The following is a 134,403-nucleotide window of genomic DNA, read 5'->3' as shown; positions in this document are numbered from 1 at the left end:
GTAGGAAATGTCATAGATAATTGATGGCACAGTCCGTAGAATGCGAGAAAATGTTGTACTTTCAAGAGCAGTTAAATTTCAAGAATTTCGCGGAGAAAATGTTAACATATGTGAAGAGCAATTTGAAGGATTCAAATACAATGCGGGCGGGCCGCAGCCAAATGTTGTCTGTGCAGTTACTCATGAATTGTTCAACCAAAGCTTTTAAAATTTTGATATATTGTTACTGACAACGAAATTGAGGTCAAGTTTAATAATGACGATTTTGACTTTTACCGTTCAGGAGTTATGGTTCTTGAAAGATTGAAAATGGTGTTTCCAATCGTGTCTGTGCATTTACTCATGAACCGTTCAACAAAAGCTTTTCAAATTTAAATATGTTGTTACTGATGACAAAATTTAGGTCAAGTTGAATAATGGCAATTTTCACTTTTCCTGTTCTGGAGCATCTTCGCTAGCCCGAGTGAAGGGTACGATCCATTCCCCTCCTCTCCACTTTTGGCAGATTAAGCCAACATTTGTGATTAACAATGTTGCGCCATCTATCGGAAGATTACAGTCACGCCCATTCCGAATACATTATTCATGACTAATGGTAGCACTTGAACTCTTCAATTGGATGTAAAAACACGGTAGCGTCTAGATTCTACACACTTGGTAAAGCTGGAAACGAAAATATACTTTGACATTCATGCATTTGCGCAAAAAACATACACAAGATCTTCTATAAGTTGATTTAAACCCTTCAAATTGAAATTGTCACTAAAATATAGTCGTATGCTAAGGAATGTAAGGACTTGTTGCACAATAAGCACGTGGAAACTGCTTCTACATTTACACGTGATCATGTTATATGCGCTTTTTGATTGGATGCAGCGAGTCTCGACTGCAACCAATGAAAATCATTAACTTGTGTCTCCGATATTCCATATGGGTGGAGAGGAGGGAAGTGGATCGTAACCATGCCTTGGCTAGCGAAGATGGTTCAGGAGTTATTGTTCTTAAAAGATTGAAAAATGGTGTTTCCAGTCATGTCGTCCCATTTACGCACGAAACCATTCAACCAAAGCTTTTCAAATTTAAATAGGTTGTTACTGATGACAAAATGGAGATCAAGTTCAATAATGGCGATATTCACTTTTCCTGTTCAGGAGTAATGGTTCTTGAAAAATTGAAAAATGTATTTCCAGTCATGTCGTTGCATTTACTCATGAACCATTCAACTAAAGCTTTCTCTAATTTTATAATGTTGTTACTGTTGACAAAATGGAGGTCGTTTGATATTGATGATTGTAACTTTTACCATTTAGGTGTTTTGGGTTGATATTGTATTTGCCCGGACACAAATAAATGATAAAAAATCCTGTTTACTGTCATTCAGACAGCTCTTGTTGAAGTATATACTTGTATAAGAGGTGCATAGCATTTCCGGATAATATCTCCTAAAGTTTAAATGTTAGGTTGTTTTCACTTTGCTGGCTGTTTGTACATATATTGAAGATGTGCATGTAGTCAGGGATTTGATTTTTATTTATATTTGCTATGTTGGGAGATAGTTGAACTTTGTCGTATTTGGAGTATATACTTGCATAAGAGGTACATAGCATTTCCGGATAACTTTTCCTACAGTTTGAATTCTAGGAACATTTCACTTTGCTGGCTGTTTGTACATATATCGAAGGTGTGCATGTGGTCAGGGTTTTGATTTTGATTTATATTTTCTCTTTTTGAGATAGTTGAACTTTGTCATTTTTGGAGAATACATACTTCCATAAAAGGTGCATAGCATTTCCGGAAACTTTCTCCAACAGTTTGAATGCTAGAATGTTTTCACTTTGCTGGCTGTTTGTTCATATACTGAAGATGTGCATATGGTCAGGGTTTTGATTTTTAATAATATTTGCTCTTTTTTAAGACAGTTGAACTTGGTTATTTTTTTAGTATTTATTTGTAGAAGAGGCAGTATGACAGTAGACACTAAAACTATGTGCGACACAAGTTGAGTTGCGATTAACCAGTTATATATTCCTTAGTTAAAAACTGCCTTGGTCGGTGTAGATGTATAGATGATGTGGGGGTGAAGGAATACTGCCTTGTTCTTCTACAACTGCATGAGACCAATTTTTGTGACCCCATTCAACCGAACGCAAAACTTCGGCATGAAAATCCTTTATCTTGGTAAAGGGATATTTTTCGACGAGATAAAGCACGTTAATGAGATGCTTTGTCTGAGCACAGAAATGGCTTGTTTCTCAATGTTTTGCAGATGAGACGTTTTGTTTCCTAAATATTAAAAGTAAAATTAAGTTTCCACTACACAAATCATATTCAAATTAACAGATTTCGTTAATTTCCATGATGAATTGTACTGTGGAGTCCAGATTAAACATTGAAAGTTGAAAGAACATTTTCTTCCAGTAGTCTTTTTTTGAAGTTCGTCTAACATTATGACACCCTACTGTGACCCAGCTACCCTAATGCTGGCCTGGCTGGCTCCATCTAGTTCACGTCGAAAAGCTGACAAGTTGAACCACAGGCTACCTCAATGAGTCAATTGAAGTCTATTCATTGAATTATTTTAAATCGATTATAAAAAAATCAACATAAACACAAGCTCAAGCGAGCTTTTCAAATCGAAAGAATAACGAAAGATATACACACATACAAAGTCTTAAAAACAACACAATTTGAAACATACCGTGCATGAAAAGATACCATTTGTAGATGACATATACATCATAGGCAGATCCGGAGGGGGTGGGGTTAAAATTTGGTTTATTATATAGGAAATCACTGAATAATGACTGGAGCCTCCCCCTTTTATGTCAGTCAGCCCCCACCCCCACCAAACCCCTTATGAAAAGTTCTGGATCCGCCACTGTACATGTATATAATAAAAAGAATGCACAATAAGGTATATCTTAGCATAAAGCCTTAAGTCGGGTGAACATCTCGGCTACAACGTCTAGTAGTCCAGATATATTTAAATATCCGCGTATTATTGACAATCAAAATATAACTTGAATAAGAGGTCAATATGGTATACACCTGAGTGCGGTTGCTAAGTAGTTGTTTACACGCCAGTAACGCACCTGATCGCTTGGTCTGACTAAACGGATATACTATGACTGAAGAAGGTAAGTTGTTCTTAAAAACAGAATATCAAATTACTGATTTAATTGTTCGAAAGAACTCTGTTAACAATTCAATGACAACGAAAATAGAAGTGTAATACTAGTAAGTCTTAATAATCAAGATCTGTCACAAAATCACACGTATTGATTTATTTGACATCTTGTTTACTATATATTTTTCTCGCTTGAGTTTTTACATGGTTTAAAGTTGTCAAATCAATTGAAACAAATCTCTTTATAATATTTATTTTTTTACTTGTCAGGGCCTATATTATATTTTTTTTTCTCAGAGGAATATCCATCATAGTGTGCTTGAGACGAAAACGAGGACGGACCGATAAAATAACTCCTTATTATCTTTATTAAATTATACCGTATCTCAACTTATTGTTTTACATATGTTGTTGGCTTTTGGTTGTTATGGCATCATATCGTATTTTCAAACATAAAAAAAAATCTATAAATACTCGGTCATGATGACAATTTTGGAAGATTTGATCAAAGTGTCCAATAGTGATTCTTCAAAGATATATATTAAAAGAAAGTACTCGTTGTACCGTTGCAATAATTGGGTTATTTTAAGAAATACCACTGTATTTGTTCAGACATTTAAAAAGTCGTGTGATCAGGGGAATTGAAAATCATTGACAGTTGATTTTTTACCGACTGATTAGATTTCTCTGTCGTCTTGGTTGTCTTGGTTTGTGAAAAATGACGGAAAAGACGCGGTTAAAGAAAGGTATGAGAGTATTGATATGCAGGAAACGTTCATTTAAAGATATTTCATTCATTTGTATAAGCATGGGAGTCTCATTCAGACTGGATAATATTGACGGTAATTTACAGTTTAATAACCATTTGTAAAATTAATGCACTTCAGAGAAAATGTGTTTTTTGTTTAGCTTGGAAATAATTTAGCGACTTTATGATATATTATATGTTTTTATATCTCTTGAGCTATGCCAATGTAAACATTTTCATGTGTGGATCCACACCTATACAATCGAGGTCTGAAGTGACAGGAGGACTCGCGTAATTGGATCTAGTTTACTAGTATTTACATTTTCAGGGTTCTCACTTAGGCGAAGCCATCAGTCATAGATTCATGAACATCTGTCTGGACTCACCATTTTCAAAACTGGTGAATCTAGTAAAGATGCATGGAGATTGAAAAAAAGTAATCGTTTAAACTGAACACACAAATCATCATTTTATAGCAAAAGTTTAAAAGTAATCAGAATTTAATTCTAAATAAATATCTTCTTCTTAATTACTGTTGGACTCATCATGGCCAAAAATGACAATTCCTGGACTGGCCTTAAAAATCCTTAGAGAGAACCATGCATTTTCATGAGATTTTATACGACTGCATTTTTATAGGATGTCGTCGTCAGCGTCGCTGTCGTCCAAAGACACATTAGGTTTCCGAACAATTACTTTTGTTAAAGTGAATGGATCTCTATGAAATTTTACCAGAAGGTTCATAAACAAAAAAGATTAAGGATTAATTTTAGGGGTTATGGTATAAATATTTAGGGTCAAAACAAGCGTTATTACAGTTTCCGGACAATAACCTGTGTGTAAGTGTGTAGATCACTCTGAAATCGTGCTGCAATGTACAATTCAACAAATGGAAGGCTTTGATTGAGTTTAGGGATAATTGCTCCGAGGGTGATTCCAAAAATAAATAAGGGGATTTTTTCTTTAAAATTTTGCATATTTTTATTGATTATTTCTGATTTAGCAGGATGTGTAAATCGTTCATTTGTATTAAAAATATCACAGTATTGCGCAATAGCAAGAAAATTTTAGTTGCATAGTTTTTCGCAATAGAAAGAAATTTTCAGTTGCATAGTATTTTGCAATAGCAAAAAGTCTTGAATTACACAGTATTGCGCAAAAGCAAGACATATCCGTTTGCACAGTATTGCGTAATAAAATTTAATATTGAGCAATAGCAAGATATCTAAAATTTCTGAATATTGCACAATAGCAAGAGATCTTTAATTGCTAAATATTGCGCAATAGCAAGAAATATTTTATTGCCAAGCATTGCTCAGAAGCACAATATTGCACAATATAACAGTATTGCGCAAAAACACAGTATTGCGCAATAGCAAGAAATCTTCAATTGAAAAACAATATACTTATTTTAACCCTTTTCAAATTTTTCAGATTATTCACCACATTTATTTTGTGTCAGAAACCTGTATGTATTATGTCAAAAATTTTAGCACAATCGAAATTTAGACAATACCGATCAAGCTTGAATATTGTGTCCAAACTTGCACCCACCAACTGTTCAGGGTTAGACCTCTGTGGTATTATCAGGTTGCGCTCTGCGAAGCATTTATTTGAGGATGCATGACAGCTGAAAGAGTATAAGGTATAAATCTGTGAAGTCAAAATATTTTACAACAATGATGTATATATATATGCAATTTCTTTGGGAATTTCAAATGACGTGATTCATTTATTGAATTTAACTGACAATAATTAAGCTTCCTGGCAATGTGCTGTAATAAATAAAAAAATATCATGGTTTTTCTTTATAGCGGGAACTGCAACTGGAAAGAGCAAGGAAAATGCTGTATTGAAAGATGGAAGTCTGGCTGTATTAGCGAGAGTCGTAGGTGTAAAACAACTTAAAGGATTAATGTTGGCCATGTATTTAAATATACCGAACACATCTATTATTAATCTGATTAATGAACAATGCCCAGAAACCGGATTATCTGATGCAAATGACAAAGTGATGATTGAAACAACACAGAAATGTTTGTTGTATTGGAAACAAATTCGATCAAATTCAAAAGACAAGGATAAACTTAAGGAACTTAAAACAGCTTTGGAAAAGTTAGGAGAGGAAGACATCAGAAAGGTTATCGAGGATAAAGCAGCTGACAATTTAGAATTGACAGCCGACGCTTTTTCGGAGTGAATGTTTCTTTTCTGTATTCATTTTTTTTTCATTATTTATATGGCAATGAACTTTTTAGATACAATATAGTATTGCTATCTATAGCATTATAAATCTGTGATATATGAAAATATTTAACCTATGTAAATTCAAAAATAAAATGATAATATATGTCTGGGTAAGACTTGTTTCAAAAGAGAGACGAAATATATCATTCAAACTCGTAATTCGAAAATAAACTGGAAACACATTGGCTAAAAACGAAAATACAAGTAAATAAACAATTGTACAAAAACACAACGTAGAAAACAAGACTGCGCAACACGAACCCCATCGAAAACTGTGTGTGATCTCGGGTGCTTCGGAAGGGTAGGCAGATATACTTAATGCATATAATTTACTGAATTAGATAACACTGTTATACAGAATTAGCTATATTACTATACTTAATGTGAATAATTTTGCAACAAAAATACACGGTTATAGAGTTGTAGTCTCCAGCAAGGTTAATCAGGATGTCTGTTTTATTAAAACCATATTTCTTTTGTCTCACTTGCAATGGAAGTCGTGGAAAGCAAACAATGCTAGTTATTAACTTTTTGACCGTGACAGCAGCATACCGGTATAGTAGCATTGCCTACAATTTTACAATTCAGTGGTAAAGTTTAAGCTCTCAGAATTAGGTCTGTTCCTCAGTTGTTATACATAATTAACTATTTATATGGTATTCGGATTGGTTTGAATGAGTCACATATATTTGTAAAATAGGCATAGATACCTAGCTTAACATTTTGTATACAGAGACGTACATTTTGTCTGCTAAAGACTCATCAGTGACACTCGAATCAAAGAGGTTAACAAGGTCAAATAAAGCACGAAATAAGAGAGCATTGACAACACACAATTTCAAGTGAGTTTGCCAAATATAGCTAAGGGAATCTAACCCTATGGTTGAAAATTCGTAGTATTTTGTATTTCTTAAAATTCAAAGTTAATTTTGAAAATAAATAAATGATCATTTTGACACATGAGTGCAGAGGGATGTTTGTTCATCAGTAATTAACAGTGTAGTTCAACCCTATTTGGTATAACAATTGCTAACTAAGTCAGACGTGGACTTAAGGGAATACACATATAGTAACTGCAGTCTTAGACTTATGCCCTAGATCTGCATCTGGAAGCCAGGACAAAAAGTATTTGCCGAACGGAGCGATGCGAAAAAAATTCTGCGTGTAGTCTGCTGTAGGGACTGCTAAAGTCATTCTGAACTTTCTAAAACGCAAATTTTGCTTTAATCATTTTTCGACAACAATTTGATCACAAGGCAAAATATAATAAATCAGTGTAATACTTTTTAGCTTTTGGGGACGACATCGAAAGACCGAAAAGTAGGATAAAGCAAAAATCTGTATTCCCATAATCAAGTGTGGGGCTGCTGTTTTTGTTTGTTATTTAGTTTTGGCTTGGTGTAAAAACATATTATACATGTCTGTTATGGTTTTTGTCTTGCCTTGACTGAGTCAAAAAGCGAGATATAGGTATGCTGTTTCCGGCGTCGTCAGCGTCAACAAAGTTACAGTTTGTGATTAAGGGCATACGATACAGTTTTGATCCCATATTGAAATTTTGATGCAGATTTGCAAATAGGTTATTCGTTACCTGCTTAAATCAAATATGTACTAAAAAATATACCTTCATGTGCTACTTTTTGAGTAGAATGAGGTCGAAATTTCATATTTCATAAACAAAAATATGTGTTGACGTTTTTTTTTATCCTCAGTCATGGTCTATTGACTTTGAAACTTCTGATTAGTTTACGTGTATTAGTTTTTGACTAGGTCAATGGGAAACATTAGTGGTAGGTCAATGTTTATTTGGACCTCAGTTTACATGTATAAGATTGTTGATTTATAGAGCAGTGCCAATATCTACGAGGCAAAATTTCACTCCATACCAAGGAGAGATTTGACAATAACATGTACTCGCATAATGTCCAACCCTATTCCTTATTTGTTACTTAATCGATTTTTAATATCCTTCCCCCTTTTTAATTGTTAATACTCTTGGTTCGACGGGATGAAATCACCGTGTTAGCGCTTGCATAAAAAAAGAAGATGTGGTATGAATGCCAATGAGACAACACTCCACAATAGATCAAAATGACACAGAAATTATCAACTATAGGTCACTGTACGGTCTTCAACAATGAGCATAGCCCAAATCGTGTAGTCACATACAAAAGGCCCAGACATGACAACCTCACACAATTCAAACAACAAAAACTGACGGCCGTATTTCATATACAAAAAAACAAAAACAAACGATAACTACTTAATTTCAGGCTCTTGTCTAGGGACAGGCACATACTAAAATAATGTGATGGGGTTAAACATGTAAGCAGGATGTACATCGTTTTGGAGCATGATATTACCTTGTTTAATTCGTTCCATCACTCGATTATAATTCGCTTATAATACGTGTATCATACGTTGCACATTTTAAAACATGATTTTCAATTGGTTTGTTGTCTTTTGTCGTAGATTTGGGTTCTAAGAGGTGATATAACTCTATAAGCGCATATGTACCTGTTCAAGCGCTCGGATAAAACCCTGTTAAATATTCGTTACTTATTCGCTTTTAATACGTTTGTTGTACGTTGCACCTTTTAGAAAAGGATTTTCAATTGTGTTCATATCTCTGGTGGCAATAATGTATCTAATAGATGAAATACCCCTATCAGCGCGTATGTACTCGTTCCAGCGCTCGGATAATACCCTGTTACTTATTCGTTCCTTATTCGCCTTTAATACGTTTGTTGTACGTTGCACCTTGAAATAAATCGTTTTTTAATTGTGTTCATGTCTCTGGTGGTAACACTTTGTTCTTAGAGATGAAATGACCCTATTAGCGCACATGTACCCGTTCCAGCGCTCGGTAAATACCCTGTTACCTATTCACTTATAATTCGTTTGTTGTACGTTGCACCTTTTAGAAAAGGATTTTCAATTAAATTCATATCTCTGGTGGTAAAAATGTGTTCTTATAGATGAAAAACCCCTATTAGCGCGTATGTACCCGTTCCAACGCTCGGTTAATACCCTGTTACCTATTCGTAACCTATTCGTTACCTATTCACTTATAATACGTTTGTTGTACGTTGCACCTTTTAGAAAAGCATTTTTAATTGTGTCCATGTCTCTGGTGGTAACAATGTGTTCTTCGAGATGAAATTACCCTATTAGCGCGCATATACCCGTTGCACATTTTAGAAAAGGATTTTCAATTGTGTCCTTGTCTCTGGTGGTAACAATGTGTTCTTAGAGATGAAATGACCCTATTAGCGCGCATGTACCCGTTCCAGCGCTCGATTAATACCCTTTTACCTATTCGTTACCTATGCACTTATAATACGTTTGTTGTTCGTTGCACCTTTAAGAAAAGGATTTTCAATTGTGTCCGTGTCTCTGGTGGTAACAATGTGTTCTTAGAGATGAAATGACCCTCTTAGCGCGCATGTACCCGTTCCAGCGCTCGGTTCATACCCTGTTACCTATTCACTTATAATACGTTTGTTGTACGTTGCACCTTTTAAAAAGAGGATTTTCAATTGTGTCCATATCTCTAATGGTAACAAAGTGTTCTTAGAGTAAAATGACCCTATTAGCGCGCATGTGTACCCGTTCCAGCGCTCGGTAAACAACCTGTTACCTATTCGTTACCTATTCACTTATAATACGTTTGTTGTACGTTGCACCTTTTAGAAATAAGGACTTTCAATTGTGTTCAGGTGTCTGGTGGTAACAATGTGTTCTTAGAGATGAAATGACCCTATTAGCGCGCATGTACCCGTTCCAGCGCTCGGTTAATACCCTGTTACCTTTTCGTTACCTATTCGTTACCTATTCACTTGTAATACGTTTGTTGTACGTTGCACCTTTTAGAAAAGGATTTTCAATTGTTTCTTGTGGTAACAATGTGTTCTTAGAGATGAAATGACCCTATTAGCGCGCATGTACCCGTTCCAGCGCTCGGTTAATACCCTGTTACCTATTCGTTACCTATTCACTTATGATACTTTTTTGTACGTTGCACCTTTTATAAAAGGATTTTCAATTGTGTCCATGTCTCTGGTTGTAACAATGTGTTCTTAGAGATGAAATGACACTATGAGCGCACATTTACCCGTTCCAGCGCTCGGTTATTTACCTGTTACCTATTCACTTATAATACGTTTGTTGTACGTTGCACCTCTGAGAAAAGGATTTTCAATTATGTTCATGTCTCTGGTGGTAACGATGTGTTCTAAGGGATGAAATGATCCTATTAGCGCGCATGTACCCGTTCCAGCGCTCGGTTAATACCCTGTGACCTATTCGTTACCTTTTCACTTATAATACGTTTGTTGTACGTTGCACCTTTAGAAAAGGATTTTCAATTAAGTTCATATCTCTGATGGTAATACTGTGTTCTTATAGATGAAATACCCCTGTTAGCGCGTATGTACTCGTTCCAGCGCTTGGATAATACCCTGTTACTTATTCTTTCCTTATTCTCTTTTTAATGCGGCGGGTAAACCTGTCACCTTGAAATAAATCGTTTTTTAATTGTGTTCATGTCTCTGGTGGTAACAATTTGTTCTTATAGATGAAATACCCCTATTAGCGTGTGTGTACCCGTTCCAGCGCTCGGTTAATACCCTGTTACCTATTCGTAACATATTCGTTACCTATTCACTTATAATACGTTTGTTGTACGTTGCAACTTTTAGAAAAGGATTTTTAGTTGTGTCCATGTCTCTGGTGGTAACAATGTGTTCTTCGAGATGAAATTACTCTATTAGCGCGCATTTACCCTTTCCAGCGCTCGTTAATACCCTATTCGTTACCTATTCGTTACCTATTCACTTATAATACGTTTGTTGTACCTTGCACCTTTTAGAAAAGGATTTTTAATTGTGTCCATGTCTCTGGTTGTAACAATGTGTTCTTCGAGATGAAATTACCCTATTAGCGCTAATGTACCCGTTCGTTACCTATGCACTTATAATACGTTTGTTGTACGTTGCACCTTAAAGAAAAGGATTTTCAATTGTGTCCGTGTCTCTGGTGGTAACAATGTGTTCTTAGAGATGAAATGACCCTCTTAGCGCGCATGTACCCGTTCCAGCGCTCGGTTCATACCCTGTTACCTTTTCACCTATAATACGTTCGTTGTACGTTGCACCTTTTAGAAAGAGGATTTTCAATTGTGTCCATGTCTCTAATGGTAACAAAGTGTTCTTAGAGTAAAATGACCCTATTAGCGCGCATGTACCCGTTCCAGCGCTCGGTAAATAACCTGTTACCTATTCACTTATAATACGTTTGTTGTACGTTGCACCTTTGAGAAAAAGGATTTCCAATTGTGTTCAGGTCTCTGGTGGTAACAATGTGTTCTTAGTGATGAAATGACCCTATTAGCGCGCATGTACCCGTTCCAGCGCTCGGTTAATACCCTGTTACCTATTCACTTATATTTCGTTTGTTGTACGTTGCACCTTTTAGAAAGGGATTTTCAATTAAATTCATATCTCTGGTGGTAAAAATGTGTTCTTATAGATGAAATACCACTATTAGCGCGTATGTACCCATTCCAGCGCTCGGTTGATACCCTGTTACCTATTAGTAACCTATTCGTTACCTATTCACTTATAATACGTTTGTTGTACGTTGCACCTTTAGAAAAGGATTTTCAATTAAGTTCATATCTCTGATGGTAATAATGTGTTCTTATAGATGAAATACCCCTGTTAGCGCGTATGTACTCGTTCCAGCGCTTGGATAATACCCTGTAACTTATTCTTTCCTTATTCTCTTTTTAATGCGGCGGGTAAACCTGTCACCTTGAAATAAATCGTTTTTTAATTGTGTTCATGTCTCTGGTGGTAACAATTTGTTCTTATAGATGAAATACCCCTATTAGCGCGTGTGTACCCGTTCCAGCGCTCGGTTAATACCCTGTTACCTATTCGTAACATATTCGTTACCTATTCACTTATAATACGTTTGTTGTACGTTGCACCTTTTTGAAAAGGATTTTTAGTTGTGTCCATGTCTCTGGTGGTAACAATGTGTTCTTCGAGATGAAATTACTCTATTAGCGCGCATTTACCCTTTCCAGCGCTCGTTAATACCCTATTCGTTACCTATTCGTTACCTATTCGTTACCTATTCACTTATAATACGTTTGTTGTACCTTGCACCTTTTAGAAAAGGATTTTTAATTGTGTCCATGTCTCTGACCAATGTGTTCTTCGGGATGAAATTACCCTATTTATAGCGCTAATGTACCCGTTCGTTACCTATGCACTTATAATACGTTTGTTGTACGTTGCACCTCTAAGAAAAGGATTTTCAATTGTGTCCGTGTCTCTGGTGGTAACAATGTGTTCTTAGAGATGAAATGACCCTCTTAGCGCGCATGTACCCGTTCCAGCGCTCGGTTCATACCCTGTTACCTTTTCACCTATAATACGTTCGTTGTACGTTGCACCTTTTAGAAAGAGGATTTTCAATTGTGTCCATGTCTCTAATGGTAACAAAGTGTTCTTAGAGTAAAATGACCCTATTAGCGCGCATGTACCCGTTCCAGCGCTCGGTAAATAACCTGTTACCTATTCACTTATAATACGTTTGTTGTACGTTGCACCTTTGAGAAAAAGGATTTCCAATTGTGTTCAGGTCTCTGGTGGTAACAATGTGTTCTTAGAGATGAAATGACCCTATTAGCGCGCATGTACCCGTTCCAGCGCTCGGTTAATACCCTGTTACCTATTCACTTATATTTCGTTTGTTGTACGTTGCACCTTTAAGAAAGGGATTTTCAATTAAATTCATATCTCTGGTGGTAAAAATGTGTTCTTATAGATGAAATACCACTATATGCGCGTATGTACCCGTTCCAGCGCTCGGTTGATACCCTGTTACCTATTAGTAACCTATTCGTTACCTATTCACTTATAATACGTTTGTTGTACGTTGCACCTTTTAGAAAAGGATTTTTAATTGTGTCCATGTCTCTGGTGGTAACAATGTGTTCTTCGAGATGAAATTACTCTATTAGCGCGCTTGTATTCTTTCCAGCGCTCGGTTAATACTCTATTCGTTACCTATTCGCTACCTATTCACTTATAATACGTTTGTTGTACGTTGCACCTGTTAGAAAAGGATTTTTAATTGTGTCCATGTCTCTGGTGGTAACAATGTGTTCTTCGAGATGAAATTACCCTATTTAGGCTATTAGCGCGCATGTCCCCGTTGCACCTTTTAGAAAAGGATTTTCAATTGTGTCCTTGTCTCTGGTGGTAACAATGTGTTCTTAGAGATGAAATGACCCTATTAGCGCGCATGTACCCGTTCCAGCGCTTGATTAATACCCTTTTACCTATTCGTTACCTATGCACTTATAATACGTTTGTTGTACGTTGCACCTTTAAGAAAAGGATTTTCAATTGTGTCCATGTCTCTGGTGGTAACAATGTGTTCTTAGAGATGAAATGACCCTCTTAGCGCGCATTAACCCGTTCCAGCGCTCGGTTCATACCCTGTTACCTATTCACTTATAATACGTTTGTTGTACGTTGCACCTTTTAGAAAGAGGATTTTCAATTGTGTCCATATCTCTTATGGTAACAAAGTGTTCTTAGAGTAAAATGACCCTATTAGCGCGCATGTACCCGTTCCAGCGCTCGGTAAATAACCTGTTACCTATTCACTTATAATACGTTTGTTGTACGTTGCACCTTTTAGAAAAAGGATTTTCAATTGTGTTCAGGTCTCTTGTGGTAACAATGTGTTCTTAGAGATGAAATGACCCTATGAGCGCGCATGTACCCGTTCCATCGCTCGGTTAATACCCTGTTACCTATTCGTTACCTATTCGTTACCTATTCACTTGTAATACGTTTGTTGTACGTTGCACCTTTAAGAAAAGGATTTTCAATTGTTCCTATGTCTCTTGTGGTAACAATGTGTTCTTAGAGATGAAATGACCCCATAAGCGCGCATGTATCCGTTCCAGCGCTCGGTTAATACCCTGTTACCTATTCGTTACCTATTAACTTATGATATGTTTTTTGTACGTGGCACCTTTTAAAAAAGGATTTACAATTGTGTCCATGTCTCTGGTGGTAACAATGTGTTCTTAGAGTAAAATGACCCTATTAGCGCGCATGTACCCGTTCCAGCGCTCGGTAAATAACCTGTTACCTATTCACTTATAATACGTTTGTTGTACGTTGCACCTTTTAGAAAAAGGATTTTCAATTGTGTTCAGGTCTCTGGTGGTAACAATGTGTTCTTAAAAATGAAATGACCATATGAGCGCGCATGTACCCGTTCCAGCGCTCGGTTAATACCCTGTTACCTATTCGTTACCTATTCACTTGTAATACGTTTGTTGTACGTTGCACCTTTAAGAAAAGGATTTTCAATTGTTCCTATGTCTCTTGTGGTAACAATGTGTTCTTAGAGATGAAATGACCCCATAAGTGCGCATGTACCCGTTCCAGCGCTCGGTTAATACCCTGTTACCTATTCGTTACCTATTAACTTATGATATGTTTTTTGTACGTGGCACCTTTTAGAAAAGGATTTACAATTGTGTCCATGTCTCTGGTGGTAACAATGTGTTCTTAGAGTAAAATGACCCTATTAGCCCGCATGTACCCGTTCCAGCTCTCGGTAAATAACCTGTTACCTATTCACTTATAATACGTTTGTTGTACGTTGCACCTTTTAGAATAAGGATTTTTAATTGTGTTCAGGTCTCTGGTGGTAACAATGTGTTCTTAGAGATGAAATGACCATATGAGCGCGCATGTACCCGTTCCAGCGCTCGGTTAATACCCTGTTACCTATTCGTTACCTATTCGTTACCTATTCACTTGTAATACGTTTGTTGTACGTTGCACCTTTAAGAAAAGGATTTTCAATTGTTCCTATGTCTCTTGTGGTAACAATGTGTTCTTAGAGATGAAATGACCCCATAAGCGCGCATGTACCCGTTCCAGCGCTCGGTTAATACCCTGTTACCTATTCGTTACCTATTAACTTATGATATGTTTTTTGTACGTGGCACCTTTTAGAAAAGGATTTACAATTGTGTCCATGTCTCTGGTGGTAACAATGTGTTCTTAGAGTAAAATGACCCTATTAGCGCGCATGTACCCGTTCCAGCGCTCGGTAAATAACCTGTTACCTATTCACTTATAATACGTTTGTTGTACGTTGTTTTCAAATAGGAAAGTTATTGTGTAATAAAATTCATTTTCAGACAGATGAGTGCTACTTTAGCCTTCAAAGATGGTTTATAAGAGCATCCAGATTATTTTTTACATGTTTTATGTGCTGTTTTCTGTTTGACAATCCGTATTTTCATAGCTGGACCGGCCATCGGCCCAGAAATTAATGTACTGTTTACAAACACTCTTTTCCTCTACACGACTGAAGTTTTTGGCGCAATTTTACAAAAAAATGAGACGAAAGACATATGATTTTCATTGGATTTGCTGAATGATATATGTACACAGTTTCAGAAAAGGTATTACTTCAAGCGATTGAAATTCTACTTTTAGCTAAATTTTGGGGAAATATGTGACATCTCTTCCCCCCCCCCCCCTTTTTGCAATATTTTATAACAAATAAATTCAGATTGTTTCCATGGGTACATCAAAAGTTAGAATAGAAATTATATTTTACCATTTTATATACTGTATATAAAATCTATGGAAGATTCTGATTACATACGTCAGTCATTTCAAAAAAAATTACATTTTTCGGTTATTGCCTATTGTCTGTTTTATTTGTAAGTTTGACATATTTTTTTAATTTAACATAAGAGTTTACATATTGTGCAAGATAGTACAAGCAAATACTAGTGTGCAAAAAGTTTCATATTTTTTTTATATTCGTTGAAGTATGAAAATTCGCCAATTTCCATGCGTTCATTTTTGATAAATAACATTTGCATTCAAATTATCTGTTCATAAAACTGTCTTTAAAGGTAAACAGACTGATTTTTCTTTATTTAGTAACATCATAATTGAAAATAAATAACTTTCCATGTTTCGAATCATGACAAATTTTATTCCACAGTCACTGGAATGTCTGTTCATCAATATTTGTCCTTCCTGTTACTATTTATTTGTTTACGAAATAAAACTAGTTTCTCCCTCAAATAACGGCGGGTTTTTATGGTGACGTCGTAGGCGTGGATACAGGACGTAACGACATGGTAAAAATTTTTATGTGGAAGGATTTTGGTCATCAGAATCCGAAGATCGGTAGGTATTGATGTATGCGTACCTTTTTATAATGTCTCTAATGTTACCAGTTGATAGATAATTTTTAATTGCATAAGACTAATGAAACGCTTGTTACCGTAACTTAGGCATGGGCCGGAAGTATAAAAACACTACATCAGTTATTAGGGAGCGACTATTTTAAAACCAATTTAAGTTATGTACTAATTTTTCCATCCTGTTACTGTCCTTCCTGTTACAAAGACAGTGGTAACAGGAGGGACAAAAATGGTAACAGGATAGACATACTTTGTAAGATAACTCAAAATGCCTCTTACATTATCGCAAATAAATTGTTACACATATTTATTACCATACGGTATATTAATTCATAAAATGTACATTTGTATTAAGTATTTCTAGAACAAGTCAAGTGCTACCTTTACTGGTAACAGGATGGACAAAATTATTAATTGTGCAACTATTTTGTTAGAATTCAGTTGCCGATATTACTGTACAGCTATTATTCAAACGTGTCATATAGAATACGCATTGTTTCTTTTCAATACTCTTTGAATGCTTTACCCTTTGCGATATGTACTTGCATGCTTTCTTGAGTACCTGAACCTAATTTGGTTCATTTTGTTCCTTGATGAGTTATTTTGTTTTGCTTGGGTTGTAAAACTATCATCATATTTTGCCAACTTTTGTACTGGTTTCTACTTTCTCGTTATAGGCAAATAGAGATACAGACCTTGCTAGACGACAGCAACACTTATTAAAAACAAAAGAATGTCTTTTATTCCCAAAAAAAAGGGGGAGGGTTGCACAACATATAAATGTGGGTATATTATACCTCCGGTAGTGGTTTGAACTCCCCTGCCTTATTCATAATATAACAATGTGAAAATCCCATATATATTTCACAGCTACCACTATCATACTTAAATGAGATGATATAAGAAGACATATAAAAGAACGGTGCACATTATGTACGTAGGGGTCGACCCATGAATTGATAAAAGAATTTCTACCCATTGATGTATTGCCTTCTTAAAGTTGCAGGTCATTGGTATATTTGACATTCCAAATATAAATACGCACACCAGCGGCAAATCTGTGTGTATTATTCATTTTTATAATTTTTATTATGACATAACCCCCCCCCCTTTTTTTTTGGACGCCTGCGTGCTTTTCTTTGCCAATAATAATTGAGAGACGCTGCTACAACTTCCAGAATATTGGCTATCATTCCGAATCCAAATAAAATCAGAGCCTCTTCGTGAACTTATGGAGATGATCCAAAAATTCAAGAATGACAATCCTTCATTGTTAAAATGTGTCAGAAACTAGCTACATGTATATCAGAATCATTGACAATAAGATAAACAGAATTTGAATTTTCGTTCAGTTGTATTGTTGAGTTCTTTAATATGTCCTCTTGTTTATAACATATGAAGTTAGTTTTGCTTTTTACGCCTACATCTTCAACCTTCTCTCAGACGGTACGATGGGTGGGTACGATGTGTGGTTGTTCTGGTGATTGGTTAGCCTCCAGTGGACACTTAAAGGCATATTCAGGAAGAAAATATGATAAATAAATAAGAACCAACATGCTGAACTTGGTCTTAAAAGCGGTAGTTCACAGAAAGGCATGTCATCTTATGTACTGATTTTTACGACTTGCAGCAACCAAATCTTACTTCATACTTAGCGGGGAAAAAAACAACACCAATACCATTTTTTTTATTTTTTTTTGTTTTGTTTTGTTTGTTTGACCCGGACAGGGTTGATACACGTATACATGGTTCGTGTATAATGTTTAGATACTTATATCTTCCGTTCGTATCCCTATGAAATTCAAAATCCATTTTTTTGTTATTGATTTTTGTGACCTTAATTATATTTTGTCTCTACTGTTACCACTTTGTCCTCCCTGTTACTGCCTTTGTTCGTTCCTGTTACCCCAAAAAATGTGTAAAATAATTTTTACAATCAACATAACTTATCTATTGACTAAGTTTCCATTTTGTACAATTGAAAAGTGACATAATAGTAAATTTTCAATGCCATTGTCTCCACATTATTTTTTTAAGAGTGTTTGAAAAATAAGAAATGTGATGATTTTCCTGAACGTACGGACTATCTGCAGATTTTTTTTGGGTAATCTCCATAAATGATAAATGTAAATGTGATTTCAAATGAACACTGCTATGCAAATGTGAGCCACACTTTTCATTGGATATTTTCTTTTCTATTATCACTTTTGCTATCAGTTAAAAAAAGTAACAGGATGGACAAAATCTGACACAAGCTGGCACACAATTTTAAAATAAAATTTTCTCAGGTGTTGGTAAGATTGCATATTTTGAAAAAATATTAACAAATCAATATGCTATTGGTTTTTTAAATTAATTTGCATTTATTTTAACCTTTTTTTTCGAAAAGTTCAGATTCCGAATTTGTACTTTATTTTGAAATGACTGACATATGCCCATATATGACACAAATAGTAAGCTTGACATTGCAAGAAAGCAATGAAAAGGGGATGTTAGCAAATTTTAGTATTTTTTCCTAACATCCCCAACTGTTTATTGCTACCTAAAAGGTAGAACGTATAAAAAAACAAATAAGCAACAAATGAGTATCGAACATGAAGTAAAAGAATCGGTTGAGCACAAACACATATAAATAGGTCATTAAAAGATCATTTTACCCCAACAAATTTAGAACTATTACCAGATATAAGAGTATTAACAATTAAAAAGGGGGAAGGATATTAAAAATCGAATAAGTAACGAATAAGGAATAGGGAATAAGTAACGAATAGGTAACGAATAGGGAATAGGGAATAGGTAACGAATAGGGAATAGGTAACGAATAAGGAATAGGGAATTAGTAACGAATAGGGAATAGGGAATAGGTAACGAAAAGGGAATAGGGAATAGGTAACGAATAGGGAATAGGGAATAAGTAACCAACTTGACGCACATCTAAATATCCCGGTCGTCAAAAGAAATTATGGTGCAAATCGGGGTCAAAGGTCATGGGTGCAATTTCAATTCATGGATACTTCAAGTAGAAAAATCGAGTCAAAACAAATGCAAAAATGAAGTAATACTATAGGAATACTGTATTATTGTTGGGAAAATATATTTCTCTCATAGTATAATTAATTAATTTTAGTCGACTTTAACGGTAACGTATGTTACGTAACGTTTTCTCTCAATGGCTTTGAAAATCAACCATTAAGTCACACAAATGTATTTGTAGTCGCCCTTGCATTATTTAAATCTTATAAGACCTCCATATCAACTGATTGCACGTATTTACAAACATATATCTGCCAATTGATATAAATAATCCGAAACAAAAAGTTTGAAACAAGGGGAAAATATAACAGATGACGTATTTTTCATTTCATAGAAAATTCCAATGATGAACTGTACATAAAAATGCAGGAAACGTATGGTCTCCTGTTAGTTTAAAAGCCTGCCAACCGCGTCAAGATCAGACAATCATAAGGCAGCTTTTTTTTAAAATTATTATTGAAGTGCAATATGTTGAGTCTTGATCATACCGCAATTTCATTTACATCACTGATCCAGATATGATAAGAGAACTTACTAAAATGAGAAAAGTGCTACTAGTATATTTATATCAACAAATAGACAATTTTGATAAAAATATAACAATGATATTCTCGAAAATATGATCACTCATTGTACATCAAACTGTGTTTAATTTTACTTTGGTAATCAAATGATAGAAACGTGGGACCAATGGGATATTGGACCATTTATGATGTGTCGGAATATTGCGATATCGGAATATCATAGCTTCATTTGCACTTGTTATATCCTCATTCTTATCGGTCAGCATATTTATACAAAGACCACTTCCTTTGCATTGGCATATATCAGGTCAGCAAAGGTTTTTTTGTCAGCCAAATTTTTCTTTTAAACTGATGACGTGAGAAGGAAATACTCCAAGGATTCGAGTTCATTTGCAAAATATCTAACACAAGGTTTGCGATAAAGGTCATTTATTCAGAAACCATAAAAACATAATACAACTGAATGTTATGAACAATTATGTAATAAACCAAAACTGAATAAATGACAATAATTTGCAAAGGTGGGGAATAAATACCGCCACCCTCAATAACTAAATTACAAAATATATAAACAAATATATATAGTACAATAAAAGTTTGAAATCATCAGCATATGAAATTCAAAATTTTTAATTTAAAAAATAATACCTATGAATATAAATCTGTTAAAGAATCAAGGGAGTAGGTGGGTGGGAAATTAAAAATCTTCACTTTTCTTGAGAAAACTAAAATGGCGTCCTCTAGCATTCAGTGCAATACACTAGTTCAGGGAAACAATGCGCATGTGCAAGATCGATCGTGATTTTGCGTTATCGACTAGTTAGATACGAGATTTGATAAACTGGGGGCATTATCAGTTTATTGATTTATCTGATGGGCATCGTTTTTACTGTAGTCAGATCAATGAATTTTCAAGAAGCATATACATGCTATGGCAAACTAAAAATATATACAATATATGACAAAAATAAATAAATAAATTAATAATAATATCTGACCGTGAAGTTGTGGAACAGTACTGTAGAATAAATATAAAACTCTATAGACGATACGTTGGACATGATAAAACAAAATGATATTTGTCCTCCAAAACATTTCCCTTATATTGCAACATATTATATTTTCTCTTTGAGTATTCTGCAGATAACGACCAACTTCAACATTTAATCTAAGTGTGCCGCTACGCAAATATTGGTTTACATGTATATATATCGTTTGTGAATACAAAAATTACAAAAGGAATGGTAAGATCGTATGTCACCTGACTTTGAGTGTTACCTTCACGCAAAATGTACAGATCCATGCTGTGATGTTCACTTAGCAGATTGTCTTTATATTCAATACGGTACTGATCTTGGGTCATAAAAATAAAAGTCAATCAACACCTAGGCCATATGGTATGATAAAGTTTTACCTTAAACTATTTATCTCACCAGGCGACAGTTAGACACAATTAATATACCCTTAAAAATCATAATCATGTTCTGACAGTTAGGTACCATTAACATATACATGTATATTCAAAATGCTAGCCCTGGTTGCATGCGTGTATTAAATTTACATAAGTTTTTTGTGCTAAATTCAAATGCATCGGATATTGACAATTTTTTAAAGGAAGGGTATCTGCATGGGTCGTGCAGCATTTTATTTTGATATATTGTGAAGCCTACATGATATTGTATACAGAATATCTAGTTAATTTCAATGAGATTTATTAAGATTTTAAACAGAAAAAAAAAAACTTTTTGTTGTTGTACCTTCAGAATGTAAATTAATTTTCACACACATATATATACATATATAGTTTGGCATTTGATTACATACATTAAATGAACAATTCTGTCGTATATTTGTTTTTGTGTCTGAAAATTCACGTTAGTAGGTAGAAAAATGATACTTAATGCGAAAAAAATAATGTTATATTACAGTTGCTACCCCCCCCCCCCCCCCCCCCCTTTTTGGATAAAAAGAAAACAATTGTTGTCATTTTGTTGAAAGCAATGAGGTCTTTAAGATTTATGAGTGGAATAGCTGCTTACTTGGATCTTTTTGACATACATGATCCTTCTTTTTGACAAGTTTCGCGAAAGCGATACTTAGCTAAAGCGTTACTAAGCGATCATAGATTACTTCAGCATTTAGGTTCAGACTACATGTGGTTAAAGTTTTGTTTTACATCAAAATCATTGTCAAACATAATGCAATTTCGGGATTTTGGGGGAGAAGCTTCTTTATGTCCAAAATACAGTATATATCCAGGGCAAAATTTTGCAAATATTTGTTCTACATTGCGCTGGACTGTACTCGTTTGTTCAAAATGCAACAGTCAGAGTAAAGGCATTGTTAATATCTTATAAGTGGGTGCGGCTTTTTGGCTAAGAGTTTCATTCCATATGACGACCTATAGCTGTTTGATTTTATGGGAACTTATTTTTCATGGTTTGAACAAGGAACGTATAAACTGTTCCAAGTTTTAGCGATCAGTTTATTTAAAAATTGAAAGCATAACATTTATGAACCCATGGTTATTTGTTATTGAATACATCGCATATTAAATATCATTCATTGCGACTATGTGTGATGACCAGCATCAACATTTTAAAAAGCTCCGTTTTACATGACAATCATATGGTTTAGATTGCTTATCTATATTTTCCCGACAAAAGCTAAACAGAATAAATAATGTAGTGTCACCAGTGTATGATATACTGTTTTGTCAATTAATGCCATTACACCAGCATGTTTCTGGAAATTATTCTCAATCGCCAAAAATGATATTTCTGCACATAAACTTCCTCAAAGTTCTAAACCGCCTCCAGTGACTTGAAGGATCTCGTTCCTTCTTTAGAGATCCTTCTTTGTCAAATTTTTCGTTTTTGGTTATTTGCAAGCCGTATTAATTTCAAATTTCTTTTCCAATTTTCTCCCGTTATTTTCAAACACTATGGTTCGAAATTTTTCACAATATTTTTGTTTTACTTTTTTTAATATAAACACAAACAAACAAAAAACAGAAGACACTCAACGACTTCACAGGTAAACGGGAAAGCGACGGGCGTCCTAATAAACGCCTATTAAACATCGAATATTGATGTGTACCATATATGACTTTGCCCCCAGTTCATCCAAATCTCGCATATTCTCGTATGAATTTTAATTAAACGCTTGACCAACTCAGAATTCGAGGTCGCGAACAAGCTTTCCCTGAACTAGTGTATTGCGAGAATGCTGGCTAGTCTAAACAGATGTGAAGAGATAACATGCGCCTAATCCTCATTGGTCAATTAAATATCGTTAAACAATCATACTAGTAATTAATCTTGACCCTGATCGTGAGATAACCCCACTGATCTTTGCCTGTAATCAAAAACTTACAGACAACCCCATGCAAATTTACAGTTTCATATTACTCTTGATAAGAATAATTTCCCGACAAAAATGTTTTTATGTCCCATAAAATGATTTTTTTCTCAAAGCGGACACAATTAAGAGTACTACAGATTGATTTTAAAATTGAGAATGGACATGAGGAATGTGCCAGAGACAACAACCCGATCAAAAGCAGAAAACGGCCGAAGACCACCAATGGGTCAAAAATGCAGCGAGAAACTCCCACACCCGGAAGCCTTCTTCAACTGGCCCCTAAACACGAATGTATACTAGTTTGAAGTGATAATGGCAGTCATACTAAACTCAGAAATATACACAAGAAAAAAATAAAAGATCATACAATAACAAAGGCCAGAGGTTCCTGACTTGGGACAGACGCAAAAATGCGGCGGGGTTAAACATATTTTTTTTTATAGATCTCAACCCTCCCCTTTACCTACACCTTTGCGTCAACAGATCAAATCTTGTAGGAAGTCGGATGACATCATACCAGTAAATATAATTGGCATCGGGCCTATGTTGCCCTTTAGCCAAGTCACACGGAGAACTTTTATTGATTTGTAGTTAGGTCGACATTGTCTTGAATAAGGTTTGACCACCAGATGAGGAAATAATACCATGTAGAACGAATCTTCAATTTTTCGTATCTCATGATCAGCCAAATTTGTTAATAGTTATCAAAGGTGTGTCCATATATACGATACATTTTTAATGATAATGCGGAATGAAAAGGAGTAAAAAAATGTCTATTTATGGATACTATACATTCTACTAAAACCATACATTTAAGAATGTTGTCAAAAGGTATATCGTTCTCTTTAAGAGCTGCCGCGTATGCGCCATCATCCAAAAGACAATACAGAAATATTTTTAAAGCAGGCTTATTTTCAATTGCATGATCTTGGAAAGTGAAATGTGTTTAGATAATGGATATTCATCTGATTGGATTACAACTTTACCTATCTGCTTCCGTAAAATACCAACAGCTGCATAAAGTATTTGCAACCAGTTTCGCTCTCAGTCACTGCTCAGATCTTCAAATTTGACAGACTGTATATCACAGTCATTTTAAACGGTTAATTGTCCGTCTTTAGGGCATCAGACAACTTAATAGAGCTACTGTATACAATATTGGACGTACTTTGGCCTTGTTGAGGCCGTATAACTATAAATTGACAAAAATATATTTTTAGCTTTTGTTGAAGCTGAAATTTTGTGTAGTTTTCTCGGCGGCAATACTCGGGCAGAAATTAATTCCGGTTAAATCATCAAGTAAAGTTGTTAACCAGAATACAAAGTGTAAAGTCAAGTCATTTTTAATCGTTGAAATGCTAGAAGACCTGTTTCATGTTCAGAATTAAATAGCTCTGGATGGAGAGTTGTCTCATTGGCACTCACACAACATCTTCCTATATCTACTTATGAAATTGTGTATACATTTGAAAAATATACAAACAAACAAATCAGAATAAGCTGTAGATCTACTGCCCTCGTTGATATATGAGAAGAGACTGTCTGAGTCTAGCTCAGTAAAATAAGTAATTGTACTACAAAGTCTTTGTTCAGACATACAGATGACTATAAGTTGTGCTTACTTGTGAAATATTTACAGCAACTCTTACTTTCAAATAGGAAGTTTTCATTCATTCCCCCCCCCCCCCCCCCCCCGTTTAAATATGATTTATCGTACTCTAATAGCACTATTACACGGCCGACACTGGGCTTACCGAGAGATAGGTCGGTTAATCTATATTGAGTATGCGACTATATCGGCGGTGGGTCTGTTAATCGAGTTGGCTAAAGTCTGTTAATCAGGTGTTATCGTGAAAATCAGTGCAAGGTCAGTATGTTTCATTGTATAACTTTTTAATTATATTTATATCATAAAAACTATTCATGTCTGACAAAATGATTGGGAGTACTGAATCCAGTGGTGTAATTATTTGTTTTCTAGCTTCAATAAACGATCTGTAAAATGAAAAGGCGAGTTACTCATCAGTAAATTTATACACATTTTACACATACAAAATGTACACAAAAATGACAAGTTGGTTGAGTTTACTTGCATTCAATCTTTTGAACATCGAAAAAAGACTGGCATTATGTTTGTTTACCATATTAACGATATTAACATCAATATGTGAAAAATCTACACGAAAAACTGTATTTTGGTGACATAAATCAATTTTTGATGAAAATATGGTCTGTTAATGGGTCGGATGTATACAAATCGGTCTGTTAATTGGTCTGTTAAGAGTTATGAATGACATTACAAGTATAATTTAATTGCTATATGGGGTGTTATCTGAATAAAGAGATAGGCTCAAGATTAGTGGCTAGAATAAATGAAAACAACACATGAACAGTGAAAAATAAGTTTAGACAATGGAATCTGAAAATTTTGTTGTTACACATAATCATTAAATCAGCACCCAACACTTATATAAAAAAAAACTTACTAATGTCTATTTCTTGTTTAGAACCACGGTTTAGAACTTGGTACAGGCATTTCCTTAGGCGGCAGAAAATGAGAATGATGACTCGGTACAAAGAAAAATACATACCGGAAATAAACTCCTCATAGATATTGAAATTTGATATTTGCGCCTAATATTTACGCCAGACACGCGTTTCGTCTACGAAAACTCATCAGTGACACTCGAAAAAAATGTTTTAGTTTCTTGTGTATAATTCAGAGTTTATTGGGACCAGCTGAAGGACGCCTACGGATGCGGGAGTTTCTCTCTACATTGAAGACCCATTGGTGGTCTTTGTCTGTTGCCTGTTCTATGGTCGGGTTGTTGTCGCTTTGACACATTCCCCGTTTCCTTTCTCAATTTTACCTTTGTATTTCGACGTACTTCAAACTTATGCAACGCGCCTTGAACGATTGCTAAGCGTTCCTATGGCGTGCAACTAACGTATTCCGACTTTGTCAGTTTTCTCTGTACGTTTGGTGCACGCCGGTCCATCCGCAAATGTGTGACGCCGGCATAAGGTAATCTATTCCTGAGGTAGAAAAACCTTCAGTATTCCAAAGAAAACGCATGGAACTAAACCAGCAGCATTGCAACACATGACAGATTCATAGATGTTACAGACTTTGAACAGACAAAAAAATAAGGCTGATTGATAACTTGGCGTAAATAATAAATTCATGCGAATTCGAGCGGCCAATCAGTCCATATAACGCTAATTTGAAGTGACAAACCCTTTTAATGAAATGCAGAGAAATGTTTTGGAAATAAAAGTGCTCTTTCTATAAGGATACTTCTGCACCGTATTGTAATTTTTCGTCACAAGTACATCTAATTTTCTTCAATGTGAAAATATAAACTCAAGGTAGTAAGACTTGTCGTGGCTAAATAACTCTTAACTGACACGATTTATATTGTCCAACCCATTAACAGACTGTATTCCCCTAATATTCATTAACATGTGGTATAACTCAACTTATATAACAATTATGAAATATTTATCAATGATAATTGATTTTTTAGAACCAAAGTGCTACTTTTTGTCATTTAAATCATATCTAAAAATGGTTTTTGGCCTTTTATTTAAAATATTGCTATGCGTACAAGCATAAAAACCACATACTTGCGCAACGCCTTTTCGTTTTACTTAAAATTGCGCAGGCTATGCATTTTTTTTAATGGTGGAAAATGTTCTATGATAGATATCATTTTGTCAGACACTTTTCTTTTTTTGATGTGATTCTCATATAAATATGCCAAAAAAACTGTATACTATAGTTAACAGAGTTTAACATTAAATTGCGAGTTTTACTCTTAACAGACGTATAACCAACCTGATTAACAGACCCACCGCCGATATAGTCGCATACTCAATATAGATTAACCGACCTATCTCTCGGTTAGCCGAGTGTCGGCCGTGTATTACGTACACGGAAATCGAGTCTGTGTTATACCAGGTGCTGTCATTTTATGATTTGTTAACCGAATGGAATATATCAGTAAATAACAGGGCCCTTTATTTCATGGAAGTATTAAAACATTTCAAGAGTAATAAGAACGTGTTAACTGTGTTACTTTTAATTAAATCAAATAATGCGAGATGTATGAATGGTTAAACATTTTTTTGGGCTCTATATGGCGTGTTGTTCGGTGTTTTAGGCCATACTTAGATCTATAAGGGTTTAAAAATATTACTTTGATGGAAAGTTCTCATTTGAACTCGTACCTATTCTTCTTAAATCTTTAAAATTTCATCTTTATAAATAACTGCTTTCCAGTACTCCAAAAACCGTTTCATTGTAGTGATAAAAATCGGTATTTTGTTGTTGGTATATATTAATTTGTATTAATATTTGTTTATAATAAGATTAACGGTACCAATTTTCTTGCACCAGATGCGCATTTCGACAATACATCTCTCTTCAGTGATGCTCGTTATAAGTTACATGTATATATAATTTTCATCCATTTTTAAATCATTCTATCCAACGATTCTAATAATAGTGCAGTGCACAAGTGCATGGTGGACATTCTTCTGTAATAATTCGATTTTTTCTAATCGATTGGATTTTAAAAGTCATTAATATTTTCCCTCAAAATGTTCTTGGGATATTCTTTCGCATGCGTTAACACATTCTTCTGTACGTGTGCATAGATATTATTGATTTTGTGTTCTAATTTTATTTTTATGAGTATTCATTTAAGAGATGGATTAATAACGAGCGCTAAGGAATGTTATTCTGTACTCGATAATGTCCTCGTATTTATACGATAGGTTACCAGTCAAATCTCGGTGTCGACAATACATCGGAATGCCCTCACGGTCATCGCGATGTTAAACGAGTCTATGCAGCGAACTAATTATGTTCAGACATATCGAATTGCCAACGGGAAGTATCTTTGATATCCAACAAGAACTGTTTTCCTTCTCAATATTTTTTCTATGTTAATAATAAATACATCTTCTGCTAGACAACATTTTTCATTCGTGGTATCTGAAGTTGTACAAGTTATAGTCTGAGGCTGCTTAATTGGACTGATTTCCATTACTTACTTGATGACGTTTTTTATTTGGATGTCATGACTAATAGTATCTTCAAAATTCGGGAAACAGTACATTTTCCTTTGTTTGAAATATTTATTTTTCCTTTTGAATATTCATAATCAGGACGCAGCTTTATACGACCGCAATGGTCGAACCCTGAACAGGTGGGGCAAATTTGGTCACAATATTCAAGCTTGATACTGTCTGAATCTGGATTGTGATCAAATTTTTGACATAATATAGTTTTTTGTCACAAAACAAATGTGATCAAAGATCTAACAAATCTATTGCACAATACTGTGCAGTGCAATTGAAGATTTCTTCTTAAAACTTTTGAAAACAAGCAGTGTAAGGGAAGTAATCAACTATATATATATATATATATACAACTCGTCTAAACATCAACCCAACAATGTTAGATCTGTAAATTTCGCAAATTTTTGGTTCTTCCCTCGCCGGGATTCGAACCCATGCTACTGTGATATCGTGACACCAAATCGCCTGCACTGCAGCCGTCCCGCTAGACCACACGACCACCTGGGCTCTCTCTATATATATATATAACAGTATTCTTTAAATTTAAATTGAATTACCTCCCTTACACTGCTTTTATTTTGTCTAAATTATCCTTTAACCAGCAAAAAACCTTGTTTTCATCCCTTTTTGTCCCTAATTGCTTAATGATTAGAACCATAACCCCCATAACCTTCCCTTTGTGGTATATTTTCAGGGAGATTTATACACTTAAACACAAGTTATTGACTGAAAACTACAAAAATGCTTATTTGGGCCCATTTTTCGACCCCTCACTTATTAAAACCCCCTCCCCCTTGGGGCAAGAACCCAATAACTCAATTCCAGCCCTTCCTTTGTAGTAAGAAACCTTGTAGTATAATTTGAGAGAAATCCATACACTTAAACCCAAGTTATTGCCTGTAAACTAGAAAAATGCTTCTTTTTGCCCCCTTATTCCTAAATGTTCAGGGATATTAACCCCAAACTGATTCAAAGCCTTCCCTTCTTTATATGGAAACTTGTGGTAAATGTCAGAGAGATCCATACAGTTATACATTAAGTTATTGTCCCGAAACTACAAACATGCTTGCTTTTGGCCCTTAATTCCTAGACTGTTTGCCCCATAACCCTTAAAACAAGTCCAAGCCATCTACTTTATCAGAGCAATTGAAATACTAATACACAACTGATTGTCCTGAAACTAGATAAATGCTTGTTTTCGGCCCTTTGGGCCCCTAATTTCTAAACCGTAACCCCCAAAATCAATCCCAATCTTCCTTTTGTGGCTAATAACATTGTGTTAAAATTTTATTGATTTCTATTTACTTATACTAAAGTTATTATCCGGAAACCATCCGTCTTCGGACGATGCTGACGTCAACGTCAACATCAACATCAACGACGACAACGTGATACCAGTATATACGACCAATGTTTTTTTTAATTTTTGGGGTCGTATAAATAGTCAATATAACCATATGATCGAAAACAATGAACTTAGCAGGTTGTTAAGTCAACGATCGATAGGATCAAACCAGAGATGGGTCGGATTACTTTCAATGTAATTGATTAAATTACAATTACTTTGTCAATTGTACGATTAAATTAAATTAACGATTACATCATTTCTAAAGTATCTGATTAAATTAATGATTACATTGGCAAAGTAATCATGATTACATCTGATTACAATGAATAAATAAAATAACATTTTTGATGTCAATGAATAAATGTTTAATATAGCTAGTATATAAATATAGGAAGATGTGGTGTGAGTGCCAATGAGACAACTCTTCATCCAAATAACAATTAATAAAAGTATAGCATTTTAAAAAAAAAAATATTTTTGAATTATTATAAAATGGTTACTTGAATTTTCATCAATTTGATAAACCACCAAGGTTCAATGTATATATACATGTACATGAACATTGTGTCATTGGTTATGACCTATCACAATTTATCTCCATTAATCTCTGAATAGTTATGACTTAAATAATGAATAAAGTTTTATGAATTATTTGCTGTAACTTGTCTTCTGATCTCTTCAAGACTTTATATGTACAAGGTGCAATTAATGGAAGTTAAAATATGAATGAAATATAGTTAACAGTTAAAAACTATGCGATTTTTTTTAATAGAATTGTTACATCATATTGTAAACAAATTATAAGTACTAAAATCATTGCATTTTACATGTCCAGTCCAAGTCCAAGTCCATACCAAAATTTGTTTATTTTCAACAACAACTTTTATTTTGTTTGTGCTAATTAGATAAATGTTATCCTTTATTATATGTATTGACCTACAGCTATGCTCAATTGGTAATTGCAATAAAAACAAACCTTAATTGGTCTCCTACCTGTCAATTCAAAGTTGACAAAAGTCACAATTTTAACAAAAGAATATAATTCAGGGTTAATAATGAAAAGTATTTATTGAATGTAACAGTTATTATCAAATGTATATGTGTACATCTGTAAATTGTGAATATATGTACAATATCATTTTTCAAAGGTCAGAGACATATAATTGTAGTATATATGTCTCTGCTTTGGCTAATGATGAATTTTCAATACTGTAACATTTTATTTTTTTGCTGAAGTATGCAATTCAATTAGCATGCTTTAAGTAAACAATAATAATTTAACATGTAAGATATTTATTAAATATGAATAATGAAAAAATCATTTATTGACAGAAACACAGTTTTAGATTTTTTCATTGTAATCAGAATGTAATCAAAATGTAATTAGGATTACAGGCTATTTTGAAAAGTAATTGATTAAATTAAATTACATGTAATCAGATTTGAGGCTGATTAATGATTACACTGATTACTTTGAAAATTGTAATCAATTACAGCTGATTAACGATTAAAATTACAATTACCCCAACTCTGGATCAAACACTATTTTCGAAATGATTATTTCTTGTAATTGTTAATTTTGTAACAGGTACAAAAATTCTAGTGATATTTGGCAAACAACATTAAACAGGTCATGCACTATGATGGTGAATAATGTTTGCAGTATACTTGACATACATTTTGACCTGTTATCGTATTCATTTTATATAAGAAAACTATCGCAGATATATTAGAAAAATATGGCATTCATAAATTTTTGATATTATAATCACATCGCTATTATATTAGAAATATAATAAAATATAGCAAATTGAAATATAGGTGATTTTGGCTTAGAAAACAATTGAATTTATCGAAATTTCATTCCACTAACTTTGCTACATTATATTTATTGAATGTGTACATCTACAAATGATAAATCGTGCATTTATGTTTCCTTTAATCAAAAATTTAATTGTCTTGTATTGATACCACTTGCTTGTTATTATATTACACAATTCATGAAATTATACATCAGAAGTTTGCCGTGATAAATGTCACCCTGTTTAAAAAAAATAGTCATTACTTTATTCTGAGAAATCTTCCTTTCTTCATAAAAATGTTAAAATTTGTCTGAAATTTCCCACAGTGTAACTCGTAGATATAAGACAATATTTGATATAAGAATCATTTTATCAATTCGCTTCTTCCATAGACTGATTATTACAACATGCATAGATTTCAGGATAAAGGAGTAGGATCGGTAAGGACCGATTTTGGCCTCAAATTTCAGTTTTATCTGACGAAAGATTTTGTCAACTTTTTAAACACTTAAATGTCTATTTCATATGATTCAATTAATTATGTGAAAGATTTTAACTTATTTAGTCATAAAAAACGATCCGAGTCATGCTCAAATATGAAAAATCTACCAAATATGCGAAAAAATTTCACTTTTCAGATGGTTTTTGTCAGAAACGAAAGTGGCCGCATCCGTGTTCATCCTCAACCTTTATATATGTTATGTATTACCATCATATACAACTTCCATTTCAATATTTTGGATGAACACGAATGCAGCCACTTTCGTTTTACACAGAAACCGTCTAAAATTTAACTAAAATGCTGGAATTGTGAAGATTCCAGTAATGTAGCATGACTTATTGGTGCTAGTTCCCAATATATGTGCATTGTACTGTAAAAAACAGCCCATATTTATGTAGCAGAACCATTCTACTATCCAATAAATAACTAAAAGCTTACATTTTAACAATTTTGTAAAACTGCTATATTTTGGGCCGAAAAAAAAGGGGGTCTTACTGGACCTTCTCATGAATGAACGACAATTTTATGAAGGAACAAGAGCAACTTGATTGACATCTTTCAGAAAGAAACACGAAAGAAACAACAATTACAAGAAATAATTCAGTCAAATTTTGAATATTAAATCAGCAACTGAAATGATCCAAATTTTGTTGAATTATCCCAAGAATGAAATCGCGTGTATAACATCACTTTTTTCTACTCGGGCTTCAATCTTCTTTTGATAGTCAAACGGCTATCCCCTTGAAAACAAATATCTATAATACTAAAATTACGAAGTCCAATTTTTCAGCCGCCATCACGTAAAAGCGACGAATCAAAGAATTCAACTTTATATATCACTAATATAGTACAAAGGTGTAGATTGAACATTACACCACTCAAGGCCCTTTTGTTTTCCGCGTAATTAACAATGCCAATAATTAAGAAGTTCCGGGTCGAGTCCGATACCAATAGTATATTCACCTATTGCCTATTACCTAATCTGTACGTTCCGCATCTGACAGGCGCACCACCAAACGGTGTATTCAAGGTTAATATGCTATATACACGGGTCATAATCACAGGGTTGACACTACTAAATTGTCAAATAGCTACCTATTGTAGTATTTTAATCAGTAAGACTTTCTAAGATAACAAGACTAAAAATGAGGAACAGTTTTCAATTTGTTAGTGGGCATACATGGCGTAAAACAGCGAATCAAAGAATTCATCTTTATTTATAACTAATATAGGACAATGTTGTTGATTAAAAAATACTCCATTCCAACCCTTTTGTTTTCCAAATAATTAATATTACCAATAATTGATAAGTTCCAGTTCGACGGGATTTGAAAGCAGAGAAAAACTGTGTATCTTATAATTGGCTTGACTTTATCAGATGACAATACTAATACTAAAATAAGGCTTGCGCATAGTTATATACCTTAATTCAGTCACGGACTTGCGATATCACATGTGTGTTCTAGTATATATATATATATCCAAGAATATATGTTGTAACTTCCCAAATCAAGAATGTTTTTTTTAATAGTTTCAATTAATGTATTGCATTAGAAAAAAATAATAGGTGTTTATGAATGACAGACCAGGAATCTGCTGAATAAAAACCTTGGCTTAATCTGGACTGAGTCTCTGATTTGGGTTACAAAGATGGCCATACCCCATGGCATGAAGTAAATGCTTTAAAAAGCATGAAATGTAATTTTATCTTTTTTCCCCTGGAAATTAGAAAATAGGGTTGGCAGATACGTAAACCATTAAATTAAAAAAGCCTGGCCTAAAGATTCATGTAAATCATGCAAGTAATAAATCACCACCTTATATATGAAACCATAATTTCTTATCACATACAAAAATGATCTTATTTTAATATACAAAATCTGAAAACAAATCTAATAAAATAGGAAGTTCCTCTTACAGCTGGCCGAGCTGGGTAAGATTTAATAGACTGGAAAGGGAGAACGACTGAATTGAACATGGTTATTTAAAAAATATTCTCTCTTAACTTCATAGAGTTGGGGAACAATTCAATAGTTTTAAGCACAATAAGTATACATATATCATATATCAATATAACACTAACCAAGAACAATACATACAGTAAATTCATAAGAGAAACATAGTTTGTGTACAAGGAGGTTTGCCTCGGTAAGAGGTCAGTAGTACAAGTATACTTAAATAATAAAAATGTTTCAAGATCAAAATACTTTGTCCATGATTTCATTTGCAGCACTACCAGTAGTCAGAGGCTTGTTTTCCACGATGATTTTGTCTTATTATAAAACCATGATCAAATTCATATCCATATATATTGATCACCACACATCAATTTCTTTTTCCTTTTTTCAAAGCAGTTAATTCAGATCTCTCTTTCTTTTCTTATTCATCAACAAATGCTATTCCACAAAATTAATCTGATTTATTTGACTAATCTGAAATTATAAATGTGTACATGGTTTATTATTTCCAACTGAAAATCATTCTGACATTTTAAACATCTGCTATAAACATCATAAATTATTCATCAGTTATTTTCTGGCCTCTACAATGATTTATATTTGCACTCAGCTATAGGTGTCTCCAAATGGCACTGTTACTTAAAATATGATAAAAGTCATAGATTTAAAATTAAATAAGAGTGCATACCCTGAAATGACTCGCCTGCTTCTCTGACCAGGATTGATTAAGGAGGCTTGAGGGTACTAAAATTTCAGCAAATTTTTAAACATTTCATTTCATCACAAATTTTATCTATTACACTACTAGTTGTTACTTTATGATGTGGTACAAAAATCGAAAAAAAAATTTCGGCAATAAAATTGAAATATCTTTTTAACTCATCATTGTACTTAAACTAAGCAATGGTAAAATTCAAGCAATTTCTGTAATTTCTTCCTTTATTTTTTAGATATAACCTCTATTTCTCCTATTAGTTCAACAGAAAAAAAGTACCTAAATAAAAATGCATGCTTCTTTCGGAGGCAGATTGTGAGCTTAAATAAATGGTGACTCCATTTTTTAATTTTATTTTTTAAGTATATGGTAAATATAAAAAAGAAGATGTGGTATGATTGCCAATGAGACAACTATCAACAAAAGACCAAAATGACACAAACATTAACAATTATATGTCACCGTACGGCTTTCAACAATGAGCAAAGCCCATACCGCATATAGGCAGCTATAAAAGGCACCGATAAGACAATGTAAAACAATTCAAGCGAGAAAACTAACGGCCTTATTTATGTAAAAAAATGAACGAAAAACAAATATGTAACACATAAACAACCACTTAATTACAGGCTACTGACTTGGGACAGGCACATACATAAATAATGTGGCAGGGTTAAACATGTTAGCGGGATCCCAACCCTCCCCCTAACCTGGGACAGTACATTTAAAAAAAGAAATAGCTATTAAAATCCTATATATTTAAAAACAAGAGTGCACACGCTGAAATGTCTCGCCTTCTTTACTAATCATAATGATATCATGTTGATAGAACTAAATATAAAGCTTTATTACAACTGTCACATAAACTCAACATTAACCAAGAAAATGAAACATTGATCAATGAACCATGAAAATGAGGTCAAGGTCAGATGACCCATGCCAGACAGACATGTACAGATAACAATTCTTCAATACAACAAATATAGTTATTGCTTATAAATTAAGAAAAACAGACCAAAACACAAACACTTAACACTTAGCAATGGACCGTGAAAATGAGGTCAAGGTCAAATAAAACATGCGTAACAGACATATAGATCATAAAATATTTCCATACAGCAAATATAGTTTACCTAATGCATAAAGTATTAGAAAAATAGGCCAAAACTCAAAAACCTAACTTTGACCACTGAACCATGAAAATGAGGTAAAGGTCAGATGACACCTGTCAACTAGACATGTACACCTTACAATCATTCCATACACCAAATATAGTAGACCTATTGCATATAGTATAAGAAAAACAGACCAAAACACAAAAACTTACTATAACCACTGAACCATGAAAATGAGGTCAAGGTCAGATGACACCTGCCAGTTGGACATGTACACCTTACAGTCCTTCCATACACCGAATATACTACTCCTATTGCTTATAGTATCTGAGATATGGACTTGACCACCAAAACTTAACCTTGTTCACTGATTCATGAATTGAGGTCGAGGTCAAGTGAAAATTGTCTGACAGACACGAGGATTTTGCAAGGTACGCACATACCAAATATAGTTATCCAATTACTTATAATAAGAGAGAATTTAACATTACAAAAAATCTTAACTTTTTTTTCAAGTAGTCACTGAACCATGAAAATGAGGTCAAGGACATTGGACATGTGACTGACGTAAAGTTCATGACATGAGGCATCTATATACAAAGTATGAAGTGTCCAGGTCTTCTACCTTCTAAAATATAAAGCTTTAAAGAAGTTAGCTATCGCCGCCGCCGGATCACTATCCCTTTGTCGAGCTTTCTGCAACAAAAGTTGCAGGCTCGACAAAAACCAACATGGATTTATACCCTCAAGCCCCCTTAATGTCCAAAGTCTAAAATATAAAGGTTTTTACTGTGTGTTACCTGATAAAAAGAATAGCTTTTGATTACTTCGCCTAGTAATTGTGATGAACAAAATTGTAACCATTCAAAATTGTTGCCACTTTCTACCACCCTCATGGGAATTTCAAAACTTGTCAGGTTATGAAAAACCAATAACAGTAAGTCCGCTATAAACGGCCCTAACATAAATAAAATGCTACCCTGAGCGCAGCCTGACAAGACTGCAGAGGTTGAACCCTGTACAGAAAGGGCAAATTTGAACACAACATTTAAGCTTGATACTGTCTGAATTTGGATTGTGATCAAATTTTTGACATAATATAGGTTTCTGCCACAAAATAACTGTGGTCAAAGATCTAACAAATCTATTGGGCAATGCTGTGCAATTGAATAGTTCATCTTGAATCTTCAAAAATTTGAAATTTGAAAAATTTTGAAAAAAAAATGAATCCCTAAAAAAGTTGTAAACAAAAAATCCTACCCAACTTATTAAAACAACCCATGGAAGTTGGAGCTATAACCCCAAAACTCAATTCCTTAGCCTTTCCTTTGTATTATGGAACCTCGAGGAACAATTTCAGAAAGATCCATACACTTAAACACAAGTTATTGTCTGGAAACAACAAACATGCTGGTTTTTGGCCCGTTTTAGGCCCTTTAATTCCTAAACTGTTGACCCCATAACCCATAAAAGGATTTCCAACCTTCTACTTGTGGTATTAAACATTGTGGTACCATTTCAGAGCAATCAAAATATCTTTACACAAGTAATTATCATGAAACTAGAAAAATACTTGTTGGTTCCATTACCCCGAAAATCAATCCCAACCTTTCTTTTGTTCACCTTCTTATAAAATTTCATAGAGATCCATTCACTTAAACCAAAGTTATTGTCTGGAAACCAAATGTGTCCTTAGAAGACGACGAAGACATCATAGCATTATAAAAACCAGATGCTCCGCAGGGCGCAGCTTTATACGACCACAGAGGTTGAACACTGAACGGTTGGGAAAAGTATGGACACAACATTCAAGCTGGATTCAGCTCTAAATTTGGATTGTGATTAAATAGTTGACACAGCATAGGTTTCTGACACAGAATGAATGTGGTCTAATTAATGAACTTAAAATTTTTTTTTGCCTTTGAGCAATTCACGATGCTGTTGAATATTAATCCTCTCAAAAAAATGTTTGAAGAAATTTTCTTTTAATTTATGAAATCTGAAAAAAAAAATTGACCCCCCCCCCTTTCACATCCCCCTTTCCCTTATTCCAAAACGGACCTCAATTAAAATTTCTAATGGAGTTTGCAAAAATAACTGCTCATTTAAATACATCTTCAAATATTAAAATGTAAAAAAGTGCTTGTTATCACTGAATGGTAAAGATTGTTTTAATTTATCAGTTGGTAGTAAAAGTGAAAATACATTGTATAGTGTATAAAACAATGATTTAAGTTGATTCAACTACTATTCTGGACAAAGAAAGATAACTAAAATTTTCAAAAAATATTGAAAATATCTTGCTATTGCACAAATATCTATTCTGGACAAAGAAAGATAACTCCAATTGAAAATTGATTGCTATTGCACAAAATTATGCAATTAGATATTTCTTCCTATTGCGCAATACTGTCAATTGAAGATTTCTTGCTATTGCACAATACTGTGCAATTGAAAATTTCTTGCTATTGCACAATACTTAATATAATAATTTTGAATCCTGATTTGGACCAAATTGAAAACTTTGCCCATAATCAAAAATCCAAGTACATGTTTAGAATCAGTATATCAAAGAACCCCAAGGATTCAATTTTTGTTAAAATCAAACTAAGTTTAATTTTGGACCCTTTGGACCCTAATGTTGACCAATTTGAAAACAGGACCAAAATTTAAGAATCTACTAACACAGTTAGATTTGGCATATCAAAGAACCCGAATTATTTAATTTTTGATTAAATCAAACAAAGTTTAATTTTGGACCCTGATCTGGACCAACTTGAAAACTGGGCCAATAATCAAAAATCTAAGTACATTTTTAGATTCAGTATATCAAAGAACCCCAAGGATTCAATTTCTGTTAAAATCAAACTAAGTTTAATTTTGGACCCTAATGTAGACCAATTTGAAAACGGGACAAAAAATTATGAATCTAAAAACACAGTTAGATTCGGCATAGAACCCCAATTATTCCATTTTTGATGAAATCAAACAAAGTTTAGTTTTGGACCCTTTGGGCCCCTTATTTCCAAACTGTTGGGACCAAAACTTCCAAAATCAATCCCAATTTTCCTTTTATGGTCATAAACCTTATGTTTAAATTTCATAGATTTCTATTAACTTATACTAAAGTTATGGTGTGAAAACCAAGAAAAATGCTTATTTGGGCCCCCTTTTGGCCCCTTATTCCTAAACTGTTGGGATCTCAACTCCCAAAATCAAGCCCAACCTTCCTTTTGTGTTCATAAACCTTGTGTTTAAATTTTATTGATTTCTATTCATTTATACTACATTTTTTGTGAAAAAAACAAGAATAATGCTTATTTGGGCCCTTTTTTGGCCCCTTATTCCTAAACAGTTTGAAAAAAACCTCCCAAAATCAATCCCAACCTGGCTTTTGTGGTCATAAACCTTGTGTCAAAATTTCATAGATTTCTATTCACTTTTACTAAAGTTAGAGTGCGAAAACTAAAAGTATTCGGACGACGAGGACGATGACGCAGATGACGACGACGCCAATGTGATAGCAATATACGACGAAATTTTTTTCAAATTTTGCGTTCGTATAAAAACCATTTGCAGACGTATAAAAATATAAAAAAAAAATAATTCAGAAAAACTTACAGCCTTATTCTTAACAAATTAATTTACAAAAAAAATAATAATAATAATTAGAGTCATGAACCTTATACAACCAATTTGTTATAAAGAATGTGGCAGAGGTTGAAATAAAATGTATCTTTGTGTGCTCAATCCTCCCCTAACCTGATAATTCATTTTACAATTTTGTGTGAATATTTCAAATAAAACATTGAATTGAATTTTGATAGGCAAATTTGAAAATTAAAAATGGAGAAAAGGGGTATTTTCTTTTGTTCATGATTGAGCATTAGTAGTTGAATCTACTTTTATAAAAGAAGATTCATACACCATATCTAATAATTTCTAATTTTTAATAACAAAAAAAATACATTCTAGACAAATGTGGTTTTTATCTACACATCATATTATAATTTATATATTAAAGCATAACATATCTTAATAAATTGCATGACATTGACAGAATAGGATGATCTAAATTAAGGATCACTTCACTTTACTATTTTGTTTGAACCATCAAAAGTAGTGATACCTTGGAAGATATAGTACAATAGGGTTTTGGTTGTATTTTATGCAACCTTTACACAAAGATCAGCTATAAGAGGGCAGTAATGGGGGTACCACCATGACAAATAACAGTAAAAATTCTAGACATATCGCTTCAGGGGCAATAACCTAAAAATCAAATAACCAATTCTGCTGATAATTTCAGAGCATGGTAGAATTTGACGAAATGAATACTTTAACTTCACCTGATGAAGTATTTACCCCATGTCTGATTTGCTCTAAATAATTTAGTTTTTATACGACCGCAAAAAAAAATTTGGGATCGTATAATGGTATTATGTCGTCATCATCTGCGTCGTCCGAAGACACATTTGGTGTCCGGACAATAATTTTAGTTCAAGTGAATGGATCTCTATGAAATTTAATAAGAAGGTTCAATACCACAAAAGGAAGATAATGTTTTTGTATATGCAAACGCTTGTTTATATGTGTAACAGAACATGTTGAAATAAATTCTCTTATATCTTAACATGTTTAGCTCCTGTCTTACTTGTGGATAGGCTGCTGTATATATAACATTTTGTTGACCTCCTGATGGATCTGTTAAAATATTGTTTGTTAAAGTCTGGTTTCCTGCAAAAAAACAAAATGAAATGTGTCATTCAAAGCATTAAAATCTTATCATTAACTAAGTATTTTATCAACAATATTCCTTTCTCTATGAAACTAATTTACCTGAAAATAACACCTGCTAAAAGTAAAAAATAGGTCCAACCCTGAACAGTTGGGGCAAAAATGAACACAATATACGCGCTTTGATGAATTTGGATTGTAATTAAATATTTGACACATAATAACTATAATCAACTAGGTGCTCCGCAGGGCGCAGCTTTATACGACCGCAGAGAACTCTGCACAGATGGGGCAAGTATGGACACTTCATCCAAGCTTGGTATAGCTCTGAATTTGGATTGTGATTAAATAGTTGACACAGCATAGGTTTCTGACAAAGAATAAATGTGGTCTAATAAACTTAACAATTTTTTTTTTTTTTGCATTTGAGGAACACACTATGTTGTTGAATATTAATCGCTTCAAAACAAATATTTGAAAAATAAATTTTGAAGAATTTTTATTTTTAGTTTCTGAAATCTGAAATGAGAAAAATTGTAACCTCCCCCTCCTACCCCTTTCCCTTATTTCAAAAAAAAAATCTCAATTCAAATTTCTAATGGAGTTTTCAACAATAACTACTCATTTAAATTCATCATAAGATATTAAAATATAAAATGACATACAAGTCATGGTTAAAATTAATATTAATTTATTAATATTGTAACTTCTAAAAATTAATTTACAGCTAATGATCTCAAGAAAATAATAATTTCTTAATTATTATATGTATTTAAATCACAGTATTTGATGTTTCTAGAAACAGTGTAAAAAATTTAGAACTACAAAAAAATAGCAAAGAGTACCAACATAAGGAAACAAAGCTAGAGTAGTTGTCCATTAACCAGGAAACCCTTGTTTTCCTCCTTTTTTGCCCCTTATTTATAAACAGATCGAGTCATAACTCCACAACTCTAATCCTAACCATTCTTTTGAGGTGTGGAAACTTGCGATACAATGTCAGGCAATTCTATACACTGTTCCACAAGTTATTGTATGGACACTAGAAAAATGCTTCTTTGGGGCCCTTTTATACCCCTTATTCCTAAACCAAAGGGACCATAAACCCCACAATCAATTCCAACCTACCTTTTGTGGTTTCAAACCTTGTGTTGATATTTCAATAATTTGTATTTACTTATGCAAAAGTTATTGCCAATTTTCCAATTAAACTTAAGTCATTGGCAAAAATTCCCAATGAAGTTTATATTACTAAAGATTTTGGCAAATTTCCAAAGGAGTTTATGAATACTGAAATTATTGGCAAATTTCCAATACACATAATTTAAATCAGTGTGAAGTAGTTCAAATATTACTTTTGGATTACCTCCCTTAACGCTACTTATAATATTAAACATTGTGGTACAATTTCTGAGCAACCAGACAACTTATTGTCCTGAAACTATAAATATACATTTAAATTCACCAATGCATAAAGAACAACATTAAAAAGGCCAGAACGTATCTTTTTCCGTAGAGGACAATGATCACAAAGTTTCAGGAATATTTGTTTCATGACTTCTATTGGCAAAATGTGTTTTCATGTAATTGTATGTTTTATGCAGTCCATCATGGCTTAAATAAGTGTGACACTATTTACTATAAGCTTGCATTTCCTAAATGACAATTTCATTAAATACTAAATTCTTCCAAAGAACAATGCCTAATAATTTTGGGTAATATTCCTCCCTCTCGTTGAATAGCATGCAAACCCCTAAACAAGGTCTTATGCTTACTCTGTAAAAGCAAGAGAGAGCTGAAATGGTTTTCATTGGACCCCACTTCATTATCAATGTCTTTCGATTTCTCTTTCAACATTTTTGGCCTTAAGCATGTCACTTATGTAAATTTATAACTCATTTTTTTTATAAACTATAAGATCAGTGCATGAGCTAGTCGAGGCGAATGTCATTTTGATGTTTTAAATATATATCCTCTACTTTGAAAACATGTTTTTGTTGCATTTGGATGTTGTCTGCTCCATGGGCGGGTTGTTATCTTTTAGACACATACCCATTTGCATTCCCAATTTTATTTGTGGACATCTATCCTGGCTATCTTCTTATGTCTTTTTGTGTCAACTTGAATGAAAGTATTTTACTATTGCCTTTAAAGTGGACACTCACAATTATAATTCATCAAATAAAGATATGACCATAGATAGACATAACAGGATCATAAGACATGTTCTAAGATATATCATAAGATATGTCCTAAGATATATCTTATGACAGGACTTAGGAATGCTTTATAATACCAACCCCTGGCCATTAACTATTATATCAAACTAGAGGCTCTCAAGAGCCTGTGTCGCTCACCTGTTACTGTATTTACTGATGTCAGTCATCTTATTTGGTAGGCGGGGTCATTAGCATGGTCATTAGACACTTTTTTAAATAGATACCCTAGTAATGATTGTGACCAAGTTTGGTTAAATTTGGCCCAGTAGTTTTAGAATAGAAGATTTTTGTAAAAGTTACAAAAATGACAAAAAGTTATTCAATATTAACTATAAAGGGCAGTAACTCCTTAAGGGGTCCTCTAACAACTTTCATCATGTTGATTTATTTGTAGATCTTACTTTGCTGAACATAATTGCTGTTTACAGTTTATCTCTATCCAGAAACTGCAAAATTTCCTTAAAATTACCAATTTTAGGGCAGCAATCCAACAACGGATTGTTGGTTCATCTGAAAATATGTGAGGGGATAGATCTTATTCTGAGGGACATTTAAATCTTGAAAGATTTGCCCTAAATGTCTTAGTTTCAAAGATATAAAGCAAAAACGGCATTTTACCACTATGTTCTAATTTTAGCCAGGTCGGCAATTTTGTTTGGTAGGCGGGGTCATTGGACACATTTTTTAAATTATATACCACAATGATAATTGTGGCTAAGTTTGGTTAAATTTTGCCAAGTAGTTTCAGAGGAGAAGATTTTTGTACAAGTTACAAAAAATGACGAAAAGTTGTAAAAAAATGACTATAAAGGGCAATAACTCCTTAAGGGGTTGACTGACAATTTTGGTCATGTTAAATTATTTGTAGGTCTTACTTTGCTGAACATTATTGCTGTTTACAGTTTATCTCTATCAATAATAGTATTCCAGATAATAACCAAAAACTGCAAAATTTTCTTAAAAAAAAACAATTCAGGGGCAGCAACCCAACAAAAGGTTGTCGGATTCGTCTGAAAATTTCAGGACAGATAGATTTTGACCTGATCAACAATTTTACTCCTTGTCAGATTTGCTCTAAATGCTTTGGTTTCAAAGATATAAGCCAAAATATACATTTCACCCCTGTGTTCTATTTTTAGCCATAGTGGCCATCTTGGTTCGATAGCTAGGTCATCGGACACATTTTTTAAACTAGATACCCCAAGGATGATTGTGGTCAAGTTTGGTGAAATTTGGCCCAGTAGTTTCAGAGAAGATTTTTGAAAAGTTTACGGACAACGGACGCCAAGTGATGAGAAAAGCTCACTTGACCTTTCAGGTCAGGTGAGCTAAAAAGGACAAAACACACTAACATAAAGGAATAATAAAAAATTTATGAAAATATCATTGAGGTTAATAACGTCTGTTACCATAATAGAAACATATCCTTATTTTTTACAATTTAAAACCATTTTTAAGCAATATTTTGTACAGGTTATAACATGTACAAGGTACTTTTGTACATGTTATAACTTGTATTTTTGCATTATACAAGTTATAACATGTACATTATTTTTGTACACGTTATAACCTGTACAAAATCGCAACTTGTACACAACACATATATCAATGTATAATTGTTATGGTGAGTCTGCAGTGGTACAAGTTTGCAATGATTGCAGATGTTCTAGTTAGTAGTTAACGTTGGTTTTAGATGACTGTTAGTTGTACAAGTTGATTTAGTACAAACATGTAATAGAATGAATGGACTGGTTTCCCTTGAGTTTCATATGACTTAAATAATACAAACCAAATGGCTCCTCTGCAATTTCATCCAACTGTACATCACCCCCTGCTCCATGGCCACTGACAGATTTATCTCCCTTGTTAGCCTAAAATATCAAATACAAAAAGTGACATACATAGATTCTACCACTGCATCGAGTGTGATAAAATATTTATCCACTAAAGACAGTAAAATGTTCAAATTTAAAATGCGAGACTCGCTGAGCATTTTAAATATTCAAAATTTTACTGTCTAGAATGGAATTAAATATCGTATTACACGAGATTTGGTCAATGTTGGTGGTGGTCTCTGTTTCTCTAATGATTTTCGAATAATACGCAGGCAAAGATATTCCTCGGCTCCTTTTCGAATGGTCTGCAAAAAGATGTGTTCTTTCTATGTGACGTCATCAGGCATGGTCACCTTTTTTTCATTCTGTCACAATAGACAATTCAGAGATAAGCAAGAAAATTCCACATCATAATCGGATTTTAAACAATGAAGAAACTGAGATCAAACCAACCTCACGTTGATTATTTTTTTTACTATTGGTGCACAAAAGGATGAATTGACATAGGGAAACATGTTGAAGGTAGTTACATGGTATACCGCCATCTTGGATTGTACAATCACAGTACAAAATCGGTCTAGTTATTTGCCTAAATCTGCAAATGTGGAGACAGATTTGCAATTCAATGTTTAGACTGTGTTTTTTATTTAAAGAATACTTAATAATTAATCGTATTATACAAAATATTTTAACAATTTTTTTTTTCGGGGGGTTTTAAAATTATTTTTTTCAAATGAGCCATTTAAGGGGAGATAACTCTTTTAGTACAAAATTTATACTGATCAAATAGGGAAATTTTTTATTTTCACTTGTAGCAAGAAAACAAGTTCGGTGACACCATGTTTTCTTTTTATTTTCTTCTCACAATTTATTTCAAAATTCTATCTCATAGATGTTTTTTTATGCACACTAATGTGTTTTTTCATGAACAAACTAACCAAATTTTGGCAATTTTCAACGACTCATAGCTTGAAAAATAGCAGGGTGACCCATACTTTTTATTAAATTTTTGAAAAGAGCCAAGTAAAATCTTCATGTTGGCAAATTATAAAAAAATTCTGTCTCAAAAAATATACACTTGTGATCTACCTTAAATGCACATGAAATCTTATTTTTTTTTTTATCTTTGTACTGTCCTTGGTATTTTGATTACAATTCTTTTCAGTGTATCTTCGGCATGCACTTTTCAAACAACAAATGAAATGTTTTTGATTAATTAATTTTTTTTCAACTTTGCCCAAAACAGGGCGTGGGGAGATAACTCTGATAAAGTAATTTTATAAAAGAAAGCGTTGTGAATTTACCTGTTTTAATATGTAGCAATAAAACAAGTCTCTTGACTCCATTTTTCTTTGTCTTAACTGAAAGCATGTTATAAATTCTAGAGCTATCTTCTCACATTTTATCTTTAAATTCTATGGTGTAGTTTTCTTTTTATCACGCAAAATAAGCTTTTCCATGAATAATCTATAAAGTTTGACAATATGTAGAGTGAAAAAAGTGCTGGGTCACAGCCACCTTAAAAATAATCTACATGTATTTCAATAAAACTGGTGATAATTACGTAGTTTCCTATCCTTAGATTGTCCATGCAGCTCATCATATTCCATGAAAAAATGATTACATTTTTTTCCAAAGATTTCCATTGTATTTCATGAAAAAATATTACTGATGGAAACTTATATGTATCACTTATTTCATTATTTTCCATGATAAGATTAAAAACTTTCCATGGAATTCCATTGAAAAAATACTTTTTGGATCAAAAATAGGATGGAAAGTAGACTAATAAAACTTTGTAGATGAATGGAAAAAGGATAGAATGTGGACTTTTAAATATTTCTGAGATCGAAAAATGGGATAGAATCTTCAGAATATTTTTGAGATAAAAAGAGGGTTCACTGATGACTTTAGCAATCGTTGTGTAGTTGTGTAGTTAACAGGCAATGATATGAACATACAGTTTGAGGCCGAATGTAAGGTAGCACATGGATTTATACATTTTTGTTCAATTATTATTACTGAAAACATTTGTAAAGATTGTAAATACACAACTTTATACGACCGACAAATTTAAAGTTGTTTATAAAAAATCATATCATGAATGATGGTTAATTACGTTTTTTGGGTAATCAGTCATACCGCATGTTGCTATTATTACCATAGGAAAACACCGGAGACGTCCCAAAAATATAAAGGTGCTCCTATCATTGGAGTAAACACTACACAGTTGTGTACTCACACATGGCGGCACGAAATACGATCGGAAATCTATTTGACGATATCTCAACGTTTTAAAACGAAGTGAAAAATATCATGCGCCACGCGGGCGTTTACATTTGTCACTTTATGCGCCATTTCTGGTCGATAAGCGCAATTGGCGCAAGGCCCACGTCCTTCCTGATCACTGAACAAGCAAAGATGTCTTCTCTCATGAATGCATTGGATACAGATGAAATAGTTCCAAACAGTTCACATTAAATTGCAGATTTATTCTCTGAAGACTTACTCTCATGAGTGTTGGATTATCTTTTGGAAAGTACACTGATATAGATTCCACCATTTAAAATCTTTTGGTAAGTACACCGATATTGATTTCACCATTTTGAATATGTGCAGGCTCCTTTAGTTCGGCATAATAACATAATGAAAAGACCTTCTAGATAGTAGATTTACACTTGTAATTATGACAATTGTGTAAGACAAGAAAAACTGTATAATGTTTTATAATAACTAATAATCCATTAAATGAAGTCGTTTGGTTATAAAATTTAAGATCTTTGGAATGGTTGCCAATGAGACATAGATCTTGACCTGATAAACAATTTTACCTAAACCTGTGTCATATTTGCTCTAATGCTTTGGTTTCAGAGATATAAGCCAAAATCTACATTTCACCTATGTTCTTTTCTTTAGTCATGGTGGCCATCTAGGTTGGTCGGCCGGGTCATCGGACAAATTTATAAAACTAGATACTCCAATGATGATATTGGCCAACTTTGGTAAAATAAGGCCCAGTAGTTTCATAGAAGATTTTTGTAACAGTTAACGACAGACGACAGAGCCAAGTGATGAGAAAAGCTCACTTGGTCCATTGTACCAGGTAGGCTACAAATGGGGAATGTGTCAATAGGACATAGATGATGCCCCTGCTTGCATATACAGTTGTAAAGGGACATAACTCCTGAACTGTTTAAGTGATGCTACCCAAATTTATACTTGATCTGAATTTTGTGGTAATAAGCATTGTTTATAAGTTTCATAACATTTGGTTGAGGCAAACAAAAGTTAGGGAATGGAAACAAAAATTCATCAATTTTTCCATCTGTGAAGGTGCATAACTCTAGAACAGTATATGTGACACCAAAATTCAAACAAGATCTGAGTTTTGTGGAAATCAGCATTGTGTTTAAGTTTCATTACATTTGCAAATTCAAGTTAGAGAACAGAAACCGATTTTTCTATTGTTTAGGGGCATAACTCTATAAAGTGGTAAAAGTGACACTACCAAACTGCATACTTGATGTGACACTGCTTTGTCGTAATGAGCATTGTTTATAGGTTTCATAACTTTTGGATGAGGCCAACTAATTAAAGAAAAAGAACGGAAACCAATGTTTGCCAAGGGTAAAACTTAATGCCCCCTCCTCTACTAGTGGGGGAATAAAAGTTTTGACAATAATTGTACACATGAGAATGCTGACAATGCAATTAACCGTATACTCAATATTCCCAAGTAGCCTAACTCCTTTAAACCAGATTCTCCACAGGGCGCAGCTTTATTCGACCGCAGAGGTCGAACTCTGAACGGTTGGGGCAAGTATGGACACAACATTCAAGCTGGATACACCTCTGAATTTTGATAGTGATTAAATAGTTGACACAGCAGAGTTTTCTGACACAGAATGCATGTGGTCTAATGAACTTAAATTTTTTTTTTGGCTTTTGAGCAATTTTCTATGCTGTTTTTCTTTTTAAAGTCATAAAAACGAGTTATCGGTGAAAAATAATGTTCTTCCAATTCTTGAACCAATGCATACAAACATCATAAACTTAGTCTTCTGTGCATGAATTTATCATTTTTTTCGTGTAAATTTCGTATAATCGTCATTTTGTTTTTTCAATCGGTCAGTGTTGTTGTGAAAATATGGCAGGTAATTAAAGTTCGTGTTTTGAAGCAGAAGTTTAACGATTGTCACCTGTTTGTCAACAATCTACAAAAAATCGACAAAAAAGCATGGAAAAAGAGCACGTGTTTAACATGTAAATTCAGATAATAGTTTATTTTAAGAACATCCATGCGTATTGCCATCACCGGATTTTTACAAGATGGGTCACACTGAGGTCACTTTGCATACAGAAAATATGTCGGGGGAATTGCTTCCAAATAAAGTAAACTTCTTTTAAATATGAATAAATTAAAGAATTTTCTTCAGAAAAAAGTATATGTACATAAGTTTTATAATGAAAACTATCCATTGAGTTATAAAAAAACATATGCATTATTTTTTTTAATTTGAGGTTTCTTATGAAATACGAAAAAAATTTGACCCTGTCCCAATTTTGTTTTACTTCTCCCTTTCCCTTATTCCAAAAATGATCTCAATTCAAATTTCTAATGGTGTTTGCAACAATAACTACTCATTTAAATACATCATAGATATTAAAATATACTAGAGGCTCTAAAGAGCCTGTACGTGTCACTCATCTTGGTCTATGTGAATAGTAAACAAAGGAAGCAGGTGGATTCATGACAAAATTGTATTTTGGTGATGGTGATGATCTGTTTGTACATTTGACTTTAATGAACCTTCTTGCTGCTTACAATTATCTCTATCGATAATGAACTTGGCCCAGTAGTTTCAGTGAAGAAGATTTTTGTAAAAGATTACTAAGATTTACGAAAAATTATTAAAAATTAACTATAAAGGCAATAACTCCTAAAGGGGTCAACTGACCATTTCGATCATGTTGACTTATTTGTAAATCTAACTTTGCTGAACATTATTGCTGTTTACAGTTTATCTATTTCTATAATAATATTCAAGATAATAACCAAAAACAGTAAAATTTCATCAAATTAACCAATTCAGGGGGAGCAACCCAACAACGGGTTACCCATTTCATCTAAAAAAAATTGGCCCAGTAGTTTCAGAGGAGAAGATTTTTGTAAAAGATTACTAAGATTTACGAACTAGAGCCTCTAAAGAGCCTGTGTCGCTCACCTTGGTATATATGTGTATATTAAACATAGGAAGCAGATGGATTCATGACAAAATTGTGTTTTGGTGATGGTGATGTGTTTGTAAATCTTACTTTACTAAACAGTCTTGCTGCTTACAATTATCTCTATCTAAATGAACTTGGCCCAGTAGTTTCAGTGGAAAATGTATTAAGGACAATAACTCCTTAGGGGGTCAATAGTCCATTTCGGTCATATTGACTTATTTGTCAATCGATACTCTAATAATAAATTTGGCCATGTTTGGTTAAATTTGACCAAGCAGTTTCAGAGGAGAAGATTTATGTAAAAGATAACCAAGATTTACGAAAAATGGTTAAAAATTTACTATAAAGGACAATAACTCCTTGAGGGTCAACAGACCATTTTGGACCTGTTGACTTATTAAGGGATCTTACTTTGCTGAACATTTTTGCTGTTTACAGTTTATCTCTATCTATAATAATATTCAAGATAAGGACCAAAAACAGCAAAATTTCCTTAAAATTACTAATTCAGGGGCAGCAACCCAACAACGGGTTGTCTGATTCATCTCAAAATTTCAGGGCAGATAGATCTTGACCTGATAAACAATTTTACCCCGTGTCAGATTTACTCTAAATTCTTTGGTTTCTGAGTTATAATCCAAAATCTACATTTTACCCCTCGCTCTATTTTTAGCAATGGCTGCCATCTTGGTTGATTGGCCGGGTCATCGGACACAATTTTTAAACTAGATACCCTAATAATGATTTTGGCCATGTTTGGTTAAATTTGACCCAGCAGTTTCAGAGGAGGATTTTTGTAAAAGATAACCAAGCTATACGAAAAATGGTTAAAAATTGACTATAAAGGGCAATAACTCCTTAAGGGGTCAACAGACCATTTTGGACTTGTTGATTTATTTAGAGATCTTACTTTGCTGAACATTTTTGCTGTTTACAGTTTATCTCTATCTATAATAATATTCAAGATAATAACCAAAAACAGCAAAATTTCCTTTAAATTACTAATTCAGGGGCAGCAACCCAACAATTGGTTGTCTGATTCATCTCAAAATTTTAGGGCAGATAGATTTTGATAATTTTACCCCATGTCAGATTTGCTCTAAATTCTTTGGTTTTTGAGTTATAAGCCAAAAACTTCATTATACCCCTATGTTCTATTTTTAGCCATGGCGGCCATCTTGGGTGGTTGCCGGGTCACTGGACACAATTTTTAAACTAGATACCCTAATGATGATTTTGGCCATGTTTGGTTAAATTTGACCCAGCAGTTTCAGAGGAGAAGATTTTTGTAAAAGTTAACGACGCCGGACGACGGATGATGCCGGACGCCAAGTGATCGGAAAAGCTCACTTGGCCCTGTGGGCCAGGTGAGCTAAAAAGTAAATGTCAGGTGTAATACCACCAAATCATGGAACGCCACATCCGGTTGCATAAGAAAGTAGGTCTAAAAAAATATTCCCTTGAATTTGACCGTTGTAGGTAATTAATCCTACATTTTATTGCAGTAAGACTATTTCTGTGTCGTAAACATATGTCTTGGGTATTTCAAAACACCATTATTTTTTATTTGTGAATTCTATAAATTTTTTTGTAATCTTGAGGTTACATGGTGACTAAACCATGTACACAGATAGAATAAGGGAAGAAATTTGATTGGTTCACTTCCAATGATGGTTATTTTCTATTATGCAATGAAATGTTATGTGAAACTTTTTCTATATAACTGGACGGGATAAAACTTTACTCATGCCAAGTAATTCTTTATTTGAAACAAAGATAAATTCTGCACAATTTTTTGAAAAGTGCAAATTTAACAAAGAAAATCAATGGTGGTATTACACCTCAAGTCATTATATGTAAGCATGACTAACCAGATGCTCCGCAGGGCGCAGCTTTATAGGACCACAGAAGATGAACCCTGAACGGTTGGGGCAAGTATGGACACAACATTCAAGCTGGATTCAGCTCTAACTTTGGAATGTGATTAAATAGTTGACACAGCATAGGTTTCTGACACAGAATGAATGTGGTCTAATGAACTTAAAATTTTTGTTTTGCCTTTGAGCAATTCACTATGCTGTTGAATATTAACCGTCTCAAAAAAATGTTTTCTTTTTATTTATAAATTTCAAATGAGAAATATTGAACCCCTATCCTTTATTCAAAAACTTATTTCTCTATTCAAATTTCTAATGGAGTTTGCTACAATAATTACTCATTAAAATACATCATAAAAAATTATAATGTAAAAAAGTGGTTGTTATCACTGAATGGTAAAGATTGCTTTAATTTATCAGTTGGTAGTAAAAGTTAATATACATTGTATATTGTATAAAACAATGATTTAAGTTGATTCAACTACCTATTCTGGACAAAGAAAGATAACTCCAATTGAAATTTTTGCTATTGCACAATAAAGTGCAATTAGATATTTCTTGTTATTGCGCCATTCTGTGCAATTGAAAATACTTGCTATTGCACAATACTGTGCAATTGAAGATTTCTTGCTATTGCGCAATACTGTGCAATTGAAAATTTCTTGCTTTTGCACAATACTTAATGTAATAATTTTAGATCCCGATTTGGACCGACTTGAAAACTGGGCCCATAATCAACAAGAGGCTGTCACAACGACAGCAAACCGGATTTATTAGCATTTTTTTGTGTCCTGGCAATATCACAAGAACCATTACTGATGATTGGTGAAAGTTAAAATTGTCAATATCAAATTTGACCTCTATTTTGTCATCAGTATCAACATATTAAAATTTGAAAAGCTTAGATTGAATGGTTTGTGAGTAAATGCAACAACGTGAATGGAAACACAATTTTATGATCTTTCAAGAACCATAACTCCTGAACGGTAAAAGTCAAAATCGTCATTATTGAACTTGACCTCTATTTTGTCATCAGTAACAACATATTTGAATTTGAAAAGCTTTGGTTGAATGGTTCATGAGAAAATGCACGGACACGACTGGAAACGCCATTTTTCAATCTTTCAAGAACCATAACTCCTGAACGGTAAAAGTCAAAATCGTCATTATTGAACTTGACCTCCATTTTGTCACCAGTAACAACATATTAAAATTTGGGAAGCTTTGGTAGAACTGTTCATGTGTAAATGCACGGACACCACTGTAAACGCCATTTTTCAATCTTTCAAGAACCATAACTCCTGAACAGTAAAAGTCAAAATGGCCATTATTGAACTTGACCTTCATTTAGTTGTCAGTAACAACATATTAAAATTTTAAAAGCTTTGGTTGAACGGTTCTTGAGTTAATGCACGGACAACATTTGATTGTTGCCCACCCGACCGACCGCCCGCCCTGCCGCCCGCCCGCTGAGCATCCCCAATTTAATAACTGACATTTTTGTCACAAAAATCCAGTTAAAAATCTAAGTACATGTTTGGATTCAGCATATCAAAGGACCCCAAGACTTCATTTTTTGTTAAAATCAAACTAAGTTTAATTTTGGACCCTTTGGACTTTAATGTAGACCAATTAGATTTGGCATATCAAAGAACCCCATTTATTCAATTTTTGTGGAATCAAACAAAGTTTAATTTTGGACCCCAATTTGGACCAACTTGAAAACTGGGCACATAATCAAAAATCTAAGTACATTTTTAGATTCAGCATATCAAAGAACCCCAAGGATTCAATATTTGTCAAAATCAAACTAAGCTTAATTTTGGACCCTTTGGACCTTAATGTAGACCAATTTGAAAACGGGACCAAAAATTAAAACTCTACATACACAGTTAGATTCAGCATATCAAAGAACCCCAATAATTTAATTTTTGATGAAATCAAACAAAGTTAAATTTTGGACCCTTAAAGCCCCTTATTCCTAAACTGTTGGGCCAAAACTCCCAAAATCAACACCAACCTTTCTTTTGTGGTCATAAACCTTGTGTTTAAATTTCATAGATTTCTATTTACTTATACTAAAGTTATGGTGTGAAAAACAAGAAAAATGCTTATTCAGACCCCTTTTTGGCCCCTAATTTTTAAACTGTAAGAACCAAAACTCCCAAAATCAATCCCAACCTTCCTTTTGTGGTCGTAAACCTTGTGTCAAAATTTCATAGATTTCTATAAACTTAAACTAAAGTTACTGTGCGAAAAACAAGAAAATGCTTATTTGGGCCCTTTTGGGCCCTAATTCCGAAAATTTTGGGATCAAAACTCCCGAAATCATTACCAACCTTCCTTTTGTGGTCACAAACCGTGTGTTAAAATTTCATAGATTTCTATTCAGTTTTACTAAATTGAGTGCAAAAACTACAAGTATTCGGACGACGCCGAAGACGCCAACGTGATAGCAATATATGACGCAAAATTTTTTTCAAATTTTGCGGTCGAATAAAAATCAAAGTACATGTTTGGATTCAGCATATTAAAGAACCCCAAGAATTCATTTTTTGTTAAAATCAAACTAAGTTTAATTTTGGACCCTTTGGACCTTAATGTAGACCAATTTGAAAACAGGACCAAAATTTAAGAATCTACATACACAGTGAGATTCGGCATATCAAAGAACCCCAATTATTCAATTTTTGATGAAATCAAACAAAGTTAAATTTTGGAGCCTTTGGGCCCCTTTTTCCTAAACTGTTAAGACCAAAACTCCCAAAATCAATAACAACCTTCCTTTTATGGTCATCAACCTTGTGTTTAAATTTCATAGATTTCTATTTACTTATACTAAAGTTATGGTGCGAAAACCAAGAAAAATGCTTATTTGGACCCCTTTGTGGCCCCTTATTCCTAAACTTTTAAGACTAAAACTCCCAAAATCGATAACAACCTTCCTTTTGTGGTCATAAACCTTGTGTTTTAATTTCACAGATTTATATTTACTTATACTAAAGTTATGGTGTGAAAACCAAGAAAAATGCTTATTTGGACCCCTTTTTGGCTCCTAATTCCTACACTGTTAGACCCAAAACTCCCAAAATCAATCCCAACCTTCCTTTAGTGGTCATAAATCTTGTGTCAAAATTTCATAGATTTCTATTTACTTAAACTAAAGTTACTGTGCAAAAAACAAGAAAATGCTTATTTCGGCCCTTTTTGGCCCCTCATTCCTAAAATGTTGGGATCAAAACTCCAAAATCAATCCAAACCTTCCTTTTGTGGTCATAAACCTTGTGTTAAAATTTCATAGATTTCTATTCACTTTTACTAAAGTTAGAGTGCGAAAACTAAAAGTATTCGGACGACGATGATGACGACGACGATGTCAACGTGATAGCAATATACGACGAAATTTTTTTCAAATTTTGCGGTCGCATAAAAACAGTGAATAACTGATTATATGAGTGAATTTTTCAAGTCCAAGGACCATAACATGCAGAAATTATCAGACCAAAACAAAAATTTGAACTTGATCATGTTGATCTGAACTTGTCATGATAAAACTGACGAAAAAAAGTGTGGAAAACACTCTTAACATTGGATATGATTAATAGTTCTCTAAAATTAGATATGATGTAATACAATGTATATCTTTTTTCAAATTATAATCAAATATAATTAATATTTCCAAATATTTTTTCTTTCATTTGTCACAAACTAATATAGATTTGTAACTTATCTATAAAGCGTCAACAACTTTTATACACACAATGTAATGTAATATGAAATATATACCTGAATAATTAAAGATTTTCACTTAATAATATTTTTATAGCATTCAGCAAATTAGTTATTACAAAATACACAAACTTTACAAACAAACAAACTGGCACAAACTTTTCAAACAATTTACTAAAGAATTTCTTTTAAAAAAATGAGTTATCCGTCTTTGTATAGAAATATGGTTTAACATAGAACTCTGAACTTTAGATATGGATTTTTTTTAAGGACCATATCTCTGGACTAAATCACCAGAATAGAATAAAATTTGAACTTGATCTATCACTTTTTATGATAAAACCATATAACAAATATTAAATCAATATCTTTCAGAACGAAGAAAAAAAAAGTGTTGGAAGCTGATTTGCCGAACTGACGGATGTACAGACAGACGGACTTCGTCGGTAGGGGACTAATAAAATGGGAAAGTGTCCAAAAGGACACAGATGATGCCCCCGCTAGCATATAACTTTATTAAGGGACATAACTCAAGAACTGTAAAAGTGAAGCTGCCAAAAATTGAACTGATTAAGCATTATATACACATTTCATTAAATTTAGTTGAGACAACAGAAATTAAAAATTTCTTCAATTTTTCCACTTGTAAAGAGGCATAACCCTAGAATGGCTATCAAAGTGCTTGTTATCACTGAATGGTAAATATTGCTTTAATTTATCAGTTGGTAGTGAAGTGAATATTGCATTGTATATTGTATATAGCATTGATTTTAGTTGATTAAACTTCTATTCTGAACAAAGAAAGATAACTCTAGTTTTCAAAGAAGATTTTTTAAAGCATTGGTTTTACTTGATTCAACAACCATTCTGGACAAAGAAAGATAACTCCAATTTATTGACTTGAAACTACAAAAATGCTTGTTTTGGGCCCCTTTTTGGCCCTTTAATCCTAGACTGTTTGTCCATTAACCCTTAAAATATATCTCAACCTTCTACTTATGGTATTAAACTTTGTGGTACAATTTCAGAACAATTGAAATACTTATACACAACTTATTGTTCTGACACTAGTTAAATGCTATTTTTGGGCCCTTTGGGTCCCTAATTTCTAAACCTTAGGGACCATAATCAATCCCAAGCCTTCTTTTGAGGTTATAAACATTGTGTTAAAATTTTATTGATTTCTGTTAACTTATACTAAAGTTATTATCCGGAAACCATCCCTGTTCAGATGACAATGACGATGATGACGTGATACCAATATCCAACCGCAATTTTTTTCATTTGTATAAAATTTTTGACAAGCTCTGATTTTTTGAAGCCATCAAAGCCATCGCTTATATAAACCTATTATATAAATTAAAATTAAATGCTTGGACAAGCGCAGCCTCATAAGACTTCAGAGGTCAAACCCTGAACAGTTGGGGCAAGCTTGGAGTTTAGACACAATCTTCAAGCTTGATACTGTTTACATAATATTTTCTGACACAAAATAAATGTGGTCAAAGATCTTGTAAATTTTAAAATAGGACATTTGATTTACCTAGTTTGGCCTGACATCCAAAATCTAAAAACATGGTTAGATTCAGCATCATTTTCCATGTTCAATGGACTGTGAAATTGGTAAAAAAGAATGTGTCCATAGTACATGGATGCACCACTCGCGCTATCATTTTCCATGTTCAGTGGACCGTGAAATTGGGGTCAAAACTTTATTTCGGTATTAAAAGTAGAAAGATCATATCATAGGAAACATGTGTACTAAGTTTTAAGTTAATGTGACTTCAACTTCATCAAAAACTACCTTGACCAAAAACTTTTAACCAAAACTTTAACCTGAACTTTGCACTATCATTTCTATGTTGAGTGGACCATGAAATTGGGGTGAAAACTTTTATTTGGCATTAAAATTAGAAAGATCATATCATGGGGAACATGTGTACTAAGTTTCAAGTTGATGTCTGAGACATTGCTAAAATAAATACTGAGTTTCTAAAAAAAATCTGGCAAGAATTGAACACATGAGAGTGCAAAGAATGCAATTTTCCATAAAATAATGTTTCCAAGGGGCATTACTCTTTTAAAAGTAATGATGGCCACTGATTCTCCATGCAGGCCTAGTGAAACAGGACATAATGCATATCTATAAATAAAATACCTCTCTGTATTTTTGAAGATACAATTTCAGTGGTTCTACATAGCTATCAAAACCCAGGGTAGACATGGCAAACAGAATGTCTTCACCATTTATAGTCTTTCTTTTTTCTTGATGACATCTTTCACTTGCTCTATAATCAGTTAAGGATATTTCTAAGAAATTGTTGTGCAAAGAACATACTTAAGAAAGACTTATGCTGCTGACTGAATAAAATTAAGTTGCGCAAACATATATGTTATAAACTCCATACCATGAAGTCTCATTGACTTCAGTAAAAAAAAATTAAAAAAAAAAATGATCATTTCAGCAATCTTTGGAAATGGCATCTAATACCAATTATTTTCAGACAAGTTAAAAGCCTAATCACTTACTCTAGTAATTCCCTTTCTTCTGATAACTGGTTGCATGAAATGTCAAATACTGGCTAAAATACTATTGACAGTTGTATTATTGATTATAACTTATAATCAATAAGTATGTTACGTGTGTAGGTTTTACAAACTAGAACCTCTAAAAACCCTATGTCGCTCACTTTTGTCTATGTGCATATTAAATCAAGTACACACATTAAAGGTAAAAATAGAATTCATGATAAAATTGTTTCGGTGATGGTGACATGTTTGTAGATCTTACTTAAATGAATATTCTTGCTGTTTATAATTATCTATAATTATGATAATAAACTTGGTCCTGTAGTTCCGCAAATTTTTGTTCTTCCCTCGCCAGCATTTGAACCCATGCTACTGAGATATCGTGACACCAAATCGCCTGCACTGTAGCCGTCCAGCTAGACCACACGACAACCTCGGCTTATAGCATGTGTCCAAAAAAAACAAGAAATATAATTCTAGACACATCACGATTTTCTAGCCTAGGAATTTGCGAATAAATATTTGTAAAGATGTAGTAAAAAAGATGAAATGATACTATATTAATTTATAAAACAACCGGATGCTCTGCAGGGGGCAGCTTTATACGACCGCAGAGGTCAACCCTGAACAGTTGGGGCAAGTATGGTCACAACATTCAAGCTTGATACAGTTCTGAATTTAGATAGTGATTAAATAGTTGACACAGCAAAGGTTTCTGACACAGAATGAATGTGTTCTAATGAATTTAAACTATTTTTTTTTGTTTGCTGTTGAATATAAATCCCATAAAAAATTAATTTAAAGAAAATTCTTTTTAATTTCTGAAATCTGAAATGAGAACAAATGCCCCTAAATTGCTTAATGATTTGATCCATAACCACCTAAAACCATCCCTTTGTAGTATGGACACTTGTGGAATAATTTCAGAGATTTATACACTGAAACACAAGCTATTGACTGAAAACTACAAAAATGCTTATTTGGGCCCCTTTTTTGCCCCTCACTTATTAAAAACCCCCTTGGAGCAAGAACACCAAACCTCAATCCCAGCCTTTCCTTGGTAGTAAGAAACCTTTTAGTAAATTTCAGAGAGATCCATACACTTAAACACAAGTTATTGTCTGCAATTTAGAAAAATGCTTTTTGTGACCCTTATTCGTAAATGTTCAGGGATATTAACCCCAACTTGACACGTAGCCTTCCCTTCATTATATGGAACCTTGTGGTACAATGTCAGAGAGATCCATACAGTTCAACATAAGTTATTGTCCCGAAACTTCAAAAATGCTTGTTTTTGGCTTCTTTTTGGCCCTTAATTCCTAGACTGTTTGCCCCATAACCCTCAAAGAGAAGGAGGAGACGGAACTATTTTGAAAAACTTGTGTCTAATTCATTTCTTTTTAACAATAAAATGTTTAAACTAACCCTCAAATTAAATCCCTATCGTCGACGTATTGGTATGAACATTGTGGTAAAATTTCAGAGTAATTGAAATACTTATACACAACTTATTGTCCTGAAACTAGATAAAAGTATGTTTTGGGCACCTTTTCCCTAAACCGATAGGACCATAACCCCTAGAATCAATCCCAACCTTCCGTTTGTAGTTATAGACATTGTGCTATAAATTTAATTGATTTCTACTTACTTATACTAAAGTTATTATCAGGAAACCATTTGTCTTTGTACGATGCTGACGACATGATACCAATATACGACCGCAAAAATGTTTGCGGTCATATAAAAATGGACAAATAGAATATATCATTTTCGTTTCAAACATGTGTAAAAGCCAACAATGATCCAATAACAAAACTCATTTTTATTAAACAAAACATCTACTATAACTTTCAAAACAAGAAAAAAAAACCCAGAAAAACTAGAGAATAGGGACATCAAAAGAGATTACAGAGATTTGAACCTAAATCGACAAATCCCAACCTCTAAATCATTGATCTTTAATACCATGAAACCTCGCGGCTACAATTTTATACTATACGTTTGCCTATAATGTATATATAAAGGTACAATAATTGTGTGTCCATTGTATCGATGTATATCATATATTTAAAACATATTTATAAATAAGACATTTAAATCATAATCCATTGGTAGCCGAGATGTTTCCTTGATATGTTGATGTCAGAAACACATAGCAGAATTTGTCCATGGGTTCGATTCCTGGGCGCATTACGTTTGCGCACATTTGGGGATTAAAAAGTTTTACGTTTGCGTGCAGCTTTGGATTAAATTTGTGCACAGCTTTAGATTGTGTGCATTTATTTTACAGGTAAACTTAGGTAAAAATAAATGTTATGTATACATGAAAAAAATATAAAGATATAAACAACTCCAATGTTTTTGACCCATCCGTCTTTATGTCAGTCCCAAAGTCCTGTTCTTGTCATCGCAACTCTTCTGAAACCACACAATAAAATTTCATGAAACCATTTTAGATAATGAGGACATACTATGAAGATGTGCATATCGACAGGAAATTATGATTCATTTTTTTTTCTAGGAGTTACGCCCCTGTGAACTTATTTGCTTTAATTTACCACAGCAACAGTTTGTCATCCCAACTCTTCTGAAACAAGATATGAATTTAAATTATTGATTTTTGAAAATATTTGTTAATTCAAATAAAAAATATTGTTCATATTGAATTCTAAGATAAAATATAAAGTGTTCATGATAAATCCCGCTATAGATTAAAGCATACATGTAACTTTATTTCTATTATTTTAGAGTAAATAGTGTTCCATAAATTAATAAATGAATAATATCTATTATTAAATTCAATATAACCAAAAATTCTTTCCCTCAAGATATGGTCATAATCTCAATTCAATTTTCAAATGGAGTTTGCAACCATAATAACTGATTTAAATACATTATTTAACTCTGAAAATACAAGAGTGACGAAAGATATCAGAGGAAGAGTCAAAGTCATAGATAGAAAATAAACTGACAACGCCTTGGCTAAAAAAAAAAAGACAAACAGACAAATAATAGTACAGAAGACACAACATAGAAAAATAAAGATTTAGCAACACAAACCCCACCAAAAACTTGGGGTGATCTCAGGTGCCCCAGAAGGGTATTAAGCTGATCCTGCTCCACATGTGGCACCGATCATGTTGCTTATGTTATTACAAGTCCGGTAAATAGGCTAATTTGGGGGGTCACATTCGTGAAAAGGGAAAGAGTATTGTAGTTACAACATATGGAACATATCCGTTATCATCTGTGAAACTGTTATTCCATAACGGTCAAACAACTCGTGATGGCGTCCGGTATAACATCATACTCATAACATTTTCATTTGAATGATGTCATGTTTTGAAATGACTTAAATGTGCCAAAAGCATTGATGAACGCGGAATTTCATTTTATATTGATTTTGAGATATCTTCGATCTGGTGTGCATTTATTCCTTTTGTTATTCATTCGAATAAGAATAAAAGTTTGGTAGTTTTATTTAAATTTTAGTTTTTAAAACAAAATATCGGCATAGCATTTGTAACCAGATGCTCTGCAGGGCGTAGCTTTATGCGACCGCAGAGGTTGAACCCTGAACGGTTGGGGCAAGTATGGACACAACATTCAAGCTGGATTCAGCTCTAAATTTGGATTGTGATTAAATAGTTGACACAGCATAGGTTTCTGACACAGAATGAATGTGTTCTTATGAACTTAAAATTTTTGTTTTCTCTTAGAGCAATTCACTATGTTGTTGAATATTAATCCTCTCAAAAAAATGTTCGAAGAAATTTTCTTTTAATTTATGAAATTTCAAATGAGAAAAATTAAACCCAATTTTTTAATCACATCCCCCTTTCCCTTATTCCAAAACTAATCTCAATTAAAATATTCTAATGGAGTTTGCAACAATAACTACTCATTTAAATACATCATGAAATATTAAGGTGTAAAAAAACTGCTTGTTATCACTGAATGGTAAAGATTATTTAAATTTATCAGTTGGTAGTAAAAAGTGAATATACATTGTAAATGGTATATAACAAAGATTTAAGTTGATTATGGACAAAGAAAGATAACTCCAATTAAAAAAAAATCTTGCAATAAGATATTTCTTGCTTACTATTCTGGACAAAGAAAGATAACTCTAATTAAAAAAAAATTTGCTATTTCACAATATTGTGAAATTAGATATTTCTTGCCATTGCACAATACTGTGCAATTGAAAAGACTTGCTATTGCACAATACTTAATATAATAATTTTAGATCCTGATTTGGACCAACTTGAAAACTGGGCCCATAATCAAAAATCTAAGTACATGTTTAGATTCAGCATATCAAAGAGGCCCAAGAATTTAATTTTTGTTAAAATCAAACTTAGTTTCATTTTGGACCCTTTGGACCTTAATGTAGGCCAATGTGAAAACGGGACCAAAAATGAAGAATCTACATACACAGTTAGATTTGGCATATCAAAGAACCCCATTTATTCAATTTTTGATGAAATCAAATAAAGTTTAATTTTGGACCCAGATTTGGACCAACTTGAAAGCTGGGCCAATAATCAAGAATCTAAGTACATTTTTAGATTCAACATATCAAAGAACCCAACCGATTCATTTTTTGTCAAAATCAAACTAAGTTTAATTTTGGACCTTTTGAGCTTAATGTAGACCAATTTGAAAACAGGACCAAAAGTTAAGAATCTACATACACAGTTAGATTCGGCATATCAAAGAACCCCAATTATTCAATTTTGATGAAATCAAACAAAGTTTAATTTGGGTCCCTTTTTGGGCCCTAATTCCTAAACTGTTGGGACCTAAACTCCCAAAATCAATACCAATCTTCCTTTTGTGGTCATAAACATTGTGTTAACAGTTTAAATTTCATTGATTTCTATTTACTTAAACTAAGTTACTGTGCGAAAACCAATAATAATGCTTATTTGGGCCCTTTTTTGGCCCCTAATTCCTAAACTGTTAAAACCAAAACTCCCAAAATCAATCCCAACCTTTCTTTTGTGGTCATAAACCTTGTGTCAAAATTTCATAGATTTCTATTAACTTAAACTAAAGTTATAGTGCGAAAACCAAGAAAATGCTTTTTTGGCCCCTAATTCCTAAAATGTTGGGACCAAAACTCCCAAAATCAATACCAATCTTCCTTTTATGGTCATAAACCTTGTGTTGAAATTTCATAGATTTCTATTCACTTTTACTAAAGTTAGAGTGCGAAAACTAAAAGTATTCGGACGACGACGACGACGCAGACGACGACGCCAACGTGATAGCAATATACGACGAAAATTTTTTCAAAATTTGCGGTCGTATAAAAAGGTTCTGATACATGTGGATTTAAGTGGGAGGTGTATTGTAACATCCATTATTATTATGAATCTCTCGTGAGTCTTTTCGAAGTATAGATAGATCAAGAATTTTATCACAGTAGTGTTTACAAAGCAAAAGAAGCATGTCATATTAGAATATCTTTTTTATATCAATATAATACATATGCTGGGTACATATGATCAAGGATGGTAATAATTACTTATCACATATTTGTTATGAATACAATATTTATATTTTTTTGCATAAACAATAACCTTAAAATTGCCCACGGGCAAAAAAGAGTATATTGATATTGTGCCCTGATTCTAAATGACGTCACGTCATTGCATCCTTATCGACACTTTTGTGATAAAATGTTAAGATTTTTACCTATTAGGTTTCATTAAATTATTATAATTGATTTTTTTCTTCTCTTTTCTGCAGAACTTAAATATGTGATCAATAAATTATAACATGTCTTTTCCATATTGGCCCTGGTATCATTCCTCGACCCATATCGTCCCTCAGCTAAAGCCTCAAGGCTGATATAGGAGTATCGGGATGATACCAGGGCCAATATGGAAAAGCACATGTTATAATCTATACTAATGCATGTAATCTACCTCTTACATCAATTTCAACATGTATTCATCTGAATTGTCATATTAAAATCAAGATGCTACATTCTCATTGTTTTCAAATATTTGGCATATTCTGATATGTTTAAAGGATACTCGCTTGTTATGAAGCTGATAAACTCTGAGACACACTCCTGAACACATTCTTTGGCATCTTTGGCAATCTGAAAAAAAGAAAAATGCAGATTACACTTTTCAGTTATCCAATAATTGACAAGTTTATTCAAATTGAATAGTGTTATTAATTTAGGATGTATAAATATGATCATGATGTAGACTGTTTTTTATTTATGTTTTAATATGTAGACTGTTTTTAATCTTTGTCAACTTCAAATTTCAAATATGAAGATGTGGTAAGATTGTCAATGAAACAACTTAAGAGACTTCCTATGCCATGGGAAATTGCATTGTCAATATTTACAGAAATGCATCCTTGAGGCAATAACATTGAAGATAATTGGTTCGTTATAATTATTTGGACTAGCACTAACATTTTTCTAGTATTACATGGACAGATTTTATTTAAGCATGTAAATAATTGATACAACACTTGTCTTGATACACCAAGTTTTTCTAAGTAAAAGCTGACTTGTCTGCCTTATCCTTGTAATGATCTGTGTACAAATGTAATTGTTAACACTGAGGAGGCTGTGATACATGTATGTACGAACTGTCGTTGAGACTTAGTCAATGTTTTTTCAGCTGTTAGTTTGATCCACATCACACGTGACTGAGCATGCTGTACGAGTGAAGGTCCTTAAATCTGTATTGGAATGTGAAATAGCTAGTGTTTTAAAAGCTGAATTTAAAAGTTTTCAAATGTTTTTGGCATTAAACCTTCCGATTGATCGGGTACGCGCAAACACTGCCTTAAACAAAAACATGCATTTTTCTATCATAGCCAGTATTTTCCTTCACTCGTCTTTTGCGTGTGACATAAGCCATATGGTTATCCAGTATTTCTGTCACCTGTGTATAATTGTTCAATCAAACTTTTATCACTTGTCAATTATCCGACAGGCTTGGTCAAAATATAAACAAGTTGCATTCAGTTATGTCAGTCATGAATACGGAGTCTTTCGATACTCTCAGGTTTTTACTTTATATTTAATAATAAACAATTGTAAACAAAGTAAATAGTAAAAATTACGCAGGAAAATGTTCATTCATGAAATATTCATGAATGAAACGTGTACTAATATTTTTTTTAATTTTCTCTTAGGCGAAATATTCTCCATGGAAATGAGATGTGCTAATGCTTATATAAATGAATACCAATTAACAGTAGCCTACCCTCATGGTTCCCCTCATTCTGGGCTGATCACAAACTAAAACATATCAACTAAGCAAAATTTTCAAAATCAATAGATTGTGACTAAGGGGTCAGAGCCAAATAATCTCAATAGAAATGAGATATGCCAATGCCTATACAACTGACAAATATTCTCCATGGAAATGAGATGTGCTAATGCTTATACAACTGAATACCAATTGACATTAGCCTACCACTAATGGTTCTCCTTGAACTTAACCTAATCACAAACCAATACATGTTAACTAAGCTTTCAAAATCAATAGACCATGACTAAGGGGTTGTAGCCAAAAAATCTCCACTGAAATGTGATATACCAATGCTTATGCAATTTTCTTTATCAATATACTACAATCATGACAACTCATATAGATATTTCAAGTGAATTATTTTGAATTTAAAACTGTCATCTTTATTGGAGTCATTAAGTATAAAATGCTATGAAAACTTCATAAACAGGGCAATATACAGTCAGTGAAAACGGACTCTGCATATAACAGTTGCAGTATAAATCTTTCATTGTACTGTTCTTTCAGAAATTTAGTGATGATATATAGCTTATTAAAAAGCAATAAACCTTGCTATAATATTCATAGTATTACTAGTAATGGAACGTATAATTGATTGTATGTTGTTTTATAATTGTTTCCTTTTCATTTACACAAACTTTGCTTTTCTCAATGTGTCAGATTATTTTTGAAATAATCATAAATAGTTTCTGAGAAAGTTTTAAGCAATAACCATATATTGTTCTTGAGACACTGCCAGACATGTGAAACTCCCAACCCTGTTTTTTTTTTTTTACAAAAAACTAAATATCACTAAAATTAAAATTTTGAATCAAAACCAAAAAGTATACAGATCTTTAGATTAATATAACTAAGAAGTGTGTAAAGTTTTAAGCAATAATCATAAATTATTTTTGAGATACGGTGCGACATGTAAAAAAAAACCTCCCCTGTTTAACAAAATACTCAATAACTCAAAAATGAAATTTTTAATCATCACCAAAAAGTATACAGATCTTAAGAGTAATATAACAAAGACATGTGTTAAGTTTTAAGCAATAATCATAAATCGTTTTTGAGATATGGTGCGACATGTATAAATTTTAGATTATACTTTTAGATATTTGGATGATATTTTGGCTCTCAATAATGATGACTTCAGTATGTATATTAATGAAATTTATCCTGCTGAACTTACTTTAAATAAAGCTAATACTAACAATGACCACTGCCCTTTCCTCGATCTTGATATCTATATCATTAACGGAAAGCTGAATACTAAAATTTATGATAAAAGGGATGATTTTTCATTTCCTATCGTTAATTACCCGTTTTTAGATGGTGATGTTCCCTTGTCACCATCTTACGGTGTTTATATATCTCAACTTGTACGATTCGCTCGTGTATGTAACAATGTTTTAGATTTTAACGAGAGAAATTTATGTATTACTGAAAAATTATTACACCAGGGTTTTCGATATCACAAACTAGTCAAAACATTTACTTACTTTTATCATCGGTATAAAGACATCATTGGTAAATATAGCTCAACATGCAGACTTCTTATACGTTCAGGTATTTCACATCCAATTTTTTATGGAAATATTCTTTATAAAGCACAAAGGTGTCAGTATTCACCTCAGAAACTTACAAAACCTTTGAATAGACTTATTAAGAAGGGGTATAATTACGATACTGTTGTCAAGTCATTAAAGATTGCATATTTTGGCGTTAATATTGAGTCACTGATAAGGTCTTTGCGTCGGAACTAAACACATTTATTCTAAAAACAGTTGTTGGCATGACACGGGTTATGTTCTTCTCATATATGTTATGATGGTATGATACTAAACCCCTAACGGGAAGGATTGTGCCTGATGTTCATATGATGAAATCATAATCTTTCAGTCAGTTTAATTGAAGTCTGGAGCTGGCATGTCAGTTAACTGCTAGTAGTCTGTTGTTATTTATGTATTATTGTCATTTTCTTTATTTTCTTTGGTTACATCTTCTGACATCAGACTCGGACTTCTCTTGAACTGAATTTTAATGTGCGTTTTGTTATGCGTTTACTTTTCTACATCGGTTAGAGGTATAGGGGAGGGTTGAGATCTCACAAACATGTTTAACCCCCCCGCATTTTTGCGCTTGTCCCAAGTCAGGAGCTTCTGGCCTTTGTTAGTCTTGTATTATTTTTATTTTAGTTTCTTGTGTACAATTTGGAAATAAGTATGGCGTTCATTATCACTGAACTAGTATATATTTGTTTAGGGGCAGCTGAAGGACGCCTTTGGGTGCATGAATTTCTCGCTACATTGAAGACCTGTTGGTGACCTTCTGCTGTTGTTTTTTTATTTGGTCGGGTTGTTGTCTCTTTGACACATTCCCCATTTCCATTCTCAATTTTATGTAAAAACAACCTCCCCCTTTTTTACAAAATACTCAATAACTCAAAAATGAAATATTGAATCATCACTTTAAAGTATACAGATATTAAGATAAATATAACTAAGAAATGTTTAAAGTTTTAAGCAATAATCAAGAATCGTTTTTGAGATACGGTGCGACATGTGAAAAAAAACACACCCCTTTTTTAGTTACAAAGTGCCGTAACTCAAAAAGTTTTAATCTTATTTTCACCAAAAAGTATACAGATCATTTGATCATCATAAGAAACAACTATATTAAGTTTCATGAAATTTGGATAAGTAGTTCTCAAGTTACAGTGCCACATGTTTACGCCGGACAGACGGACAGACAGACAGACAGACAGACAGACAGATGGACGGACATCGGACATTTGTATACCATAATATGTTCTGTCAAAATTTCGACTGGCGTATAAAAATGATTCTTAAAATTTACCTTTCCTGATTTTGGTATGGAATTTTTCATAATTCTTGAAACATTTGCTATTGGTAAAAACCTGTCCTGCAAAATATAAATTGTATCTTATACATGATAAACAAAGGACACAGATGGATTCATGACAAATTTGTGTTTTGGTGATTGGGGTGTGTTTGTAGATCCTACTTTACTGATCATTCTTGCTGCTTACAATCATCTATATCTATAATGAACTTGGCCCAGTAGTAACAGTGGAAAATCCTTTGTAAAAACTGACAAAATTTATGAAAATTGTTTAAAATTGTCTATAAAGGGCAATAACTTCTTAAGGAGTCAACTGACCATTCTCTGGTCATGTTGACTTATTTGTAAATCTTACTTTGTTGAACATTATTGCTGTTTACAGTTTATCTCTATCTATAATAGTATTGAAGATAATAACCAACCAGGTGCTCTGCAGGGCACAGCTTTATACAACCACATTGGTTGAACCCTGAACAGTTGGGGCAAATTTGGTCACAATATTCAAGCTGGATACTGTCTGAATTTGGATTGTGATAAAAATTTTGACATACTATAGGTTTTTGTCACAAAGTAAATGTGGTCAAAGATCTAACAAATCTATTGCACAAAACTGTGCAATTAATTCTTCTTGACACTTTTGAAAAGCAGTGTAAGGGAGGTAATCAAGTAATAAAACATATATATAACAGTATTCTTTAAATTTTAATTGCATTACCTCCCTTACACTGCTTTTAAATTGTCTAAATTGTCCTTTAACCAGAAAAACCCTCCTCTTTAGCCCCCATTGCTTAATAATTTGAGACATAACCCCCCATAACCATCCCTTTGATGTATGGAAACTTGTGGTATAATTTCGAGAGATTTATACAGTTAAACACAAGTTATTGACTGAAAACTACAAAAATGCTTATTTTGGCCCCTTTTTTTACCCTCACTTCCCCCTTGGAGCAAGAACCCCAAAACTCAATTCAAGCCCTTCCTTTGTAGTAAGAAAGCTTGTAGTAAATGTTCAGGGATATAATCCCAAACTAAATCAAATCCTTATAAATGCATTTGAATGGGGACATTATCATATATCTTGTGTTGATTGCCCCCAAAAAGCGAGTTCCTCAATATATTTAATCTGTATCATTGTATTGTGTTTGGTCGTCAGGATTCTACAATAACTTTTTTTTCAACTTACATACTTAAACTTAGTTGTCCGAAGAATTTGTTACTTGTCCAAAAAAAATCTTAATAATAACCTTTTTTGCATTTTAAATTGATTCAAAAAACAAAATGAATTGAAACAATAGTACAAAATTTGATTTATATCTTTTGAAATACTACTCAAAAATCTGAGTCGACAACTGAATCTAGTCAGGTCACATGACTTTAAGCTCTTAGTTTTCATCAATGCCAAAGAAGTCTCATCAGACTCTGCACATGAGGCAACATATGATAGGCCTGTCAATGTACACTCATTGGATTTGTATCCTGTTTTTTTAAGTTGAAAAAAGTTTATTCAAATGTAATCAATAAAAAGAAAGATAATGAGGAATGACTGCTAATGACATGAATAAGACAACTTTCTGTGAGAGACCAAATGACACAGAAATTAAAACAGCTATAGGTCACTGCATTGCAAGTATTTGTTTTTTTCTACATATAATCAAATATGATTTTGTGAATTTTACACAGGCACTTGTTTCTATCCATGGGAAGACCCACTATCAACATATATTTACGTTGATAGTGGGTTTCCCATGGATAGAAACAAGTGCCTGTGGAATTTTATGGTAAATAATTTCTTCATTTTTATTTTTAAAATATTTTTGTTAAAAAAATTACTGATATGGTATTTATTATAAAGCAACAGACTACAGTGGGAGAATAAGGTCTATTAATCATGTCTATTAAATATATGTCTCCTACATCCTTGCAAAATTGATATTAATCATGTCTATTAAATATGTCTCCTACAGTGCCAAACTGTGCATTAAACTTAGAGCCGAATCTAATCATTTCCGAGCTGGTGACAACCTGTCTTGTCCACTTGTATTTTTTGTCTATCTGATGAGATAAGCCTTTTTCAACTGATTTTCATAGTTCGTTCTTATGTTGATCTGTTATACCACTGTCCCAGGTTAGGGGAGGGTTGGGATCCCGCTAACATATTTAACCCCGCCACATTATTTAATTTTGTGCCTGTCCCAAGTCAGGAGCCTGTAATTCAGTGGTTGTCGTTTGTTTATGTGTTACATATTTGTTTTTCGTTCATTTTTTTTACATAAATAAGGCCATTAGTTTTCTTGTTTAAATTGTTTTACATTCTTATCTGGGCCTTTTATAGCTGACTATGCGGTTATGGGCTTTGCTCATTGTTGAAGGCCATATGGTGACCTATAGTTGTTAATGTTTGTGTCATTTTGGTATTGTGTGGATAGTTGTCTCATTGGCAATCATACCACATCTTCTTTTTTATATTATCTACAAAGCCATCGCTGATTTGGATCAGTAAGACTGGTTTCCGAGAATTGGTAATAAGAATACATGATATGGTCAACCTTCAACCTTGAACTGCTGATCCATATTAACGTATGGAATTAATAGGAATATGGAAATCAGGAACTTTGACATTTGGAAAATAGATCCACTTGTCAAAAGCCAAAGTAAGGTTACTAACTAGTGGGGTTTCATGTAAAACAAGTTTTAAAAATCTTATAAATCATGGTTTGATATTGTCAATCAATACTCTGTCAGTTCTTTTTCATTTTATAATTAATGTTAACCAATATAGTGTTTAGAATCAGGTTTAAGTTGAAAAAAGTTTATTCAAATGTAATCAATAAAAAGAAAGATAATGAGGAATGACTGCTAATGACATGAATAAGACAACTTTCTGTGAGAGACCAAATGACACAGAAATTAAAACAGCTATAGGTCACTGCATTGCAAGTATTGTTTTTTTCTACATATAATCAAATATGATTTTGTGAATTTTACACAGGCACTTGTTTCTATCCATGGGAAGACCCACTATCAACATATATTTACGTTGATAGTGGGTTTCCCATGGATAGAAACAAGTGCCTGTGGAATTTTATGGTAAATAATTTCTTCATTTTTATTTTTAAAATATTTTTGTTAAAAAAATTACTGATATGGTATTTATTATAAAGCAACAGACTACAGTGGGAGAATAAGGTCTATTAATCATGTCTATTAAATATATGTCTCCTACATCCTTGCAAAATTGATATTAATCATGTCTATTAAATATGTCTCCTACAGTGCCAAACTGTGCATTAAACTTAGAGCCGAATCTAATCATTTCCGAGCTGGTGACAACCTGTCTTGTCCACTTGTATTTTTTGTCTATCTGATGAGATAAGCCTTTTTCAACTGATTTTCATAGTTCATTCTTATGTTGATCTGTTATACCACTGTCCCAGGTTAGGGGAGGGTTGGGATCCCGCTAACATATTTAACCCCGCCACATTATTTAATTTTGTGCCTGTCCCAAGTCAGGAGCCTGTAATTCAGTGGTTGTCGTTTGTTTATGTGTTACATATTTGTTTTTCGTTCATTTTTTTTACATAAATAAGGCCATTAGTTTTCTTGTTTAAATTGTTTTACATTCTTATCTGGGCCTTTTATAGCTGACTATGCGGTTATGGGCTTTGCTCATTGTTGAAGGCCATATGGTGACCTATAGTTGTTAATGTTTGTGTCATTTTGGTATTGTGTGGATAGTTGTCTCATTGGCAATCATACCACATCTTCTTTTTTATATTATCTACAAAGCCATCGCTGATTTGGATCAGTAAGACTGGTTTCCGAGAATTGGTAATAAGAATACATGATATGGTCAACCTTCAACCTTGAACTGCTGATCCATATTAACGTATGGAATTAATAGGAATATGGAAATCAGGAACTTTGACATTTGGAAAATAGATCCACTTGTCAAAAGCCAAAGTAAGGTTACTAACTAGTGGGGTTTCATGTAAAACAAGTTTTAAAAATCTTATAAATCATGGTTTGATATTGTCAATCAATACTCTGTCAGTTCTTTTTCATTTTATAATTAATGTTAACCAATATAGTGTTTAGAATCAGGTGTAAGTTAGTTATACACCTGTGGATATGGAGTGTCTTTTTAAGAAACCCCTCCAGCTGACAATGTTTCTTATCCAGACACACCTTTCCCTCTGTGTATAACTATTACTGAAATACATTTTTGTAGCCTGCCTTGACAAAACATATCAGACTTTTGGGTCCTCATTTATCATTAATCATTACTCCTTTTGAACTTTATTTGGCATTTTAGGCTTTTTGATTTGAGAGTCACTAGTGGATTTTTTTGTAGACAAAATGTGTGTCTGGTGTACAAAATCATTAAAATTTGACCAGTTTACTTAACCAATTTATCTTTTAACAAGAGTGCACACACTGAAATGTCTCGCCTTCTTTACTAATCCTTGATACTATCTTGATAGTCCAAAATATAAGCTTTATTACAACTGTCACATAAACTCAACATTAACCAAGAAAATGAAACATTGATCAATGAACCATGAAAATGAGGTCAAGGTGAGATGACACCTGTCAACTAATCATGTACACCTTACAATCATTCCATACAACAATTATAGTATACCTATTGCATATAGTATAAGAAAAACCGATCAAAACACAAAAACTTAACTATAACCACTGAACCATGAAAATGAGGTCAAGGTCAAATGACACCTGCCAGTTGGACATGTACACCTTACAGTCCTTCCATACACCTAATATACTAGACCTATTGCTTATAGTATCTGAGATATGGCCTTGACCACCAAAACTTAACCTTGTTCACTGATCCATGAAATGAGGTCGAGGTCAAGTGAAAATGGTCTGACAGGCATGAGGACCTTGCAAGGTATGCACATACCAAATATAGTTATCCAATTACTTATAATAAGAGAGAATTTAACATTACAAAAAAATATGAACTTTTTTTCAAGTAGTCACTGAACCATGAAAATGAGGTCAAGGACATTGGACATGTGACTGACGGAAATTTCGTAACATAAGGCATCTATATACAAAGTATGAAGCATCCAGGTCTTCTACCTTCTAAAATATAAAGCTTTTAAGAAGTGAGCTAACACCGCCGCCGCCGCCACCGTAGCCGCCGCCGGATCACTATCCCTATGTCGAGCTTTCTGCAACAAAAGTTGCAGGCTCAACAAAAAAAATGTAGTTTAATGACAAGGAACAAAATAATAAGATTAATTTCTATTATATGCAACCTCCTAAAATAGGTTTTAAGAGGTGAGTTTTAAAATGATATCCTTACTTGCTCTCTGAGTGGTTCATTATTTTCCAATCTGTGTTCTTCATCATTCTCACCAGAAGCCAAACCTTCATCACCATCACCTACATTGTAATAATTCAATTTTCTGCTTTTAAAATTGTATATTCATGTATGTAACTATATGCATTCACTATCATTTGATTCATAATTGCAACCTCCGATTACCCTTATATGAATCATACATTGTAATAAGTGTTTAAGCATTCAATTATTCTTTAAGCCCTAAGGGGAGAAATACCCCTTAATCATTACAGCTGTCAGTTCAGAGTGCATACTTGAATTGCTGTTTAGAATGAAAAATGCCACATTATAGGTTACTATAATCCTAAACATCACTACATCCAGCTAACTAGATATCATTGAGATGGGAGCCATCTCTGTGGGCCCCGCTGTCAATAACGTGGGGTAAATAAGTTGTATGGATAATCTGATATAAAGCATTATTTGAAGTTATTACATAGTCTCATGTGTGATTTTATTCTAAGATTTTAAGTTAAAACTGATATATATTCTCAGCTTACTCACCCTCTGGTGTTGGTTAAAATGGATGTCAAGTATAATATTTGAAATCTTAACGGTTCTCAAGATATAGAGCGGACCCGATCTTCACCACAGGACACGGGGTTGTCCTCTGAAACCAAAGTTTTTTTTACCTTGACCTTTGACCTAGGAAGTTGTACATACATCATGACACGCCATCTGGTGGTGGTTAAAATGGATGTCAAGTATAATATTTGAAATCATAACAGTTCTCAAGATATAGAGCGGACACGATCTTCACCACAGGACATGGGGTTGTCCTCTGAAACCAAAGTTTTTTTTACCTTGACCTTTGACCTAGGAAGTTGTACATACATTATGACACGCCCTCTGGTGGTGGTTAAAATGGATGTCAAGTATAAACTTTGAAATCATAACGGTTATCTAGATATGGAGCGGACACGATCTTCACCACAGGACACAGGGTTGTCAACTAAAACCAAAGTTTTTGACCTAGGAAGTTGTACATACATCATGACACACCCTCTGGTGTTGGTTAAAATGGATGTCAAGTATAAACTTTGAAATCACAACGGTTCTCAATATATAGAGTGAACACGGTCTGCACCAAAGGACACAGGGTTGTCAACTGAAACCAAAGCTTTTGACCATGACCTTTGACCTAGGAAGTTGTACATACATCATGACACACCCTCTGGTGTTGGTTAAAATGGATGTCAAGTATAAACTTTGAAATCATAACGGTTCTCAAGATATAGAGCGGACACAAAGTTAAAGTGTTACGGACGGACGGACGGACAGACTGATCACTATAGGGCGACCCGCCTTAGGCGGGGCCCTAATAAACTGTACCTGAACTATACAAAAGTATATATATATACATTGTATTCAACACTTGAAAAAGCAAAACACTAAGTCATGTATGTAAAAAGGCTTAAATCAAAAGAAAGTGCCCTTTTTGTTTGATACTGTGCCCCTCTGTCGTCATTTTCCAGCTGGAACACTATAATGACAGTAATGGCAATTGATGCTTCGTTGAGCACAGCTGGATACAACCACAAAGGTCCACCCCTGAACAGTTGATGCAAAAATTTACAATATATATTCAAGCTTGACATGCTTGATACAGCTCTGAATTAAAAATGTAGTTTTAAAAATATTTGACACATTATAGCTTTCTCAAACAGAATAACTGTAGTCAAAGAAGTTAGAAATGGTAATATGATTTTAATTTAAACTCATTTATGTGCAATAATCTATGCTGCTGTGAATTCCCCCCCCCCCCTCCCCCTTTCCAAAAATTAAAAAAAATACTCCCTTTTTTTTATTTTGTGCAATTCACTATGATGTTGCATATTTGACCCTAACCCGAAAGGAAGAAAAATGTACCTGTGCAAAAATTAAATAAAATATATGAAGAAATCTGAAAATAGAAAAATATATTTTGTTTTAATGGATTATCTCAATAATTGGATTACCTACCTAACACTTCTTTAAAATTGTCTTAATTTTCAATTTACCAAGAAACCCTTGTCCTTCTTTTTTGCCCCTTATTCTTATTGATTTGAGCCATAACCCCCCAAAGCCAATCCTTACCATCCCTTTGTGGTATGGAAACTTGTGGTATAATTTCAGAGAGATCCATACACTTAAACACAAGTTGTTGTCTAGAAACTAGAAAAATGCCTTTTTTTTGCCCCTAATTACTAAACTATTATGACACCTAACCCTCAAAATCAATCCTAACCTTCCTTTTGTGGTTATAAACTTTGTGTTTAAATTTCATAGATTTCTATTCACTAATATTGAAGTTATTTTCCGGAAACCAACTGTGTTTGGACAACACTGATAAACGAGAACGACGTGATACCAAAAAAAAATTTGTGGTCGTATAACAATATATGTTAACTAGAGGCTCCAAGGAGCTGGTCGCTCACCTGTTATTTTTATTTAGATTTGATGCATGAAATGATGCAACTGTTATGCTTTTGACTTTGTTTCAGAGATACAAATCAAAAACTGCATTTTCCCCCTATGTTCTATTTATAGCCATGTCTGCCATGTTAGTTGGATGCAGGGTCATAGGAACAATTTTTAAAACTAGATACCCTAATGCTGATTGTATCCAAGTTTGGTTTAATTTGTCTATTTAATTCAGGACAAAATTTTGGTAAAGGAAAAGCTTAGACCCCAATGAGACCCACCCAAGATATCCTTGTTTTCCCCCTTTTTTGCCCCCTATTCCTAAATGGTTTGAGCCATAACCCCCTATAGCCAGGTCTTACCATCCCTTTGTGGTATGGAAACTTATAATATAATTTCAGAGAGATCCATACACCATTCCACAATTTATTATTATCTGGAAACTAAAAAAAATGCTTATTTTGGCTCCTTTTTGGTCCCAAATTCCTAAACTGTATGGACCATAACCCTAAAAATCAAGCCCAACCGTAAGCTTCCTTTTGTGGTCATAAAACTTGTGCTTAAATTTCATAGATATCTATTTACTAAAGTTATTTTTCGAAAACCAAATGTCCTCAGACAACGACGTCATGATACTGATATACAAATTCAAATTTTGTTGTGGTCATATAAAAACATTACATTGACAAATGTCAAATGAACCAAGAAAATAAGGCCATGGTCAGATGAAACCTGCCAGACTGACATGTGCCCAAAACAATCATTCCAAATATACATCACTGTACATGATATATGGGCAGGAATTCACTAGTGAAATTTTAGGGTCAATAGTGTTTATCCAATTAAAAAATAAAGAAATCATGCAAATATGGAGAATAAACATTGTTTAAATAGCAAAGTGGGTTAGTCTTTATTGCCACATGCAAAAAAAATGGATCCAATTAAAAAAAAATTAAAAAAATCAGCACTTGTTATGTGCTGGCAGTTGAAAACTGTAGACATAAAGTGTGACATTTCTGCAGTGGCAAAACCCCTAGTCATATTTAGAATATGCCTGAAGAATTGTTCTACTATAATAGTTGAAAATCAACTGCAAAATGATCGGTCTATCATTTAGAAACCCCATTTTGTACAGAATCCGATTATTGCTGAAAATAAAATACGTTTGAAAATGGACAAGTGCATGTAACTTTTCGCGTCAACAAATGTTACATGCACCTTTTCATTAGCTGATTAGCTTTGGAAGCAAGTTATTGGTCCAGCATGGCAAATTTTGAAAGGTGTCAACAATGGTTACAATTTGGATTTCATGATTTTTATCAATCAACTGAAGTTTGAAAAATATAGAAGGTAAGAAAATTTATTTCATTTTCGTGTCAATACTTCCCAATAATACTCATCTTTTTATAACAGTTGTATACTTTTTATAGTAAGCATTAACATAACTATTTTTTTCAAATTTCAACCCACTGATAATTACATTAAAATGTGGCTTTGTCATCTTTCACACTTGGCATCTACCAGTGATCAAGCAGATGATAAGAGAGTGGGACCAGGTTAATTTTGACCTCACAATGAAGTGTTACATGCACTTTTTGTGTAAATTAGGTTCTTTGATAATGATGTGTGACTTGCTTTGCAATTTTGTCAAAAAATATAAGTTTATCTTGTATTTAAACAGGTTTGACCCTTACGATATTCATTTTATTGCTGGAGAGATTTCTGTACATAACATTGACACGAAAATATTTACCAAGGAAAGGTGTCTATGATACATGCAAAAGCTTTTTTTTGTACGGTTTGCCTTATCAATCTAATTTTTTACATGAAATACCACAGTTTAATTGCCAATTTGATTAACTAGTACTTGTATTCATTCTCAGCATTATAAAGATAACTGGCCACTTAATTTGAAAACATAAAATGTAACATTGACACCAGAATAAAAACAATATTACTTTATTACACTTAAAGCATAACTGGCCAGTGCATAATATTAAATCAAATGTAAATTTATGCTGAATTTTTAACAGAGAAGTTGTTGATCTTTCTTGATTTCTAGACTTTACAATATTTACTTGTAATTCTTAACGTTTAAAGGCATGTAACATTGACACATCTTCTGCGTCCAGGTTACATGCTACAACCTAATAAATGTGCATACAATTATTCAATCAATAAAATCTTGTTGAAATTTAAAATTTGCTTCATTAAAATGATATTAAAGAAATAAATGAGTTTTAATTATTTGTGTTTATTTTTTTCCTGATTGACTAGCAATTTTTCCTCATCATTTGTTGGTGTTCCTGTCAATGTTACATACATAACCCAGAATTATAATGTTTTAAAAGCATTGATTTCCAAACCTCTGTTATGAGCTTTAAAATGAGTTTATCTGAGTTTATAAATGACTAACATCTGAAATATTGTCATCACACAATTTCTTTGATGCTCCTATGATAACTTTATGAGTAACATGGACTACGATTTTTGTATCAGGTCTTTTTTGTGTTACATGAGAAGATTTTACTGTGTTGAAATCAACAGTTAATCTAATTTTTAATATTCAAAGTTATTATTATGATACTTATTTTAAAAAATAATGTATAAAGTAAACCCAAATTAAACTTTTTTTTCATTAAGAAATTGTGCATGTAACATTGACAGAGTCTATTATTTAGACTTTCACATGTTCAGGCCAGTGTTACATGCGTAAACAAAACTTACTGCCATATGGAGCTATTATCTTATTTTTTATTTTACAAAATTAAAGCGTTTTTATGTTTTCCTGTTTAATTTGTCTTTTAACACTAGTTAGTAACATTGACAACAATATTTTGTGTCCAGATTTTTTTATGTTACATGCAAAGGTATTACTTCCTTAAAGTCAGACATTTATATAACATTTTATAACCTAAATGATTAATTAGATATTACTGGGCAGCAATTATATTATTTCTCCAAAGTTGACTATTAAGCACACCACTTTCATCTTCTGGTCTTCATGTATGTAACATTGACATACAACCTTTTACTTTCTGTCAATGTTACATGCATGAACAGAACTGTTAACATTTACTAACTCCTTTGCTCTATTAAGAGATTATTGATAATTTAACTTGTTTTACCACCATCAAACTTCATCTTTATTTCTAAATTTAGACATTCTTTTTAGAAGTGTATTTTCTTCATTGACAACAAAATTGGTGTCGGTCTTGAAAATTTACATGCAATTTTTAATAAAAAAAATCTACAGGCAATATAAACCTAAAAAGGAAAAAGTTGATCAGCAATAAATGTGATGAAGAAAACTCTCAGGAAGATGCTGCAAAAAGATACTGTCCCTGTCAACCAGTCAGATGGTGATGTCCCTGGCAGCCAGACAGATGGTGATGTCCCTGTCAGCCTGGAAGATAGTGATGTAAATATCAGTCAATCAGTTAGTTGGTGATGTTCCTGTCAGTCAGTCAGTCTGTGATGTTCTTGTAATCCAGTCAGAGGGTAATGTCCCTGTCAGCCAACAGATGGTGATGTCCTAGTCAGCCTGGCAGATGGGGATGTTCATATTAGTCAGTCAGTTGGTGATGTTCCTGTCAGCCAGTCAGATGGTGATGTCCCTGTCAGCCAGTCAGATGGTGATGTCCCTGTCAGCCAGTCAGATGGTGATATCCCTTTCAAATTGTCAGATGGTGATAACCCTAGCTATCAGCCTGGCAGATTATGATGTCTGTGTTAGCCAGTCTGATAAGGTCCCTATTAGTGAGTCAGGTGGTGACGGTCCTTTAAGCCAGTCAGATAGTAGTGTTTGTCTGTGTCAGAAAACCAGATGATGGTGACTGTGTATGCAGACATACTAGTGATCTCCAATTTGACCATTCTACAGCAGTGTAGAAGATAGTTATTTCAAAATCTTGTTTATTTATCCCTTTTCAATCACCAGTCAACACATGTATCATGTGTATTTACTGATGCTCATTATAGAAATCATGAGAAATTCCATTTGTAACATATTTTTTTTAATTGTTATGCCAATAATTGACATTCCAGAATATCTTTTGCATTATAAGAGGTTCAGGCTCCTTCTGATTTCAAAATAATAATAATAAACTCATCATGGATACCAGAATTGAAATTTTGTAGGCCAGAAACGCTTTTTGTTTACAAAAGACTCTTCAGTGACGCTAATTATAAAACAAAAAAGTAAAAGAAGGCCAAATAAAGTTGAAAACAGGACTATGGTCTAGTGGGTGTTGGTTTTCTCTTCTGAATTGTTTTACACTGGTCATTATGGGTCCCTTTAAATTGTGGCTTCCTGTAGTTTAGGTAACAAGTTTTCAAGATGAAATGGCATTGAAAAATCGAAACAAGATATTTGAGAGTTTCTATATTATTGTAAATTTTATAATCTATGCATGGATTTTGGTTCTGATTAAGGGTAGATTAATTGCTTTTTTTTGTTGTTTTTTTTCAGATAGATAGTTGAAAATGTTGGAGACAGAAAACAAGAAACAAGAAACTTGTTTTGAATGTTTGAAATAAAATTTATTGTTTAAACCTTAAAAAGTTATCATAAATGTAAGATTTACCAGCAGAAATAAAACGAGATATTGGGTAATATGTCTATCAGACAACAACCTCAAAGATGAAACCCAAATTGTTCTTTATAGAAGTTATGTAAACGATTGAAAATAAGATTCTCAATAAATGCAGCTGTATCAACCTCTCGTAGATTTGTCCATATTTTGTCTTGGTTTTGCATACTATTAGTTTTAAGTGTAACTGTGTCACATGAATGAGGGATACATGTAATCATTTTTTACCCTTACTTTGTCAGTATTAGTTATTGAGTGAGAAACTTGTGGATGCTGATGGTTGTGTGGTTGTCTTCTTATCAATCTCATCACTGTGCATAAAAAAACGGGTAGCTTAAACTTACTGATATAAAAATGTTTCATGTTGTGGAAATTTTGGATGACTCCTTCATCAATTGATCTATCTTTGGTCTTAATTTGATTTTTCTGGTTATTTTGACATTTGAATATCTTTTAATTTAGCCTTCCATAGTGTACCACCATGAACAAGCATAACTACTGGTATAGTTAAAAAATATGTCTGCTGTCTGAAATTTAGGTGAATGGTTTTGGTAATAACCACTATTTAAATAATATCATATATGAGAAATGTGGCAGTATAATTGTATAATTTACATTCAGATGGTTGTTTGGAGGCTTTTTATATATTTTAAGGTAAATTCTGGCATGGTTCATTATTCATATATTTTGTGTCCACGTTACATGCAACATTTAAGTCACTATTTTATGACAGAAATGAGATAATTGCAAAAATATTAATACAATTTTTTAATGTGAGGGTAACACAATGAAAAAGAGCCTTTACATGTTCAGAAAGAAAATGATTCTTACTGTATTTATCTCTTAAACATTGCATGTAACATTGACAGAAAAGTAGAGGAAACTTGTTTTCACAAAATTTCTGAAAGAACTGAAAATATACATTTTAGAGTTTTGATGATAGACAATGTTTTGTGATCAATATATATGATATTGAATGTTGAATAAGTTAAGGAATCATTAATCTCAATTTGGAAAAAGTGTCCATGTTACATGCTCCAAATTCATTATTTGCATTGGTAATCCAAACTGACGCAAGTTTGAAAATGATTTTTTGGTTACAAATAGAAGGACACCATTTGTAGCAATAATTTGTAAAAAATTTAGAAGCTTATAATGATTTTTATTTTTTTCTTACAATGTCACACTAAAGTAGCATTAGTGAATTCCTGCCCATATACATTGAAGCTTACCTACATTCATTACTGCTTATAATATCTCTGAAAAGGCCATAATCATGTAACTTTAACTTTGATCATTGCCTGATCCATGAAATGATGCCCACCTCCGGGATGAAAATGGATCATATTAAGACTCTAAAAAATAGATTGGTAGATGTTTCCATTAATGATTGCACACCACTAGAATAAAATGCACATGTGCAAATTTACTCAAGTATCTTAAAGCTGTCCCAAAAGTTTAGAAATGGAACGCAAAAGTTCATGCACATCAAAGTTTCATACTTATTCACATGATTCAGTCATGACAGTATGCATGATGCATTTACCTTCAACCATGTATTGCCCAGAAAGGAAAGAGTCACTGAGACCATTATCATTACTGTCACCTGCTGCACCATCCATTATATATCTGAAAAGAAAAAAAGATGTGTACAACATACATGATTTACAAATGATGTACAGTACTGATTCTCACAATTAATATCAAAAGCAAATATATTGCAAAATTTGTCTAGCAATTGATACTTCCATTATCAACTTGATCCTGATTGGCTGTGTTTCTACATTGATATCAATAACGTAACCTTGACCTACAAATGTATATAAAAAAAAGAATTTGGCAACATATTCTCTTCATCTTAAAACAATTTTATGAAACCCTTTTTAATATATGTTAAATGGTGTTAAAATTTGACCTGTAAGTCTTATTTCATTAAAATAAAAACAATGACATAAATATTCTAAAAATGAGGGTACTTTTTATATGGCCTTCCAAATACCATTTCGATCCCTAACATCACTGAAGAGACATTTATTGTCGAAATCCAGATATGGTGTACTAAAGAAATATTGACACCAAATGTTTGTGGCACAAAATCGTGGCCACAATTTAACAATAAAAATTTCTGTTAAGTATTAAATTTATATTAAGATCCATTCTGTTACATCTTGTGATCAATTTTATTTGGCAATCGCCAATGGCAGTCAGCAGGGTTAAAGAACATCAGTTGTTCGACCTGTTAGTCAAATGCGTTTTGTTTAAATATATTTTTTCACTTTTTTGGTATTTTGGAAAATGTTGTTTGTGCTGTTTTTAGACCCTTCTACAACGAAATTTGTTTGACATGCACACGTATAAATATTGCGGTTTTTATCCAACGCAATCATAGGTTTGAACGTAGCTTTCAATTTAGACTCGAATATAACAATGTATATATATACTCTAATGAAGATGGCGGTAAATAGATATAGGAAGATGTGGTGTGAATGCCAATGAGACAACTCTCCATCTTAATAACAATTTATAATAAAAGTAAACCATTATAGGTCAATTTATGGCCTTCAACACAGAGCCTTGGCTCACACCGAACAACAAGCTATAAAGGGCCTGAAAATTACTAGTGTAAAACCATTTAAACAGGAAAATCAACGTTTTAATCTATATAAAAAAAGTTTGGTTAAATCCAACCCAGTAGTTTTAGAGAACATATTTGAATTAATTATATAAAGATATAAATCAATCAAAGAGCAGATTGCTCTGAGGGATACGATTGCCATTGTTTTCATTGATACATGTATTAGTGAACATGAATTTGACAACTAGTGTCCCTTTAATTATCCATTAACTAAGAAACCCTTGTTTCCCCTAATTCTAAACAGTTTGAGCCATAACCCCCCCCCCCCCAAAGTCAATCAGAACCAGCCCTTTGTGGTATAATTTCAGAGAGATCTATACACTTAAACACAAGTCATTTTCTGGAAACTATAAAAATGCCTTTTTGGGCCCCATTTGGTCCCTTATTCCTAAACTGTTATGACTATAACCCAATAAATCAATACCAACCTTCCATTTGTGGTTATAAATTAAACCTTGCGTTTAAATTTGATTTCTATTTACTTATACTTAAGTTTTTTTGGCAGAAAACCAACTGTCTTCAGACGACGACAACAACGTGATACCAATATTCAACAATATGTTTTTGTGATCACATAAAACTGCATTTTACCCCTACATGTATTTTCTATTTTCAGCCATGGACAGGGTTGACAAAGTATTATTACCAATTTTATTTCAACTGATCGGGCGGAGCTTATGTTTTAATTTGCATAAGAACAGTCTATTTGAAGATGTGTGTGATAAGGATGATTGTCTTTTAATATAATTATTATTGAATTCTAATCACCTATCAGTGTCACCAAAGGCATATATACAAAAGAACTGAGTTTATGATATGGGACGAATAACTGGACACTTCATTGATAAGTATATCGCGAAACTCCTGTCTATAGATGGACTGGTCTCAAATAAGTGAACTTCTTACATGGTTAACACCCAACCCTGTCAGGTAAAATAAATCTAGTAGTACCCTTAGATTAAAAATTCAATTTCAATATAGAATTCTTCTCCACTAATTCTGTTATTATATATATGTAAACAGAATACAAAATTTACACATTTAATGATGACTTGTTAATTTCCAAGCATTGTTTAAAAAGAGATGCATTTCATCATGTTCATAGAAGTCACGTAGTTAAAGTGAATTGTAAATTTAAATTGCTACTAGAACACACCCGCAAAATCGCGGGCATTCAGAGCCTAGTTTAAAGTATGTAAAGTGTTGTGGGAAGAATTTTGTAAAATATTGAATGACTGCAGAATTTCAGCAAAAGTATCATAAGTCATAGGTTATTGGGGACAGGAAAATGCTTTTTATTTTTATCCCTCCTCCTTTATTTCAAATATTCCCATTTTTTGGATTTCTATCAATTTCAATATGAACATACATTTAGTATGTTATGAACATTCAAGTAAGGAGCCTGTAATTCAGTGGTTGTTGTTTGTTTATGTGTTACATATATATTTGTTTTTTGTTCATTTTTTTGTACATAAATAAGGCCGCTAGCTTTCTGGTTTTCTGTTTTATATTGTCAGTTCGGGGCCTTTTAAAGCTGAGTATGCAGTATGAGCTTTGCTCGTTGTTGAAGGTCGTGGGGTAACCTATAATTGTTAATATCTGTGTCATATTGGTCTCTTGTGGAGAGTTGTCTCAACATGGCAATCATACCAAATCTTCTTTTTTTTTGTAATCAATGAATTTTGTAAAAGATTTAATAACTGGAGAATTTCAGAAAAGGTATCAAAAGTTCACATGAATATTTTTAGCGCTAATCTGTATACATGTATAATCAACATTCATTACTATATAAATGTATAGTGTATTTACTTTCAATTCTAAGTTTACTAATCGATCCAAAGTGGTCATTGATATAGTATACAGACCCTCTCTATTTAATAAACTCTGTGACTGCCGTGAATAGTAAACTTGAAAATGATAGCAGATAGAATTCTGAAAATACACTTTAATCTTTGTATATGTATGTTCAAAGTATACAGAAAAACGCAAGCCGGAAGTCTAATCTGACTTAAAATTTCGTCCAATGACGGGACAATATTCGGATGCCTTTTTTCTCGATTTTCTCCAAAAATAACTCAATCTGAATAATCATATGAATGGATGACAAATGGCACTATGCACTGTACCTATAGGACACAGAGGCGTGTTGATCAATTAATTGTGGAAAGAAGAGATGCGACACCCAAAATTAGGTCTTCTCGTTTAATAGTATAGATGCAATCATATTGATAAGTAAACATCCTACAGGGTCATGTCATGAACACTTATAGTCTAAATGAAAAGGCTGAATATTGTTATAAAAACATATCTGTGTTCTAATCTGCATAGTGATTTACATATAAATTATTTTAATTTTTCTTGCATGTTATTGTCAAATCTTAATGTTTAAAAGTTATGTACATTTGAAAAAAATGTTTTCTTAATCGCTCTATGTTAACAGTTTGACCAATCTAGACAGGAGGGAGATTTAATAGACTTTAAGGATAATTATAGATAGACTTTTTCCAATTAACATTTTTCTAATGTGTCTTCATGTACGCTTGTCTCTCAGGTGCTAGAATAGAACTTTCTCAAATGTATACATGTACACAGTCACTTATATTATACAATGTACATGATGTAAGACTCTCAGACAAGTAATATTATTTATAAATCAAAATTGTGTTTATAAATATCTTAAATGTATTGCATATATATATACAAAATGTATGTGTTTAATCACTGAATCCTTTTTAAAACTAAGGCCTGTATTTTATACATTTTTTTGTACTTCCAAGTATTGCCCAGTATAACCCGGTAAAACCCCATGTTTTCCCAGTATTTCCCCCTGGGCAATACTCATAAAACACGGGTTATTGCAAACCCTTGCAAGGTCATGTCTTTTTACCAAACAGAAAATTAAATACAAACATTATCCATTCCTACATGTATATACACTAAGGATCATTCCAATAGGGAATCAGCTTAAATTTGATTGGAATTAGTTACATGTACGTACAGGCCCGTAGCCAGGAATTTCCAAAGGGGAGTTCGTTTGACTCACAAACTCGACTTTAACAGTCACAATTCGAACAGAACATCGACTTTAACAGTGCTTATTTGTTTTCAAGGGGGCGTTCGTCCGAACCCCCCGCCCCCCCCTGGCTAGGGGTATGACGTACATATATATAGTTTCAGAGGAGAAGATGTTTGAAATAGTTTACACCAGACGGACGATGATGAATGCCAAGTGATGGCAAAAGATCACAGTAGCCAGGCCATTTGCCAATGAAATAAAAACAAAAGCTCATCCAAAAATTCAAATGTCGAAAAATATTCAACTCCTGACCGATAAATACTCATAATCAACTCCTGACACCTTTACAACTGTAACTGTAGGAAGAGGTGATATGCATCACAGTAAAAAAAAACAATAACCTTTCTTCTTCTTTAAGTTTTCTAGTCTTCCATCTGAATGAAGGAGATTTCTAGCTGATTCATGCTTGACCAGTTTATTTAAAACAAGTTAATATATTCAATTCAATTCAATATTTTATTGGAAAAAGCACAATAGAGGCGTGATCCAAATATAGACAATTATAATATTAAAACAACACATAAATGAAATAAAGATTCATACAACAAGTCATGAGCCAATTCTATGTATACAAATACATTATAAACTGATATTGATACCATAAACTTATATAATATATAAAGATTATTTTTTTTAGTTATACATAATATATAAAGATTTTTTTTTTAATTATGCATACAAAAAGAAATGGTGTAGAGAACAGGCATAGTTATTAAAACTATGTACAGGAGCTGACACTATTTAAATGAACACCCAGATGCAGATTTAGAGCCCCCCCCCCCCCCCCCTCCCTTTTTTCCTGGGAAAATTTGGTTGCTAATAGATGGAATCACTGAAGCATGACCAGAGCAGGGTACCCTCTTATGCAGCCAGTGGGCCCTGCTTTTTTTTTTTATCCGCCACGGACACCATAACCAGGCACTCACTGAACCTAATCGGTGTTGTTTTAATTTTTGACCGATTAAATGTGGCCAGTTGAGTGTCTTTAGCATGTACATCTAGACAGATTCATGGGGTCCCCCTTTTAGAGGAAAAATTTGATAATTTATAGGGAAATTATCCCTCTGCAGGCTGTGTAGCATGACTGCAGCAGGACCCCCTTATAAAAACATCTGGATCCACTAATGTAGTTTAATACACTGAATATATATATACTTATAGTGTTATGTCTGATGATACCTTTCAAGTGTCAGATTTTTGTTTTTACAAATTACAGTATTACCGGTATTTTTTAATTATCAAACCTTTCAGTTTTCACCATATCGTGCTGTTGCTGTTCTGCACGTTCAGATAGGCAAATTTTATGAGAGCAGATTCAGGTGAACGAAGGGGTTATCTCATTCAAGGAAAACAATAATTTTACAGACAATGTGAAGTACACAAAAATGGCGTCTTTTTCATGACACCTCTTTGAAATTTTGAAATTCATTTCGGCAATACTTCGAATTTTCTGATCTAATCATAACAAATACACGTGTTATCAATTGGACAATAACAAATCTCACATCAAACCTATTTGATTGGAAATTACTTGAGGAAATTGGTTGGTCAATGCAGGAACCAGTGAGATTTCAGGTAGTCGCTAGCCAGTCACTGAAGATGTCACATAACTAATGGCTCTTCTGTTCATTGGGTTCTAAAATTCATTTGGATTTATAAACATACGTGTTCTGTAATATCTTGTGAAAAATATAACAATTCGTCAGCGACGCCGTTCAAAAATGTTATCTTATATTTCGTCAGCAAATAAGTTTTATTAGCACAGGTCTATGTAAATTTGTCAACAGTAATATATTTCTCCTGACGGAACCATGTCGAATGATGGAAGAGCAGATCTTAATAAAGACCAAAACAATATTCATATATTTGCTTTAAGCATAGTCAATATTATTACGCTTTTGTAAAGACAATTCCAGATTTTTCTTCTTATTTAAATTAATGCCAAGTTGGACTTATTCAAATGCAAAATTTTAATTAACGCTTTTAAAACATCCGTATTCAAGATGAAAGAGTGCGTTTCAATCGTGTTGGTATTTTCACAGACTTTCTGGAAAATTTCTTTGAAAACTGGACGAAAAAATGCATCTATTTGTCAAAATCTTAAAAGGAACTGAAAGCAAAGTCACGGTTAGAAAGCTAAACAGATCTTTTAATTTACCTTATAGATAGATACAGGGAAAATTCATCTACCGTATTAATTTAAGATTATTTTTTTTAGGAAAATCGAAAGTGAGAAACAAAATGTTACTCCAATTCTCGGGGGACCCACTTCATATAAGGTGATAGGACGTGCCGCTGGAATAGTTCATCTTTTCAAGTTTGAATATATGTGAATAGGTCGGGAAATCTATCAAAAATATAGATTTCCCGACCTATTCTCATATATATTCAAACTTGAAAATATACGATAAAGTCAATATAAAAGGTACACAACAACTCGTACTCAACCAACTCGTACCCTATTTCTACCAACTCGTACCCATTCGATTCAGTGCTCCAGCCAGGATTTGAAAAGGGCAGGCTGATAAATTTTCCAAATATTTATAACGTCTTTCAGACGTCATAATTATTTGGACTAGCTGCTAGACAGAAAAGGGACAATTTAGCATGTAAATGTCATTGAAAAAAGGGGCAATTAATACACCTTATTGCTATTAGCCTGCTCGGCTACCCAGCCACTTGATCTTTTGACGCATATAACTGTCACTTTTCCATTGTGGCTTCAGGTATTTTGTGATGACATCAAAATTTTACGGGAACCTGTGTGATATCCAGTAATGGCAGACAAATAGCGATAAGGTGTTTTGAGCCTCATAATTAATATGGCTCTGGGGACAAACCCTTTTTTTGCCTAAACAAAATTTAGCAGCAGCGATGAGTGAAACAAACAATTTTTTTCTCAGGGTCAAAAACAAACTATTTTCTCCAAAAACTGGAAACAAACTTTTTTCCCAAATAAATTCATAGCTCCCACACAGTAAAATCAAATGGTCTGCATTCAATTTGTAATAAATTAAATCTTTTTTTTTATTTATTTGATTTAAAGAAATTGCACGTAAAAACCAAGCTTGGGGAAAACATATTTGTTTGTAGAAATTTAGCCCACTACTTAAAACATGTTTTTATTGTTTTACATTGTCTTCTCGGGGCCTTTTATAGCTGACTATGCGGTTTGGGCTTTGCTCATTGTTGAAGGCAGTACGGTGACCTATAGTTGTTAATGTTTCAGTTTGTGTCATTTAGGTCTTTTGTGGATTGTTGTCTCATTGGCAATCATACCACATCTTCTTTTTTATATTTTATCACTGTATTTGATTGTGTCGTTAATTGGCAATTAAACCCTTATCTCACACAAGGGCTGTTTACTAAATGTCATATCTTATGCCAAGAAATCCTGGCTAAAAATTCCAATGGACCTACTACGGCACCCATGAGTAGTTAAAAGATATGATTATATTCAACAAATTAATTTATGAACTGCATGTTACTGTCGTTTAGAAGACGCCTGATGGCAATATATACCAAATATTCAATATTAACATGATTAATCGTCCATGTAATTTGCTTTATGGGATGTTTGCAAACTTTTAATGAAGGCAATTTCTGTGCATGTTAACTTGTATCTTTTTGGAATTCAAGTAACTATCATTTTATAGACATACTTTATGTGTATATATAGTAGTCTAGAAACTGGCAGATACATGTATTATCATGATTATACTGTTGATAAACTTAATTGGTTACGTACCAGCTTTGACACTAGCTCTATCAAAGATGAATTGCATTTTATACATGAATGTCAAAAATGTAGTTATTATTATCTGTTATTGATTATGGTATCTTATATAATATATAAAATTGAGAATGGAAATGGGGAAGAGAAAACAACCTGACCATAGAGCAGACAACATCCGAAGGCCACCAATGGGTCTTTGATGCAAGGAGAGACTCCTGCACCTGGAGGCGCAGCTGGCCCCAACACTAATATGAATACGTATACTAGTTCAATGATAATGGACGTCATACTAAACTCTGAATTATACACAAGAAACTTAATTTAAAAATAATATAAGACTAACCAAGTCCAGAGGCTACTGACTTGGGACAGACGCCACAGTGGCAGGGTTAAACATGTTTTTTGAGATCTCAACTCTCCCAATACCTCTAGCTAATATAGAAAAAACAAATGCACAATAATACGCACAGTGAAACTCAGTTTAAGAGAAGTCTGAGTCCAATGTCAGAAGAGTTATTAAAAGAAAATAAACAAATTGACAATAATACATAAATAACAACAGACTACTAGCAGTAACTGACATGCCAGCTCAATAAAACTGATTGAAAGATTATATCTTCATCATATGAATATCAGGCACAAGCCCTCGTGTTAGGGGTGTAGTATTATATCATCATAAAATATATGATAAGAACATAGCCTGTGTCATGCCAACAACTGGTTTTAAAACTAATTGTTTAAATCTGATACAACTAGAACACACCCGCGAAATCGCGGGCATTCAGAGCGTATTTGAAAGGATGTAAAGTGTTATAGGAAGAATTTTGTAAGAGATTTAATGACTTGAGAATTTCAGGAAAAGTATCAAAAGTCATAGGTACTTGGGGACAGGAAAATGTTTTTTTTAACCCTCCTCCTTTATTTCCAAAATTCCCATTTTTGGTTTTCTATTAATTTCATTATGAACATACATTTAGTGTACATGTATTATGAATATTCCAGTCAGGAGCCTGTAATTCAGTGGTTCAGTGATATTTGTTTTTTGTTCTTTTTTTGTAGATAAATAAGGCTGTTAGTTTTCTCATTTGAATTGTTTTACATTGTCATTTCGGGGCCTTTTATATCAGACTATGCGGTATCGGCTTTTGTTTATTGTTGAAGGCCGTGAGGTGACCTTTACATGTTAATTTCGGTGTCATTTTGGTCTCTTGTGGAGAGCTGTCTCATTGGCATTCATACCACATCTTCTTTTTTTTGTACATTTAGTGACTTGAGAATTTCAGAAAAGGTATCAAAAGTCATAGGTAATTTGAGACAGGATAATTATTTTTCTAGCCCGGCTCCTCCCTTTTCCACAAAAAAATCCTTTTTTATGTTTGTTCTCTATTTATTTTAATGACACATGGATAATTTTAGCGCTTATCTATATATTATGAACATTCATGCTTATATAGGGAATCACTGAAGCACGACCGGAGCGGGCCCCTCTTAGGCAGTCAACGGGCCCCTGCGTATGAAAATTTCTGGATCCGCCACTGCGGAGGGGCCCTGATCCCAATATCCCAGGCTTAAAAACATGAAATCCCGAGGTTCTGAATTTATTATACAAATTAAATATCTCGACATCCCGAAATTTGAAAAAAGAAATCCCGGATCCCGAAATCATGGGTCAATCCTGAAATTTCGATCTTAAAAACACCCGTTCCAGACGTCCCGAAAGTGTATTTACAGTCAATACTCAGTTTAATAATTGATCCACATCGGTCATTGATATATTGGTCATTGATATATTATTCAGACCCTCTCTATTAAATTCCCGGATCCCGAAATCATGGGTCAATCCTGAAATTTCGATCTTAAAAACACCCGTTCCAGACGTCCCGAAAGTGTATTTACAGTCAATACTCAGTTTAATAATTGATCCACATCGGTCATTGATATATTGGTCATTGATATATTATTCAGACCCTCTCTATTAAATAAACCCTGTGACCGCCGTGGATAGTAAACTTGAAAATGATATCAGACAGAAAATACACTTTATTCGTAGTATATGTATTTGTTTCAAAGTAAAAAGAAAAAAACGCAAACCGGAGGTCTAATCTGATTTAAATTTCGTCCAATGACGGATATAAGACAGAAAATACACTGTATTCGTAGTATAATGTATGTTCAAAGTACATGAAGTATACAGAAAACGAAAACCGGAAGTCTAATCTGACTTAAAATTTCGCCCAATGACGGAAACATATCCGGACGTCTTTTTTTCTCGTTTTTCACCCAAAATAACTCAATCTGAATAATCATATGAATGGATGACAAATGCGATTATGCACTGTACCCATAGGACACAGAGGCGTGATGATTAATTTATTGTGGAAAGAAGAGAAGCGACACCCAAAATGAGGTCTTCTCGTTTAATAGTATAGAAGACCCTATAAGTGAATCAATATTAAAGCCAAAATATGCAATCTTTAATAACCTGACAACAATATTCTTGAAAAAATTTTCGTCGTATATTGCTATCACGTTGGTGTCGTCGTTGTCGTCGTCGTCGTCCGAATACTATTAGTTTTCGCACTCTAACTTTAGTAAAAGTGAATAGAAATCTATTAAATTTTAACACAAGGTTTATGACCACAAAAGAAAGGTTGGTATTGATTTTGGGAGTTTTGGTCCTAACATTTTAGGAATTAGGGGCCAAAAAGGGCCCAAATAAGCATTTTCTTGGTTTTTCGCACTGTAACTTTAGTTTAAGTAAATAGAAATCAATGAAATTTAAACACAATGTTTATGACCACAAAAGGAAGGTTGATAGCGATTTTGGGAGTTTAAGTCCCAACAGTTTAGGAATTAGGGGCCAAAAAGGGACCCAAATAAGCATTTTTCTTGGTTTTTGCACCATACGTTACTATAAGTGAATAGAAATCTATGAAATTTAAACACAAGGTTTATGACCATAAAAGGAAGGTTGGTATAGATTTTGGGAGTTTTTGTCCCAACAGAATAAGGGGCCCAAAGGGGCCAAAATTAAAATTTGTTTGATTTCATCAAAATTGAATAATTGGGGTTCTTTGATATGCCAAATCTAACTGTGTATGTAGATTCTTAACTTTTGGTCCCGTTTTCAAATTGGTCTACATTAAGGTCCAAAGGGTCCAAAATTAAAATTAGTTTGATTTTGACAAAAAATGAATCGGTTGGGTTCTTTGATATGCTGAATCTAAAAATGTACTTAGATTCTTGATCATTGGCCCAGTTTTCAAGTTGGTCCAAATCGGGGTCCAAAATTAAACTTTGTTTGATTTCATCAAAAATTGAATAAATGGGGTTCTTTGATATGCAAAATCTAACTGTGTATGTAGATTCTTCATTTTTGGTCCTGTTTTCAAATTGGTCTACATTAAAGTCCAAAGGGTCCAAAATTAAACTTAGTTTGATTTTATCAAAAATTGAAATCTTGGGGTTCTTTAATATGCTGAATCCATTCATGTACTTAGATTTTTGATTATGAGCCCAGTTTTCAAGTTGGTCCAAATCAGGATCTAAAATTATTATATTAAGTATTGTACAATAGCAAGTCTTTATAATTGCACAGTATTGCGCAATGGCAAGAAATATCTAATTGCACAATATTGTGAAATAGCAAATTTTTTTTCTTAATTAGAGTTATCTTTCTTTGTCCAGAATAGTAAGCAAGAAATATCTAATTGCACAATATTGTGCAATAGCAAGATTTTTTTTTAATTGGTGTTATCTTTCTTTGTCCAAAATCAACTTAAATCTTTGTTATATACAATATACAATGTATATTCACTTTTTACCACCAACTGATAAATTAAATTAATCTTTATTGTCCATTTGACTTCTATATATTTGCAGAAAAAAATTCTTAAAAACTCATTTTTATGAATTAATATTTTTTTCCTTAATGTATATTATAATATGGTATATACGAACTCTGACTATTAATTTCATAATTTTAGGTCAATAATTAAAAAAGTTTCCCATTAGGTCTCTATGTTTATTTCATTTTTTTAAGTGTTGATTACCTGATGGAGTAAGTATAAGTAGTGTAACGGCCTTCTAATCAAAACAAAAACAACATACATGTACATGTGCTTTTAATGTTTGTTTATTTGTATCATGTGACTATACCAATTTGAATATTAAAGGACATCAATGAAAATGATCATCACTTTGTGGTTTACTATGCACAAGCTTTTTATGCAAGTTGTATAAAATTAAAAAGAGAATCTGAATAGTTAAAAGACAGATTTCAGTTAATAAACATTCAGTTATTTATTACATGTAATGTGCAAAATGCACATCTTGGAAGCAAACAATTTAGGAAAATAAAAAAAAATGTTTTTATAGTTGGTAAATTCTGTCATTACTGAATGTCCACTAACATAACATATAAAGGTCATAAACATAAAAAACATTATTCATTTTCATATCCTTTCCCTATAAAGTACTATTTTACTAGTTTATACTATATCTAATGTTTAAAAAAAAAGAAAATGGAAATTGCAGTTTCATATCATAGAAAGAACAACTATTACAATCACATGACATGAAATCTAAGTTTAGTTGATGGTCAGTAGAGGTCATCTTAATATTTAAATATACAAAGTCACATGGTACAAATAAACAAACATTAAAAGCACACGTATGTTGTTTTTGTTTTGTTTAGAAGGCCGTTACACTACTTATACTTACTCCATCAGGTAATCAACACTTCAAAAAATAAAATTAACATAGAGACCTAATAAGAAACTTTTTTTAAATATTGACCAAAAATTATGAAATTAATAGTCAGAGTTCGTATATACCATATATTAACATACATCAAGGAAAAAATTATTCATTCATAAAAATGAACTTTTAAGAATTTTTTTTTGCAAATATATAGAAGTCAAATGGACAATACCATTCAGTGATAACAAGCAGTTTTTTTACATCTTAATATTTTATGATGTATTTAAATTAGAAGTTATTGTTGCAAACTCCATTAGAAATTTTAATTGAGATTAGTTTTGGAATAAGGAAAAGGGGGATGTGATTAAAAAAATTGGGTTCAATTTTTCTCATTTGAAATTTCATAAATAAAAAGAAAATTTCTTCAAACATTTTTTTGAGAGGATTAATATGCATAGTGAATTGCTCTACTAAGAGAAAACAAAAATTTTAAGTTCATTAGAACACATTCATTCCATGTCAGAAACCTATGCTGTGTCAACTATTTGATCACAATCCAAATTTAGAGCTGAATCCAGCTTGAATGTTGTGTCCATACTTACCCCAACCGTTCAGGGTTCAACCTCTGCGGTCGTATAAAGCTATGCCCTGCGAAGCATCTGGTTCAGTAATACATAGATTTCTCTTAAACACGAGGCAGAGCGAATGGTACAAGTTGAGATATATAAATATCATAAGATGATGACAAAGGAATGTCACATATAAAACTTTTGCATTAAAAAATATCCTTTTCTAATTTTCTATAGTAAAGATTTATCATACTTGAGGACTTTTTTAGATATAAATCCTATAAGTAGATCAATTACAAAATGATAATAACAATTAAATTTTGAATACAACCTCTTAAATGAAAGAAGTACGAGGTGGTAGAAGTAGAAGTTGGTAAAAAAAGGGTACTAGTTGGTTGAGTACGAGTTGCCGAAGGTACAAGTTGACATGTATCCAATAAAGTTTCTCTAACTTCTTCATCTGTGATCTTTCTTGTTGTTCCCGTCTGTTTTTATCAACAAATTTCTCTCTTTTGACACTTTGGTATTTCACTCTTACATAACACCACATAAAATCCAAACAATATGGGAAAAGGTTACATTTTTATACGACCGCAAATTTTGAAAAAAATTTCGTCGTATATTGCTATCACGTTGTCGTCGTCGTCGTCGTCGTCCGAATACTTTTAGTTTTCGCACTCTAACTTTAGTAAAAGTGAATAGAAATCTATGAAATTTTAGTACAAGGTTTATGACCATAAAAGGAAGGCTGGTATTGATTTTGGGAGTTTTGGTCCCAACATTTTAGGAATTAGGGGCCAAAAAGGGCCAAAATAAGCATTTTCTTGGTTTTCGCACTATAACTTTAGTTTAAGTTAATAGAAATCTATGAAATTTTGACACAAGGTTTATGACCACAAAAGAAAGGTTGGGATTGATTTTGGGAGTTTTGGTTTCAACAGTTTAGGAATAAGGGGCCAAAAAAGGGCCCAAATAAGCATTATTCTTGGTTTTCGCACAATAACTTTAGTTAAAGTAAATAGAAATCAATGAAATTTAAACACAATGTTTATGACCACAAAAGGAAGGTTGGTATTGATTTTGGGAGTTTCGGTCCCAACAGTTTAGGAATTAGGGGCCAAAAAGGGACCCAAATAAGCATTTTTCTTGGTTTTCGCACCATAGCGTTAGTATAAGTAAATTGAAATCTATGAAATTTAAACACAAGGTTTATGACTATAAAAGGAAGGTTGGTATTGATTTTGGGAGTTTTGGTCCCAACAGTTAAGGAAAAAGGGGCCCAAAGGGTCCAAAATTAAACTTTGTTTGATTTCATCAAAATTGAATAATTGGGGTTCTTTAATATGCCGAATCTAACTGTGTATGTAGATTCTTAATTTTTTGTCCCGTTTTCAAATTGGTCTACATCAAGGTCCAAAGGGTCCAAAATTAAACTTAGTTTGATTTTAACAAAAATTGAAACCTTGGGGTTCTTTGATATGCTGAATCTAAAAATGTACTTAGATTTTTTATTATTGGCCCAGTTTTCAAGTTGGCCCACATCGAGGTCCAAAATTAAACATTGTTTGATTTTATCAAAAATTGAATAATTGGGGTTCTTTGATATGCCAAATCTAACTGTGTATGTAGATTCTTAATTTTTGGTCCAGTTTTAAAATTGGTCTAAATTAAAGTGCAAAGGGTCCAAAATTAAACTAAGTTTGATTTTAACAAAAATTAAATTCTTGGGCCTCTTTGATATGCTGAATCTAAACATGTACTTAGATTTTTGGTCAAAATCAGGATCTAAAATTATTATATTAAGTATTGTGCAATAGCAAGTCTTTTCAATTGCACAGTATTGTGCAATGGCAAGAAATATCTAATTTCACAATATTGTGAAATAGCTAAAAAAATTTTAATAAAGAGTTATCTTTCTTTGTCCAGTATATTAAGCAAGAAATATCTGCAAGAATTTTTTTTAATTGGAGTTATCTTTCTTTGTCCAGAATCAACTTAAATCTTTGTTATATACAATATACAATGTATATTCACTTTTTACTACCAACTGATAAATTTAAATAATCTTTACCATTCAGTGAGGGTTTTTTTACATCTTAATATTTTATGATGTATTTAAATGAGTAGTAATTGTTGCAAACTCCATTAGAATATTTTAATTGAAATTAGTTTTGGAATAAGGGAAATGGGGATGTGATTAAAAAATTGGGTTCAATTTTTCTCATTTAAAATTTCATAAATAAAAAGAAAATTTCTTCAAACATTTTTTTGAGAGGATTAATATTCAACAGCATAGTGAATTGCTCTAAGAGAAAACAAAAAAGTTCATTTGAATACATTCATTCTGTGTCAGAAACCTATGCTGTGTCAACTATTTAATCACAATCCAAATTTAGAGCGGAATCCAGCTTGAATGTTGTGTCCATACTTGCCCCAACCGTTCAGGGTTCAACCTCTGCGGTCGTATAAAGCTACGCCCTGCGGAGCATCTGGTTACAAGTTTATAAAAAGAAAGATGTGGTATGATTGCCACAAGAGACCAAATTGAAAAGAAATTAACAACTATAGGTCACCATACGGCCTTCAACAATGAGCAAAGCCTGTACCGCATATTCAGCTATAAAAGGCCCCAAAATGACAATGTAAAACGATTCAAACGAGAAAACTAAAGGCCTTATTTATATAAAAAAAAATGAATGAAAAACCAATATGTAACACATAAACAAACAACAACCACTGAATTATAGGCTCCTGACTTGGAACAGGCACATATATACATAATGTGGGGGGGGGGGGGGGGGGGTAAACATGCTAACGAGATCCCAACCCTCCCCCTAACCTGGAACAGTGGTATAACAGTACAACATAAGAACGAACTATAAAAATAAATTGAAAAAGGCTTAACTCATCAGATGGACAAATGGATACTTGTACATCCCAACAACAAAAAAACACTAGTAACAGATCTGAGAGTACTAGCTGTTATCCGACAGCTAGTTCAAAGCCACTAACAACTTATAAAAAAATCATGAATCTAAGACTAAATTATCAATCTGTACTTTTAGGAATTTTTGGTCCTCAATGCTCTTCATCTTGGTACTTTATTTGGCCTTTTAAACATTTTTTGATTCAAGCTTCACTGATGAGTCCTTTGTAGACAAAACGTGCGTCTGGCTTAAATATAAATTTATTATCCTGGTATCTATGATGAGTTTATATCCAACATCCAATGGATTTAGTGTAAAGAAGTCATAAACAGTCAGAGAAAAACATGACCTTGTGCAATGCCAAGATACAGGTATCGATAGGTTGTAGATCCATGAATGTGTATATATGCATATAACATACTACATGTAGTAATATTTATAACCCTTGCAAGGTCGGTCTGGAATAAGTGAAAACTTAACTTCGGAAGGTAAATAAATTAAAAAAAAAATTCAAAAAATTATTGTTTAGGTCCCATTTTTAGCTCACCTGGCCCGAAGGGCCAAGTGAGCTTATGCCATCACTTGGCGTCCGTCGTCATCCGTCGTCTGTCGTCGTAAACTATTTCAAGAATCCTCTCCTCTGAAAATACTGGGCCAAATACTTCCAAACTTTAACTGAATGTTCCTTAGGGTATCTAGTTTATAAATTGTATCGAAGTTTTGATCTATCAACAAACATGGTCGCCATTGCTAAAAATAGAACAAAGGGGTCAAATGCAGTTACTCAAAAACCAAAGCATTTAGAGCAAATCTGACATGGGGTAAAATTGTTTATCAGGTCAAGATCTATCTGCCCTGAAATATTCAGATGAATCAGACAACCTGTTGTTGGGTTGCTGCCCCTGAATTCATAATTTAACGGAAATTTTGCTGTTTTTGTTTATTATCTTGAATATTATTATAGATAGAGATAAACTGTAAACAGCAATAATGTTCATTAAAGTAAGATCTTCAAAAAAGTCAATATGACCAAAATTGTCAATTGACCCCTTAAGGAGTTATTGCCCTTTAAAGACTTTTTTCACAATTTGTTCATCATGTTGACTTACTTTAAAAAATCTATTCCTTTGAAACTGCTGTATCAATTTCAGCCAAACTTAGGCTAAATGAGTTTCAGAGTATCTAGTATAAATTTTATATCTTATTTCCTTGTATGCCAAGAAACATAGCTCCTATGGCTAAAATAGAACACAGGAGAAAATGATTATTTTTTTTGGCTTTTGAAGAAAATAGGACGATCCAAAGAACATTTAAATAAATTGAAAAGCCAAAATAATCGTTGATGAGAGATTTAACCAAAAGAATTAAGGTGAGCGATTCAGGCTCTTGAGAGCCTCTTGTTTTTAAATAACAACATGAGGTGCTAAATTTTTTACCTCAGTCATATCTGGATTTCGACAATTATTGTCTCTTCAGTGATGTTAGGGACGAAATCAAAAGTTCAATGTAGGATGCTGTAGCAATTTGGTTGTTGTGGAAAAAGGTGCCTTTACGTTAATGAGTTCCAAGTTTGCTTACTAGACAGCTTATATGCATGCTTAAAAGAAAGTTACACAGTTCATCTGTTAAATAATATATAAATTTGTATTTATCTACAATGAATATATATACCCTGTTTACAATATTTCTTTTTTTACAGGTTTCTGCTAGTCACACAGTAGCAGATGTAAAACAGATCTTATGGATGCAAACATCAATGTCCATTGATGAGCAGAATTTGGTATACAAGGGTAAAACTTTAGCAGGTATTCTAATATTACGTACTTATTACGCTTTGTAAACAAAGCCGTGTTCTAATGAGCATAAAAAATATGTTTGACACATGCGCCAGAACTTACTGTGTATATTAACGTTATTTCCATTGCTATCCTTTAAAATTCAGAGAATATTTGAAAGGATGTAAAGTGTTGTAGGAAGAATTCTGTAAAAGATTTAATGACTTGAAAATTTCAGGAAAGTATCAAAAGTCATAGGTACTTGAGGACCCTCCTCCTTTATTTCCAAAATTCCCATTTTTTGTTTTCTATTAATTTCATTATGAACAAACATTTAGTGTATATGTATTATGAACATTCCAGTCAGGAGCCTGTAATTCAGTGGTTCAGTGACATTTGTTTTTCGTTCATTTTTTGTACATAAATAAGGCTGTTAGTTTTCTCATTTGAATTGTTTTACATTGTCATTTCGGGGCCTTTTATATCAGACTATGCAGTTCCGGCTTTTGCTTGTTGTTGAAGGCTGTAAGGTGACGTTTAAGTGTGAATTTCGTAGTCATTTTGGTCTCTTGTGGAGAGCTGTCTCATTGGCATTCATACCACATCTTCTTTTTTTTTGTAAAACATTCAGTGACTTGAGAATTTCAGAAAAGGTATCAAAAGTCATAGGTAATTTGGGACAGGATAATTGTTTTTCTAGCCCAGCTCCTCCTTTTTCCATCCTTTTTTTTTTGTTTGTTCTCTATTAATTTTAATGACACATGAATAATTTTAGCGCTTATCTGTATATTATGAACATTCATTAAAGGGGGGTCGGGGCAGAGGCGGATTTAGGGCGCCCGCCCTCCCTTTTCGGAGCGGGCCCCTCTTAGGCAGTCAATGGGCCCCTGCATATGAAAATTTCTGGATCCGCTACTGCGGAGGGGCCCTGATCCCAATATCCTGGGCTTAAAAACATGAAATCCAGAGGTTCTGAATTTATTATACAAATTAAATATCTCGACATCCCGAAATTCGAAAAAAGAAATCCTGGATCCCGAAATGGTCAATCCTGAAATTTCGAACTTAAAAACACCCGTTCCAGACGTCCCGAAAGTGTATTTTCTTTTTACAGTCAATTCTCAGTTTAATAATTGATCCACAGCGGACATTGATATATTATTCAGACCCTCTCTATTAAATAAACCCTGTCACGGACTGTCGTAGATAGAAAATCAGACAGAAAATACACTTTATTCGTAGTATATGTATTTGTTTCAAAGTAAAAAGTAAACACAAACCGGAGGTCTAATCTGACTTAAATTTCGTCCAATGACGGATATAAGACAGAAAATACACTTTATTTGTAGTATTAATGTATGTTCAAAGTATACAGAAAAACGCAAACCAGAAGTCTAATCTGACTTAAAATTTCGTCAATGACGGAAACATATCCGGACGTCTTTTTTCTCGTTTTTCACCCCAAATAACTCAATATGAGGTCTTCTCGTTTAATAGTATAGATACATTTAGGCAGCTAGCATAAATTTTTATTATATAATTTTATAAAACAATATATTTACCCTGTTCATAGTTTTTTTAACTTATCAAATATAAAATGTAATGCACAAACTCCCATGGAAACGGGAAAAGCCAAACATTTTTACGGTATTTTCGTACGTTTTCGACCTATAAAAATACTGTATTTGTCCTATTAGAATCGAAATAATTCCTTCGTGTTATGCTATATGCTCATTTTAACATGGGAAGGCATTATATTTGACCACATTTTACACCTCGCTAACGCTCAGTGTAAAATATCGACAAATATAATGCCTACCCTTGTTAAAATGAGCATAGAGCATGACACGAAGGAATTATTTCTTAATTAAACTCAAGGTAAAAAGTGATCATGATTTTTTGTAAAATACATTGTTTGCACCTGTCCTTGATCAGTAATGCAGTAGTCATGGTAGTTGACGTCTGTTTATGTAGCAACTTTACCTGACCATATCGTAAAATAGGTATTTAGTCGGATCTTAACATGTACTTGTGATTTTGTAAAACCGGTTTTGTTCTAAATATACGAAGAAATGTCGAAATGTTCAGGACTTAATTAAATCCGTATTTCGGTAAGATGATGCAAGCATACAATTTTTATTGTGTCTTATACTTTGAAAGGCGAATAATCTTTAACTACTTTATTCAAATATTGTGTAAAAACGTTAATTTTTAGCTTTGAAAGTCAAGTGCCTGGAGCATTTTTCTGAGTAAGTTTTGAAAAATTGCAAAGAAATATTTTTACAGTGGGTTAGCTTTCATTAGTCTTCACTCTCTATAGATTAACAACTTTTTATATGACCGCAAATTTTGAAAAAAATTTCGTCGTATATTGCTATCACGTTGGCGTCGTCTGCGTCGTCGTCGTCATCGTCGTCGTCGTCCGAATACTTTTAGTTTTCACACTCTTACTTTAGTAAAAGTGAATAGAAATCTATGAAATTTTAACACAAGGTTTATGACCATAAAAGGAAGGTTGGTATTGATTTTGGGAGTTTTGGTCCCAACATTTTAGGAATTAGGGGCCAAAAAGGGCCCAAATAAGCATTTTCTTGGTTTTCGCACTATAACTTTAGTTTAAGTTAATAGAAATCTATGAAATTTTGACACAAGGTTGATGACCACAAAAGAAAGGTTGGGATTGATTTTGGGAGTTTTGGTTTCAACAGTTTAGGAATTAGGGGCCAAAAAAGGGCCCAAATAAGCATTATTCTGGGTTTTCACACAATAACTTAAGTTTAAGTAAATAGAAATCAATGAAATTTAAACATAATGTTTATGACCACAAAAGGAAGATTGGTATTGATTTTGGGAGTTTAGGTCCCAACAGTTTAGGAATTAGGGGCCAAAAAGGGACCCAAATAAGCATTTTTCTTGGTTTTGGCACCATAACGTTAGTAAAAGTAAATAGAAATCTATGAAATTTAAACACAAGGTTAATGACCATAAAAGGAAAGTTGGTATTGATTTTGGGAGTTTTGGTCCCAACAGTTTAGGAAAAAGGGGCCCAAAGGGTCCAAAATTCAACTTTGTTTGATTTCATCAAAATTGAATAATTGGGGTTCTTTGATATGCCGAATCTAACTGTGTATGTAGATTCTTAACTTTTGGTCCCGTTTTCAAATTGGTCTACATTAAGGTCCAAAGGGTCCAAAATTAAACTTAGTTTGATTTTAACAAAAATTGAATCCTTGGGGTTCTTTGATATGCTGAATCTAAAAATGAACTTAGATTTTTTATTATTGGCCCAGTTTTCAAGTTGGCCCAAATCGGGGTCCAAAATTAAACTTTTTTGATTTCATCAAAAATTGAATAAATGGGGTTCTTTGATATGCCAAATCTAACTGTGTATGTAGATTCTTCATTTTTGGTCCCGTTTTCAAATTGGCCTACATTAAGGTCCAAAGAGTCCAATATTAAACTAAGTTTGGTTTTAACAAAAATTAAATTCTTGGGCCTCTTTGATATGCTGAATCTAAACATGTACTTAGATTTTTGATTATGGGCCTAGTTTTCAAGTTGGTCCAAATCAGGATCTAAAATTATTATATTAAGTATTGTGGAATAGCAAGTCTTTTCAATTGCACAGTATTGTGCAATGGCAAGAAATATCTAATTTCACAATATTGTGAAATAGCAAATTTTTTTTAATTAGAGTTATCTTTCTTTGTCCAAAATAGTAAGCAAGAAATATCTTTTTGCAAGAATTTTTTTTAATTGGAGTTATCTTTCTTTGTCCAGAATCAACTTAAATCTTTGTTATATACAATATACAATGTATATTCACTTTTTACTACCAACTGATAAATATAAATAATCTTTACCATTCAGTGATAACAAGCAGTTTTTTTACATCTTAATGTTTTATGATGTATTTAAATGAGTAGTTATTGTTGCAAACTCCATTAGAATATTTTAATTGAGATTAGTTTTGGAATAAGGGAAAGGGGGATGCGATTAAAAAATTGGGTTCAATTTTTCTCATTTGAAATTTTATAAATAAATAGAAAATTTCTTCAAACATTTTTTTGAGAGGATTAATATTGAACAGCATAGTGAATTGCTCTAAGAGAAAACAAAAATTTTAAGTTCATTAGAACACATTCATTCTGTGTCAGAAACCTATGCTGTGTCAACTATTTAATCACAATCCAAATTTAGAGCTGAATCCAGCTTGAACTTGCCCCAAATGTTCAGGGTTCAACCTCTGCGGTCGTATAAAGCTACACCCTGCGAAGCATCTGGTTGTTATATATTATAATTTAGAATCATCATTGAAGGTGGAGCACGATTGCACAGTTAATTAATTCTATTGGTGTGCCATTTGTATGCAAGAGTGACATTTCGTTGTATTATGTGCCAATTCGAAAAAGTTATGCGAGTATTCTCAGGTTCATTATTTTATAATAAAGTTTATGTTTCTGATATAATTTTGAATAATTACAAAATGTATCAATTCAATATATTTCAGTTTTTATACGACCGCAAATTTTGAAAAAAATTTCGTCGTATATTGCTATCACGTTGGCGTCGTCGTCGTCGTCGTCGTCGTCGTCGTCGTCTGTCGTCGTCGTCGTCGTCGTCGTCGTCCGAATACTTTTAGTTTTCGCACTCTAACTTTAGTAAAAGTGAATAGAAATCTATGAAATTTTAACACAAGGTTTATGACCATAAAAGGAAGGCTGGTATTGATTTTGGGAGTTTTGGTCCCAACATTTTAGGAATTAGGGGCCAAAAAGGGCCCAAATAAGCATTTTCTTGGTTTTCGCACTATAACTTTAGTTTAAGTTAATAGAAATCTATGAAATTTTGACACAAGGTTTATGACCACAAAAGAAAGGTTGGGATTGATTTTGAGAGTTTTGGTATCAATAGTTTAGGAATTAGGGGCCAAAAAAGGGCCCAAATAAGCATTATTCTTGGTTTTCACACAATAACTTTAGTTAAAGTAAATAGAAATCAATGAAATTTAAACACAATGTTTATGACCACAAAAGGAAGGTTGGTATTGATTTTGGGAGTTTGGGTCCCAACAGTTTAGGAATTAGGGGCCAAAAAGGGACCCAAATAAGCATTTTTCTTGGTTTTCGCACCATAGCGTTAGTATAAGTAAATAGAAATCTATGAAATTTAAACACAAGGTTTATGACTATAAAAAGGAAGGTTGGTATTGATTTTGGGAGTTTTGGTCCCAACAGTTAAAAAGGGGCCCAAAGGGTAAAAAAATTAAACTTTTTTTGATTTCATCAAAATTGAATAATTGGGGTTCTTTAATATGCCGAATCTAACTGTGTATGTATATTCTTAATTTTTGGTCCCGTTTTCAAATTGGTCTACATTAAGGTCCAAAGGGTCCAAAATTAAACTTAGTTTGATTTTAACAAAAATTGAAACCTTGGGGTTCTTTGATATGCTGAATCTAAAAATGTACTTAGATTTTTGATTATTGGCCCAGTTTTCAAGTTGGCCCAAATCGAGGTCCAAAATTAAACATTGTTTGATTTCATCAAAAATTGAATAATTGGGGTTCTTTGATATGCCAAATCTAACTGTGTATGTAGATTCTTAATTTTTGGTCCAGTTTTATATTGGTCTAAATTAAAGTGCAAAGGGTCCAAAATTAAACTAAGTTTGATTTTAACAAAAATTAAATTCTTGGTCCTCTTTGATATGCTGAATCTAAACATGTACTTAGATTTTTGATTATGGGCCCAGTTTTCAAGTTGGTCCAAATCAGGATCTAAAATTATTATATTAAGTATTGTGCAATAGCAAGTCTTTTCAATTGCACAGTATTGTGCAATGGCAAGAAATATCTAATTTCACAATATTGTGAAATAGCAAATTTTTTTTTAATTAAGAGTTATCTTTCTTTGTCCAGTATAGTAAGCAAGAAATATCTGCAAGATTTTTTTTAATTGGAGTTATCTTTCTTTGTCCAGAATCAACTTAAATCTTTGTTATATACAATATACAATGTATATTCACTTTTTACTACCAACTGATAAATTTAAATAATCTTTACCATTCATTGATAACAAGCAGTTTTTTTACATCTTAATATTTTATGATGTATTTAAATCAGTAGTAATTGTTGCAAACTCCATTAGAATATTTTAATTGAAATTAGTTTTGGAATAAGGGAAAGGGGGATGTGATTTAAAAATTGGGTTCAATTTTTCTCATTTGAAATTTCATAAATAAAAAGAAAATTTCTTTAAACATTTTTTGAGAGGATTAATATTCAACAGCATAGTGAATTGCTCTAAGAGAAAACAAAAATTTTAAGTTCATTTGAATACATTCATTCTGTGTCAGAAACCTATGCTGTGTCAACTATTTAATCACAATCCAAATTTAGAGCGGAATCCAGCCTGAATGTTGTGTCCATACTTGCCCCAAACGTTCAGGGTTCAACCTCTGCGGTCGTATAAAGCTACGCCCTGCGGAGCATCTGGTTGTTATTGGTATATCAAAAACATTGATATACGAATATAATTTCATAAATTTGAAATGTTTAAAATGAATACATACCTCTATAAAGAACCATTCATCATTTCTGAAAAAGACTATGAACGGAAATCGATTAATTTATCTTGTCTTCATGATTGGGAAATAAACCAGCGTTATCTAATGGTAATACAGAGAGGAACTGGCGAGCAATTTTTAATTGTAGCTTTTTCAGCGTTAAAACAATTTTCCGCCATAAACTAATGTTACTTTATTCAAATATAAGGACTTAGTTAGCTAAATCTACAAATTTTATTAGATATTATGATTTTTTATTGCAACAGATTAATATGCTAGTTCATGTAGTTCATACATGTTTCTTGTTTCTCGTTTTTATATAGATTAGACCGTTGTTTTTCCTGTTTGAATGGTTTTACATTAGTAATTTTTAGGGCCCTTTATAGCTTGCTGTTCGGTGTGAGCCAAGGCTCTGTGTTGAAGGCTGTACCTTGACCTATAATGGTTTACTTTTATAAATTGTTATTTGGATGGAGAGTTGTCTCATTGGCACTCATACCACATCTTCCTATATCTTTTGTTAACAAGAGTCTTTCAGATTGACTGCAAACCTGATTTTTCTGCATGAAAATGATAATAACAAATCTGGACCCTCGAGCATGTCCAACAGGATCAAAAAAAAAAAATTGTAGAATTTTTGTACGTATTGACAGGGGCGTTTCCAGGCTATTTGAAAGAGGATTTTTTTACATGAAGTCATAATTCCGGTTGCTCTGGTATAGGGTCCTTAGGCAAAATGTTAGGGAGGATCAGAAGCTACTGGATTTCAATCATTTATCATCAAATTATGAAGTATTATAACAGACTCCATGATACAAATTGGTGAAAATAGTCTGCCTTTGGATTATTCAAATTATGTATTGATTAACATGTGATTATCAAATCTTCAGAAGAAGTTGTAAATTCAGTTAAAAGCTTATATGAAATGGGCATGAACAATAAAAATAAATCTTAAACGGAAACTTTTCCTGAACTTTTGATATATATACCTGTTTTGTTAAACTATACCTTTTCACTGTTTTGGTCTTTCGGAAAATGTTTTTTGTGATGTATTTAGACCCCTTTACAAAGAAATTCATTTTGCATGCAATCAAATGAAAAATGTGGGTTTTACCCAACGCAATCATAGGTTTGAATTTTGTTTTCAAGTTTGTAGATATAAAAAGATGTGATATGAGTGCCTATGAGACAACTCTCCATCCAAATCACGATTAATAAAACAATTATAGGTCAAAGTACATTGTATTTATAATACTCCGTTCTAGATAGTCAAACCTGACCTCTTCCAATTCAAGGTGAAAAAACATTACCCTATTCCAGACAATTTAGCTAAAAATGCAAGTTTTTTTGCAACTCCGTTTTTCAAAACATATCCCGTATCATATATATAGTGGGCAACCTCAGGGTAGATGTAGAATGGCCATTGGGAAAGTGTCGCACAAAACAACCATTTCATGTATAGATTTACTTACCGTTTTTGGTTGTTTAAAAAAGTTGTCAAGGTCACCCATTGGATGAGGGAATCAGTATAAAAAGAAATCAAAGTATGTGTTTAATTATAATGATTATGATAAATTGCCATATTCAATACAATATTAGCAGAGTTACAATAGTTTTTATACGACCACAAAAAAAATTGCTGTTTTTTATTGGTATCACATCGTCGTTGTCCAAAGACGGATGGTTTCCTGATAATAACTTTAGTATAGGTAAAAAGAAATCAATAAAATTTTAATACAATGTTTATAACCACAAAAGGAAGCTTGGGATTTATTTTGGGGTTATGGTCCCTAAGGTTTAGGAATTAGGGACCCAAAACAAGCATATATCTAGTGTCAGGACAAAAAGTTGTGTATAAGTATCTCAATTGTTCTGAAATTGTACCACAATTTTTAATACCTTAAGTAGAAGGGTCAAGGTTGGGATATATTTCAAGGGTTATGGGGCAAACAGTCGAGGAATAAAGGGCAAAAAAGGGGCCAAAAACAAGCACTTTGTAGTTTCAAGACAATACATTGGAGTTATCTTTCTTTGTCCAGAATAATGGTTGAATCAACTTAAATCAATGCTATATATATACAATATACTAGGCAATATTCACTTTAACTACCAACTGATAAATTAAAGCAATCTTTACCATTCAGTGATTACAAGCACTTTGATTACTGTTCTAGGGTTATGCCCCTTTACAAGTGGAAAAATTGAAGATTTTTTTTGTTTCTGTTCTCTTAACTTAAGTTTGCCTTAACTAAATTTAATGAAATGTGTATGTAATGCTTATTACCTGTAAACTCAGTTTAAGTTCAATTTTTGGCAGCTTCACTTTTACAGTTCTTGAGTTATGTCAGCTCTATAATGTTATATGCTAGCGGGGGCATCATCTGTGTCCCTTTGGACACATTCCCCATTTATTTTTGTAGAAGTTACTATTAATTAATATTAATTTAAGCCATGACTATGACATTTTATATTTTATGATGTATTTAAATGAGTAGTTATTGTTGCAAACTCCATTAGAAATTTGAATTGAGATCATTTTTGGAATAAGGGAAAGGGGGAGGTGAAAAAAAATTGGGTAAAATTTTTCTCATTTCAGATTTCAGAAATTAAAAAGAAAATTTCTTCAAAAATTTTTTTTTTGAGAGGATTAATAATTAATATTCAACAGCATAGTGAATTGATCAAAAGCAAAAAAAAAATTTAAGTTCATCAGACCACATTCATTCTGTGTCAACTATTTAATAACAATCCAAATCCATAGCTGTATCCAGCTTGAATGTTGTGTCCATACTTGCCCCAACCGTTCAGGGTTCGACCTCAGCGGTCATATGAAGCTGCGCCCTGCCGAGCATCTGGTCTTTCTTTTTTAAAAAGGGGGTGTACACCCATTATGCCCTTATGTGGACCTGCACCTGATTGAGTTCCTAAATATTTAAAAAAAAAATAAAAAAAAATTAAAAAAATAGGAAAACAAAGTCAAAAAGCAGACATAGATAGGTATGCTGTTTCTGCCCGCATCAACAATTGTATTAGTTTGTGTGATAAGGTCAAGTTTATGGTGAACCACCAGTAAAATTTCAATGATATATTTGGTAAGCAGTTGTATATATATATTCATGATATTAGCTTTTGCACATTTCATTACCATGGAAATTGTTTGGCCCCGCCCCCTCAGTCATGGTCTATTGACTTTGAAACTTTTATATTAGTATAGAAAGTCCCTGTTTACATGTATTAGTTTGTGATTAGGTCAGTTTATGGAGAAACACTAGTGGTAGGTCAATGTTATTTGGTATGCAGTTGTATAAGCAATTGCATATTTCATTTCCATGGAGATTATTTGGCCCTAACCGCCTCAATCATGGTCTATTGACTTTAAAACTTTTGATAAGTTTACATGTATTAGTTTGTGATTATCTCAGTTTATTGGGAACCACAAGTGGTAGGTGAATGATATTTTGTATGCAGTTGTTTAAGCATTGGCACATCTCATTTCCATGGGTATTGTTTAGAGCTGTACCTTTAGTCATTGTTCATTGACTCAGAATATTTGCATAACTTAACATATTAAAGTGCTGCTACTTCAATTTAAACATATGCCTTATCGAAATAACAAATAGGCGAGAAATATCTCTGTGTTAACAGTTTTTTTTTTACTTTTCAGATGACAAACGTTTGAGTGATTACAAAATATCTGATGGAGACAAACTGTTTCTGTTTCATAAGAAAAGACAAATGACCGGTACACCAGATGCATGTGTAATATCAGCTAAAGATATTACCTGGGGAAAATTAGAATTTTTTTTGAAAAGACATTTTACTCTTCAAGATGCTGAAAAAGTAGCTACAGAATTCAAAAAGGTACTCGATTAGCTCCTCCTAGATATAAGGATTACAATGTATATTCTAGCTGCATGTTTTGTCTACAAAAGAGACACTTGAAAAAATAAGTTCAAGGTTCCATGCCACAATAGGAAGGTTGGGATTTATTTTAGGGGTAATTGTTGTTGCTGTTTAGGAATAATGGGCCAAAAACAAGGATTTTTCATGTTTCAGGACAATGAATTGATTGGTGTAAAAGTGTTTAGATTACTATGAAATTTAACCATTGTTAACCACAAGGTTCCAATCTTCAAAAACGTTCATCTTTTCCAGACAGTGATTTATAAATTGACAGTTCATTGTCCTTCTTGGAAGCATGAAACAGACATCTACTTTTAGTTTTCAGGGCTTTCTTATGAAACTCATTATAACATAACTAAAAAAAATGGAAGTTTATGCAATCTTTTTAACCAACACTTTTACCTTAAACAGCCATACATTTCCAGTCATATCATAAAAGTAGACTTTTAAGATATATTTAAATGGGTTTTCATGTTTGCAAACTCCAATGGAAGAATTTTTGTGGAAAAAAAGGGGGGATGGTTAAAAAAAAATTGGGGTGGGTGGGGGGACAAATCTCAAGATTTCAGAAATGAAAAAGAAAATTTCTTCAAATATGATTTTTTTTTGGCCCAAAATTTGAAAAAAAAAAAGGGGGGGGGGGGGGATCAATTTCGCAACTGCCATGACAGCATAGTGTATTGTCTATTACACAAATCAAAAAATGAATATAAATTCAAATCACATTACCAATTCAACTTCTTTTTACTACAGTTTTTCTGTGTCAGAAACCTATAAATGTGTCAAATATTTACGGTAATAACAATCCTATTTCAGGGGCCAATTTCACAAAACATTGTAAGTCTAAGATTACACTTAAGTTAAGTCTTAAGTCAAAAACCAATTTCACAAAACAAGTTATGACAAAACTTACGACCAACTTTGATCGTAAACTTAAGAGTGCCTCTACCCAAACTTAAGTGTCCAAGAAACACTTACGACCACTCTTATGATTATCCTAAGTATTTATTAATTGATTGCAGCGTTGCCAATTTTATTCTTTATACACCACTAATGTAGAGAAAGCATATGTAGAGACCGTACAAACCCACTAGATATGTATACAGATGCCAAGGTGATAAACTGTTACCGTTTTCCAATTCAAGGGCCAATGAGTTGGGACTGATAGACCACGTTTCCACTATTAATATAGAGATACCTACTATACGGTAGGTGCCAATTTACCACAGCATGCATGTACAGTATGGGGTTCGTGTTGTTTATTCTTTAGTTTTCTATGTTGTGTCATGTGTACTATTGTTTGTCTGTTTGTCCTTTTCATTTTTAACCGGATTTTTGTGACAAAAATGTCGGTTATTGATTTAGAGATGTATGGCGGATGGGCGGTCGGCAATCAAATGTTGTCTGTGCATTAACTCATGAACCGTTCAACCAAAGCTTTTAAAATTTTATTATGTTGTTACTTTTACCGTTCAGGAGTTATGGTTCTTGAAGATTGAAAAATGGAGTTTCCAGTCCTGCCTGTGCATTTACACATGAACCATTCAACCAAAGCTTTTGAAATTTTAATATGTTGTTACTGATGACAAAATAGAGGTCAAGTTCAATAATGATGATTTTGACTTTTACCGTTCAGGAGTTATGGTTCTTGAAGATTGAAAAATGAAGTTTTCAGTCGTGTCCGTGCATTTAGGCATTAACTGTTCTACCAAAGCTTCCCAAATTCTAATATGTTGTTACTGATGACAAAATGGAGGTCAAGTTCAATAATGATTATTTTGACTTCTACCGTTCAGGAGTTATGGTTCTTGAAAGATTGTAAAATGGCGTTTCCATTCAACCAAAGCTTTTGAAATTTTTATATGTTGTTACTGATGACAAAATAGAGGTCAAGTTCAATAATGATGATTTTGACTTCTACCGTTCAGGAGTTATGGTTCTTGAAAGATTGTAAAATGGCGTTTCCATTCATGTTGTTGCATTTACTCATGAACCATTCAATATAAGCTTTTCAAATTTAAATATGTTGATACTGATGACAAAATGGAGGTCAAATTTGATATTGACGATTTTCACTTTCACCATTCATCAGTAATGGTTCATGTGATATTGCCAGGACACAAATAAATGTTAATAAATCCGGTTTGCTGTTGTTGTGACAGCCTCTTGTTAGCCATGGCGTTGTCAGTTTTTTTTTTTCGATTTATGAGTTTGACTGTCCCTCTGGTATCTTTAGTCCCTCTTTTAAATGTAATAACATATTTATTTGTAACTGTCCGCATTCAGCTCAATAGAGCTTTCTTTCATTTTGATGAAAGGTACGACTGAACGTAAAGGGAGCATGTGTTATATTTACACAATAAGTTAAGCATCTTTATCCGGTAAAACAGCATTTTTTTTTCTAAATCAAATTTATCTAAAATTTAACTAAAATGCTGGAATTGTGAAGATTTCAGTAATTTAGCACGACTTCATGGTGCTAGTACCCATTATATGTGCATTGTAGTGTCCAAAACAGCCCATATTTATGTAGCAGAACCATTCTACTATCCAATAACCAAGTAAAAGTTTACATTTTACCAATTTTGTAAAACCGCTATATTTTGGTGCCAAAAAGAGGTCTTACCGGACCTACTCCTTTAAAAAAAAATATAGCCAAATGATGAAAAGAAAATATGGAATGACAAATGTACCCACACTAGAGACAGATTATTCGGTCTACAGCCAGATATGACCACAGCGGTTGAACCCTGAACAGTTTGTGACCAGTTTGGCCACAATATTCAAGCTTGATACTGTCTGAATTTGGATTGTAATCAGTTTTTTACATAATATAAGTTTCTGACACAATATAAATTTGGTTAAAGAACTTTAAAATATATCTGATTACTTAAGCATACATATATGACCCAAGGGTTGGAAATAACCATTTTCAGAAGGTAATAACTTGAATAAGTGGCTTATCTTTCAAAATTAAGTAAATTTTGATGGCCAACTGGGCACAGGTCAAGTTCAAATTTAACTGATTCCAAAGTATTTCCTTAAAAAACACCCATTGTGTTCATCAAATCTTTTTCAGAAGCTAATTTAAAACTACAATCAATATTTTATCTTATCTTATCTGTTGTTTAAAAAGTTAACGTCAAAAGGGAAATAAAAGAAATTAAACTACTGGTTTTCTTGAATCATTTAAATTTTCTATATTTTCAGGATTTCTACAACAGAATAGATGGTCTCAGTTTGGATGATATAGAGAGATTAGCCATTTGTCATCTCCTTACTCATAGATGAAAAAAGTTGCTTAAAACTTTTGACAAGGAGCATTTGAAAAAAAGAACAATACATGTGCTGGAATAATCAACAGATTTTAAAAGATTTTTATTTTAGTGATAATATTTTGTTTCTTTTATTCATTCAGCTTTTTAGCTCCATTCTCCATGAACTTTTACAAAAATACATGTATAAAAATTATGTGATTATCAAAACTGACATTTTGTAGTTGACCCTATTTTGTCCAACTTGCAGATGGGCAATTTTAAAAGAACGATCAACAACTGTAATTAGCGGTGGTCTTTTTTCCTGAATTTTGTGACACATGTAAAAAAAAAATTAAAGAAGTAAGGTATGATTTATTTTCGTGGGAAAAATTTGGTTGATTATATAGGGAAACAATTTAGCATGGCTGTAGAGTGCCCTATAACAAGGTCTGGATCAGCCACTGTTTGTGATAGAGGATACCACGCTCCGCCGCTGTGCGCTGAGAGAGTGGGATCCGTATAGGTGGACCGTTGTACATAAAGCCATACAATATCCCCTTTTTTCTGGTGAGTTATAGTTTCTCCGACATGTATCCTAAACAGCCTATAATCTAAGACCTCATCTTTATATTAATTGTCATTTTTTCCGTCTGAACATTACCATTACTTACCACAAGATGACAACCAAGCAACCCAAAATCAATCTATTTGTATATTATAACACACCACGTTTAATATTCTCTTATCTCCATACTATAAAATACCATTTTTCTATATTTTTGTATTATAGCATTCTCTCTCTATGATCCTCTATTCTATGAAATATTTTCCACTTGACGTTAAGCAACCATCTATTATTGTATCCACATTAGTCTGTATTCTTTATTTTTTCCCTTTTTCTTTAGTTTTGTCTCGTTATTTTTATTTCTGTAAATTCTTTTAATAATTTATGCTTTCCTTTTTATATAATCTTTCAGATATCTGAGGCACTTACCTACTCGAAAAACACACATCAAGTTACGTTTATGGAAAGAAAAAAATCTCCTACAAATACTAAGATTTCTTCAATGTAGAAAATCCTCCATAACAACTTATTAATGGCAGATCAGTGAGATCATACAATGAGCCAACTCAATTTTTATTTACAAGTGCCATACATGTAAATGAGATACAATTCAAACGTGAAAACTGTTAAATTACTTATATGATTTTTAATTAATTTTCTAATTCTCTGACATATCTGACAACAATGTGATTCTTGATTTTTGTTTTATTTACTTAATTTGCTTATCCTGTAACAGACAAGAAATTGAGGATGAATACCATTTCTTCTCAATCTGTCCATGTTATTCATCATTAAGGGATACCTATATACAAAATATTAATAAAAATTTTAATTTCAATTTTATTAAATTGCAGTCCACTATAACACTTAAGCATTTGACTGTACTTTTAAATAGCAGTCTACCAGTCATTATAAAAATCACCATAAAGTATATTAATGATTGTCTTTTATTAAGAACATCTGTATAACTTGTATTTCTTTTAATATGCAATGCCAACCTAATTTTTGTTTGTGTTCTTTTTTCAATTGTTCATGAACATTAATAATGTGTTAACTGTTGATATTTATAGCCTTTTTTCTTCTTTGCTGTGAATACCACTGTCACTCTAATATAATTGTAATCAATTTAACTATTGTACGTTTATTGTCTTAATTTTGTATGCCATAACCATTTAATGTAAATGTGTTTGTGCGAATAAAATATTGTCTATTGTCTTAATAAATGCTTTTTTTGCTTTATGGTTGCTGTCAGAATAATGTTTATACTGTGATTATAATGATTGCTGGCAGCTTCAGTAATTAAAAACAAATCTTTGAATCTTTTTTCTTATAAAATTGGAGTTGCTTATGATACAATGAAAATTCAAGTATTATAGATATTTTGTTTGATTCTTCACATTTTAATTACACATAATATCTGTGTCCAGAAATCTTCATTGGTTTGTCTACAAAAGAAAGTAAATGTTAAAATCATATTAAGTTTTGGTCACCAGCATAGCATATATGAAAAACAAAATGTTTGGAAAAAACATCATATATAAATTAAGAAATAATTCATGGAAGCCATAGATTATTGGAAATTTACACATGGCCTGGGCCGTGATATTCGAATTTTATCCTGAGCGTTAGCGAGGGATAAAATCAACGAATATCACGGCCCAGGCCATGTGTAAATTTCCAATAATCTATGGCTTCCATGAGTTATTTCGATTCTAATAGGACAAATACGATCATTAAAAAAACTGAAGCGAGGGTGGGTAAATCTGTGTGTATGGCTGTTCTTTTTTACTCCCTGTTAGATAAAGCTCATCATTTTAATAGATCCGTAGCTTGCACGGATTATTTCGTGAACAACCGCTGAAAAAAAAATGTTTCATTCTCAAAACCATGTTGATTTATATGTTTTTTCCCGTGAGCTACCGTCAAATCAAAAGTTGACATTTCGTAACCAATGAGCCGCCATGTTGACTTGCTGAAATCAGTACATATGCGAATAATGCAATAGAATAGAAAATCAAACATAACCTACCTTGATAATCAATTTTAATACAATTGTAAACGACATGTCAATAGTTAACGTAACAGAAAACGTTCAACTCTAGAGTTTTCATTTGTATGACGTCATGTTTTGAAATGACTTAAATGCGCCAAAAACATTAATAGACTTTCGCGGAATTTTATTTAAATTTTATTTTGTTGGTTTCTCCGAGCTCTTATGCATTATTCTTTTTATTATGCATCCGAATAAGAATAAAAATGATTTTGTCTTTTCTGAATTGCAATTTTTAAAACAATTAAATCGACAAAGGGTTTGCAAATAGGTTTCAATACATGTGGATTTACGTGGGAAGTATATTGTAACAGCCATTATTATGTACACCACGGAGTCTGCGCTAAGTATAGATATATCGAGAATTTTATCACAGTGTTGTTTACAAAGCGAAAGAAGCACGTCATATTAGAATATACATTTTAAAATGTCTTGGTGCAAGCTGAATCCCGCTACGGCATGCGAGATTATCTCGCTGTGTTGATGACACAACCCATTGGTGTCATTGGGTTGTTTCCTGTTCTTTTGTTGGGTTGATGAAACGTCTCTTTGACACATTCCCTGTTTGTATTCTTTATCAAAATCATGCATGAATTTTTATCATTGTTGAAGGCCATACAGTTGTCTATAATTGCTCACATCCACCTCGTTTGAACTTGAGGTGGATAACTGTCTCATTGGTATTCATACCGCATCTTCTTATTTGTATAATGTTGATCTTTTGGTACTTTTATTCTCAATTTTTAGCTCGACTGTCCCGAAGGGACAAGTGAGCTTATGCCATCACTTGGCGTCCGTCGTCGTCTGTCGTCGTAAACTATTTCAAGAATCTTCTCCTCTGAAACTACTGGGCCAAATACTTTCAAACTTTAACTGAATGTTCCTTAGGGTATCTTATTTATAAATTGTATCCGAAGTTTTGATCTATCAACAAACATGGTCGCCATTGCTAAAAATAGAACATAGGGGTCAAATGCAGTTTTTGGCTTATAACTCAAAAACCAAAGCATTGAGAGCAAATCTGACATGGGGTAATATTGTTTATCAGGTCAAGATCTATCTGCCCTGAAATTTTCAGATGAATCAGACAACCCGTTGTTGTGTTGCTGCCCACAGGCACTTGTCTAAAAAAAATTATTCCTATATATACCTTAATATAACACAAGGTACTTAACTAAATTTTTGAATAATGACACCCAGTCCCAAATTACCGGGGTTTTTTTTAATTTCTCGGTTGTCAAACCTACTTAAGGAATAACAGTACTGTAGTTGAAGAGTTGCCACCGTCAATTGTAGATTTGACGGTCGCAAATGCAGTTTTACTGGCGACGCGTAGCGGAGACAGTAAAACGGAGATTTGCGACCGTCAAATCAAAATTGACGGTGGCAACTCTTCAACTACAGTACTGTTATTCCGATTCTAATGCATTACAAAAAGAAAAAATACGATAAAACTTGAAAAATGTCTAAATATGTCAAATAAAAAAAATCCGCGAAATTTCATGAATGATTTTGGCACAAAGACGTCTTGGCTAAACGTGACGTCATACAAATGAAAACTTACAAACTGGACGTTATTACGTTACTTGTACGCTTCAAATTCGGATAAAATTACATTAAAACTGCGAATTCGAGGTAGGTGTTGTTTTATTTTTGATTATATAGTAGTAATCGAACATTTGTTGATTCATGAATTCAAAATGGCTGGTCCCTCCTTAGTTACGCCTGGTCAACTGTGGATTTGACGGCAACTTTTATCCAATGAAAAAAGTTGTTACATCCAAATTGCATTAGAATTAAACTTAACATGCCGTAAATCGACATTGATTTATCTACACAATGGTATATGACGCGACTATCATTGTTGTCGGGATCATAAGTAGCAGGCCTCAGAAGTCGGTCAACGGGATGTATTTTTGAAGGCAAGTGATTAAGTTCCGTGTTGAAACTTACGTTTTTTCACTTCAATGTTTTTCAATTGATTTCTTAAGGTTTTTTTTCATATTTAGGTTCCGAAATTTTTATCAGTTATTAGTGTAATGAAATATTATATGCTTAAAATTAGAAATACTGTTGTTGTACCATCAAACTCTATAGTATAACCTTACCTGTTAGTGTACCTAACAAGGAGACTGTTACCAGCATAGCTAAAATAGAACCCTGTCATCTTCTATATGTAGAGAAAAATATATCTGTAGTTAGTGGTATAATAAATTCTAATGATGAATACCCGTTATTCCAAGTGGTTAATTACAGTGTGTGTTACTGATATGTTAAGCTTCTTTCTAACACCATGCTTGTGAATATGTAGTAGCCTTACCAAAGTTTAGAAAAAAACAGATGTGCAGGCGTTAACATAATTATAACATGTATAAGCAAGTAATTAGAAAATGGAATACCAGAGCACCTTCAAGACCTTTTAACAAGAGCGGCATACATTTGACACACACAAAAAAGATGATCCTTGAAGAACTTCTGAATAAATCCAAGCACTGATAGTGATATTAAGATGATAACACAATATTGACTGCTGTACCCCTATTTTTGACATTTTTACTCTTTGGGTATGTTAGTTTTGTTCATGCATCGTTGACAATGTAATGGAATTTGATGCGACTGTCATACAAGTGAGAGGTTTATCTAGCTATAAAACCAGGTTCAATCCACCATTTTCTACATAAGAAAATGCATGTACCAAGTCAGGAATACCTATGACAGTTGTTATCCATTCGTTTGATGTGTTTGTACTTTTGATTTTTGATTTTCCTTTTTGAATTTTCCTTGGAGTTCAGTATTTTTGTGTTTTTGCTTTTTCCAAGATGTATTCTCAAGGTCACCAGAAGACATTGGAAGAAGTAATAAAATTAAACACAGCATTGATACTGGAGAAGCTCGTCCCGGGAGACTACCAATTGGTAAGAGAGAAATGGAAAGGACAGAAAATGTTAGAACGTGGCAGTTACTGAAGTGCAAGTCTAGTCTTAATAATAATAAAAAAATATACTAGTACTACAAGAGTATGTGTGGACTACAGATCCCTAAATCAGTCATCCAATGTGGTTTCCTATCCTGTAGGACGAGTAGATGACTGTTTGGAGGCTTTATCTTACTATAAACTTATAATTTGATGGATTTAAATTCAGGATTTTTGCAGGTGGAGCTTTTGAAATCCGACGGAGAGAAAACAGCTGTATCAACCAGTCAAGGCCTGTACCAATTCTCTGTCATGCCATATGGGTTGTGTAACAGCCCAAGTACTTTGGTATCATTTATTTTCGTGGTTACCAATTTTCGTGGATTCGGGAAAACTTGCATGTTCTTGGATATTTAATTTCTTTGTTTTTGCCGAAGTCTCGTACAAGCCTGCATAAAATTTGTTATTCGTTGATCATTGAATTTCTAGGTTGACCTATACTCAATAAATCCACGAAAATTGGTAACCAACGAACAATAATGAATCCACAGTACCTTCCAACGTGTAATGAAAGATGTTCTCGGGAGTCTCCAATGGAGGGAATGCTTAGTTTGTATGAACGACATATGGACCACCTTTTGAGAATGTGTTAAGCGACTTGAACATGTTTTGAACGCCTTTTAGAGGTCAATCAAAAATGTTCTTTTTTTTTAAAGCAAAATTCCTAGGTGACATTGTATCAGAAGAAGGTATAAGCACTAATCCATGAAAGGTAGAATCTGTTAAAAAGTGGCCAGTTCCCAAAACCGGTCGAGCAAGTTCTTAGTCTACAAGGCATAGAATCATATTACAGACGATTTGTGGAAGGATTTGCCAAAATAGCACATGACATGGACGGACGACTGTGATGCCTCATTTCAGACCCAGAAAGTCGTCTTACAACGTCACACATTCTTGCTTATCCTGTTCCGGGCCAATCTTTTATTTTAGATACGGATGCCGGTCAACAAGCTGTTGGTGTTGTATTTTCAGAAGAACCGGAAGGAAAGGAGCACGTGATAGATTACATGAGTAAATCTTTATCAATGCCTGAACGATCTTAATGTGTAACTAGAAAACTCGTAGCAGTCACTTTAGCTTTAAAACATTTTCATTCATGTTTTTACGGTCAAAATGTACTTTTAAGAACAGACAATGCCGCAGTTAGTTGGATGAAAAATTTATAAAGAAACCTACACCACAGACTGCAAGATGGCTTTAGAAGTAAGTACCTATGATCTGAATGTGTTCACCTGAAATATACTAATGCAGATGCCCTATCCCGAATGCCTTGTTCCCCTGTCTGAACCAACAGACACAGAATGATGCGCAAAATATTGATGAAGACAGCAAGACCGCAGTCACCCAATGCACCCAACATAATGAAATAAGAGCTGTAACCAGATCCACCCAGGTTAATTCAAGTGCAGAATTAATGAAAATTAAAAAAACTGGTTATAGATGGTTAGGACCAAACCTCACTGAGAAAATCACAACTAGATGACCATGAGATATCTGAATTTTTTTGAAATAAAACAGCGCCCAGAGTGGAAGGAAAGATTAATCTGTTGTTATTCATAACCCTATGGAGACAATGGGATCGACTCGAAATACACCAAGGTCTTCGAATTCTTTACAAAAAATGAAACAGAAGACTAATTGTACCAACATCAAAAAGACAGGAAGTTATCGGATATTTTCATGATATATCTGTGCAGCCCAAAAGCAACTACAAGCAAAAAAGGTCCCTTAAAATCAATTTCCCAATGCCATCTGTAACGATAGTCATATAGTTATCATTGTACCAATGCTGAAATGTGCCAAAGAAATAAAGTTATTTCACTTGTTTACCTGAATCAATTGTGTGTGTATAAAAGGCCTTTCCTGTCCAAGCCTCCTTTTCAGCCAGGTACTCAGTGTGGATATACAATTATTTAGATGTATATACCTGTATCATTTACCAATTCCAAATGAGAAGTAGTTGAAGTGCTGTATTATACATAATAGGAGTCCAGTTGTTCCATCAATTTATTTTCCATGAGTTATATTAATAATGGAGATAATTGAAGAAGAAAATATTTGCTAACTGCAAAGAAACCACCAAGTATATCGGCCACAGGAATGCTAAGAGAGACCAGTACCGACATAACAAACCATGATTGCCTATCTAAATAAAAATAACGATCTCTAGCCATCCGAGACTGTATAAGAAGATGTTTATGTATATATATCTATAACCAACTGAAATTTGTTTAACTTCGTAAGCTGACATAAGAACTAGTAAAAAGTTGTCTTGCTGTTACATATATGTCAAAATACCATGTTAACATCCTAACTTACAATTCGGTTCAAATCTATATCTTTCAAAATGAGACCACTAAACCTAGATAAATGTTGAATTTGTCAGCAAGTTCACTGACCAGAAGACTTTAAAAAGAAATAAGCCATTAAAGGAACATATGGAGGCCGTCTATATGTTGTTTGTCTGTGGTGTGTATCAAATGAGAAGAGGTTATCACGGATTAGTGACCTGAAGTGCCACATGGATAAGAAACACCTAGATATAATACCGAAACCGGAGAAAAACTTCATGTCAGAGGCAAATTGGATACTGGCTCTGTGTTTTCCCAGAAGACTTCAGGAGACTGGTCACTGAGGTAGCTCCAAAAGGAAGTTCTGCTGTGGTCCAGGTACGGTATAACGTCACCAGTTGGTTGTGAAATGTAAATCCATTCTGAGATTGAGACATAGCGGAGTAGAAGACTGGGCAAATCATCCAACAGGTTCGGATGTGGTGGGAACATATAGACAGGGAAACAGTAAACCATCTGTGGAGTCAGCGGTTAGTGAGTAGGAGCCACATGAGCCCACCATAAGCCTAGGTGAAGACACACAAATGGAAGGGTATGACCCACTGTTGCCATCAGTCCTCACTCCACAGCATCCTGATGATCGCAGATGGCCCCCTGATTGCCCTCGTCATTGTAAGATCATAGGAAATTATATGGTACAGGATAGAGATTGACCCAGTGATAAAAATGATGGAAAAGTACTATTGTTACGTGACGGGGATCGTACCCGAGTTGATTCTCGTGATCTGAGACTTATTGTATAGTTTCTTTTTGATTACAATGACTTTTACACCCTCTATGCTCATTAAAGCTCCTTCAGCTCAAATAGATATTCAGCCAAACTGGCTAACCGACTCTATAGGTCAAATAAATACCAAGATCTACTTGCTCACTAGCTCTGTAGATCATAGCTCAACAGACTCACTAGCGCTGTAGCTCCACTGACTCACAATATTACTATCTCAAATAGTTAGCTCAACAGGCTCGCAATATTGTTGCTCTTTCCGCTATATCCTTATCCTAATCAACGAAGCTCTTCTAATTATATAGCTTTTCCGCTTTTCTCGATGCAGCTCACTTATAGCTTAAGACAATTCTTCTGCTAATTTTCAGTCATTGGAAAGACTTGAGCAGTCGATGCAATGTGTTGAACAATAAGCAGTTATTTATCTTATCACTTATACGTGTGATCTGATCGTAATACCGACCCTGACTAACTGATGACGGCTGTTTATATACCTTGGATGATTGGGATATACCACTATTGGACAAAACCATTACCCTGTATTGCCTAGTAACGAGGGTGTTTCAACCCTAAACGAGTCCACCTTTATTGAACTGTGCCATATGGAGCATATCATAGAAATAGGGGATGTCAAGTTATTAAACGACACTATCTTATCTCAAGGAAGATATTATGGTACCCGATGACCAAAAAAATACCAATTATATTGTTATCTCTGTAATTGCATCTCACGCCGAGGATTCTTCATACAATGGCACTCATTTGCCATTTTATGAAATAGTCAGAGATATGCATAAGCACTCGCATTGGAAAGTAGAATATAGTCATTAATAATGCAAGTTATCAAATGATTAACCTCACTGTAACTTTAATAAAATGTAACTTATAAATACCACCAAGTTTAGGGTAAGTATTAATTCAGATAAAGAAATTGTTACTGTACCTTTTAAGTCCAATGTGTATCTGTTTTGAGTTTCAAATACGAAAGGGTACTGACTTCGCCCTTTATAATGCATAGTCGTCCCAAAGTCATTCGTCACACTATGCTGCTTTGAAGAGGAAAGCCAATACCATCAGGCCAACAGACATGACCACCATGTCTCAAAGCGGTACACCAATTTAAGGGGAAGAACTTTATATAAAGAAACAAATGTGTGCTGACACACTTAACCTCTACCCTGCTTTGATCACCAGCATCGAAAGACGGCCTGACATCTCCTTCACACCAAAATCTGCATTCACCAAAATCAAACCAACCATGGATCCAACCAACTCTCCACTCCCTATCGAACCAACCAACCAAAGTCCATACTCCATTTCTTTGACATCTTCATCATCCAGGCCAACATCTTCTGTATCCAAGCCAACACCTTGTTCCGGATTTCTTGTCAGGCTCCTATTTTGCCCTGACGGGGTTCTCATTGGCCCTCAGGGATCCCTGGCTAGATTCCATTTGCTTTCAGGGATCTCCAAATAGTATAAATAGGGCTCTGCTCAGTGAAATGGGGGATAACTTGTTTAAGTCTAACTCGTAAGCTTACACGTCTTCAAGTTTATCACTACCAGACCAATTCCAAAAAGAATAGCAAAACTATACCAATTCCAAAAAGAATAGCAAAACTATACCAATTCAAAAAAGAATAGCAAAACTATACCAATTCAAAACAGAATAGCAAAACTATACCAATTCAAAACAGAATGGCAAAACTATACCAATTCAAAAAAGAATAGCAAAACTATACCAATTCAAAAAAGAATAGCAAAACTATACCAATTCAAAAAAGAATAGCAAAACGAGACCAAATCCAAAAAGAATAGCAAAGCAGGTTAATACACTTCAATTCAATATGATATATATGATAAGATGGAGTATTTTTTACTTTTAGTATTTAAGGAAATGAAAATGTAACGATAGTTTATCCCCCACCACACTGGGTGACCTAAATGTCCCTAAAATGACTACGAATTAACCCTTTAACATTCAAGGATTTTTAACCTTTTCTTCCCGAATAAAGGATATCTGTTTTCAATCAATTGCACATTTCGATAAAAAGCTCACTCAAAGGACAAGTTAGACTCATCTGATAGATAATTGACCAAGGTTTCAGGAAAACTTGATTTAAGGAAAATAATTCTTACATTGGTCACGTGATATCTCTCAAAAGTCACGTAACATGCTGAATTAAAGTGACAAAAATGTACAAATCAAGCGGAAAAGCGGTTTTACAGACATTTAGTGACAAAAATAGAACATAGTTTTAGTGTTAAATTAATGCATGAAGACTTTCGGCAACGTTATCGGTGAAAACTTTATACAGAAATATGCAAAACCTGTCTGATTGGTAGAAATATCAAGACTCGAAACACCGGAAAATAGTGGATTTTTTGAGAATTTTTATCATAGTCAAATAAATGGCCCAAGTTTATGTTAAAGATGTACTATTCATAACTGCTTACAGAATGAGGCTTTAGGAAAGAATTTTGAGTAAATATTGAATGAAAATCTGGTATTATTGAGTGCCCAGGCTAAGAATGTAACAAAAACAGAGAGAGGGGAGAAAAAAAGGGGGGGGGGGTAAATTTTCTTTTTGATGTAATCATGTATATCAGTTGTCTTGATTGAATTTAAAGTTAAGTTAAGTTACATTTTTTATAGGAATTTATGTTTTCATCCTCCGGCAGTGAGGTTTGAACATTCGACCATCCGGGTGTAAGACTGTGCATCTTTCCACTGAGCCACAGAAACCATTGCAATACTTTTGAAATTTAAGCATATAAGTCACCTTCTCTGTAAGACTAGAAATTAATTTTGGGAGAACATAATCCAACTTCGTTTTCTTAAGAAGCTATTTTTTAAAAATTATTATTTTTTCAAGCAAATTTGTATGAAAGTTATTCGGAAATGTTTGTTTTTTCGTCTATATGTCACTATTTCTATACCTTAGCGATACGATATCCAACACCCTCATAACCAGACACTAAAGAAACAAAGATTTGTTATTGCTATTCCGACTTGGCTAACAATTTTTAACACATTTTAGGTGTTCTCATCTCTTTTGCTATAAAAACTGACAAAACAAAACATGAAAATTCCTTGTAATTTGAGTTTTGTTTCAGTGTTGATACTCTATGAATCAGATTTTTTGTATGTGTATGGGTTTTACTTACAGTTTTGATAGTATTCTTGTAAATGATCACGGCACAGTTATCAAAATTGTCATTTTAAAACAAAAAACAGCAACAATTTGTCTTGTGACATTTTGTGAAAATATTCTATTTAAAAATGAAAATAAGACAGTTTTCCCCAAAACAATTCTTGTCAATATAGGGCAAATTGACATAATGCATTGCATTTTGTTGGTTTCAGACACCAAAAATCAAGTTGAATGGTGGTATACTGATCTTCAATTTGAGCCCACAACCACATATGTACGTCAAAAATTGTCAACGATACAAAACTTCATGCAAACTACTCCGCCACAAATTAAGCTTATCGGTCAAATTGACCGGTAGGAACGTTAAAGGGTTAAGGCATCTGCATTTGTGTGTATATACATGTAATAAATATGATATGTGTAAGAACTTGTATTTTACAACTCAACTTTGGATAATATAGTGTGTATTACCTGGCATCCATTCGTCTTCGGAGGTAGAAAATCCAAGATGCAGTATATTCCTGACGAGAGCATAGTGGTTGGTCCCTTAGATTGTCAACTCAATTACTCGGCCTTTGGCGGCGGTTTGAAACAATATACTGAATAATGAAAACAAGACCATAAAAAAATATGTTCAGGGGATTATTTTGGGATACATAAACATATTTCAATTTTATTTAAGACATGTTTACATAGTTAAAATTCTGTAAATATATTCTTGGTTTCCACTCTAAACAACAAATATAGCTGTTTTATCTTAGATATCTTAGACCAAATCCAAAAAGAATAGAAAAGCAGGTTAATACACTTCAATTCAATATGATATATGATAAGACTTCCTTTAAATTACAATAATGTTAAAGCTATTGTTAGATACTACTCAGTGTAGATACTATTCTGTACGCTTTCCGGAAGTCGCGATTTTCGAAGCGAGAACTTTTTGGATCACATTTTAAATTTGTCGGATATACAATATTAAACGGTAAGATGTTCATCTGTACATTGCTTAATGATTAATTCAGCTGACATCGATATTCACAAATGGTTTATAATTAAATTTAGCACATTCATTAGTCGTATCTTTGCCTTAATTAAGAGATTTTCAAGTGCATCACTAAGGAAAATCAGTCGGTGAACCCAAAAACAATCTTTTTGCACTCTTACTGTACAAATTGACGTAAAATCCAGACTTAATTTACTAAATAAAGTATATTTTAAGTGGTGGTAAAAGTTTCAGCCAGATCTTTTAAGCCAGAAATAAGAAAAATACACTTGTTTGAATTTCTCACTGTACGATCAGTCTCGCTTGTATATTTTGAAACTGTATGATCAGTCTTTATTTCACTGTATTCTAGTAGTGATTTCAAAGTTATTTACGATACATTAGAAGATGGCATTTTTCTAAATAACACAAATATATTTTAATAAATTCGCATCCTGTAAACTTTTCAAACATGTTTTAGCTTGATAGGGTGTACTCGACTTACTACATTAAGTATAAGGATGTTTGAATGTGGCTGAAATAAGAAGAAGGTTTGTTTGTTTATAGAAGTTTCAGAAATGTCCTTCGTTATACTTAAAATTGTACAAACACACAGATTTAATTGTTACTATATAAAATGCATGAATTTACAAACATTCGAGGCCGTACTGTAGCCTATAATTGATCACAGTTCCTTCACTTTGTTTTGGATGTAGGTCTGTCTCTTTCACACTTAATTGTACACCACTTTGTAAAGCAATGGTTTATAGTGATAATGATGTCCGTCTTTCCGTTCGTCCGTTGGACCGGTACAACATGTTTCGCCGGTTTTGCAAGCGCATCTCCTCATAAACCACTTAATATACATTGGGGTGTTCAGACATTTTTAAATGGAGAGGGGGTCCAATCCAGGAGAAAAGAGGATTTCAAATATATGTTCCCATACAAATGCATTGAAAGTTAAAAAAAAAAGGTTTCAAACAGCCGGATACCAATTTTCTTGAATCCGTCACTGGTATAACTATTAATTATTTTTTACTCGGATTCCGTATCATAAATTATAATATAAAAAAGAAGATGCGGTATGATTGCCAATGAGACAACCGTCCACAAGAGATCAAAATGACACAGATATTAACAAATATAGGTCACCGTATGGCCTTCAATAATAAGCAAAGCCAATACCACAAAGTCGGCTATAAAAAGCCCCGAAATGACAATGTAAAACAATTAAAACGAGAAAATTGAAGGCCTTATTTATATAAAAAAAGGAATGTATTTTTTATTTTATTAACAACATTTTATGGGGTTTCTTGATATAAGATACGGACTTGAACATTTCATTATATGTGGGCACCCATCAGGTATTTCCAACCGTGACCTCCAAAACCAATTGTTAAACTTTTCTAAAATTGCTCCATTTTTAATCTATTAATGTACTATGGACCTTCTATTTCGAATTTTTTGTAAAAATATTTTTGATGTTTCTCTATCTAAAATACGGACTTTGTCATAACCTTATATTGGGCGTGCCTATTTTATATCCACAACTTCCTTCAGACACTTGTCACATAACTTAATGAATATTTTTCAGATTCCTTATCATTTAATTCAATTGTGTACCTCTTATTTTGGTTTTTCGAAAAACCATTAGTTTTTAATTCCATGATATGGACTTTTCCACTGCCTTATTGGGTGGTACCCGGTTACTATACGCAACTTTCAAAAACTTACCATATACTAGTATTAATAGAACTTTCTCATATTCGTTATTAAATGATGCCCCTGTGCACCTATAATTTATTTTTTTCTGTTGGTTTATTTTTTCCAAAACATGGACTATAGAAGTGGCGGGGTATAATTTCGTTAATTCTTTCCTCAATACCTAAAGTTTTTAAACAAAGCTTTCTCTATCTATTTTTTGTCATTTTAAAAGAGACAGGCTTGATGTATGTAATCACCAATTGGTCAACGGTAGACGGTGTAAATAGTCTTTAAAAATGTAATAGTTAAACAGATAACTGCAACGACACACTAATACAAAGTCCGCAAGCGAATCATGTATTGCTTTTTAGGCATTTGATTTTAAGTAAGACTGACGGAACAAAAATATAATTATTTTGCCGTCTACAAAAATCATCAGAAATATATTTGTATTGTCTGATGAAAGAAATCACATGTTATAGTTCCATGGACACAATCATAATATCACATAGACACGTATATACCTTCATATTGCCGTTGTTTTTCAGTCAAGGTCGTTAAAAACTTCCATTTGTTGTTGTTTTTTTCTTCAAAATCACGACTGGTCATACAGACAAAAAATCTGAAATCGCTACTAGAATACAGTCAGTTTTAGACTGATCGTACAGTAATTTATTTTGGGATCCTCAAGGAAAGCATAATTTTTATTTGAAATACGAACATTCTACTTAAATACGGTAGGAATATTGAAACAGTATATATTTTACTGTAAACTGATGCAAATATTTGCAATAAAAGATTATTTGCTTTGTACTACGAAAGCAAAATTGTCAATCGATTTCACTTTTTTCTATGAAGTTGGTGTGATGCACGCGTATATTTTATATTCTACTGCATGTTTTTGTTACAGTTACTCATATTTATGATGTTATACATACATTTAAGATGTGCAAAGCACTTTATAGATATAGGAGTAAACAAATGATGAGAAAAAGCACCAAAACAAAACCGTTCTGTTAGCCAGTTTGAAATCCTCGCTTCGAAAATCGCGACTTCCGGATAGCGTACAGAATAGTATCTACACTGTGAATAGGTGAATGAGAAATCAGCGCATATTTCCACTGCCAGTTAGTGCCTCTCATAAATCAAATTTTTATGGTATGGTTTTTTAAATGCGATGTTGAAAATAATTAAGTCAATTAACCCAATGAACAATAAAAAAAATACTTATTGTAAATAGTAATGTTATTAAGAACTGTTTTTACAAAAATGGGAGCAGACATTACAAATATATGCTGGTAGTAAAACTATGCTCTTATGTACTTTATAAACTTAATTTTGTTGTGCAAAATATTTATCTAAAATCCACAGTGTTGGTATTACAAACAAGTTGCTTTCTTTAAAAAAAGAAAAGCAATACATGCACCTAAGACAGCTGACTGCCGGGTCACCAAAAGATTGTTGCAGAATTTGTGTTAACTTTGCTTTTAAATTGAAATAATTGACTGTGAATATAAGAAGCCAGTTGAAAGTATATATTTACAACTTCTATTTGAATAGTTATCTTAAAGCTCAACTATTTTTATTTAATTTATTACTTGGGAATGCACATAATTTTTCCGATTATAACCCTTTGGCAAATCCTAATTTCTACTAACCGGATGACTTATGCAAATTGCACAAACCTACTCAGTTTGCTTTATAATGTGGAATTCTTGATGCATTTATTTTATCTACCATATCTTTATAGTTAGTTTCCTACATGAATGCCTTAATATCCTCAACTCGTATTTGAAGCTGTCTTTACTCATGGTAGATGTTGTATGCGGTGAAACCTGTGGCATGCAATTGATTGGGGCCTTTTAAGAAGAGACATATTTTGGTCTAATAAAACATCTCAAATTTTAAGGATTTCCTGATTTTACTTAAATCAATTCAATATTCTACAGGGAAACTTAGTTTTGCCGAAAAATTTCTTAACTCAGAAGTTCATGAATACCTGAACACACTTTCAAAATAACCAATTTATATAAAAAGGTATGTAGATATAAAAAAAATACTAGAATTAAAATGATATACGCCAGACACGAGTTCAGAATTAACAAAGAAGAATAATACAATTATCCTGGAACTTGGTTATTTTGGCACACAACTTTTCCTATGTGTTCCAAGTGTAACCAGTTTTGGAATATATTTAGACTGTACAGATAATATGGTTCCGGACGCTTTTAAAAAATAGATTGCCGATACTGTAAACTTATAAATACAGTATACACATGACAGCAACATCGAAATGAGGAAAAATTTAACAAAGGCCTGTCATATTGCCGGATGTCAACACTTAATGCGCATCTGTTGTAACAAAATAAAATTATATCTATCAGACCCCCGGTTACATATTTTTTCTTTCAATTCAGTATTTCAAAAATTATTTCTTGAAATTTATAATCACACAATTCATTAAAATAAAACCCAGTGGCCAACAATAAACGAATAATCGTTTAATTAATCATTTAAATAATTGTCGAAAATAAACCAAGAAAAGCGCTCGGAACGCCAAAACAAAATAAAAGAGATATGTTTGTTTGATATATTTCTTTAAATGCAGAAACAAACTGAAACACGTAAACATTTTAATATCATTTTGGTTCATATTAATTTACACTTGGGTGTACAGGGATGGGTTTGTTTTGTTGTTGAATTGGACATGATTTACAATTGAGAGTCCCAACAATATTCCACTATGATCTTTTTATAAATATATATATGAACCAAAAGTGCGCATATTCAGACCACAGAGTCTGACTTCTTCTACAGTGTACAATTTCAAGGTGGAACTTTTATAATGACAAAGTGTTTTACCTATAGATGATGCATGTATGTTCTCAGATTTTTTTTATTATATAATTTTTCACGAAAGACGGAACAATTTCAAAATGTATTGTATGGTCCTGAACATGCCTGAAATATTTGCCACCGGACATTTTGCAACCTCAAATCAATCAATTCAAATTGTTTTTGAAAATCACTGTTCACCCAATGAAATTTTGAAAGCTGAATCACCCTGTTAGTTGGAAATAAAAGTAAATCAGTTAGAATTAATCGGGAAATTAATCGGGAATTTATGAAACCAGACAGGGGAAATAAAAAAAGTTACTCTATATATTAAGTAATGTCATCCTTTTTCGGCCAAATTCTATGCACATCGGATAACTTTGAAGCAATTTATCTAAAAAAAATATAAGGATGGTGACATGTGTCGCTATACATGCACGGGCTCACAATAAAATCCTAGGAATTGTTAGTTTTTATTCTTTCTCCATATATAAGAGATTGTAATGAATAAGTGAAAAGGTTTTTCATTACTATGCGCAATTTTCTGCGACTGTCATAAAAGTGAGAGTTTTGGCTAACCGTAAAACCAGGTCCAATCCACAATTTTCAGCATAAGAACGTGCCTATAGCTGAACCAATTCGGAATATAACAGTTGTTATCCATTTGTTTGATTTTGCAGTTAGATTAAGGACTTTCCTTTTGGAGATTTCGTCGGAGTTGTTTTTGGTTGTTTTTTTTTTTTTCGTTTTACTTTTTAATACCGTTTTCTTGAATCTTTTGATTCACTCATTAATTAAATAATTGTTTTCCTGCTAAATTTTAATAATTTTAATAAACATTTGTATCTCCTTTATATACCCTTTTCTCCCTTCTCCTGCCCCTTCTCTCCTTCCTCCCGCCCCTCTCTCCCATGCTCCCAATACCCTGTCCAGCCCCTCCTAAATTATTTATGTATTGCAAAAAAGGGCCAATCAATTCTTTTTATTCATATAAATAGAACAACTTTGTAAATTTTAAAAATATACAATTCCTGGCTCTAGCCAATGTCGAAAAAAACCCACTCAGGCCTCACACAACAATATGCACAGTCAAACTCATTTCAAAAGAAGTCCGATACCAGAATAGGTTACAAACGAAACTAAACAAAATGAAAATGATTCATAAATTAAGAAAGGAGGGGGAGGACAGGGGGGTACCCTTCTCCCTTCTCCCACCCATCTTCTCCTTTCTCCTACCCCTCTTCTCCTTTCTCCCTCCCCCGTTCTCCTTTCTCCCATTAGAATAAAACATCTCCTTTTGAGATAAATTAAAAAAAAGCTGTATCTGTCGTTTTTGTCTGTACAGAAGCCACACTTTATAAGCACAAAAACAATTCATGATTGCTCATTATAACAATAAGAAATTAAAGGCGGCAAACATTTCTCATGTAGGGGAAGCGACACTAATTGTTTTCAATAAAAATCTTGTAAATGTCTTGGTTTATTAATTGTACGCCCTCGTTTCTTCTGATTCAAGTTGCTCGTGCATTTTTCCTGCAACTGAAGCAGTATATGTTTGTGTTTAATTTGTTAAATGAAAAAAAATAAACTGCAACAGAATATTCGACTGTGATAGAAAGAGATATCAAAACAATCTAAAAGTTTATAGCTTTCCATCTTTTAAAATTAAGAATATTTTATCATTTTATAGTTTAGTTTAATTAAACGCTTGTAAACTTCGAGATGCAAGATTTTCTGAGAATTAGTACAATGTTCAGCACTTCTTCAAATTTTATCATATAGAATAAAGAATGGAAACGCAGAATATTTCAAAGAGACAATAAACCGACCAAAATGTACAAACAACTCAAAGCCATCAATGGGTCTTCGACAAGCGAGAAATCCAGCACCCAGAGGCGGTCTTGGCCAGTCCCCTTGCCATTACTGTATACTAGATCAAGAAAATGGCCACCACCCTTTACTTCGAAAAACATAGATGAACCAAAGTAAAAAGAACTAGACTTGCCAATGCGAAGAAAAGCGGATGTTTCCCCGTTTGCACATTGCCCTGCGATATAAAATATAATATTCTCACTCCTCCGGCGACTGTTAAGATGAAGAACAGAAATAAAAGTCATTTTCATTGCCGATAATGAGTTTTTTCTATGTATTAGGTGCGATTTTGTTCCATGTAAATAAGAAGATATGGTATGAGTCTGTTTTGCATGCCAAAGAGACAACTCTCCATCCAAGTTACAAAGTATTTAAAGTTAGAAATTACATGTCAAATCAACGCCTTCAACGAGGAGCCTTGTCTCACACCGAACAGCAAGCTATAATTGACCCCGAAATGACCAACTCTGTACAGTTTGAAGTAATTCAACTAAGAGATTCTCAAGTTATGGTGCACCTGATACGGACGTTCAGGCGAATGACCATGCACATATATATATATATCGCTTTATTGTCACCTGTTTTTCTGTATCGTTCATTGGAAATAAAAAAAGTAACTAAACCATTATCGATCATTACCCCTCATTTCATTGAAGAAATGTTTTTTTTTTTTTACAAAAAAACGACAGTTACACCAAAACAAGAGCGGTCATACATAAATGAAATCTAAATATTAAAGAAAATGTGGTATCTCTCCATCCAAGTCACAATATATAAAAAGTTAACAATTATAGCTCAAAGTAGGGCCTTCAGCACGGACCATTAGCTCATACCGAGCAGTAAGCTATAAAGGGCCCCTAAATAACCAGTGTTACACAATTCAAACAGGAAAACCAACGGTCTAATCTATTTACAAAACGAGAAACGATAGAATAAGAATGGAAACAGGGAATATGTCAAATTCAGTTAACCTCCAGTTGGAAAAGGGCATACTTTGCGCTCATGGCATAGCTCTTATGTCCTTTATTTTGTTTATTTGAATGTGTTTCAAAATACGGTTAGTGTACATACAATGTGTTCTTTCTTACACGTTTTCTATATATTTTTTTTTACTATATTAAAATAGTTTGAAGTCAAAACGTTGTATTTTCCATATAATAATTGAAGTGGAATTCAATTTGTCATTAAAAGAAATCTTGCAAAATATTCTTGCCAATTGTCAATGTTCTTCAGATCATGATGCTAGATCCTTTTGATTTATTCCCTTGTTAGACTTGCTAGGCTTTTACTAATATAAATGGGTACCACATATGGAACAGGGTATCTTACCCTTCCGGAGCACCTCATCACTTCATTTTCCGTGTATTTCTGCGTTGTGTTTTGTGTACTATTGTTTGTCTGTTTCTTTTTTTTAGACATGGCAATGTATTGGATATTTCCAGATAAATGAAGTGATTATCCAAGGCCTTTCCTTGCATCCGTCCAAATGTATGGACCCCAGCACTAATTGTTTCCATTATAGAAAACCAGAAATGATAACGTTCAACG

At 33.1% G+C, this 134,403-nt stretch overlaps 3 protein-coding genes across 10 annotated transcripts; 2 read left to right on the top strand and 1 right to left on the bottom strand.

The window, feature by feature from the left end:
- Positions 1-3,000: 3,000 nt before the first annotated feature.
- LOC134725490 (uncharacterized) lies at positions 3,001-6,231 on the top strand. 3 transcript variants are annotated; one of them, XM_063589371.1, is made up of 2 exons: positions 3,001-3,137; positions 5,690-6,231. In XM_063589371.1, exons 1-2 carry the CDS (start codon positions 3,125-3,127, stop codon positions 6,073-6,075), a joined length of 399 nt encoding a protein of 132 aa, XP_063445441.1. In that variant the 5' UTR covers positions 3,001-3,124; the 3' UTR covers positions 6,076-6,231. The 3 variants fall into 3 exon arrangements, with proteins under 3 accessions (XP_063445441.1, XP_063445433.1, XP_063445424.1); XM_063589363.1 differs by lacking the exon at positions 3,001-3,137 and adding an exon at positions 3,635-3,873; XM_063589354.1 differs by lacking the exon at positions 3,001-3,137 and adding an exon at positions 3,818-3,969.
- Positions 6,232-33,247: 27,016 nt separating this feature from the next.
- LOC134725448 (nuclear transcription factor Y subunit beta-like) lies at positions 33,248-88,009 on the bottom strand. Of its 5 annotated transcripts, none has more exons than XM_063589306.1 (9): positions 87,874-88,009; positions 82,044-82,126; positions 73,464-73,543; positions 68,129-68,194; positions 64,040-64,107; positions 57,622-57,751; positions 44,583-44,664; positions 40,492-40,574; positions 33,248-34,481 (listed from the first exon to the last, which is right to left on the bottom strand). In XM_063589306.1, the coding sequence occupies exons 2-9, from the start codon at positions 82,117-82,119 to the stop codon at positions 34,446-34,448; spliced, it is 621 nt and encodes a 206-aa protein (XP_063445376.1). In that variant the 5' UTR covers positions 82,120-82,126; positions 87,874-88,009; the 3' UTR covers positions 33,248-34,445. The 5 variants fall into 5 exon arrangements, with proteins under 5 accessions (XP_063445376.1, XP_063445349.1, XP_063445358.1 ...); XM_063589279.1 differs by lacking the exon at positions 87,874-88,009 and adding an exon at positions 87,740-87,859; XM_063589288.1 differs by lacking the exon at positions 87,874-88,009 and adding an exon at positions 87,721-87,837.
- LOC134725474 (ubiquitin-like protein 4A) lies at positions 87,745-114,014 on the top strand. Of its 2 annotated transcripts, none has more exons than XM_063589327.1 (4): positions 87,745-87,783; positions 99,841-99,946; positions 110,148-110,344; positions 113,597-114,014. In XM_063589327.1, the coding sequence occupies exons 1-4, from the start codon at positions 87,760-87,762 to the stop codon at positions 113,675-113,677; spliced, it is 408 nt and encodes a 135-aa protein (XP_063445397.1). In that variant the 5' UTR covers positions 87,745-87,759; the 3' UTR covers positions 113,678-114,014. The 2 variants fall into 2 exon arrangements, with proteins under 2 accessions (XP_063445397.1, XP_063445388.1); XM_063589318.1 differs by lacking the exon at positions 87,745-87,783 and adding an exon at positions 88,199-88,335.
- Positions 114,015-134,403: the final 20,389 nt, after the last annotated feature.

This window comes from Mytilus trossulus, chromosome 1 (assembly GCF_036588685.1).
Source record: "Mytilus trossulus isolate FHL-02 chromosome 1, PNRI_Mtr1.1.1.hap1, whole genome shotgun sequence".
Lineage (NCBI taxonomy): Eukaryota > Metazoa > Mollusca > Bivalvia > Mytilida > Mytilidae > Mytilus > Mytilus trossulus.
This window is presented reverse-complemented; position numbering and strand designations above follow the sequence as displayed.

Coding starts and splice junctions, on each gene's coding strand:
- LOC134725490 (XM_063589354.1), top strand. CDS start 3,846: ATGACGGAAAAGACGCGGTTAAAGAAAGGTATGAGAGTATTGATATGC. Junction 3,970..5,689: donor CAGACTGGATAATATTGACG/GTAATTTACAGT, acceptor TTTTCTTTATAG/CGGGAACTGCAACTGGAAAG.
- LOC134725448 (XM_063589271.1), bottom strand. Junction 68,195..73,463: donor ATGAACCACTCAGAGAGCAA/GTAAGGATATCA, acceptor TATATTTTGCAG/GACAGGTTTTTACCAATAGC. Junction 57,752..64,039: donor ATCAGCTTCATAACAAGCGA/GTATCCTTTAAA, acceptor AACTGATTATAG/AGCAAGTGAAAGATGTCATC.
- LOC134725474 (XM_063589318.1), top strand. CDS start 88,288: ATGCATCTATTTGTCAAAATCTTAAAAGGAACTGAAAGCAAAGTCACG. Junction 88,336..99,840: donor GAACTGAAAGCAAAGTCACG/GTTAGAAAGCTA, acceptor CTTTTTTTACAG/GTTTCTGCTAGTCACACAGT. Junction 99,947..110,147: donor CAAGGGTAAAACTTTAGCAG/GTATTCTAATAT, acceptor TTTACTTTTCAG/ATGACAAACGTTTGAGTGAT.